The 115,985-nt window shown below is 24.7% G+C and overlaps 5 protein-coding genes across 5 annotated transcripts; 1 reads left to right on the top strand and 4 right to left on the bottom strand.

Annotated features, from left to right (window-relative positions):
- Positions 1 to 11,001: 11,001 nt before the first annotated feature.
- LOC145830031 (alcohol dehydrogenase class-3-like) lies at positions 11,002 to 17,117 on the bottom strand. Its single transcript, XM_082937927.1, has 11 exons — positions 17,100 to 17,117; positions 16,679 to 16,768; positions 16,287 to 16,440; positions 15,886 to 15,983; positions 15,494 to 15,616; positions 13,995 to 14,081; positions 13,482 to 13,611; positions 12,956 to 13,086; positions 11,786 to 11,921; positions 11,117 to 11,255; positions 11,002 to 11,042 (listed from the first exon to the last, which is right to left on the bottom strand). The coding sequence occupies exons 1-11, from the start codon at positions 17,115 to 17,117 to the stop codon at positions 11,018 to 11,020; spliced, it is 1,131 nt and encodes a 376-aa protein (XP_082794053.1). The 3' UTR covers positions 11,002 to 11,017.
- A 9,858-nt stretch (positions 17,118 to 26,975) lies between these two features.
- On the bottom strand, positions 26,976 to 49,791 carry LOC145829243 (inactive tyrosine-protein kinase 7-like). The gene is made up of 23 exons (XM_082936987.1): positions 49,700 to 49,791; positions 49,263 to 49,443; positions 48,993 to 49,126; positions 48,607 to 48,709; positions 46,876 to 47,066; positions 45,907 to 46,069; positions 43,404 to 43,549; positions 41,995 to 42,132; positions 40,794 to 40,940; positions 40,302 to 40,450; positions 39,749 to 39,881; positions 38,621 to 38,785; positions 36,097 to 36,341; positions 34,503 to 34,689; positions 33,961 to 34,087; positions 33,668 to 33,723; positions 32,291 to 32,422; positions 31,573 to 31,675; positions 30,431 to 30,578; positions 29,394 to 29,462; positions 28,441 to 28,592; positions 28,152 to 28,333; positions 26,976 to 27,785 (listed from the first exon to the last, which is right to left on the bottom strand). Exons 1-23 carry the CDS (start codon positions 49,728 to 49,730, stop codon positions 27,577 to 27,579), a joined length of 3,291 nt encoding a protein of 1,096 aa, XP_082793113.1. The 5' UTR covers positions 49,731 to 49,791; the 3' UTR covers positions 26,976 to 27,576.
- Positions 49,792 to 58,547: 8,756 nt separating this feature from the next.
- LOC145829665 (WD repeat-containing protein 75-like) lies at positions 58,548 to 74,612 on the bottom strand. The gene is made up of 16 exons (XM_082937519.1): positions 74,483 to 74,612; positions 72,367 to 72,496; positions 71,610 to 71,760; positions 68,652 to 68,853; positions 68,355 to 68,468; positions 66,756 to 66,991; positions 66,328 to 66,396; positions 64,321 to 64,521; positions 64,039 to 64,126; positions 63,814 to 63,947; positions 63,505 to 63,670; positions 61,752 to 61,936; positions 60,556 to 60,698; positions 59,366 to 59,548; positions 58,999 to 59,117; positions 58,548 to 58,766 (listed from the first exon to the last, which is right to left on the bottom strand). The coding sequence occupies exons 1-16, from the start codon at positions 74,566 to 74,568 to the stop codon at positions 58,610 to 58,612; spliced, it is 2,364 nt and encodes a 787-aa protein (XP_082793645.1). The 5' UTR covers positions 74,569 to 74,612; the 3' UTR covers positions 58,548 to 58,609.
- Positions 74,613 to 90,550: 15,938 nt separating this feature from the next.
- Positions 90,551 to 93,378, top strand: LOC145829212 (ubiquitin carboxyl-terminal hydrolase isozyme L5-like). Its single transcript, XM_082936946.1, has 3 exons — positions 90,551 to 91,162; positions 91,716 to 91,867; positions 92,567 to 93,378. The coding sequence occupies exons 1-3, from the start codon at positions 90,564 to 90,566 to the stop codon at positions 92,797 to 92,799; spliced, it is 984 nt and encodes a 327-aa protein (XP_082793072.1). The 5' UTR covers positions 90,551 to 90,563; the 3' UTR covers positions 92,800 to 93,378.
- A 4,248-nt stretch (positions 93,379 to 97,626) lies between these two features.
- LOC145829431 (serine/threonine-protein phosphatase Pgam5, mitochondrial-like) lies at positions 97,627 to 99,306 on the bottom strand. Its single transcript, XM_082937215.1, has one exon. It carries the CDS (start codon positions 99,290 to 99,292, stop codon positions 98,522 to 98,524), a length of 771 nt encoding a protein of 256 aa, XP_082793341.1. The 5' UTR covers positions 99,293 to 99,306; the 3' UTR covers positions 97,627 to 98,521.
- Positions 99,307 to 115,985: the final 16,679 nt, after the last annotated feature.

Below are 115,985 nucleotides of genomic sequence, written 5' to 3'. Positions count from 1 at the left end.
TATTGAAACTTTGTATTTCAGTTCTTAAAGGTCTTATTTTAATTTTCCATTCCTTACTTTTTGCCTTTTTTTCATCAGCAGTGACCTTTCTAATACAGCGATTTTTCATTGTATGTTAAAATGTTCATTCACTGCTTTATAATTAAAATTAAAAAAGTCAATACTTTTACTTTTCTGACAACATTGAAACTTTATATTTAAGTTCTTAAAGGTCTTATTATAATTTTAAAGCCGTATTGTTTAATGTGTTGTAAAAGCCAATGAAATTTGAACTATTTTTATTTTTTATTCACGATATGTTCAGCAAAACTAGTTTTTATAAAAAACAATAGTTTTCTTAAAATTAAAAATTTTATTGTAAAACAAATGAAAAGCAGATAAAGTATTAAAATTCAGTTTTATAGCTACTTTAGTTGTAAATATGTATTACACAAAAGTAACAAATATTAAACAAAAAATTTAAAGTTGTTCTTTTACCTTTCAACGTTTTGTTTAAGACATGTTGCTATATATATTAAAAAAAAGTTTAAAAATGTTTACTGCATAGATTTAAAAACGTTAAAAGTACGGATAAAGATTTTGGCAGTGTATTTTTATCTTTACAAAAATAAATAATTTACTATAGCTACATGTGAACCAAAAAAAGAAACAAAAAGTACTTAAATTCAATAAGCTAAATTAATTTAGATAAATTTAATTGAAACATCATGCGAGTCAAACATAAAAACATAATGTGAATATTTTATATGTTTCTTAATTTCAGGTTTTCACACATTTGGATTGAACAAATGGCAAAAATTAAGGAATGAAAAATTTAAATAAGATCTTTAAGAACTTAAATATAAAGTTTCAACGTGACAGAAAAGTATAAGTATTGATTTTTTTAATTTTAAGTATAAAGCTGTGAATAAACATTTTAACTTACAATTAAAAATCACTGTATTAAAAATGTCACTGCTCATAAAAAAACGGCCAAATAGCAAAAATTAAGTAATGGACAAATCAAATAATACTTTTAAGAACTTAAATATAAAGTTTCAATGTTGTCAGAAATATATAAGTATCAAATTTTTTTAATTTAATGTTTGAAGCTGTGTATAAACATTTTAACATACAATGAAAAATCACTCTATTAGAAATGTCACTGCTCATAAAAAAACGGCCAAATAGCAAAAATTAAGGAATGGACAATAAAAATAAGACCTATAAAGTTTACATGTTATCAGAAAAGTATAAGTATTGAATTTTTTTATTTAGAATTGAACGTTTTGTATTAGGTTTTATAGGATATCTAAATATTATAATATTGAATATCACAAAAACTTCATGCTAGTTTGTTTGACTAAATAAATAATAAATTATTATTCATTTCATGTTTGCTAAAAAACTATTATAATTGCTTAATACCTTTTTAAGATTTAATAGAATGATAGCTCAGTATTTTCTATAAAACTTTATAAAAGTGACTAGACTAAATTTTTACAAGATTTCAGTTTACTCAGCAATTTTAAGAGTAATAACCTTAGGTGAAGATGTGAAACTTAAATTGTAGTTAACACACAGCCTGATATTCACACACAAGTATATTAAACAGCTGCTACACTACAAGAAAAATATCTTCATTTAAGAACATATAAATCAAAAAATAATATTTAATTACAAGACTTAGTTCTATAAAAACATAAAAACTATTTGTACATCATAATTATAATTTTTAATAATAAACGATATTATGCTTGACTCGATTGCGTGTTCTAATGCCGATGTTAAAAGTTGTAATGGCAAAACGTTGCAAAACTAAAACAAAATAGTTGTCTTGAACTCTTGAGTCTTGACATATATTCACAAAGGGAACGGGTCAAGTATGCACGACGTCTTTTGCACAAAGGGTCAAATATGCACGAAGGGTTGTTTTTGCACAAAAGTAAAATAAAAAATAAAAAATAAATTTAATGAAACCAAAAAAAAGTTACCGACCGAGGGTAAGGGTTAGGGGTAAAAGTGATAGTGAAAATAATGATAAAAAAATAGCAAGTAAAAACTATTATAAAAGGATAAGCAAAAATAACAAATCATTTAAAAAAAAAAAAAAAAAAACAATAATCGACCGAGACCCGAGAGTAAGGGTTAGGGGTAAAATAAATAGTGAAAATAAAAATAAATAATAACTAATAAAATAAAAAGATTCCGATTGAGTGTAAGGGTTAGGGCCTTAGGGGTAACAGTGATAGTAAAAATAAAATAAAGTAAAGAACTTGTATTAACAATAAAATTAATTAATTAGTTAATTAAGATTAATAAAAAACTTAAACAAATTAAGAAAAAATTCAACCCGTGCAAAAGTGTCCCTTCGTGCATATTTGACTCTTATCCATACACAAAATATAACGATAACAAAATAATTTCATTTTCATTGCAAACAAGTACAAAAACACGTTTTAAAAGTACTCCTAATTATGACTATTTTAATGTTTTATTAGATTGACATAAAAAATATTTTTATGATTTAGCTTAAAAGAATATTTGTAACTAAGTCTGAGAGAGAGAAACATCTTTTAGTCATATAACTTTAATCATCAGGCTAAATGTAGACTGAGCGCAAGGTTTTGTTCTTTTTTTAACTCATACACCAGTACCGAAAAATAATTACAAAAAGTTATGTTTTATAAGGAAACAAAGCTACCATATGCTGATATGATTAATGACTGCAGATTACTTGATTTCCGTGCAACTCAAAAACGTTTTTCACTCGTAGCAGGAAAACTAGCACGCTCGTTTGACTACAGAGAGCTTGAATTCTGGAATTAAGGTAGTTTGATCAAAACTTGTTCTTCTTAAATAATGAGCTTGTCTTAGCCTCACAGAAAATGAAAGTTTAAACTTATGATCTGAGAACTTTCGGTGATGTACATTTCTAGTTTAAGAAGCTAACAATTTTACTAGGTAATACTAGTTTCACAAAGTTGTAAATTAAGTTAAACTGTTTAAAAAGGTGAGAATAGGTCACAAATGTACAGAGTCACCACTTTCCAAAGTTACTTTTGCACGAGCTTTGTCTTTTTTAATTAATAAACTTAAATGATTTTTATTTTCATTTTGATATTGTTTTCCAATAAAAAACAATGATTTGCTAATTCATTTTAAATTAAATTTTTCTTAATGTTTCTAAACTTTAGATTATAGTGAAAAAGTATCGCTTTGTGCATTTCTGGCATCTACCCTAAAAAGGTATATTTACCAGTGGCGTAGCGTGGTATTTTGGTCAGGGGGTGCGCAAATTTTTTCTCAAAAAATCCTCTAAATAAAAACTTTTGTAATTAGCTATAAAAAAACTTTTTATAAGTAATATAATTGAAATAAATTTATTAAGTAAAATAAGTTCGTTAACTGTTTTAAAAAATATTTATATATTACAAAATTAAACAATTAAATAAAAGTATAAATTTCATTGGAATTACTTATACTTGCAAAAATGTAAACTTACTCAATAAAAATTGTTTTTATTACTTACAGTAAACTTTATATCTTTAAAAATTAATATATTCAATAAAACGAAAGTATCTGTTTTATTTATGAAAAAAATATCAATCTCTTTAATATACAATACAACAGTGACAACAACACCTCATTGCACATAATTTTAATAAAGTTACACAGAAGTTAAAATAGACCAACTTTAAAACTGTTATTACAGTTTATTAAAACATTGTAAAATAGTTAAAAGTAAACTTTTTAAATTTAATTCATTTGATTGTATTTGTCTAAAATAAAAATCACAAACAAAGTTTATTTCTCATAGGCCGACACTCTTTTTCTTGTATGTTTACAAAAATAAAGTTCAGAAAACTAGCAGTAGTCTTAACAATGTAGCATAAAAAAATTGTAAAATTGTTTAATTTTTCTTTAAGTGTGACGTATTTTTGTAAACTTTTTTTATAAAAGTAATCTGCCATAAGGTTATACTACAGCGGTGCGCTATAATAATTGCGTGCTTTTTGAGTATAAATTCTTATGAAGTTAATGAACTTATAAAATTTTTCCTTATGGAGTTTTTAATCAACCTCGGTGCATTTGCAATTACGCACCGAATCAGTATATTGAGTAATAACATATAATTTCCTAACTTGTCACTAATTGGTATTCAAATTTAGTTTAACTTTTTGAATACTAGATAAACATAGTTGATAAAAGGCAAATTAAGCAGAAAAAATAAACTATAAAGGATAAAAATATTACATTCTTTTTTTTTTCATTTTTCTTTTTTGGGTGGCACGCAGGCGCCAGTGTCCCTCCCCACGCTACGCCCCTAATATTTATGAAAGGACTTATTAGTTTTTATGAAAAAAAATCATTTAACGTTTAGAGTTTTAAATAAACTGTTTATTTTCTTTTTAACTTTAATTATTCGCTCCACTAAATTGCAAAATTCGATTTTTAATACTTTTTTAACATTTTGTGCTTTTTCTTAACTTTAAAAAAAATTGGTTTAATTTTTTGTTTTCTTAATGTTTGCTTTTAATTTTCAACTTAAATAAAAGTTTTTCAAGCATATTTAAGTAAAAGTTTATAATACAGATAAAACTCAATATGTTTTTTATTTACTAAAATTATAAATTACAATACATATTATTGTTGCCATTAGAAGCTGTTTTATAAAAAAAACTAAGCCAGATACTGGTATAATTTTTTATAAAATCGTTAATCGTCCTGTGAACTTTTAAACACATTTATAAAGATTTTAAAACTGTTACAACCCGTATTTTATTGTTTCTTTTATTATCAGGGAAATTACATTAATTGTATTATAAAAAGAAAGTTGTTTTTAATATAGTAGTATTTGCAAAAAAATATGATTATTTAATTATTATAATATAATACTAAATTTTAAAGTTAAATTTAAATAGCATTTATGTATAAAATTTAAGTAAATAACTTTGTATAAAATAAGCTTGACAATTACTCCATGTACTTTGTTAGTCCTACTCTAAATAAACTTTAATAAAACTATAAGTAGAGTTTTGAAGGCAAATAAAACTTGTGAAGTGCAGCATAACTGTTGGACACTTATGCAAAACTTTATTTTCCCTTATGTGTCCAAATTTTGATAATTTAAAGAAATTAATGTTTTTCACTTGATATTATGTTTTTCCTTTAAAAAACAACAAATAAATATAGTAAAAATGATTCCCAAAAAAACTATTTTTCACAAACAAAATAAGTATTACTTTATAATGAGTGTGTTTCTGATTTCTTGATTGAACTGGAAATAACTTATTGGCTAAGGGAAAATGAGAGAATCAAATGAGAGAGCGCGTGATCTACAGTCCAAAGAAAATTCTAGAAAAAGAATCGAAAAACTATAAATACGCCCAATCAGAGCGTGAAGCAGGTCATTTACCTCGAAAAAAGCACGAAGCGACACTCTGCTGCTCGCAAATTTGAGCGTTAGCCGCCATCTTGGAAAATCAAGCTGATCTTTGGGAAAACCTTATCTTGGCGCTCTGAACATAAGTCGCCATCTTGGAAAAGCTATATGACATCCGAGAAAACCTTTTTATTCAACAACGTCGACGGGGCGAACAACTCGATTTGAGTTGTTAACGTGCCATACTCATAAGCCTACGCATACTGTAGCAGACAACTTCTCTGGATCAATTTGAACCCTGAATTCCACGATTGAGTCCATAGCGTTCAAGGAAACAAACTTTAACATTCATCTTATCGAGTAAGCCCACACAGACTGTGGCGTCAACCTTAGCCACACTTCTACGAACAAGTTGTTTTCATACTTTTAATTAATTCTGTCGTAATATTTATACATATTTATATTATTGTATCTACTTACTATTGTACTTGTATTGTAATATTTATATATATATTTATATCACCGTGCCTATTTAATATTGTATTTTATCGCCAGGCTCCGATTACGGAAAGGAACCGAAAGAAGACCAAGCAAACGTGCATCAAGATTCTGTACACGAGACGGACCAACGTCGAGTGCCAGAAACTGAGCGACCGGAGACCAGTGACACGTCAAGGAGGGAATCCAGAGCACGTTTCCCTTCTAATTATTAACTTTAAGTGTTTAGACTTATTGTGAGCTATCATTGCGTTTATTTGTACATGATAAAACAACATTACTTAGTTTTATTATATTTAGTTATATAAATTATATAGTTATGTCCTTAAAACCCCTAAAAAAGGCATTAGTTTTAAAAGTGCCACGCACACATTCGCGCACCGAAATGAGTTGTTCCGAGACTACTGCTAACCTGAAATCTGATGAGATTTTCGAGCCTGAGACCGAGGAAATTTCGAAGGAAATCAGTGAGGCTCCTAGTCTGGGTAACAATATAGCGTTTGTAAAAAGTTGTAAGGTAAAAAATTGCTAACAAAGGATTTTATTATTCGCTGTTTAACTTATTTTAAAACAAATACATTTTGATGAGAAAAATTCAAATATATAAATTTATGAAACATAAAAAAATATTCTTTCAAAATTGTTTAAAAATACTGTAACTCATTTTATAAGTATAACAGTATCTTATTCAACCTAATTTAGGGATGGGCAACTTGTTTAGAAATCAGACAGGATTTAACAGAAATTTTCTTTCGTTGGCCTAACTAAATAACTGGTATACGACTCGATAACCGAAAGGTTCCTTTGTACACCAAATCCTTAGACCAAACTTTTTGAGCACTTTCTTTTTCATCGTTCAATAAACAAAGTATGAATAACTAAGTCTTAGCGGGTAATAATAAAAAAGTTAAAATAACAGTAAAAAAACGTTTTTATAGTAAAACTGCAACCTAAAAAAATATTTTATAAGCAATACTTTGGTACAAACGACTAAATAAAAATCTTATCAAACAGTAGATCTTAATAAGCTAAGTTTTGTTTGATTTGCACAAGTTACTTATACAAGCTAAAAATACATCACGAGATTTTGTTTGCAGACAGTGATTGCTCATTTTTCTGGTATAGAAACTGAAACAAAATTATGCATTAAGATGAAGCATACTAAATGTATTATTATATAACTCTATTATATAACAATTTACTTTATACTTCGATTACTAAATTTTTAGAGAGCAGAAGCTAAAGTCAAAGAACAATTTTCAAGATAAAGTTTTAACAGGTCAAACAAAGAAGGTAAGTTAATGATTATATTTAAAGTTTTGTGGCTTAAAATTATGCTAGTTTACGAAAAAATAACAATGTTATAGAAAATTATAGACCATTTTCAATCTTACCTAATTTTAGGATAATTAAAAAAAAAACATTTTACCACCTTAGCTTTGTCTTAATTTTTTAAAGGAGTTCTATTTACATATGATAAGGATAAAGCTGTATGTGCAGTTTTACTAGATCTATAATAATAAATCAATTTGTTAAAAAACATTAAAGTTTAATTGTATAAAGGAAAAAATAAGTTTGTTTTAAAAATTTTATTTATCTGAAAGGAAACAGTTTGTTATTTTTTGGGATATGTTTTTACTTGTGAAAAAATTAATGTTGAAGTGCTACAAAGCTTAGTTTTTGAATCTTATACATATTAATCATCTACCGAATAGTACAATCCTATTGGCTATAAATTTTGCAGATGAAACACTAATATAAACAACTTTTAAATAAAACACATATTTAGAAGACAATATTAACCTATTGTAGTAAAAATGTTAGTATATTTCTTTAGCACTTGATTACGGAATATATGTTTTATAGTTTAATGTATTGGTTTAGCTGTTAATTTATTAAAATAAAATACTTTAAAATAGACAAAACCTTTTTTTTTCGGCAAGCACATAATCTTAAATTTTTTAAAGTATAAAACAAGTCAAAAGGCTTAAGGTTATTTTTTAGGTAAAAATTTATTGTAGTATTCAAATACTAATTATTTTTTAAACAGATAAAGTAATTAAAGGGTGTGTAGCTTGATGATCAAAAGGTATTTCTATACATAAGGTCATTTTACCAAAAATTTATAATCGTCAATTTTTTTACTGTGTTCAGTAAACTGTTAAGTAATTATTTTTACAATATTTTTTCTATGTTTAAGTGCACTTATGTAACCTTAGTACTTAAATTTTATTAAAGAAGTTATATTTTGTAATATCTGTATCAAATAATAAAACATTTATCTTGTTTATAAAGTCGATTGTCGACAGCAAGAAATTCTAAATACACATTTTATATACTTTAAATATTTGTTTGACAAAGCCTTCTGGTAAGCTAATTACTATAAAACTATTCAATTAAATTTAAATATTTTAAAAATTGATTTTTAAAATACTATGAATATACTGGTTATATGACAATTCTAATTTGGACTATTTAAATTACGACGACTCAAATTCTTAAAGTAGTGTTTAAAGGGCCACATTAAAAAAGCTACATATAATTAAAAAAAAACAGCTGTAGGTCTAACTATCATATATATAAGATTATGTTATATGAAAAAAAACTTACGAAAAGAGAATTAAAAAATTTATTATTTTTCAAGTTGTGTTCCTTTAAACTTTTATCTTAGAACTTGAATTGTGGGAGTATAATTGTCTGAATTTGAATAGTTGTGCACCCGAATATATTAAGCTCTTTCACTGTACAAATAAACCGCATAAAAAACTTATATGTTTAACAAGTCATAATGTAAATTTGACCGGTAAGTTGATCATTAACATTTATTTATTACAGAAAAAACTCGAAGATTTTTCGTTTAAAAAGCCTTATAAATATTTTTTAAACTTTTTCTTTTTACTTTTGAAAGACACTGCATGACTATATTAACAAAACTTTTGTGTTTTTCAATAATATATATTATATTATTTATTGAACGATAATCAAAAGCGCTCCAAAAGTTTGGTCTAAGGACCTGGTGTACAAAGGAACCTTTAAGTTTTCGAGTCGTACACCTTATGCTTATAAAGTTTCTTACGAGCTATTACATATAGTTTATTTTTTGTCATTTAAATCTTTAGTAATAAAACAATCCATTAAACGAAATGAAAGAAAAGAAAACTATACGAAAATTAACTGAATTTTGAGTTTAAGAATGTACTATAAATCTTGTTTAGTAACGTAGGAACTAAAAAATATATATAATTTTAAATTAACTTAAATAAGGAGACAAACAATACTAATAGCAAACGTGTGAATACTCGAATTATAGGTTACAACCTTTTTAAAGAAAGTAAAAATGTGTTACGCTGAAATATTGTTACGAAAAATTTTGTCAATATTTTGTGCTAAAAATATAGTTTTAATTTTATTTAATAATTTTACTTGAAGAGTAAAAATAATTTTATTAGATAAATAAACTATTGTATTTTTTCTAAAGATTTTAAAAGAAGTGAATTCTACAATAACTGAACGTAACTTTTATAAATTAAAATATAAAGATAAGTACTGTAAAACTTATGCTTTTAATAAAAAAAGAAAAATAAAACAATAACTATTTAAAAATATAATATTTATAACAACAAATTTCCTTCTATTTTACAAAATCCTTTTTTATATCTTGAATACTTGTCCAAGTCTAAAGTTGTAGTTTGAGAAAGCAAGCAAAATTTGCAAACAATAAAAAAAAAAATTCTTTGATATCCTCAAAAAAAGAGATTTTTTAACATAAGTTTGCTTGAAACCGTTATCTCAGCTAACTATTTAAATACTTAATTTTTTGCTGAAGTATAAACATCTATAACTATTTTTTTACATTTGCATGCTAGAAAATAAGTTTGTAAGTATTCTGAACTTAATTCAAAATAGTAATCTTAAAGAGTAATCTAAAGAATAACTAGACAGAAAATGCTACAACCTAGACTAAACCACTGCTATTGTAACCAACCAAATCAACTTTTGAACAAAAAAAAAGATAAAAAATTTGGGTATCAAATGACAAATACTATTAAATTCTTAAACAAAAGTAAATAGACGAGTAGAAATGATCACCTTTAGAAACACTATTTAAAAGATAATTTCAAAATTCATCCTTTAACTTTCCAAAATGACTTATATTTTTTAAATATAATGGTAGCTTAATCCATAACTTACTTCCTTGGTAGGATAATAGTAACCTATCATGACTACCTTAAAGTAGTTTTGACAAAACTTCAATTTTTCATATGTTTTTTAAAGAGAAAATCGCTTGAGAATAACGTCAATTTTTTAACATGAGTCGACTAGCGGGTTGAGATCTTACAATGTTCAGTTGTTACATATTCAATACCGTCATTAAGATCCCTACACCACAAAACTACACAAATTGTATTGTATACGTTTTAAAGTTTTGTAGAAAAAGTATTCTTAAACTTTTATAGTCATCGTAGAAACTAATTAAAACACAACAAGTAACTGTTTGATTTACAACGTATTAGTTTATTAAACTTTCTTAAATTAGACTACTTATAGGTTTTAGTAAAATTTAGTTAAGTAAAAATTCTATAAGTTTTGTACATATTTGACTTCTTTGTATAACTTCAGGCTAAAAATTTAATAAAAGGTATTTTTTAACACATAGTTTCAGTAAAACTTTTAGTCATTTGGTAATTTCCTAGACTTAAGTTATATATATAAATATATATATATAATGCCGTTACTCCGTTACTAGACCTGTATAACCTTTCGGTTTATCAAAAAAGTTAGTTAATGAAGTATGCTGTGTTTTAATGATATTTTTTTGCTAAAAGAACGTAAAGTTTAAATGATTTCAAATCAAATATGACAATAAGTATTTCTTTACAGGAAGTAGCACTTTTTTTGTAATTAATTATCAAAAGTTATACTTTAAGTTTAACTGTAAATCATTACTTTATTTAAGTATTATAAAAATTATCATCTGTAATTAATATAAATATTTTTGAGATTAAAGTTTATTTATATATAGGACTAAAAAACGCAAAATTAAACAAAAATTAAACTATTTTGAAGAATATAAGTATATTTTCACTCAAAGTAATATTTCTAAAAAAGCTTTGCATAGACTTTGAAACTTCATTATAGACGGTTCTTTAATTGTCACAACTTTGCCACAGACCGTAAGCTGTTCAAAAAATAGATTATTGTTTGCTATACAAGTTTACATAAGATATTACTTTTGTTTAATGAGTATTTTACCTCACACCGCTCTTCATATACTGAAAAGCAAGGTTAATATCTTCTAAGTCCATCTGATGAGTTACAAATTCGTCAACCATTAGTTTTTTGCTTAGATAGTCTTCAACTAGTTTCGGTACACTATCCACACTTTTGTATCCTAAATCATATCAATCTTGATTTCTATTTTATTTTAACAACTTAAAAATTAGTAAATAATATTAGAAAAGGGGTGTAATTATGTTTTTGTAGGTAATTTTATTGAACCTACAAATAAATCGAAGCTCAAAAGTATAGTCAAACGGCCTGGTGTATAGAAAACTCATTCGGTTATCAAGCTACACGCCATAGTTTTAAATAAGTTTAAAGTTTTTGTCAGCTTATAAGTATGAAATTTATGAAAGTTTAACTTTTGCACAAAAAATAAATAAAAAAGCTACAATAAAAAAAAATAATCAAAATTATTTCTGGAGTTTGATATGGTGATTATTGAAACTATTTTTTTGATAAAAATGTTTATTTTCAAAAGATTTATTAAAAATCAGATTTAATAAAAGATTTTTATTTTAGGTTTCCCTGAATTCAAAACAGTACTATATGTACTTACACAGGAGTTGCATGCCTACTGTGCAGTTTAGAAAGTAAAATTAAGCTTGAATTAGAAAACTTTCAACTTTGATCTAAACTAACCTCCAAAGGCAGTACCTTTCCACACTCTTCCTGTGACTAAATAAAAAGGTTTGCATGAAATTTCTTGGCCCTTTCCTGCAACTCCAATAATTATAGATTCCCCCCAGCCTTTGTGGCAACTAATAAGTGCAGATTTCTAGTGAAGAGTAAAAGAACATTTTAGCTTATAAAACAATTTAAAGGTTCTTTTAATGTTAAGTATTAAAATACTAAACCACAACGTTATACTATATATTTTTATATAGTTATAGCTACCGATTAAAAGAGTATATTTTGTTCTTTAAAAATACTCTACAATTTATTACAACGTTTTTTTTTTACTAAAGTAAAATTCACATATACATATTGCACATTAGTTCGTATGTCTAAGTGTAAAAGCATTTATAAATTTTATTTATCACTAAAAATTGTTTTTCTAAATTTTTTGTTTCTTTGCTATATTGTCAATAAAAAATACTAAAAAAGAAGAAATATCAAAAGTTGTTAAATTATGTTAAAACTTTATATGTTACTTTTTTGTCGTTTATCTGCTTTATACAATTAAGTTACGGCAAACTAGTCTTTTTTCTATAAATTGGAGAAAAAAATACTGAGTTTTTACTAACGAAATTTAAGTCGTTTATCATAAATTAGTTTTTGATTTTGACCAAGGGGCGGTAGCATTTTTATGAAGAACTTGCAAAGTTAAAGAATAAACGTTTTGCGGGCTACAGTTTTTAAATAAAACTTAATTTTGAAAAAGTGATTATATATAGGCAAATATGAAATATAATAAATATAACAAAGACAGAACAGTTTAGTCAAAACAAAAAAAAAACACTTAAAAAGTTTTCTTATAAATCGCTTAAACATGAATCTTCTCTAGTAAAATTTTAATTAAAAAAGCACGTCGCAGGCAATACTTTGTATGTCTTTTCCTACTTTATCCGCTAAAATATTTGTTTCATATGAAATTATCCACTCTATTTTGAATCAACTGAATTTTGTCTTTTATTTAATTACTTAACTTTTTTTCTTTTGTTCCTAAAACTAACGCTAAAGTTTTTTTTTTTTCAAAGTCTTAGAACATAACAATTTTTCTATAGAAGTTAAAAAACTGAATACAAAACAGTATAATTTATTATACTTGTTATGAATAAGTTTTAGTTTTATCAAGTTCAGTATTCGAACCATAGTATGAATATTTCCAATGCACTCAAACGTGTAATCACAACCACCGTCGGTAATTCTTATAATTTCATCTTCTGTCGTGCCTTCTATTTCTTTAGGATTCACAAATTCCGTAGCACCGAACTTTCGAGCTACGTAAATTTATTAGCAATTAGAACTAGTATTGAAAGTATATTAAATAACTATAATAAATGTGGTTTAATTGATTTATTTCAAAACGATGAGAGACTATGTTATATTTTTGTTGTTAGGTATTAGTATTTTTCATTAAATAAAGATTATTAACTTGTTTTAAAAAAAATGCCATGAAAACTGCTCTAAAAAACAAGAATTCAATAACTTCTAATAATTCTAGAAAAGTTTAAGGCTTTTAACAAAAATATTGTATTTTAGTTTGAAAAAGTTTGTTTCGTCGTAAAAAAAACTTAAGTTTGGTATACATTTATTTTAAAACTCACTATTTAACTTATTTAAACAAAATATTTTAGTGTTTTATCTTATAAATCTTTAAACAAAAAATACTTGCCTACGTCAAATTTATCTTTGTTAATGTCAACCCCAATGATACGAGTTGCCCCAGCCGCTTTACAACCCATGACAGCTGCCAAGCCTACAGCACCTAAACCCCATACAGCACACGTGGAACCAGGTTCAACCTGCATATTCGATTAAATAAATAAAAATATATTGCAAAAATTTTATAGTAATTGAATATAAATGATTAGAACCTAATAAAAAGCTAGTTTAGCATTCTTTTCAAATCGTGTCCTTCATATAGTAATGAAAAATCGATTTGAACTCTTAAGTAAAATTTTAACTTTATATTGAAAAACATAAGTAACTTTAGTCTGTATAGCTATATATACTGTTATGTACCTATAAACTTTTTTTTGTGTTTGTTTTTCAAAAGGATAACTTAAAAAGTTAAGTACTACAACTTACATACAATGCCAAAGTTTTACACTTAGAGAATAAAATTACTAATTACTAAAAATATTTATTTAAGCTGTTTATTATGTTTCATACAACTGATATTAACCCCAGCAGTATTCATTGCAGCTCCATACCCAGTAGGAATGCCGCATCCAAGAAGACATATCTTATCGAGATCAGCATCCTTGTTAACCTTAATAAGTGTGCATAGTAAAAAATATTGAAAACTCTCATAAGAAACACTAACAGTTCTCTATGAAAATTAAAAATGAGTTACACAGAAGCATTGCATTCAAAACTGTGTTGAAAACATAACAATCTTTGAACTACGTATAACAAAACTATAGTCAGCTCAATATATATTTTTCAATGAGTATTTTAAAAAAGATATAAGTTTTTAGTATCATTCAGTTTTTCTTTATTTTATTGAATGCAGTGCAGACCTTGAAGTTTTAGTTACTAGTTTTTCGATATATACTAGATAGTTAAGTTTAAAAAGTATACTAGTAAATTAAAAGCTCAAAATTACTTAATTAGAAAGTTATCTAATAGCTTTGTTTTTTGAAATAGTTAACATTTTTAATAGAAAAAAATTAAGAACTGCTATATAGCCAAAAACCCTGTGGTTTAAATTATATTTAAACAAAATTTTCACTAGGAAAAAAATAAATGAATTTATATTTTTTACAATAACTAAATTGAGACTATTTTAAATCAGTAGCTTTCGTCTTTTAAAACAAAAGAGTTTTATATAACCCCGATTAGCTAAAGAAAAGTCTTCTCTTATAAAGGCTGTTATGTCAGATTAATTATAGCTTAAAAGTAACGTTAAATTCATTTCGTTAGAAAAATAAGAATTACAGCTTCACTTAAGGCTTTAGAATGTTAAGAAAAAAATAGTATAAATAAAATTACTACAGAACAAAAAGTAAATTGTTTTATTCAGTAAGATTAGTTTTTTAGTATCAAATACTAAAAATTGGAACTACTTTAAATACCTGTTTTTGCATAAGTACAGAAATAAGCTTATTAGTTTTTAAAATTAAACTGTTATAAAGAAATATATATTTTGTATATTAATAATTCTAATTATTGCTACAAAACATTTCAAAGGTCTTATGTCCACAAAAGTACTGTTTTTTATTCTTTTTAAACTAAGTTTCTTCACCAATTTTTAACTTATCACTAATTATGTAAAAGTTGGATTATCTAAAGTCGTATTTTTAAACTTTTATAAATTTTCATAGTCCAAAGAAGTAAAAAACTAAAAGAAAGCAAATTTAAATTTCTCATTGAAAATATAATTTGACCTCTTCAGTTTCTTATTGTTTGAAGTAATCAAAAGAGCCGTGCGCAAAACAATCAACATGATTGCACAAAATTAAACGGTTAAGAGAGGCGTATAATAAAACAAATATGAAAAAATAGTGTAAACAGTGTAAGAAGCATTTTTAAAACAAACAAAATAAAGTTGTATAATGCCTAAGCTAAATTAAAAAATATTTATTTAAGCATCATAAATACTTACTTGCAGAACACAAAAATAAAAGATTGAAATACATGACTTAAATTTATATAGCTTAGGTTTAATAAGACAGTTATTACTTTGCATAGTGATATATCTCCGACGACGGTGTATTGGCTGAAAGTTGAACAACCCATGTAGTGAAATATTTCTTTTCCTCTGCACCGAAATCGCACACTTCCATCCGGCATGAGACCTTTACCCTAGTTTATAAATGTAATTTAATTGCTGTTTAATATGTTTACGTTTCATTTGCAATTAATTGCAAACAATGTAGACAATATTCTGAAAAGCTACATGTTTTTATTTACGTTATTCATGTCTTTTAATGTAAATTTCTTGATGTGTAACATTTTATGTAAAAATATAATAGGTAGAAACATTAAGTATACTTCACAAAAAGTTAAACTAAAACTATTTCACTAGTTTGTACATTTACTATAAAATCAAAAATAAGCAATGTTTTACTAACTTGAGTCAGCCGAACCTTTTGGCATAAATTTGTTTTTGGTGAGGCACAAAACTTGCAGCTTTTACATTGAGGAATGTATAAGGGAATCACGTGGTCCCCTGTTAGTTTACGATTAGTTAAGAATTAAAAAATTATAGATCTGTTACGTTTTTCTAGACTACTTTCAAAAATATTTTTTTTTGATTATTTCAAATTTGTTTTACAAAAAATGTATATGCATTAAAATATAAAAAACATGCTAAACAAAAAGTATCAATTGGTTTTGTTTGTAATGCATAATTAGGTTTAAAAATTATCAATAAAACATAAGCACAATACATACATTTCTAATTTAAAAGCTGTAAACTAAGTACTAATGTCTTTATCTACATCTGATTGGAACTTTACAAAATATATTTTACCAATTTCAAAGTCAGTGACATCTGGTCCGATACTTTCAACAACTCCCGCTCCTTCATGGCCGAGTATGACAGGGAAAACCCCTTCTGAGTCTTCACCAGACAAAGTATACGCGTCTGTGTGACAAATTCCAGTGGCTAAGAGTTTCACACGAACCTAACAGGAGAAAATAAAAAAATGTTTACGAGTTTTACCAATGCACTATAAGACTAAGTTTATCTAATTTTAAATTATTTCTAGCATGGAACAAAAGCGTCAAGAAAAATATTACAAAAATAAGTATTATTTTGTGTTTGTTTGTTAAACTAAATAACTTGATGTTTTATAATTATATCTTCAAATAATGTAATTGGTTTACACTAATATTATTCAATTAAATATAGTTATAAAGTACCTCGTGAGATTTCGGTGGATCGACTTCGATTTCTTCTATTGAAAGAGGCTTTTTAGGTTCCCAAGCAATAGCCGCTTTACATTTTATTACCTGATAATTTTTTTGAAATAATTGTAATTATTTTTTTTTAATTGAAAAAAGTATTGTATTTAAAACTATTTACACTCATTAGAAAAATCTTGATAGATTTTTTTTATAAATTCGTACAAAGATTAAATATAACTTTAAGTAGAATTTTATAATTTTGTTTTGACAACTATTAATAATTTTTTAGTATACTTCTTTTTTAATCTAATTTAAAATCTGTTTAATTAAACAGTTTGTTGTTTTTTTAATACTTAACTAACTTATTAAGTTCTTCGAATTTTATTCCTGAACTATAAAACAGCACTTGCTATTATAACTTTTTAAAAAATATTACCTTTCCTACCGTTGACATTTTTACAGAATTGAGAAGCTTTGATATGAATTCAAATTGTTAAAATTTACTGTTTTGTCTGTAAAAAGTATGGTTGTTAATATGAATAATAAATTATTGATAAGTAAACGAAAAAAAAGTTTTTATTTAAAATGTAAAACTTGACTTAATAACTGCACTTTTTATATAAAAATAACTAGTCTTCAACAAATACAATCGAGCTGGTTTTTTACCCGTTTATTATACAAAATAAAATATTTTAAACTTAGATTAATAAAAACACTACAAACAGTACGGTTTCAAGATTAGTTCTTGAAAAACATAGCAGATTTTGTAAAGTTAAAATAAAGCTAACGCATCTCATTTGTAAAAAAATGTAAAATCATTCGCCTTAGAAGCTGCATGTTTGCTTTATACTCTTTTATACAAACAGGGTAGCTAAAATGGATGTTTTGAAGGTTGGCACAACGACTGTTATTTGTTTTATATCTCAAAAAAGTTACAAACAGTATTAATGAATAAGCAAGTTTTTATATTAAAGTAATTATTATTTGACTTCAAAATATAAAAATATTTATTATTCCTGAAAAAAAAATTTAAACAAATGACTTAAAATTCCAGAAGCAGCGTGTTACCAGTTGCTTATGTAGTAATTTTGAATATAGTTTTCTTAATATTCGTAAATACCAAAAAAAAGTTATTTGATAAAACTATTTTAATAAAAAAACTGTAAAAACTAAAAGCACATTTTTATATTTTATTAATATAACTTCTTAACTTTAACAACATAAAAACTGATTAAATACTTTAAAAAAATTATATCTGTAAACATAAAAACTTATGTTTTTAGTAAACAAAAAAGCAACCGTTAATGGATATACTGAAAGTTTTCAAAAAAATCGAAAAACACTTTATAAAAGTTTAAGTGACTTTTTTGTAATATATATTAAATTGTTTTTACAGGCAACTAATTTCTTAGTAACAACAAATACGTTTTCAATTATTTAAATGTTAAAGAATGGTGTGCAACTCGATAACCAAAAGGTTTTTTCGTGCATTATGTCCCACAACCAATTATTTTAGCGCTTTTTTGTCGTTCAATAAATTAGTAGTTGTGTATTAAAGTTCTGAAAATACTTTAGTTCAAAAACTTGTTTTAGAAGTTTAGGTTTTGATTGTGTTGTCAAAAAATTACGCAAGTTTTAAAGTGTTTATTTGACTTAAGCCTATATGATTTTTATAAAAAGGAAATTTATTTTAGTTTTTTTGCATCACCTACTTTGATGTAAAACATATTAGTCTACTAATTTTTTATTTAAATATATAAGTTTACTGAAGACAAAAAAGACGTGCTCAAAAAATTAGCTTAAAGACCTGGTATATAAAAAGACCTTTTGTGATCCAGGGTATACACCACTTGCTCACATTAAATATGTTTAAGTTATTATACTTAAGTTTTCGTAATTTTATTGTTAAAATGACATAGTTGATAAAGTAAAAAGTCAAATCAAGTAATTTCTAATAAGAGATTGACAACTTTGAATAGAGTATTAAAACCCGCTAAGATTAGTAGTACCCTCAGTTAATGTTTTAACTACTATAGATCATATACTTTTTAAACAGAAATTCAAAAGGTTGTAAGAAACTATGCTTTAAAAAATGTTTTTCTAAACATTGGCTGTGTTTGTAACTGTTACAGTTTTGATTTTTACATTTAATTTTAATTTTAACTTCATTGGTTGGATTTAAAAACAGTAAATTTTGATAATTTTTTAGTACTAAGTTTTATTTCTAAAAAGTTTTAGACCTTTATTTAAATGTGGTTCTTGTAAAAAGCAACCTGTTTCCTAAAAATTAGTTTGAATTTGAGATTACAAGCAATTAACAGAAAATTACAAACTTTAATAGAAAATAAAATAGTTTATATAAAATAAAATGTGTTTATCATGAATTGTTTAGCTTTAATGTACTTATGAAAACTATTCATGAATAATAGTATAAAAAGTACTTTATTTAATTTTTATCAAAGTATTAAAAGAACTCGTATGTTATAACAAGTAATAAATGTATATCTATATATCTATAAGCCTTGTAGTAGAAAAATTATATTCTTTATATAAAACCGTTTATTAACAAAATTTGACCGTTTATTAACATAATATTTGTGTTCGGTTTTTGTTTAAAATTAGTCATTTAAAATCATAATATGTACAACTTTTAATTAACTTAAAACTTAAAACGTAATTAAACAAGTTATTTTTTTATGTAATTGAAAAAAAATATATTAACAAAAAAATTTGTAAATTTTATTTTAAATGTTTGTTTAAATATTTTTAATTCAGTGTCAATTACCTTCCATGCTAAGTCCTATCCGATTGGAAAAATGAACAACTCCAATCCGATCAATTTCAATCCAAATCTATTGAAGTTTAAAAAATGATGAAAAATTAATATATTTAGGTAAAATATTGCAGACCAAATGGTCAATTTAGCAACTGTGACTAAGTAATTTATAGGTAATGCTACAAGCTGAAGTCGGCTATGCGTATTGTGCATAGAAGAACAAAACATAGTAAAAAATATAAACACAGTGATGCAATATATACATATATATAAAACAAATAAAGAAAAAAACAAAAAAAAAAACTTTTCACTTCTCATTTCTTCATCTGATTCGGTTTTTTAAAGCATCGTTTTTTTTCAGTCGTTTGTGTACAGTAGACCACCATTTAGTTACTTGCAAGCATTTCCCACTTATCAGTTGCTATGTTCAAGCTTTTTAGGTCGCGCTTGAATACATCATAAAAATGTAGGTTTAAGCGACGTCGGTTGCATTTTTCAACTCGCCACACAGCAGAGACTTTGGGGTTCGCTTTTCACCCATCTTTAGAATATAACCGAGCCAGCAAAGTCTGCGCTGACTGAGGGTAAAGTACATATTGGTAAGACTTGTAAGTCTGAAAAATTATTTGTTGGTGATCTTTTGTTGCCAGACAATTCTAAGGATGCGACGAAGGCATCCTAGGTGAAAGATGTTGAATTTCTTTCCCTGCATGCTAGACAACGTCCGTATTTTATTATGACTAATACAGTTAATTATTAACACTTATGATGACACCAAAACTTTAGTTTTTCTATCCAAGATTAAATGTTTAACGATATACAATCTGAAAGTCGAAAAAAGATTTTTAAATTTTAAAAAGGTATTTTCAAACAACGTTTTAGTAAAAATAAAACTGTAAAAAGAGGGGCGCATAAAACCTATAACGTTAAATTCTAATAAATTGTTATTTTAGCATCAATTACTACATTAAATTTTGTTCTAAAGAAACGAAAAAAAAACTTAAAAAATTACACAAAATATAATTTTATTAAAAACTAAAATTTTGAAACTGAGTAAATTTTTATAAGTTTAATATTTATATAAATTAACAAGATTGATAAATAACGAAAAATTTTTGTCGAACTAAATGTTGAATGAAACTTAAATTTTATAAGTTATGTTGTAGTTTATTCTTTTAATTAATATTACTTCGTAATATTACTAGAATAAATAAACTATTTAATTATTAATTGACATTAATTCACTAACTCTATATTAAAGATTGACAATTTATTACTTTTTAGGTTTAAAATCAACGTAGTAGAAGTTAAAAGCTTTTTTTTTTGAGTCTGTCAAACTAGAGATTTTAAACTGTTTGTTCTAAGTTTAGTTACTGTCAAAGCTTTTAAGTAAGTTTTATATTTGTTTTTCATTCTTCCGTTAACTAGATTAAAAAAATAAATACAGAGGCTTAGTTATTTAATAATCTTTAAATTATTATTTTTAATAAGTTTTACTATAGCAATAATTATTTAAAATCATTTAACATTTTTATAGCGTTTTAGAACTTTTTTCTAATGTTTTAGTAGTAAATATGTCAACAATTGATTATTAAACCATGTTAGAATCACTTAAAATTAATAAACTTTGTAAAATCTATAACAAAAAAAAAGTTTAACATTAACAAAGAATTTCATTTTAATAAATGGTTGAATATTGGTACACAACTTCCTGGACAAAACATTAAACTGCATCCAAGTAAAAGTAAGAATCAAAAACCAAAAGGTTTTTTTCATACACCAGGTCCTAGGCAAGTTATTTTGAGAATTTTTTTTTGTCGTTCAAGTTTTAGAAGAAGAGACATGGTTATTTATTCTTTCCAATATGAGCCGTAACAAATGGAACTAAGAAATACACGAATTAATAAAATCTTATCACAAATATAAAAGTCACTATAACGAGTTTTGTGCCTAACATTTATAGCAATTTGACCAACTACTAATCAAATGACTACCAAGATAACAAAATATCTAAGTAGTTAAATTTAAGCGCAATGATTTTAACTATAAAAGTTATATGTTAGTTCAATAGTTGGACGTTTAATTTTTATTCAACGTAAATAGTATTAAATATGTCTAACCTAAAATTATATCAGAAAAAAAGTTGAAAAAAAAGTAATAAAACAAACGGTATTCTTAAAAGACACAAAAAGTTAATCTGAATTTAGTAAATCATTTAAAGTATAAGTATTGTGTTTTTTTTTCAATTTGTTTATTATAAAAGTCTATAAATATTTTTATTACAGAGATTATTTTTTCATAGTTGTATTGATGTTGAGAATCTCATTAAAAAAGAATGAATTTTCTAAGGACCTATTTTAAATGTAGCTAATTATTCTATAACTTTTCTATAATAAAATACATACAATAACAAACTTTATATTTGATATCTATAACTATAATGTATTATGTTATCTATTTTAAAACAAACTTTAAAAATTCAAACTTAATATTGAGCTTATTCTAACTATTTCATAAAAAATTGTTTAAAACTAACTACTTACTAAGTTTCTGAGTTAAAAATTTAATTTCAATTATTATACTACTGTTTTTTTTTTATAAATTAAACAATTTTTTTGTCTGAAATTTTGTTATCAGGATAACAATATGATAACTTATTGGGTTAGGTATCTATGTGTGATGAATTTTCTTCAAAAGTTACATTACAATCTATACACAAAATTTTATAATAATAAACAAAATATAATTAAAACAGTTGATTAGTGAACTTAAAAAATGGGTTACACTATAGTATTTTCCTACATTTACTATTAGTAAATAAGGTGTTTTAAAAATATATTAAGATGACAACTAATATCAAACCTCTGGAAAAAATTGTGAAAGTATTCATGGGAAAGATGGATAATAATACTAAAACTATTTAGAAAAGTTTAATTTTAATTTTTTTACACCAAACTCCAATATTGAAATCAACTTTACCATCTTGAAGGAAATACAAGCGCTGAAAATGGAACTCTCAACCAAAAAAAAGTTATTTGTTGAGTTACAGAAAATGCAACTTTGAGGTAGAGTAAGTAAGAATAATAGTAGCAGAAAAAAAGTTGCACAGCAAGTTAAAATCAGTAGAGAAATAAAACAGTATATTGTTAGGCAATGCTAGTATAACTGCAAAACATGATAAGAAACTGATACTGATAGTTAACCAAGTGGAGAACTTTCAAAAAAGATCAAATATTGAAGTACAGGTTATACTCCTGCATCAAAATGAGAAAGATGAAGATACTGAAAAATTGTTATGAATGTGTTAAATATAATTGTCTGAAGTGTTGAAAGAAGCCAAACAGCTTTTTGCTTCTTGAAGTTTTATGAACAAAAAAAAAAACTGTTGAAAATGGAAGAAAGGTTATAAACCAAATCTTAGTAGAATTTAAATATTATGATCAAAATCTTGCGACAAAAGAAAAAGCTAACAGAAGTAAAAAAGCTTTAATTGGTAGTGATATTGATATGATTTATATCAATGAAAATCTCACATATTTTTTTAAAGAACTTTTTATCATGCAAAATAAGTTCAAAAAGACAAATTAGTTGAAGTTTACTTCGACACGTGGTAAACACTTATATCTGAGCTAAAATGAACATAGTAAAGTCATTGCACTTCACACTACTTCTGGACCAAAAAATCTTATTGGTAAAATGGGGGGGGGGGGCATGGCTGGACCATCAAAAAAAAGGTGTTGAAAAAATAATTAGTTAAAAGTTTTATATAAAATAATTCTTCTACTTTTTTTTTCTTTTCTCTTGTTTATTAGTTGTATAAATCAAAATTATCTTTTCTTATAGAGTATTAAATATATTAACATATGATTTCTATAATTATTGTTGTAAAGAAACATTCCCATTATTGATATAAACAACACAGAACTTTTCTGATAAATTATAGTGATTCAAATAAAGATTTTTTTTTAATCAGCTAAATAATACAGTAGGTATTTTGTAAATACGTATATTATAAAGTCTCTGACATAACTGTTTTAAAACTTTTAAATAGTTATTAAATAAAATTACTGTAAAAATATGAAAACATGATAGCTAGTTTTATATTTATTATCTTTTTATAGGACTTAGTTGTAGTAAACACATTTAGTGTTTTAGTTTGCTGTTTTCTTAAATATTTTATCTTGTTGTAATTTAGTTTATAGGCATATAGTTAGAAACAATTTAAGTCAGTAAGCCTAAGTTATTGTTCTAAGAAAAAATTATTTGGCAAATAAACTACTATTAATTTATTTTATGATAAGCTTTTCTGAGTAAATTTCATAATATTGGGTTTAATTTCTTTTAACTTGTTTTTTGTTCTTTTTATTTTGTAAAATTACAAACTATTAATGCTTAAAATAATTAAGTTTGTTTGTTTTTTAAGACAAAAAATCCTGTCCTGGACTAGACGTTAAAAGGTATACGTGGTGTGCGACTCTATAACCGAAAGGTTTTTCGTGCACTAGGTCCTGGGATCAAATATTTTGAGCGTCTTTTTTGTCGTTCAGCAAACTTTAATAACATAAGCACTCTAATACATCAAAATATTTTTTTAGTTGTTGATAGTATATGAAAAACAACTAACTTTTGTTATAAATTGTATTTAGAAACAGTTAGTTTGTAAATAGTTTAAGCATACTATATAATTAGTGAAACCATGCAAGTTCAATATTACAAAAATGATCTTCATTGGTGATTTACAGAATCAGAATACACGATGTCTTTTTAAAGTTCACCATAACTATTAGTCAGATTATACAAAAATCTTAAAAATAAGCATCACTAAATAATTATATATAGAATATCTACTTTAAAAACTTAGCAAGCAGCATAAAAATTTTGTTTAACAAATGACAAAAGCGCTTAAAATAATGGCCCTAGAGCCTGGTGTACAAAAACCTTTCAGTTATCGAGTCTTACATTACTTGGATACAGTTTAATGTTTTGAGTAGAACTACGAGATAGTCTCTTCCAAGACCACAAGATAAGAACTTTTTCAAATGTATTTACATTTTTAAGCTTTGCTAAATTAAAAAAATATATATTATGCTCTTATCTAGTAGTTCAGTTCTATCAATGTAACAACTAAGCAGATAAATACCTAAACCACTTAGTTTGTTTTTAAATGTATAAGAAAAAATGCCTGTTTGAGAACACTAATTTTGTTAAAAAAAAAATTGAAAATTACATAGAATAAATAAGGTTAAAATAGACCAATATAAAAGTTAACATTATTTACTTTATAATACTTAAAAAGTTTTAATTATGCGTTTTTTTAAATAGTTTTTAAATGCGTTTATCTTATTTTTCAAGTTTATTGCTTGTTTCAAAAAAATAGATAACCTTATTTTAAACACATGTATCTTACTTTTTTTGGAAACATAAACATCGAAAGGCTCTCTTTTTTATAACAGAGTTCTTATTTTCTATGATTATTAAAAAATAATTTACCTAGTTATATTAAATTATTTTTAATTTTCCTTAAAATTTGTAAGCTGTAACTTTCAAGTTTTGTAATCTAATTTAATATAAAACATCGATAATGGAAATTCAATAGAATTACTTTATAGTATCAAACTAGAAAATTTGGGAACGGGTTAAAGTTGCACAAAGACAAAATTACACGAGATTACTAAATTGCACGAAGGAACTAAATTGCACGAGAACAAAATTACACGAGTCCACAAAATTGCACGAAGCCAAATTTGCACGAGGGCACAAAATTGCACGAAGATGATTTTGCACCAAGGGTCAATTTTGCACGAGTCACATTTTTGCACGAAAGTAAAAAAAATACAGAAAAAATAAACACTAAAAATTAAACAAAAAAAAAAAATTTAATAAAAGAAAAAAAATAAATACTGACCGCGGGTAAGGGGTAACAGTGAAAGTAAAAACAAAATTAATAAAAAAAAAAACTTACCGATCGAGGGTTAGGGGTAACAGTGAAAGAATTAAAAAAAATTGTTGAATTAATTTAGAAAAATTTAACCCGAGCAAAAGTATCTTCGTGCAATTTTGTCCCCTCGTGAAATTTTGTACGCTCGTGCAATTTAGACAGCTACCCAAAAAACTTATACAGCACCTAATAAAGAATTTAATGAGCATGTATAAATTAAGTGAAAAATATTGTAGTTATAAATTAACGAAAATATATTTCATCTTGAAGATAATTTACAAATTTCAAACACTTGAGTTTTTTTTTATCAGTTTATATAATTATTAGTAACAGTTTGTGTTTTGTTAAAAAAATAAGATTGTGCCTAAAAAACATAAAAGCATTGTTGCAAAATGCTCAGGGTATTTCAAAAAATATATAATTTCTATTATAGTTATGTATAAAACTAATTTTACTCATGTCTACATATGGTGATTTAAGCAAGAAAAGTAACGTAACCTTTAAGCTTTCTTTTTAACGAATACTCTGATGTCGTAAAAACTACGCATTAAAACTTTATTTACAAGTCAGATATAAAGTTACGGCTATTGAATTACTAGCTTAGTCTTCATGATATTTAGATTAAGATGATATATTTATAGTTATTACATATTATTTTCATTTATATTTGGCCTAACCAGTTTTTCAAAAACTTATTTTTCAATATAAGAACACATCACTAATTTAAGTTAAGTAATTTGTGTAACAACTTCGGAATAGTTGTAATCCAATTCGTAATATTAATCCAGTACATTACATCTTGTTATACTAATAACATGTAAAAAGTAGAATTTTCACTCATATATACTGTAAATGCTATTGAAATAGACAAATTTTATACAAAAATTATTAAGAAATACAATATTTACAGTACTTACTTTCTCTAAGTAAATCCACTATGTTACTAACGTATAACAAAAAAAATATATATAGTTAAATAAAAATTTTCTGCAGTTTGTTACACGAACTTAACACAACATTTTAATTCGAAGTTTTCAAAATACCCTTAAAGTTTTAAACACTTTTGAAATGACTAAGTTAAAAAAAAAACAAATGATTTTTTATTCTTTGATTTGAATAAAAAAATTGAACTTATTTTGATTTTAAAAACATTTGCTAAAATTTAAAATTCTTTTAGTATTCCAACTTTTTGTTATTAAAATTTCATAAATATTTTAGCAAATAACCTTATTAAAATTACCTTTTTTACATTGGTAAGAATAAATTTAAAGGTTTTTTTTAACAGTTTATTTAAAAAATAAATAAGCTAGGAGTTATTGAAAAGTGTTTTAAATCGGAATTTAATATCTAAAATGTAAATTACAGAAGCATAAATCTGTAAAGACTTTTACTAATAGCAAGCAGAAATTACTACTCAAATTTACTTTTTCTAAACAACTAAAGGCAAATATTATTTTAGTAATATATATGATATATGGTTTAACTAATCAAATTTAGTAAGTTAAATTAAAACGTTTTTAAACTTTATTGTACAAAAAAAAAAAAAAACGCAGTTTTTTGATAACAAACTAACAAAAATCTTTAACACAAAATGAGCACTGTTTTTTCATCACAATGAAAAGAGAAAGCGTACCAACATAATTGAAAGGAAAATATATTAGTACCGAATGTAAAACATAATTAAAAATATGAATTAAAAAAGCAAACATCGAGCAACTTCAAAGATGTCTGATGTTTTTAAAAATGGTGATAAGGCTGCAGTTTGATAAGAATTCAAAACATACACAACACATGATAAAAAACACAAAACAATATCACAAAATATGAGGTAAACAAAAAAGAATGTTAATGAACTTAACGAGCGTATCTTATAAGGCCATAAAATTGAATATTTAATAAAAATTGTACAATAAAAATCATATATAAATTTACTATTAGAGTTTTTTAAATACAGTTTCGAAAATTCTTTAGATTTATTTGAGTATTCTTTAACGTTTTAAATAACCGAAGTTAAACTTTTAAAATAACGAGTTCTTGAACTTTATAATGCGGCAAAAAGTTGTAAAACTTAAGGTAGTAAAATAATCGTTTTCGTAAAAAACAGCTGTATTTTTTTACTCGTTCAATCTAAAACTTTACCAGCCATCACATTAAACTCCCCGCACCTGCAAGTCATCTTCCAACAATTCATTGACGTCATCAATCGTCATAATCACTAGTGTTCTTCTCATCTCCATCATCATGTATTTTTTGACTTATTATCGAGTGCAGCTTCTTTTTGATGGGTTTTATGTCGGGTCGGTTGCTGGGCAATATTTGACAGCACTTGTTTATCAGCGAGTTTATTCGCCTCGATGACGTCACTGTGGACAGACGCACCGAAGTGCCGAAACTATCGTCATTCAAAGCTGTTGAGTAAATTGAGTTTTGCTACTCTTGAAATTTCACTTAATCTTTGCTATAAACAAGCATTAGAAATATCTGTTGTTTACGAAATATCTAAAAAATAACACAAGACTTGTTAAAATCACATTAAAGCTTATAAAAACTTATATTGCGTCAACCGTGGTAATTAGTATATAAAAAAATATTTTTATAGAAATATCTTCTGCAAATAATTAAAAATATCAAATTGCATTTTAAAAAACCGCAGCAGTGAACTTTGTATACAGAAAAAAAATCATATAAAATAAAACATATAATCTACTAGACTACTAAGCTTTTGTTAATAATGGGTAAACAAATCTTGGCTGCTGCATATATGATCAACTTACATCTAATTAGTTGCTCGTCTTCAACACCTTCGTAAGGAAACTTTCCCAACATGAATATTTCCCAGCAAGTCACGCCGAAGCTCCACACTTCGGACTTGAACGAATAGCTGTTGGTGTATAGCGCCTCTGGTGACAACCATCTTAAGGGAATAACCCGACCGTCAAGCTCGCGGTAATAGTCCCTGAAAATTACATCATAAAAAACCGTAACTGTTTAGCTTAAAAAGAAAATAAATCCATAAACAATCTAAAAAAAGTTGAACTTTTCAATGGTAAATAATTCACTAACTGAAGAAATCCATCTTTGCTAAGCGATAGTTTGGAAATTTTAACTTGGAGTTGCGAACTGATCACACAGTTTCTGCAAGAAATGTCTTTGTGCAGAATGTTCAAGTCCTTCAAATGCTCCATACCGCAGGCTATTTGGTGACAGAGCTCCATCTAAAAGGTTTATTATGGAGTAAATTTTTAAAAGTTTACAACTTAATTAATTAAACTACATTTAAAACTAAAAGTCTGTGGTAATTACCTAGGATGATTTCCCACCAATATCAAACTAAAAATATATTATATTCGATGTCTTTTTTAACCATAATTATAGGCAAAAAATCAATGTTTTAAGCCAAACATGTTTATTCTAAAAAGATACTTTGTTTTAAACAAGCTATGTAAATACATAGTAAGAATTAAATTTTTTTATGATAAAATTAAATATTTAATCGACTTTATTTTACAATATCTTAATCAATATAAATAATTGTACTGATATAGTCCTTATATTGTCAAATAAAAGCGATTAAATATTTATGTTTTATTAGTTTATGATAAATAAGTATAATTTTATTTATGTATTTATAAAATATTTATTTTAACCTAAAAATATGGTTAAAAAAGATATTGAATATAATATATTTTCAGTTTGATATTGGTGCGACATTATCCTAAGTATGTCTTATTCGAATCAAAGTTTTAAAACTTGATATACTAATATTAGTTATGTTTTAAATGTTAGCTAGTTACTTGTCGAAGATGATTAAGACTACTTAGACAAAAACTAAAATTTATTGAGATAAAAATAGTTAACTCTATAATTATAAAGAATATAACAATATTTTTATTTAGATACAAATAAAAAAATGTTATTCAAAACTATTACAGTTTTTTATCTTATTATAGGTCTAAAAAAAATACAAAAAATTCAAAACTAATAACCATAATAATCTCAAAAGCTACTTAACAAACCTTTTGCATTTTAGAGAACTTGCTAATTCTTCCCTCTGAACTTGCTTTCAAACATAACTTTAATATTCCCTTTATAAAGATTATTATTCAATTTTGTGCAAATATTTTATTATTAAAAAGTAGTTTTAAAAGAATCCAGCAAACAAAACTTCGGTAAATTAAGATAGCTACTTTGATAGATAAGAAATAAACTTTAAAGTATACGTACAACTGTTAAATCAATAACCGGATTTTGAAATACTACTTTTATGACAAAAAACATTTTACTTACTTTAACTCAATTGTACAACATAATAAGTTTGTTTGCTACTAAAACTTTTTTTACTTTTATGTTAAACCAAATTAAAACAAGGAAAAATTTAAGGTGATAGGTTCAATTTAAGATAAAATAGTTAACTACTATGATGTTTGATGGATATATTGCAAAAATATTGTTAAAAACGTATTTTTAAAACATCACTAAAGTCAAAAGGATTATAACAGCAAAAATTGCATTTTCTCAAAATAATAAAGGACTATTTATTTGATTCAAAAAATAAAAACAGTTTTAATAAAATGTTTATTAAAATTAAGAAAAATATTGTATAGTGTAAAATGTTTTTAGTATCAGTAAAAGTAAGTTTAAACAACATTTACCTTAAAAAAATGAGATTTATGAATTAAGAAATGGTTTACCAAAAATGGACAAGAAAGGTCAAACTATTGTACTTAAAACAGTTTGTTTATGGTGCTATTTATAACTGACAAACAAAGTTTTAGATTTATAACTTAAATTTTTAAACTTATAAACATTAAATACTTTACATCAGTTTAATCAAAAAACAGTTTAATAAAAAATTTATGTTTTAACCTATACCGTTTTTGTTAAATAAAAACTTTTATAAGACCAAAGTTTAACGAAACACTTTTAGAACTAAATCTATACTTTTGTCATGTTACATGAAAACCATATTATCAACATACTTCTACAATTATATGTTATATATTATAATATGTTCTGAACTTATACAATTACTACTTTAATCAAATTTACGTACCCAGTCTAAGTATTCAGTTACAAGAAGATTTGGCTTTTTATCATGCGAGTCCCAATCCCAACTGACAGCGAGCAACTTGACAATGTTTTCGTGTTGAGACTTGCGTAGCATTTCAATATCGTCTTCAAACTGCTGCTGAGCTTCATCACTGTTTTATTTGGTTATACTGAACACATTCTACTAGTTACATGGGTAAAATATTAAAGTACTGGCGTTAAATTAGAATTATAATGAAATAGCAAAAATAATACACAATTGCTGAAAGTTCATAATATACAACATGAATTTAGAAGGCTGAAAATAAACAGTAATAGCATTTAAATATTGTATTAACAATTGCGGTACGTCAGATGAATTTCAAAACTAAAAAAAAGTTCAATGCAAAAAAAAGAATGCATAGATATAAACAAATTTATAAGTTTATACTTGATCAACAAACAATAAAATATATAAAACATGTAATTTTTTCGAGAGTTTTTAACTTTATTGATTTTGTTAAATTAACTTTGATATATAATCTTAATTAAAAGCATTAAATGATTTTTGTTTTACAACTTATTTTTTTCTATTAAACTTCAAAAATATGTTTAAGTCTGATGTGGTTTTGTTGGAATTAGCTATACTAAGTTTGTAAAGCAAAAAAAAAAGCTTTAAATTTCAATTGTAGTCTTTTCTTTACGTTATACAGACCGCTGATTTTTCTTGAATAAATAATAAAACTTAAGTTAAGTACATCATAGTTACAGCATTGTTAATTTATTGTAAGTAAAAGTTTTTCAATCAGTTTTATTCTTTCTATAACTATATAACTTGAGGAAAATCGGTTCAAAACAATCATCTAACGTTCACAGACTTAGTGACTCTACAAAGACATTGTTTCAATAAAAATAAAAACGATTTTTTTGTCAATTGCTTCTATTGAATAGGTACTCGAAAGGCATTTCAAAATGAATAAAAAACGGATTAAATTTAAAGTTGCTTTGAAAAATCTTTGAAAGTTTGACATAAAAAATAAAATTAGAATTTTTTTAATCTAATTTACTTTAACAAAAATTATGATAAAGATATATCGCAAAACTTTACCAACTTAAAAACCACAAAATTTAAATAATTATAAAATGGTAAATAAAAAAGTTTCAAACCTATTTTCTTCCATACTTTTGACCATCACAAGAACATCATCATCCAGTTGAGGAAATAAACCTGGAGCTCTGGACAAAAACACACTTCCCATCTCACCTTTTCCTATAAATTTTTATTTTTGTTCGTTCATTTTATTTGTCAGGTACTTTTAATGTATCGTTTTTTAATAATAACAGTAAACTTAACATTAGCATGTTATAATCGTAAAACTATTTTAGAAAAATATTTTTATTTACTTAACTTTTTAGTTAGTAATTTTTATTTGGTTAATTTTAAAAATTGTTGTTACTAAGTTTGTATTTGTCTGCAATGCAAAGAAAAAAATTAACACAGAAGATTTTGAAAGCACTTGAAAAACCTAACAAAGGAAACTAAAATCCTCCAATTATTAAAAAAAAAGCTTCACATTTATCACTTGAAAAACTGTTGAAATTTGGTACAATGCTTTAAAAAGCATTTATTGTACAGTTTGAGTTTTATTTAAGAATGATTTATGCACCGTATAAAACTAACCGGCTACAAAGCATTGCTGGTATTTGTCAATTATACATCACTAAATCTAACTACGGTCTTTTTGTTAGCTTTTACCGCTCAAGAACTCGAAAATGTTATTTAATTATCTAATTCCATTATACAACGCGACAAATTCTATTTAAAACTCCAATGTTTAATAACCTTAAGCTTTGGTTAAAAAGAAAAACAACAATAAAAACCAACCAATTACAGATACAGCTTGTATATTTTCAGACGGGTAATACAATTTTTGAAGCTTTTCGTTGTTGACTCTTTTTATTTGTTTCATTTGAATATTCGTACTTTTTTGTAACAGTTTGTCACTTCTACTATCATCTGTTTCAATTTTTTTACAAGACTTAGAACTTAAATTTTTTCAACACTTTTTTTATATAACTAAGTTTTATAAAAAATGATAAGCTAAAAATTGTAATTTTTTTAAACTTTAATTTTATATGTTAAAGTCATTAAATCTGAAAAACAAAACTGTCTAAAACAAAGTCTGTAAATTACTTTTTTTTAAGAAAGTCTGTTATAACTACAATACTTTTAAATATATTTTGATATAGTTAAATAATATAGATCTTAAACTAATATTTTTAGTTATAGTAGTTGTGATTGTTAATCTTTTTTTACAAAATAAATAACCAATATAATGAAACCAAAAATGTATACTATCGATTTACCGAACTATTTTTATATGTTATTATAACGCTATTTCGTAATTTTTAACTTGTTCTTATTGTATTTATAATGATGTAAAATTTTACACAAAGAAAGTTTCTGTATGAACTAGTTCAACATAATTGTTAGTTGAAATAACAAAATTAGAAAACTTGGTTTTTAATATTTAAGAAACTATTTTTGGATCTATAAATGAAAGAAACAAAAAAACTAGAACCAATCTGAATAGAACAGCTTAAAATAGCTCGTGTATATTTTTTTCAAATGTACTAAATTCTAGCATACATTTGATCAGTAGAACTTTAACTTAAAACAATTAACAAATATAATAATGTTTAAATTTATAAATTTGTATTGTTTAGTTATTAGTCAACTTTTATTATTAATTTTTTTTATTGATGTCAGTAAAAAATAAATAGCAACATTTGTGAAATAAACTAAGTTTTTAGTAAAACACCGATGTCGCTTTTAATGCTTTTAAACTAGTACTAGCCTTATTAGAAAACAAACAAACACAAATATAAACAATATTAAAAACAAATTAAATTTATACAATGCAGTATATAAAAACAAGTTAAACATTTTATTTTTCTAATTTTGGTATATTTTTTCGTGTATCAACTTAATACAACAATTTTTTAAGCAAAGCTAATAAAAGTTAATTAAATGTAGTTTGTTTAAGGTTCGTAGTTTTAAAAAAAACTATAAAGTAAAATTTAAAACATTTGTAACTCATACAACAAAAAACACTAGCATAAACTTATTTTGTATCTTTGAGCGATTTGAAATTAAAAGACTATAATATAAAAAAAAGTATAATTAAAAACGATGTAAATCTCAATTTTTTCCTAATTTAAGTCATATAAATACAATATTTTAAATAATTTAAATTCTAACCATTGACAGATGTTATTATTGGCGCATCAGATAGTTTTTTGTTCTTTTTGTTTTTCCTAAGTTTATAAAAATTTTAAACACTTAAAACTAGCATAAACATGTAGTATTAGGTTAGCTTAAAGTAACTTTATGCATTCATCAATTAAACCTATAAATAGTTTACTTAATTCATTTTACTAATTAAAGGTAAGGAAACCAATTTTTTATGTAACATGTATTTCTTCAATAATTCAAAATCTATTAAACGAAGTATAGCATAAACATACTTCTACCCATATAATTTAAAAATAAACCTGCAATAAAGTATGACACCAATTGTAATGATAATATAAGCAACCAAGCCACTAATCACTAGTGCTATTGTCTGAATTGTGAACGTCGTGTTTTCTTCTTTTCCGTTGTCTCCATCATCTGTGATACCTTAAAAACACAGAAAGTTTATTATAACAAATGTTTAACTGAAAAAGTATTTTAAACTTTTTTTTTAAGTATTTATACAGTTTCAGTTTTACGAGATAAAGTACTTTTCTAGATAACCTTTACAAATTAAGACTACCTACAACTGTTTAAAGTATACATTAATACAATTTTTAATTATTTATCTAATAAAAAATACATCTTAATATTATACAATTTAGCAGTAGAAAAGACCAAAACTTAAAAAAGCACCATAACAGTTGGGTTTACTACTTTTAAAATAATACTTTACTGTTTTCAAAGCTTTTTATTCAAAATTTGTTGTACAACATATATGCACTTATTAATTAAAAAAAAATCTAACTTAGTAATGATGAAAACAAACGATCAACTTAATTCACCGATACATATAACTTACCTTTTATCAGCTTCAATTCTGCACTTTTATTAACTTGAAAGTCACAGATTTTGTACACGCAAGTGTAAGTTCCGTGGTCTGTACTCTGAAAGTTTCTAATATGCAGTGAATTATCATCAGACACGTGAATGCGATACTTGCTCTCGGGTGACTTCTTGTATTCGTACTGACCAAACTGCCATACCACCTGAAGAAAAAAATATAAAAAAGATGAAATTTGCCATACAAAATTTAGTTTATTTAGTGACTTGATTTTGTACTACTAGTAAACTACTTGATGAAGATACACTTCTACAACAGAAAGACAAACAAAAACTAAAAATGTTTAAAGATAATAAAAACAACTTAATAATAACTCAATTATTTTTAGTATAAATAGAATAATGTACTAGATGTTAAATTTAGTTTAATTTTTAAAATAACTTAAATTTAAAAATTTTCAATTTACTATTTGGTTATTTACAATTTGTATATATTATACTTACTTTTAAAAAATAACACTAAGAATTTAAACGGTAAATAATATATTCCATTAAATTTTATAACCATAACTAAACTATAGTACAACAAGTTTTGATTTAAACAAGCACAACTACAACATTTTTATAGTAGTACAAAACCTTATTTAAATAAAACTCTAAAAACAAAGATTTTGACAACTTTTATTAAAACTGCTTTAAAACAAAATCAACAACGAATTCGCTCAATCGTAACAAAGATGACAACTTGTTTTTTTTAAGGAGACATATAGTGTTTAATTGTTGGTAGAACAAATTATGCGTATACTTTTGTATTTGTCAACGTTAAGGTAGAATAGTTCAAACTACTGTAAAAACTTGTTTTGGTATATAAAACCCTTTTTGAATTAAACAGTTCAAACTAAACACATTAGATTTAAGTTACTTACGTAGATTTAAAACTATTTAAATTTACCGGTAGCACTTAATTATTTGCTTGGATAATACAATTGACTCAATTTAAGTCTATACAACAGTTAGAATAATTTTTTAGTAAACAACAAAATTTTCAGTAAATGTGTTGATTTCTTTTGTGTGTAATTTATCTAAAACCCATATGATATTATACAACTACCAATTGTTTATAACCTTATTTAATAAACTAAGTTAAAATAAACTATTTTGCAACCATTAAAACAATTGAAAGTATTTACACATTACATTTTTTAATTAAATTCTAAGTTATTCAAACTTGAAAATAACACAAGTTTATTTTTAACTTAATATATAAAAAAACAAACGGTTTGCCATACCGCTTAAACACATACTAACCGCAAACAAGCACACTTATTAGGTTAGATAAAAAAAACTTTATACCTTGTTTGTAGTTATGTCTGTAGTACCTAAATGTTCATATTTTTTGGGCAGTGAACTTTTTTTCAGTCTAACAAAGTACTTAAGTACAAAAAGTAACTGTTTTGTTTATGTTAATCAAAACCTAATACTTATAAAAACTATAGAAATTAAAAAACACTTGTATAATAATAAAAGTATAAAATATTTCATTTCTTATGCGTTGAATTTATTTTTTGATTTTTTTTTTTTGAAATTTAAAAGTGAATATAAACAAAGCTGACCTCTAAATCAAGGTTACTAGCGCGACACTTCAACGTGACGTTGTTGTTAAGTTTAATTTCCATGTTATTGAGATTTTCTTCAACTATGACAGGCCTTTCTACTACGGTCACCCGCACAGTTCCATCGGTGTTTGTTTTACCATCGCTGGCTATGCATTTGTACAAACCCGCGTCGCTTTGGCTGACGTTTGGGAATATCAAAGTTGAAGTGAGTCCGTTCGCTGACTTCAGAGTGGTGAAGTTGTCTGCAGAAAGTTAAACGTTTAAATTCCAGCTAGAGACTTAATTCATTAATATTTTCAGAGTGCGTTTAAATTCAAATAAGCAACAGTTAAATGTTTTTATTCAAAATATAAAACGTATATTATGACGATTTCTAAATCAAAATTGTTTTTTTCACAGAGCTCAAAAATAAATTTTTGTTAAGCTTTTAACAAAGAATTACTTTAAGAATTAAAATACCAAGAATAATTGCAAGAAAAAACTTTATGGGCAGAAAAAATTACAATAAATCGAAACTTAAGAGCATTTATGATTTAAAGAAAAAATACTTTACATAGCGAAGGTTCATGTGTGACTATAAATATTTGCTGGCATTTATGAAATAGTTTTGTTTATTCTAATGACAGCTGAAGTTTAAGTCGTAAGAATATAATATATTTGCTAATCTTATCAAGAATAGTTTTCTTATGCCTGCCATGTAATTGAACTGAAGCATGACAATGTTGTAAACTCAATTAATTAACTACTTAAAAATAAATAAATGTGCTTTAAAAGTAGAGGAAAGGAGCTTTTTAAATCTTTGTTAAAGAAACAGCGACGGTACTTATATTAATTTTTAATTAACTAAATAGTTAAATATTATGTACAAACATTAAATAATAATTAAAACTATTAAGAACAACTAAACAAACTGAAAACGCCCATCAACGTGTTTTAAAGTACACATAAGAAAAAATATAAACATAATGGCATAACATAAAATTTAATTAGAAAATATTTACTATTTTTATAGTTTTTATTAGTTAAAAGTTCTTAATCCTATTAGTTATTAAATTAAAAGCAACTGTTCCGTATTTGAAACATACTTATTAGGCTTAAAACTAGTACCTAAAATATCTACTAATTATGTTATACAAGTATAAGATAAAAACTAAAGAAAGTTTAACTTTGGATTGATGAAATGCAAGGCTGTACATTTAAAAACATTCAAAACAATACATTGTTCAATAAATAGAAAACTTAATGTATTTTGTTTCTAATAGTTTACAATGATCTATTTATGTTTAAAAATTGTCTAATAAAAAGTACCAATTTGTTATACATCAAATTTGTCATTACCTAAAAGAAGAAAAAATTATTAAAACGATTACACAGCTTTTTTCCATTACAAATAAAATAACTGCTCAATAAGCAGGGAAATATAAAACAAGCACGTATAATTGTTAGTTTTACTTCAATATTTCAATTAAGATTTTTTTTCAAGCTTTTGATTAATACGAAGTTAAACTGTTTAACTTTCCCAAGAATATCAATAAGTTGGAATGTTTTTTTTTCAATTTAAATAAATTACAGATTTTTACAAAGAAATTATAGATAAAAGTGCTTCGACATTTTTAATTGTTATACTTTTTACAGATCCATTTGAATTGAATATTTTAATTTCAAATAAATAATTAAACTTAAGTATTAATTAGTTTATAATTGATATAAGCTTTTAATTCTTAAACAAACGCTTGTAAACACCATTCACTTTAACTTCCTTTAAACTATTTACTCAAAAAAATTAGCTGATAATAATTTGATTTTCTAAAATAATATGCTATCTTTCGTTTAAATTTTCTTTCTGCTTCTATAAATTTATAAACAGTTATACAGATACATATACAAGTCTATTAAAAATTTTGAATTACAAATAAAAGAACAAATTATTTTTTATTAAAATTTTGCTGAAAATTTAGTTTATTTGAGTTTACAAAATAAGATAAAGAATTTACACAATATTAAAATTTATTCTGTATAAATTAAACTAGGATTTTTTTTTATAAATAAACTTGATTTTGTTCAGTATTAAACTGGTTTACAAGACCATGATATAAAATGAGAAATGAAAAAAATTAACAAAAAATAAAATATAGATTAAGTCATTAAAAATTAGTATTTTACCAGAGTTCAAGTGAAATTTTTATTTAAAATTATTTAATACAATTCTCTAGTCAATACACATTTATAAAATTTATTACACGATTTAAAAAACATATAGTTATACTAAATTAATTTTTGATAGTATTAAATATATACAATATTTTATTAAAAGTAAATTTAATTTACCAATAGTCACCGTCATAACAATCGTTATTATTTTGAAATAACTAACAAGCTTAAAATAACATTTCGAAAAAAAAAGTAGTTGGGTAAATAAAAATTGAATAGGCTTCACATAGTTTCTCCTAAAATAACGAAAATTGATTAACATTTTTTTTATTGCTGTGTATAATAATTTTATTATATTTAAATTTTATACCTTGTTGTAAAGTCTTTTTATTCCTATTTTTCAATCTACTCCACTTTACGTTAATCTTGTTTTTAGAAGTTCCATTTGATAAGCCACTGATTTTGCAATCAATTTTTCTTGTTTCATTTGATGCCAAGCATCGATCTTTTAAAGGAGGAAAAATCTTCAAAGACTCTGTAACAGAGTTCAACCAATTAATTTAATTCAGTTAAAATGACGTAAATATAAGCACTATTTATTTTTGAATAGTTTAAAAAGTATTATATAATTATTAAAAAGCGCTAATTATAATAAAGTGTACATACGTTTTGAAAATCTATTTATACCTTCGTAAGTAAATAACAACAGATTTTTAATTTTGAAGAAATATCTTTTTGGGTTTACTATAAAACATCAACAGTTGTTTATGAATACTTTATAGTAAATCGATATTTTCTATACACAGTTATATTAGTTTATCATTGGCATTAGTCAGATATTAAAGATTATATTTAGTCTTGGTATGTGCGTAAACGTTGGAATTTTAATTATTTACTGAAAAATATATTATGTATGTTATTAATGCAAAAAATAATGACAATGTAACGTCTATAAATTCAAAGGGTGTCTGGAAATTAGTTTAACATTCAAAAAAGTTTTGTTTTTCTTTTATCTTAAATGTTAGTAAAACAATAATTGACTGCAGTTCGATAATATAAGTAAAATTGTTTTTTATAGCTTAGATCGAAATAACAATAAAACTAGTGTTCGCGTTGTATAAAAACAAATAGATATGTAAACTTTTTCTAGAGTATTATTATAGTAGTATATTTAACTATGATAAGTTGTGCTTTAAAATTCATACCTATCTGAACTTTAGAAGTTGAAAAACACCTACATCTTGTTAACACGATACATTTAATAATGAACATTCGTGCAGCTGCATTTGTTTACAAAAAAACAACTTGGGTTTACGTTGTATTAGGAAGTGATTTCAAAACAAAACTATCTACTATACTTATTTGAATGCATTAAACAGATGTTTTTATCAAAACAATATATTTTGGTTAACTATAAACAATAATTAAATTGATATTACTCCTGCTTTATATAGCAAAATATAAAAATTCTATAATTAGCATGACTTTAACGCCAAACCTGTAACTTTAAGGTAAGCATAATTCGAAGTTACAGATTGGAAAATATCTGAGTTAGGAATCAGTTCACAATGATATCTGCCTTGATCAGAAGTATCAGCTTTGTTTATTGTAAGTTTATGTTTGTCAATTATCTGTGAATTTGTAATTTCATTATAATAAGGGATACTAGTTTTTTATAACTTTAATTCAATATTAAAAAAACTAGATAACTTAATAACATTCTTTTTTAAAACTTTAGCAAAAAAGGAAATATTTGAAAGCTACATAGCCAACATATAAATACTAAGTGTTTAAAGTTCAACAAAAGTGTTTTTAAAAGGACTATTACCTTAAAAACTGGCATCAAACTCTTATTTTGACCTTACCATACATTTATAAGCATAAAAACTAAATTATAAAAGTAATAACAACAATTGACTCAGAATTCTATAAAATTAAAAGACTTGTTCAAAAAAAAAAACTTCCACTCTTAAAAAATGTACGAGAAGTGTATTTTGAAACTTTGCAAGGTACAACTTTAAAAAACTATCATAAAATGCAAAATGACGTACAATTTTGTTTTCCTCGTCGGCAAGTATCGTTCCGTTCACCCACCACTGCACGCTGGGTTTGGGGACGCCTGCGACCACGTCACATTCGAACAACACGTCGGAATATTCGTTGACCGTTTGCGAGCGCAGCTTTCCCACCACGGGCTTCACTGCAAACACATTTCAAAACTTTACCGAGTTGTTTTAAATCTTTTCATTTTGTCTTGTAAAAAACTGAGAAGTTTGGAAAAAACATTCGATTGCGTTTCAAAATAATCGAGCTTTGATAAATTTACAATAACTGATTGAATTGAAAGTATTGTTTAGTTTTGTTTATAACTTCAACTAGGTTAGATTTTTTAAATTAAAGAACACGTTTGCATATTAAAAAAAAGTGCAATTAATTCATTTTATCATAATACTAGTCAACAACTTACACTTGTGAACAAACTAAAATGCAAAGAAACACGTCTTAAGTATCTAGGTAAAATTTTTTTTTGCATAATTTCGAACCTAATTGTTTTAATTCCAGTGTAAAGTTTGTACTTCCAGCTATGTTGCTTGCCACACATAAGTATTTACCTTCATCAGCTTCACTTGCTTTTTCAAACACAATCATACCATTCTTAGTTTGCTTTACTCTTTTGCTCTCATCATAACCTTGTTTTTTTATTTAGTAATGTAAGGGTTCTTTTCCAAACAACTAGTTGTTTTTAATTAATACAAACTTTGTTTGTATCTAATAAATGTACTTTTAAAAAATGAAATCAGTAAGCCATGTTTGTCGACAGAAGTTTTTATTTCAAACATAAATTATTGAGCATTTAAAACTAGTTTATAATCAAAATATTGAATTTTCTAAACTCAGTCTTTGTCTCCGATAATCTTTAGCTAATAGTACCCAGGAGAAGTTTTATTGTCAATTACATGTAACTAAATAACCGTTTTATTTTTGGACATATAGAATAAATAGTATATTAAAAACTTTTTTTGTACTTTGTCAGTTTTACGATAAAATAACAAACATTTATTTTCTTTAATTAAGTTGTATAAAAATTAAAGGATTAGGTAATATGTGTAAGTAATAATTTAAATGAGATATAACTCAACTTGACTAATTTATTTCAGGCTCCAAAAGTAACACCTGTGTAAACATTTAGCGACAATTTAAAAAATTATATCAGAAATGATACTTTTAGTGACTGCTACATTTTTTTAACAGAAGTACGTATTTACAAATTTAAAAATTATCTAATCAATATTTTGAAAGAAAAATCAGGACAAATAAAATTTAAAACTAATTCATTAATATTCTAAACCTTTACATACTAATAAAGAAGAAAGATTTAACATAAAAGTTTTTAAACCGTAAGGTTAAAAGTTAACAACTAAGAAAATAAATACCTTGATAATTTTGTTATCTAAGTAAGTTTGAAACTAAATATTACAATTACGTCTACAGAAAAATGATTCTTGCAATATTGTAGGTGGTCCAATTACAGCTTAAAATCGTTGGAGAACTCAAAGTTTACTTGAAGTAAGACTTAAATTTTACCAGGAAAAGAATTTTATCAAAAAACATTAAGCCGAAAATTTTAGCATATACTTACAAACTTAAAAAGTATAGATTCATGTATTTCTCAAACAATCATCGGTTAACAATAAATGAGCAGTATAATAAACTTCGCCAATTAAAACAACGTATTTAACTAACTAATTGCAACTTTATCCTTGTACCACTTAGTTGTTGGAGTGGGTTCGCCGGTAGGTGCGGAGCATTTGTGCTCGATGGAAGGTAGCTCATAGAAATATTTGATATAGTATTTGTTTTCTTTTTTATAGTCCTCTATTGCTGCGTATACGTCAACAAATAAAATATATTCGTTACAGAAATATTAACTAATACACATATGTTTATTTATTTTTTGTTTATATATAGCTTTACTTCAAATTATTGTTTTAACAATAAGATACTGATTACAAAAACTAAACCAACTAAGTTATTATAAAATAACTCTGATCAGTATATCAAGTTTACAAGAGTAAAATTTTTGTATTCGAAACACGCCCGGGGCCTTCTATGTAAGCTAAATCAATTAACTATACTTTGTTTATATAACAACAATAACAAGGTTGTTTAATTTCAAAATAAGTAAATTAAAACTAAACTACAAAAAAAAATAATATAGATTTTAATAAAAATTTTTTAACTAATAATATAATTTTTATTTAATTTAAATTTGAATTTAAATTCTAATGCGTTTTAAATATTTTATAAAACACAAATCATTCACTTGCAAAATAAATAGTTTTTTATTTATTTTAGCTTATTAAAAATACTCTTTTACAACAACCACAAATAAGGTATAACATTTTCATTGTAAGACTCACAAAATTTAATAGATACTTTAAGTACATTAAATACTAATATAAAACAGTTTAAAAAAGCCACAGACGTATAAAAATAAGTATAAATCATTTGAATTTTGGTTTTGCATAACTTTTTTTTTGCAAATAGTAATTAAATCTATTTTTGAATATATTAATTAGATAAAGCTTCTCATATAAGCATAGCTAGCTTTAACGTGCAATAATAGGCAGTTTGATTAAATTTATGTCAAGTTTTATACTTAATCAATTAAAAAACTACAAAAGTCTAAGAAAAAAAACTACAACAAATGTTTTTATTCACAACTATCAACTAAAATGTTAATTTCTATAAAAAACTTTATATAAATACTATTTAAATACTACTAATACTATACATTACATTAAATTGACTTTAAAAAACAAAAATTGACTAATAAATTTATAATTATTGTACTTCAAAGAGTTTTAAAACTTTTAACTTTTTACTGCAAATGAAAACAGAACATACATGATAATTTACTTAAATTTATTATCTTCGAGTTAATCAAAACTTAACAGTTAAAAAAGCCTAGGTTATATTATTAGATCGTCTAACTTTATCTTAAGTTTATTAACCATATCAATTTTTTGTATAACAATAGCATAATATTTTTAATATTTACTAAAACAGAAAACGAAATATTTTGAAAAAACTAAAGTAATGTTATAATTAGACTTCAATATGACAATTGAAATTAAAACTAAATTACTTACTAGCTATGTCAACATTTACTTTTCTCTCATAAAATCCGCAGCCTTTACATATATTTTTAGCATGACATCTAAAACTTTCAGATCTGCGCTGTTCGTAGCGGTATAAAGTTCCATTTGGAAATATAATTTGCCTTGGTATATCTTCTCTGTGTTTCAATTTTTTATATCAATTCTCAATATATTGCTCAAAAATGCATTATTTAGGAAATATTTTGTTTAACATATAATAATAATTATTATTATTTATATAGTAGAAATACTTTTTATATAAGTACGTAAGATATATAGACGATTGTTTTATCTAGTGAAAAAGTTAGTTCTTTATTATTCGAGAAATTAAATTCCCTACATAGTGCTATCATATTCACCAAAGAAACTGAAGTAAATAATCAAATATCCTTCTTGGATGTTTCGATCAAAAGAAAAGATAACAACTTATCACGTCGTATTCAAAAAACCTTCATTCACGGGTCAAAATCTAAATTTCCAATCTTATTGTAGCAAGAGAAGAAAAAATGTTTTAATTTTAAACCTTATTTCACAGAATTAAGATAATATTTCTTCCTAATAGTTTTGGAGATTGAGTTTAATGTTATAAAATAAATGCTAATAAAAGATGGATATCCCAATCCTTTGATTGATTGAGTTTTTAAAACTGAAATTAAATAAAACTCTATGGTCCTGAGAAATGTCCAGTTCTTTTTTTTTTTGCCTAATTCAGGTGAAAAACCGACTCAAATTAAAAGAAACATATAAAGTATATCGTGCTGCTAAACCTAGAGCTATTTTTACATCAAGTTCTGTTTTAACTTTTAAAGGTAAAGATGTGGGTTACACGTTTGGATGCTGTTGCTCAAACAGTTATATTGGTCAAACCTCTAGACAACTTGAGCCAGAATTAAAGAGCACATTCCAAAGTGTGTAAGAGTACATATTAAAAATCAGATAAAGACAATTAATGTAGAAATTCGAATGCAATGAACAGATCTTCAATATCAGAACATTTATTTTAAAATCCAATTTGTGGAAATAGCTATAATGAAACGAAATTCAAAATATTAAGAAGTTGTAACAATATTTTTGAACTGGTCAAAATTGAAGCTATATACATTCATTTAAATTAACCAAAGTTATGAAAGCAAAGTTATAAAATAATTTGATTATGCATTATCCTTTTTAAGTTAATTAGTGCTCTCATGTTATTTTTAGTTATGTTTATTTAGAAATTTAATTACTATTTTGTTTAGTTTTTTGCTCGATTAACAAAGATGTAATTATAAGGCTATATAAGTTTAAATTTTCTTTAAATTGTTACAATTGTATCATACTGATGAAAATTTGTTGAATGAGAGACCTTGTTTGTTTTGAATTAAGTACAATAGTAGACTAATTTCAAAATACTTTTTTGTTGAAAATAAAGAATTATGTGCTGTTTACTAAATTACAAAACTAAATCTCTGCTTGTTTTTTTATTTCTAGTTATTTATGTGTCTTTTAGGGTATAAAGAGTAAAATTTTTTTAAGTCTTGTTTTTTTTGATGACTAAGCTACCAGTTGCTCTCTACCATTTAAATAAATAAAGAAACTTTTGAAACATAAGCGATCAAACTTTGAGAGTTTACTAGGTGTCTTATAGAAGGCGAAATTAAAAAGACGAAAAAGACTATTTCATTAAAAAAATACCTTTTATTAAAATTTTATGAACAATCGAATTCAGACTTTCTCAGCCTAATTTTTTTTTAATTAAAAAACCCGTCTGAAAATAATATTCAAGTTTTTTATTAATATATAAATAAAATAAAAAATTTTTAAATTGCTATAAAATTTTTACTTTTCAGTAACAAAAAAGCTGTTGAGACATATGTTTTTATAATGTTGCAACGAACTCTTCCTGAAAATTTGAGGTCTCTAGCTAAATACAAGTTATATAAATATTTAATTAACTTTTAAATTTCAGAGAAAGTGGGTAATAAAAAATTTGTAGTTCATCGGCTAGTATTAGAATTTTTTTTTTATAAAATATACTATACTTCAAACGTTAAATTTAACTTTTATATTTTATCACAACTTTTATTTGATAGTCAATGTTATTTTAGTAATGTTAAGAGATGTTGGACCCACCTTGCCCTAACATTTTTTACATTATAAATTTAAATATTATTCTATAACATTTATTTCATAACAAAATGTTTCCCCCTGTAGGGCTTTTCAGTAATAACTAAATTCTTAATAAAATAGAATCTATTTTTGTGTCCAAAAAATCGAGTTAAGAACTCTAGTTGTGCTTTTAAACCAAAAGTACATAATTTCCTAAACACTATAAATTCAAAATATGAATGCTTTCGTCATAAAACAGTCAGGTTTATGTATTTCAAAATTTAAAATTAAAAGTTAAAAGCAAAAAAAAATATTCAAACATCATGCTTTGGTTTAATTTGTTGTAGTTTAAATTTCATAGTTTTTATAGGAAATCCTTAAAAAAACCTTTTAAAATATTACTAACCTAGTCTTGTTTTTTAGGAATTCTAAACTTCTTGAACTTACAATCCACTGAAACTCAACATCATAATCATCAACAGCCCATGCATAACAATGAAGCCAAATTTTTGATCTTTTTTTTACAACAAGGTCTTTAGTAATGTCATAAATATATGGTAATTTTGGATCTGTAAATACACTTTTGATTATAAAATTGTTTTTTCGTTAAGCTGCTTAAAGTACTCTTTACTATCACATAAAAAAATATTGATTTTTATTCTAGTTTTAATAAAATAAATTATGAAAACAGGGAAGTATCAATTTTGATACTTTTGTATAATGTTTCTACCTTGTACATTTAAGTTTAGATTTTTTTATTAATACCTCATTATCAAAATATTCTCGGGTACGTAGAATATGATATTGAAGAATAAGTGTTAAATTTTTGGTTTAAAAACAAAAAATAATTAAAAATTTTTCGTTTGAACAGTTCAAAAAGTATTAAAATTATTATAACCAAGTAAAAAAAACTTAAACCCATGAGTTTAGCCAATCATTAATAAAACTTATTTAGCTTGATAGTACAGTACAACATAGTATTTGATAAAATTTCAAACTAGACAGATTTACAAAAAGTCTTAAAATACTGCTGAATTAAAAACATATCTAGTTTATTTACTAATATTTGTTATAGTTTGAGAAAAATGTTATTTAAAAACTTAACTTGCCTTGATTTTTTTACTACAGAAACTGTATAAAAACTACAGAGCTTTTAAAGAAAAAACAAGCATTTACCAACTATTAAAAATACACTAACAACAATGAATTTAAATTTTGATGATATGATAATGCACCAAGCAAATATAAACCATTTTTGTTAGTCTTACTGTTTTCATTAATCTTACTCACATTTGTGCCGTCTATTTTAAAGACTTCTAAAAACTTATTAAATTAAGTAATTTATTTGCTTTATTTTAAAATTGAAATTACAAACCTCTTACATGAATCAAAAACTTATTTTTAGGTAAATTACAAGTTCCCATTTTCATGCTTCCAACACAACAACTGATAATTGAATCATTTAACTTCATTGTAACTTCACTTATGTTCATTATTTTCGAGCTTTCATCAACAACTATCTCACTACCATTTTTAAGCTGCCAACTCCACTTAATTTTATGAGGTCTAAATAAGTAGAATTACAGTAAATAGTACAGTACATATCAGATAATTTTTGATACATTATAGAGTAACCTGCCACCTTTGTACACACTTTTTAGCCGAAAAACGCTATGTTCAAAACATTTTTTTTTGCAATATTAAATACCAACCTAAAAAAAGTAATACAAAAGTAATAAATTTTAAAGAAAGTTATACTGTACCAAATTAAAGTGAGTTAAAACTAAAGGAACAAGATATTAAGTTATGAACCTACTAGTTGTATATCAAACCCAAATTTAACACAAACATACAACAGTTTTTTAATTAACAAAAATAACAAAAAGTTCAACTTAAAATTGCATTCCCTATGATGAAAAAAATAGGAATAAAAATACTTAAAAAGTCATTGAAAATTTAGATAAACGAAAAATGTATAGTGCAACTAACATTTACATACCAAATAACCGAAAGATAAATATAAATAAAAAGCGATATTTATGAAAATAAAGAACTTTGCAATTAGAAAGCTAGCCCGTGTTATTATGGTGTTTTTAAGTGACCTGAGATTGTGAAAATCATGATAAAAACATCAAAATCAAAAATACTTATAAAATTAATAAAAATTCTAAGCACTCTTTCTTTAATCCATTACTGCCAATATTAACTATGGTAACCACAGTCGACAAAGAGAAACACATCAATTTCTCTTAAAAGCATCACACCATTTTACCCTTTATTGTTGAGTTTTCTACCAAGACAACCAGTTATTTAAAACTCAAAAAAGCTAAATAAGTAAGCAGGAGTAAAGGTTTTTAACCGTAAACTAGCTCTTTAGTGGCTTTTAACATGTCTGTATTAGACTTAATGTAATTAATACAGGGTGGCCACTGGTTTTTGATAAATTTCTTCCAGGTTTTCTGAATTTCTTCAAAGTTTTTGAAAGTACACGTTTTTGAGTCTAATTTTAGATTAAAGTTAAGTTTGAGGTAAAAAACTGTGTTAAATAGTATAAAAACATTGAAAACATACTGTAAAGCTACTTTAAACGGGTTTTTTAATTTAAAAAAAATTTGATGTTGACAAAATTTTTTTATCTATATGATTTTTTTTTTGTGTCAAATCAAAACTTTACTCCTTAACATGTAAAAATTGTTTAAAATTCCAGGTTTTTTATAAAACTTCTCAATTTCCAAGTTTTTTTTTAGCCTAAACTCAGTTTAAAACTGTCAAATTTTAAGTTTTCCAGGATTCCAGATTTAGTGGCCACCCTGCTAATATAAGATCAAAATGTCTTGTGTACCTAGGTTGAACGTTACTTACTTTATATATCAAAAATAATCTTATTAGTTTTTTTATTGAAACTGTTTTGTTTTAAGCAAATAGCAGACTCTTTTGAACAGTTTAAATTTAAACAATTTAAACTTTAGTTCAAATCAGAAATCATAAATTTTATTACGAATAGTGCAAAACAATATAATTTTACTTTATCTAATTGTTTTTTTTAATTTATTTATAATTAAATACTTTTTATTATAAATTTGAAAATTAAAACAAGTATGCTAACTCAGGTTTCCCAGTAATATTGCAGAATAGTTTCAAATGAGATTTTGGATGTATTTTATATTTTGCATCTGGTAACAATACCACTATACCATTATGATCTACCCCTGGTTGAAAGATTTATTAATTTTTACATTAAAATAATTCTTTATATTAAAAAATTTTAACTTTGTTTTCATTTTAAGACAACTGTTTCAATGGACTAAATGTCAATGTTATTAAAACAAACAAAAGATAATATCAATATCAAATTCTTTTTACAATACATTTTACAACATTTTATTCTTTATAAAGTGCAAAAGTTGTATAAATTTACAAAAATTAAATGTTAGTATTTTAATTTTATAAAGAAACAAAACTTTATTTTAACTGAGCTTTTTTCTTACTAACACTTGATATTTAGTTGAGCAGGATTTGAGTTATAAGATTTCCCAGTCGTTATATTTACAGCTACACATACAAAATTACCATTATCTAACTTTAGATCCACTTCTTTAAAAACCAAATTGTTCTCTACAACTTTTCTAAAACAAAATACATTACCTAGAGTTTAATATGGATAAAATATTACTTACAATATCATAAAGTGATTTAAAAAGGTAGAAAAAATTACTACTACTTAATATAAATAACAATTAATAATAGTAAATATTAACTAACCTTCTTTCATCTGGAACTACTTTTACACCATTTAATGTCCAATGAATTTTAAAATCTTCCTCTTTATAATACTTAGTATTTATTCCACACTGAAGAGTAGCTCTTCTACTATGAATTGCATCAATATCTTTTGGTGAAGGTGAAAATATTGAAAACTTTGATATTGAGTTTGGGAGAAAAACTGAAATTTACATACATAAAAACAAATTATTTTATATAATTTTAGTTGAAAACTTGAAGTTTAATTAGAAAATAGTTTAAAGTGAGAAATTTAATTACAAATAGAGACTATTTTGGTATTGACTATCTTGGTAACAAACTTTACCCTTTCTTTGATCATTAACAATAAAACACAAGAAAGCCATTAAAATTTGCTTAAGTATACAAAAACATAAAACTTTTTTTAACTTAAAAAATTATAATTTTAAAACACTTACTTAGAAGAACAAATATAAAGTACAGTCTCATCCTATTCACAACATTTGCTGATTAATAAAATATAACTTAAACAAAACAATCAATACACTCTGAAAAAAACATTTAGATTTAAAAGCTTGAATAACATTAAATTTATTTTAAAGTAAATTTATTAAGATTACACAAAATTTAAGTAGTAATTTTGCTTTAAAAAAAAGTTTTTATTAAAAGATTGTAAGTATAGAATCCTTAATTGAAATTTTGCAGTCAGTTTCTTTTTTTTTTAATTTGTTCAAGATTGTTTTTAAACCATTGTCTAACACTTTTAAATTAATTTAGCTTGATTTGCTTTGCTGAATTTATATGTTAGTAGTTTTGTTATTTAAAAACCATTATGCAGTGAACTAATTGGAATAATAGTTACAATGGTAACTTGTGTTAACAAAATAGCCTTTCACTTTAATTAAAATGACATAAGTCTTGTAAAGTTGTTTAAAACAAAACTATAACAGTGACAATAATACATAGTAATTCATAGTTGACTGCAAATAGGATACATATATCAAATTGTATACATATATCAACATTCATTATTATTTTCACAAAGTTCAATTGTCAAACTTCACAAAGAATTTTTCTTATCATGGCTTTGCTAAGTGATATTTGACTACTGAAATATTATTTGTAAAAGTAGTTATTTTAACTGGCATTAAATAAAGCAAAGTTAAACTATATTAAAACTATTTCTGCATTAAAATATTATGTAAATGCTTAGTTGACTTACAATACAATATAGCTTTTTTTTTAATGTTTGACTAGATAACAAAAATAATTATTGAAATAAAAATTTGCAATGTTGATGGCTATATTGTTTATTGAACAACAAAAAACGTTCAAAAAGTTTAGTTCAAGGAACAGGTGCACAAAAAAACCTTTTGGTTAACCAGTCATACACCAGAACAGTTTAACGCCATGTCCAGGACTCTGAGCTATATTTTAAAAAACAGTTTTGAAATGGTTAAAAAAATGTTTAATTAAAATTAATATATTGTTTCAATAACTCTACAACAACCCCTTAGACACAAAATAATTCAGTGTATCATTTTATTAGTTGAATTATTTTTGTAATTCATATAAAATAATTTCATAACTTAAGTTAAAGATTTTGTTTCACTTATCTTTTAAGTGATAATGGTTATAGAAAAAAACTAGATGTAAATCATATTATAGTTTTCACATTGAAAAAATCTATGGTTGAAAATAATTTGTACTCTGGGTCAATATACTTAGGATTATAACACGACTAGAAAAAACCTATAAAATTTAGTTTTAATAACAAAATTTTAGTCTGTTTGTAAAATTTACTGCATGTACAAATATGCACCCTATGCAAAACATAAAATTATTTGAAGAAACTTTCACTTTAGCACCAACCAATTTCTAAAAACCACCCCAATGCAAAATGTATGGGATCTTTAAAACGCAACCTTTAAATATTTAGCTGAAATTTTTTTTACATGTGGCTAATTATCACACTAACACATTGTGAACAACTTAAAACGATTTAAAGAAAGTTTTTAAGTCATTTCTTGATTTTATGTATTTTTTATCATTTTTTGTAAGTTTTCTTGATTTTCCAGTTTATTTTCAAAAAAAAGAAATGCAACCATAAACATTTCTTTAAATCGTTTTAAATTGTTCACAATGCGTTTGTGTGATAATTGGCTAGATGTAAAAACTAATCAGCTAAAAATTGTAAGGTTGCATTTTTAAAATCCCATACATTTTGCATTGGGTGGTTTTTGGAAAATTGGTTGGTGCCAAAGTGAAAATTTCTTCAAATCACCTAAAATTTTGTACAGGTGTTTTTATGATATTTCCAAAACATAAAAATTTTCCAGGTAGAAACACAAAAGTAGCTGTCAAAATAAGCACCCTAATATACATATGGGTATATCATATATTATATAAAATAACATATAATAATAAACATATAACATATCTAATATATATATATATATTAGATAGACTTATATATATATAAGTAGTAGTATGTTTTAATATGTATACATATTGTTATTTCACTACATACAATAAATTTAATTAGTACAACATTTAAAAAACTTTGAATAACTTAATATGCTAACTAAACAAGATAGCATAACCAAAGAGTGCAAGAGTTTACTGTATATTGTATAAACAATTTAAAAAAACTTTATTAGTTCCTACATCAAACACTTTTAAGAGACTTATTTCTTATTCAAATCTGATTTTAGTCAAATATAACAGGGTTGCTACAGATCAAGCTGAAAAGAAACTTCTGACTTTTTGAGAATTTTCTAAACCAAATTATTAATTCAGAAATACATGATCAATCCCTTGAAAAATTTTAATTTATTCTAAAAACTAATTATAATGCATTGAAATTTATTTTTTTAATAGTCTTATGCCAATTCAAAACCAGCCAATTAAAGAAACTATGTTACTATTGAAGCAAAACTATTGAAGCAAAAAATTACTTAAATAAAATGCTTTCATGAATCAAAATAACTATTTTAATGCATAATAAGCCTTCTTAGGTTTAAATAACATGAGACTTCAACAATTTTTTTTTCATATAATTAATGTTTGACATTTTTGCTTTATGTATCAACTAAATAAATTGAACATCAAAAAAATAACTGCATGTGAAAAGTATTGTTTTTTACTATTAATCAAAGTGTTTTTGAAATTAAACAGATTGTTTTATTAAATTTATCTTGGGCATTTTATATATTTGTCCTGGGCAAGACGTTAAAATACCTAGTGTATGACTCAATAACCGAAAGGTTTTTTCGTGCACCAGGTCCTAGGACCAATATTTTGAGAGCACTTAGTTTTTTTTTTGTCTTAAAAACTATGTATATTTGAAAACTGTAAAATGAGAAATGTTATACTTTTATATTTACAAATTTCCCTGAACTACTACTAGACTTTTCAAATAGTTTTTAAAGTTAAACTGGCTGCACTACACACAACGCATACTTGTAATACTTTTGTTTTATTTTTAAAGAAACAATCAAAATTCTTAACTTGTACCAGAGAAGAAAGTTACAAATTTGTTGATTAACGAGTTTATTTAAAAAATTATGTTGACTCGACTAATAAGATTAATGAGATCCTCAGTTGCATTAAATGACTGAAAATCAAAATCAACATTTATAAAGACATTGAGCCTTAGCTTAAGTTTACAAATTATACTTAAGCAGTTAAAAAAAATATGATGTCTTTTAAAAATTTTTAAGGTTACTATTAATAAAATTGTTAAATAAGATGATAAAAAGTCAATGAAAAATGGTAAAAAAGGTTAAGAATACTTCATATAAAACTACTAAAATATAAATTAACAAAAACTAAAAATAAACTCGAATAAAAAATCACTGGTAGAAAGCTCAGTAAAGCTTTAGGTAAATTTATAAAAAATTGTTATTAAAACATTACCTAAATCTTTTAAAAAGGTCAAAAGATTTTTAAATAAAATGGTACCTATTTTTTTTTTACTTAATTGTGATTTTTGACACAAAGTTTTAAAAAAGTTAAATTGTTAAAAAATGATACAAAGTAAAAATTTCAAATAAAAGCTTCTGTTTACTTTAAATAAAATTGTAAACTAGAATTGTTAATAATTAATTTAAATATTTTAGTACTAGTTAAAAAAATATTCTCAAGGCTATTCAAAGATTATATAAAAATTTAACAAGTTTACTTATTTTTTCTAGCCAGAAAAGCTTAAAGTAATTAAACTAAACATATTTAACACTCAAACTAAGACATTCATGAAAGTTTTGTGTGTTATAAAACTTTAACAGACCATGGCGTAACTATAAGTTATGCTTTATGCACGTGTAAATCAACAAAACTTTTAAAAGCGGTAGGAATTATTTATAAATTGAAACATGATTATGTTTTAAAAGCAATCAGTTTTACAATCACCAATAGAAGTTGAAGTCTTTAAATTTTAACAGTAGATTGTTGATTTTTTATGAAAATATAAGTTTTAAAGTGAAGTCATTTGTAATACAGACAGCTGCAAAGTATTTTTTCTTTTATTATCTTTTTTTATTTTATTGGCGTGTGCTATCTCCCTTTTTTCTTAGGTTCATGTGTCGTAAATTTTTTTAAACCTGTTTATTTCTACAATCTGGTGTAAAACTATTAATACCGCTTTCTTATCAACTTAAATGTTTTTCGGTTTCCATATGTATTTGGATAGTTCCGTGCCGTTATCTCTGTAGATTTTTATGTCGTTATTGCGGCTGTACCACTTGGTTTTTAAGGTGCCTCCTGTACTGTTAATACAGTGTTTCACTTCTTTTTTGTTCTTATTTTAGCTATGTAGATAATATTTTTGATAAAAAAATTTAATGAGGGGACATGAGTCTTTTTATCGGCAACTACACGTTGGCTCTATAGTTTCTGTAATTCTGTCTTCTGACTTTTCGTTGTTGTTTAAAGTTTCATTGTCCCTTGTTTACTCTGTTATCAGTTTTGTGTTACGCATACAAGTATATGATAGTTTGCATTTTTTATGTTTGTTAGGATGTTTAGAGTACTGTTTTGTTACAGATTCGACCAGCAGAGTAAAAATGACCGACCCGCTTGTATTTAACAAATTAAGTAAAATACGGCCAACTAGCATGCAAATCATGTAAATTTACACTAGACCAGGGGTCAAACAACTTCGGTCCATTAAGGGTAAAACACGATGTGACCCATCTAAGGTACAACTTGCGGCCTGCGAATTGAATGTAAATATAATTAGTATAAATAAGTTATAATAAATATTAATAAAAATTTTGTCTGGATTGAGCAGTCAATATTTTGCATTAAAAAGGAAATTCTTTTTCTAGTTTCTTTATGACAAACTTGTTCGAGGCTAAGATTTTTTTAAGTTTTTTGTTACAGTGTTTCCTTACATCAATTGTTGCTAACGATTCAGTTTATTTTTCTTATTAAATTTTTATTTTAGATTTTGTAAGTTTTAGTTCTTGTTTTATTTAAAAGTTTCTTGTAGTGGTGTTTGGGCTTGTATGGTAAGACAAAATAACATCACACACTTGTAATGGTAGAATAGTTTAAAAAAAAAAAATTAAACTCAACTCAACTCAGACTTACTAATACAAATCAGTGCTGTGATATTTTTAAGCTTTAAAACAGTATTTATTTTTTAGATTCTTAAATATTTTTGAGTGATTATATTTTGTCTAATATGTGTACAGTATTTTAAAAGATTATTTGTCTTAACTAAAAAATGTTGCTCAACCTACTGTAAAGTAAAGAGCTTATTTAGATGATATAATTATAAACAGTAAGTGCTTTGTTAAAATTTGGCAAGGTCGGACTTTTTTTTACCGAAACCTGATTACAAATAGAATAGTTAATTCGCACTTTTGTAATTATGTTCAGTATTTGAGTAAAAGAAAATCTTTTAAAATAAGTAGATATTTTGTTTAGTAAATATATACACTTTAACTATGTATTTTGATTAGTTTATCTTTTCAACTATTTATATAACTTTAAAAAAGGTTAAGTTTTATATATTTACTATACTTGAAATTTTTTCTTCAAAATAGACCACATTTTTAAAACAGTATAAAAAAAACATAGTGTTAACATTCAGTTACACAACATATTCATTACGAGGTAACAAAGAAAAAATGCTGTTTAAAACTATTTATAAGCTTTAAACGGTTGTTTTTGTTTCAAATATCGAATTTGTTTTTAATTTTAAAGTTGGTATACAAACGTACAGTAGTTTTTTTTTTAATTAAACGTTATTTTCACCTTTACAACATGATGTTAAATTTACTGTAGTTAAAATTTTTTTATGCCATTTTTAACAAATACCCTCGCAATCAGTGTACTTTTAATTAAATGCTACAATTTTCTGACTCTGTCTAAGCGTTACTATATACAACTGAATAATACTTATAGTAATTCTTTTTTTTTTTGCAGGCATATTGTCAAAAAAAAAAGTAAAAAAAACTAATGTTTTACAAATTTTTTCGGAGCAAAATTATGTAATGTTCTAAAACTGTAAAAAAAAACGAAAGAAAGTAACATATTTTTATAAATATCTTTACTGTCTGCTTACTTATGTCATTGAAGTTTCAATAATTTAGACTTTGTTTTTAATATTACTGTTGTAAATTTAGTTTTAAATTCTTCATTGTTTATTTCACAATTTATTTAACTGTTATCAATTATTTGTTGTTAATCTCATTTTTTTAATAGTATTTTAGTTCAAACTAAAATAATTACTTTAACAATATTTAGCTCAAATACAGTAAAGTATATGATAAAGCTATTAGACTTCGAATATTGGGCAAAAAGTCTATAAAACATATTGTAATACTAAAAACTTCATTTTATACATGACCTAAGTGTTCTTTTAAACTATTTGTACTGACCAAATCCTTGAATAATATTTTTAGTTGTAAATTATTTGAAAAAGTAATTTTTGATTGTTTGAAACAACAGATGTCAATATTTTACCTTATTTACTTTTTGAGAATTTTTCTTGTTTAATTGAAAAGAAGAATCATTACAATTTTGACTTGAGTAAACTAGTTTATTATAAATTGCGGGTCTCAAATTGCTTAGTTTTTAATTCTAAAACGAAGAAATATAGAGATACATGTTTTAAGAATTTATATAAAAATTTTGGTTATCAGGAAATTTAATATCTTGAAAATAAAACTTTGTCGAATCAAAAAAAAAGAAGAAACTTTTCAATATTAATTAAGAATGGTGGTATCTCCTCAAAAATTGTTATCTAAAATAAAAAATGCAACTTAAGTTAGTATTTTTTTTACTAAGGAAGTCGGAATACTTTAAACTTATTGAATTTTGAAAAATATAAGTATACTTCGTTTAAAAACTGAAAGTCTAAAACTCAGCTTGTCTCACGGCATAAGAAAGTCAAGGCTTAGGCTCGTAGATTTTTGCCAATTTTTTTTATTGAATCATAAGTTTAATAACATTTTATCGGTAATTTTATGATTTGTTTGTGAAACATTAAGTTAACACGAATATTAAAGAGAAGTTAATGTTTAATAAAATTAGATATGATTTTAAAACTTTGTTTAACTTCATGTTAAGTTTAGGAAGAATTAAAAAAAAAAAGAATAAATATTTGTTTGTTTAAACTTAAAATGACAGTTTCACGTAGTTTTTTTTTGTATTTTGTTACTCTTAAATACGTATGTGCTTAAAGAGTCTAAAAACGAATAACATAGTTTTGTTCGGAACAAAAGACACATGAATATATTAATAGTGTTTCTATTAAACGTCTTTTACCATTAACAGCATCTTTAAAAATTTGTAGTCAACTCATTAAATTTAATACTTGAATTTTATGCGACGTTTCACATACTTTCAAGTTTTCATAAAATTGAGTTTTCAGAGATTTAACTCAATAACTTTATAAGTGGGAACTATAACTGTGTAGTTTTATACTTGTGCTAAATCTTGATTTCAAACCATTGGTTAAATTAGTAAATATAAACTTTAATTAACATATAATAAAAATGACTATGTATAGGCAGGCCACTGGCTTTAGGTAAATATTTTTTAGTTTTTCAAAATTTCATTTAGGCTTTTAAAAGTACACGTTTTTTGAGTCTATTTTTAGTTTAAAATTAAATTTTAGGTAAAATACTGTGTTAAATAGTACAAAAAAATTAAAAAGAAACTTTAAATTTGTTTTTAAATAAATTTATTTTTGATGTTGACTACATTTTTTTACCTATATCAGCGGTTCTTAAACTTTTTTTTACGTTTTACCTATTTTTGGAAGGTTTTTACCGAATTTACCCTCAATATGCAAAATAGTGTTTAAATTCGAGGAAAAAACTAGAATTTTTCAACTACAAGCTAATTAAACATAAAAAATTGTAAGACTTGAGTTTATATAACTTTAAAAAAATGAAGTTAAAAACTAACTTATCAATTAAAAACACAATAAATAAGATTAATTCACATAACTTGAAGTTAAGAAGGTTTACCCCTAAAACAAGGGAATTTACCCTAGGTTAAGAATCACTGATCTATCTGATAGATATTTTGTGTCAAATAAAAATTTTACTACTTAACAAGTAAAAATTGTTGAAAACTCCAGGTTTTTGCGGGATTTTACTTAAAAATTCCAGGTTTTTTTCATATTTCTCAAAATCTAATTTTTTTTTAGCTGTAATTGTCAAACTCCAGATTATTCTAGGATTCCAGGTTTAGTGGCAACCCTGTATGTACATAAAAATAATAAAATGTAAGTACTGCATGATAAATACAGAAAAAGTCTGTTCAACTGTTCTACTTTTTGACTTTGTTCAAGGGTTTACATCGTTGTATTTATGCATTACTATATTTATCTTTAAACATGAACGTTGTAAGTTTCTAATACACTTTTCTTATCCTGTATTCAGACTCTTTAGGTATATCTACAACACTTTAAGTTTGTTATAAAGTAAATTGGTAATTGAAAAGCTAAAGAATAAAATTATATTTTTATTGTTGAAATAACAATTAGAGGTCTCTACTTTTTAAATTTTTAATAAAAAAAAAAAAACTTAGTCGGTTTAAGGACTTTAATCACTTTAGGTCAAAAATATCCATTAAATCTTTTTTTTTACTTTTATAAAAGTAAACAAGTTTTAAATAAATAAGGTTTCTACTTCATAAGTATTTGTATACAAAAATGAAATTGAACAGAGTTGTTTTATGTTTTAATAAATATCACAAAAAACAAACTTTCACAAAAAATGTTTACAAACGTTATAAAAATATTCTATATGTTTTTCCTAAAACACTTATCATAAAAAGTGTTTAACAACTAATATACATGTCTAAAATTAATTCATCTAATATGTATCAAAAAAGTTAGGTTAAAATCGTTATTTGTTACTTATACTAGATGACTTAGTTTTACTAAAGGCCTTCTTGATAAATTTAAACATATTTGAATTTATATCTCGTCTTTCATCATCGTCTTTCTCATCTACCTCCATATAAACTTGGTCATCAGCGTCAAAATTCATAATTTCTTGCTCACTGTTACATAAAGCAAGTTATTAGATTGTTATAAGCAATTAATAATATCAAAAGATGTATCGAACTATGGGTTATTACAATGTAACATATTATTAAATATCTGCAAACATAAAATTTTTTGAATTTAAGTTGGAATACTTTTAATGCTTTGGTGCTACCAAAAATTAAAATATACATAATGTTATTATGACCATTTTTTTTCAATATATAATAAACAAAGTCGAATTGCAACCTTTCGTCTTTTTGAGAGCTACCGTCTAATATCAGGCTGGCGATGAACTTTTCAGTTATTTGAGTGATTGGTTGCATGTTGTGAGCACCGCCACATTGGAACAACTCATCCACTGATTCCTATCAAGTTTATTTTCATTATTTCATTCAACTTATACTGTTATTAAATCTTTCTATTATAAAATTATCAATAATACTTGTGTTTTGAAACTTTCTTATTTAATATTAAAATATTATAATTATGCTAATAAAACAGCAACAATTTATTATTTGCTACTAGCTATTTTTATAACAGCGGAAATCGTACAGTGTAAATTATCATTTTTACAATCTATAGGTATGTATGTAAAAAAGTAGTTTTTAGTTACTTTCAAAGTGCGGGATTTAGTAATTTTGGTATCACTTAAAGATTTTTGCACTGATGTGGTACTTTGGTTCGGAAATATAGGAGCTTGTAGAGTTTCATCTCCAATATGCAGGGTATCGGCTTTCATTTGTCTTTCTTTCTCCATAACCTTAGCTTCGGAAACGGTTAGTAAGTTGTATACAGCCTAAAAAAGATTATATTTTATAATTGATCAGAAATCGTTTGGTAAATACTAAAAATTTCAAGTAATGTAATGTGAATTACCAGAAGCTGGACATTTTATAAATGGTAGAAAAATAAATAGTATAGTCGTAAGTAATATTTATTTTAATATTGAAGGTATGAAAATTTTTATGTATTCTAAAAAGTATTTTATGGGCATAAGGGGGAGATAAAACACTTTTTTTATTAGCCTTATTCTTAAAATAACTAATTCAGGTTATAGTTACTTTTCACGGCTTTTTGAAACTCGAAGTAACTTTTGAGATATAAGCGATCAAAGTTGAAGAGTTCAATAGGTTCTTAATTGCTTTTTATTAATTATGAAATGAAGGAAAACTTTTAAAGAACTTTTTTAATCTCTGAGAAAAACACCCATGAAAAATTTATATTTTAATTTAAACTTTATAGTATTAGCTATGAGATAGGAGCCAATGCTAATTTTTGTAAAAAGAATATTGGTCCCGCCTACGTTCTTAAAAAAAAATTGTTAAGATTTTTTAGCGATTCACACTTTTCTTAAGTACTACTTGAGACAAATATAGAATAAAACTTCATAGTACTTCATCATATTTTAATAAGAAAATTAACAGAATAACAAAATTATAAACTAAAACAATTTATAACTTATTGATAAAAAGAAAGAAATACAACTTTAGTCATTAAAGTGCACAGCTGTAGGTAAATAACTTTTCATCAGAAATAATATAATTGTTTAATGTTTAATAAACATTTGTCTCAGTATGAAATATTTTTTCAAGCCTTTATATATATGCTATAGTAATAGATGACAGGGAAAAGTTACTTAAACACTTTTTAAATATCGAAGAATTTCAACTTTAAATAAAAGATAATAAAGAGTTTTGATTTACTAATAAACTATTAAAACATTATTATTATTAAAGTTTACTTTAGTTTTAATATAAAACGACATAAAACTAAAAACTAATAAAATTTAATAAGCAATCATACCTTTTCTTTGGACACAATATATATAGGTGAACGTTGACTTGATGAGGAAGTTCTAAAACTTGGAAAGAAAGCAGCAGTTTGAACTTCAAAATCCAACTTATGAATAAAACCTTTCCCACTGCCACAAGGACTGAATATTTTAACTAAAACATGAAACTTTTATTAAAAAAGTAAAACAACTATTGTAAATCATCACGAAAAGACTACGAAATGAAAAAAGTTCTAACAAGCTATACGAGAATTTTAATATAAGTTTTAAAAAACACGTTAGTAACAACACGATCCTTTAAATAAATAAAACAATTAAAGAGTAATGAAAATAAAGTTTTTTGCAACGTTTTATTCAAATAAAACATTTCATTGCTACAATCAATTCATAAAAAAAAGACATAACTTTTTGATAATAAAATATAAAAGATATAACAAATTGTGACGAAAATTTAATTAATTGCATATATATTTACCAAACAAAAAACTACAAAAATGTTAAACAACAAGTTATACACCTTAAGTAATACAAATCAATAAATTTTGGAAACAGTTAAGTTTTTTATTAAAAGGCTATATTACTCTAAAAATAAAAAAAAATCATCTCATTTTAATTAAAAGTAGCCTGTTTAGGGTTTAGAAGATATATGAAAGATTGCAAAATATTTAAAACATGTTTCGGTAAGTATGCAAGAGAGCATTCTGCATTACCTTAGATTTTAAACTTATTTGTTTTCATTACTAGACTGAAATAAAGCACAAAAATAATGAGAACTACTTTTTCAAGACATAGTTCTAGTTATTTGTATTAACTAAAAAAATAGCTCAAATTACTGTAAAGCAAAGAGCTTACTGAAATATAATAACAACTGTACAAAATAATTACTTTATTTACTACCCGGTTTCATTGAGAAAAAAAGTTCTGACCTTTTTAAGTATAATAAAATAGTAAATTGCATAGAATATAAGAAGAATATTGAATATATAATTAGTAAATTTTAGTTAAAAGAAAGCTTATTTACTTAATCTTAAATAGTAAACTACAAAATTTAAACATAATAAATATGTTTTAAATGTTTTTTAATTATACTAAACATCTGTTCTACTTTATAAAAGGTAAACACATATAAAATAGAAATTTTAATAAAATATCAAACTTTAAGAAATTGATACTTAATTTACAGAACTATAATTGAACATCAAAAAACCTGTGTTGTCCCTTGTCAGTAAGGCCATGCTCTGTGAATTTGGATCACTAACAAGTTGAAGTGGAGAACTGTCAAGACTTAAACACCAAGCCAACTTCCCAGATATTATCTCCCAGCTGTGCAAAAAGTTGTTGGTGCAAGTGACCAAAAATTTTGCCGCTTTCTTGCATCCAAACTTTATATGCCTGAAAATTTTTATTTTTTTCTTCAATTTATGTTTTACAAAAAAAATTAATGAAAAAAAATAAAACGATAATAAAACACAAAGTAAAGAAATCTTTAAAATTTGTTATTGATATACAGCACATATTATATAACTTTATTACAACTTTAATTATCTTGTAATATTTTAGAAAAAAAAAACGCTAAACTGCAGAGGCAACAATTATTGTTGCTTTTATGTATTTTTAGTGAAACTTAAAACTTAAAAAAAACCAAAACAGAGTTTTAAATTTATTTTATTAATAATTTCGTTTTAATTTTTACACATGTTACTGAACTTTTCTGCAAAATATTGTTTTTTTTTTTTACACTATTTAGAAGATGTATTTATTTTTGGTAAAATACCAAGCAAAACAATATAAAAATATCTAACCTCAATTTTAAGTTAATATAAGATTTAAACTAGAATCTTTTTAATTTAATAACTAAAATAATTGGGTAAGGAAACTTGTTAGGTTTTTTTCAATCAAAAGAAATTATATAAAATTGACTTAAATTTATTACTTAAAAATATTTTTAATCATGTTTTTAGAAATATTTTAAGTAATGTCAATTAAATGTATGGAAATTCGTTATTAATGATAACTAAAAAACTTAATGTAATATGTAAGATAACATTTCATTCAATCTACATAACAGCAAGTATATATTGTTTTTGATTTTATATTGTTAAGTTTAAAGTTTATCATGCAGTTACCAGGATTTAAACACAAAATTTAACAATTTTATACTGACCTATCTTGATTTAGACTAATTTAAACGTATATTCTCCCTAACTTTTGCTGTTCAGCCCCCAGTTTAGCTTTTAGCTAAATAAAACGACGTAAACTATTAGATTACAACACAGTACATCAAAGTCCTTGTCATAAGATTGTTTTTAAGCCTTGATGTGATTTAAACTAAGTATTTAAAAATTATAGCTACAATTTAATGTTACTTTTAAAATTTGTTTTTTTTTTACAAATATGAACTCACTAGATGCTTTTACTAAAACAATTTTGATGGATATTAGTGAAATATTTTGAGTACATTGCATAATAATAATACAATCATTTTCATAAACATTTTATTTGTATTATTTCCCTTACATTACAAAAACTATTGATACATAGCAATATCAAGTTTAAAAATGTTCTACTTAGCTTATGTAAAAATGTCAAGTTAAAACAAAAAATATATATAGCATTTTAAAATTTGTGAAATTTATCATTAAAAAATTGTTTGCTTCTGTTCACAGATACGTGTTTAAAAATGAATTTTTGAAATGTTTCACTTTATAGTTTACTACTATGAATAAAAATTTTTATTAGCTACGGCTAGAAAAAAAAAAACATTTAAGCACTTTCAAAAATATTTCAAACCAAAATTATTTAAAACTGCAGAATTTCCCAAAATTTCCGGTTTAGTTTTGTCTAAATTTTCAAACCCTGACAGGACACCAAGCTCAATGGTCACCCTGAGCAATTAAAAAAAAACTATTTTGTAGAGATATTATTAAAATTCTTATCTTAATTAGGACATGCAAACTAACTTAACAACACCGTTATGATTAAGTGTGGTAATATCTTCAAACGAGGCAGCGTCTTTGACAACAACATCCCTGTCAAAACCTACAGCTAATAACGAGTTATCACAAGAATAACCGCTGCACTGAACTGAATTACCACGATGCTTAAACGAGATTTCATCAATCCAACCTGTTCATAATGTTAAAATACTAAAACTACAATTGCAGTTAAAATAAATTTATATTTAAAAAATATTTATTATGGAAAAAAAAACTGTTTTTCTAATATATGTTTCCTAATGTTTTCATATGTTTCCTAATGAGAAAGCTAACCTTGCATCTCATCAAAAGTCCAAACTATAGCTGTGCCATCAACTGAAGTTGAAATGCAATCGTTGTCGTTAAAATGTAATGAAGTCACATCGGAATCTTGGTGAGGACGAGGAATTACAGTGTCCAGAGACCATCTATACAATTTTGTTTTAGATAAGTTATTTTGTTGTTTGAAAGAAAATAATTACTAGAACGTACGACACATGAGCTATAACATAAACTTACTGCTTAGCTGAGTCTTTCCATTTCCAAAATTTCAGCTTTTGATCCTGCTTCTTTTTCACATCAAACTCCACAGTAGCCATAAAAGAGTCTGTAAACAAAATTATTTTCAAATTAAATTAAACTAATTAAACAAATATCAATTTTGAAATCACTTAATTAATTTTTTGCGTATCACTTATGTTTCGGGATAACAAAAGATCAAAAGTACAGTAAATTACAGAACCGAATTGCTTAAAAAATCATAAACATTATTAAAATTTTAAAAACTATTTATACACGAACTTTCTTTGTTTTCAACAAAAGCAACATGGGTAACTTCAATTGCTGACAAGTCTTCAGGTGAGCTAACAAAGTTCTTATTCATTACGTCAAGATTCATAAGTTGTTGGTTATTTTGAGGGTCATAAAACAATAAATGACCAGGTTTTCCACAAGTAACTAAACAATTCGACTTCGGATCCAACACAGCACCACATTGGAGTTCTAAAACGCAAATTATAAGTTGAATTACTTTATTAAATTTAAAATTAAATATAGAAGAATATATGTTTTTGTGGTATTTTCACACAAATTAATTAAAACATTACTTATATGTTAAAAATTATCAAAACTAAGATAAAATTTAAATAAAATTTTAAATACATTATAATTTTCATTCATGGGTGTAAACTGCAGGTAGAATTAAATTTTTCTTAGTCATTAGGACTTTAAGGCATTTTTAAAAATCAATCAATATTGGTTCTTATGTGACAGCTAAAAGTTTATGACAAATAATACGAACACATTTCAAAATGTCAGAGTAACAATGATATTTAAGTTTATCAAATCGTCCTTTAGGTATGTCAATTATTTTTGTTATTAGAAGCAATTTTTCAGAATTAAAGTAATTTATTTTACTGAGATCAGAGTTTTCAAAAATTAGCAATAGTGCTTCTTAGTATGGATTATTACTATCAAGGGGCAATTATTAGTGAGAAATCGGAAAAATAAATCGGTCATTGTACATTAAAAGGGCGATAATTACTATACCAGAGGGCGATCATAAAAATGTTTACACGGAAATTTAAGAGACTTTTTCAAAGTTAAAGATAAAAGTCTTTGGTTCACATATCAAAAGTTAATTAGCTAAATAAGTAAGCTTTTATATATTTCTTAATATTCAAATGTGTTAAAAGTTCCTGGTATGATATTATAGGAAATTCATTTTAAAGAGAAAGTAAATTAATTACGGTATTAAAAAATCCATATATAGCAATTTAAAATACAGATTTCTTGAGAACGGACTTTTAATTGAGTATGCAAATAAAACACAAGCTAAAGAGTCCTAGTCTAAAATTTAATACACGAAGGCTATTCTAAAAATAATAAAATCACTAAAAAGATAATGGGTGGCTTTATGTTCTAGTTATCGGATAAAACTAACCAGAGAAAATCTTTTGCGGGCCGCACTTGTTAAAACAAAAAGTCCACTAAAAACAATATAAATACTCACCACAAATACTCTTAGTACTTAAGATATGAAAGATTTAACTTTTATAAATGTGATCTATATATAAAAATGTTGTACCTCATAAACTTTATTTTTTCAATGATTATTTAAATACCAATGTAGGGTCTTTTTTTTTTGGCTCATATTTGAAAGTTAATTTGTAATATTTTTAAAACAAGAAAAACTTAAAATTACTTATGAATATTTAAGTTATTTTATGACCAGTTTTATTATAACTAAAAAAATCTATTCATTTAACCTGTTATAGCGACCTTAGTCTTTATCAACCATCATCATAAAATATATACTTTTTTTTATGTTATGACTTAGTGGTAGACCTTATTAGGTAATTAAATAAAACCAATTTGAATTTTATACACATTATTTTTTGGCTCTTAAGAGTTTACTCAAGCGGGATTTGACTGTTTAGTGTTTTTCTTAGAATAAAAAACACTTTATATCCATTATTTAATAAACAACTGGTTTTAAACTACTGCTAAAAAATTTAAAATTAATTATCTACAAAATAGTACATTTTCATCTTTTAAATTTACATATTCGATAAAAACCTTTTGAGTACTTAATTGTTAAACATTTGTATATCAAATTTAGTTTACTATTTACTTAACAGTAACGATATACGATAACTATAATTTTTATGCATGCTCCACTTACAAATTAGATGAAATAATAAACAAAAGGGTAGAAGGGTAATTCGTATTATAGATATGTACAATTAAAAATATAAACTTAGACTCGCAATTTAAATCAAGTAGTTATTGTTTAAAAAATATACTTACCAGATTTCCCAGCAGTAAAGAACTCTATATGGCTAACAATATCTTTCATATTGTCAATTATTTTGATAGCTGTTTCAAAATAAAATAATTACTTAACAAATTTTAATTAAAACATTTTTATTACAATGTAATTGATATCAACAGTTTAGATATATTAAGATGTAATAACCTAAAACAAATCACTCATTTTTAGTACAAAAAAAAAAGTTTATTAACATAGTCCTGAAAACGAAAAAATACTTTGCAAAACGAACTAAAAATTTACTCGATAAAAGTTTTGTTTTAATATATGATTTTAAAAAATATTTGAAAGCAATTTTTATTGCATACATACTGTATATAAAACTTTTGAAAACTTAACATTAAAGTTTTTCAGTTGCATATTAAAGTATAGTAAAAATACTAAATGTACACCAGTATTAACTTACAATTGTCGTCGTGGACTGTGCATTTGTAACTGGGGCTCACTGCAAGATATTGAATAATTGCACCTAATCTGGGAAGAAAATCCTTTTTATCTTTTATATACTCGACAAGGACACCTTCTTTTCCAGCTGAATAATAATCTTCACTGCTTTCTGACCAGCAAACTGCATTCACTGCGCTAGAATGCCAGTGATTTTCGCTTGTTTCTAGCTGATGTCTTGGTAGGCTCAATGATAAACTGTTTTTTATTTAATCATTATTCTCAACGTAGTCATTTGTTTTAAAACGCAATATAAAACAAAAAAAATTGTTCTCTTCTTCATCTATACAAAAAATAAATTATACATTGCTGCTTCTAAGAATCTTTAAAATTATTTTCTGTAGAAAGGTCATTTTATAATATCTACTAATACATTAAAAATTAAAAAAAAAAATCAAATTTTTAAAGTCTTTTGCCCACATTTTCAAACTTTTCATTTAGAAGTTGTCAGTTTCTAATTTATTGCTAATTTAACTAGACCTGTTTTATATTAATTCTGAAGTGAGAATTATGTTTAAAATATCTTTACTTTACAACCAGCTTAAAACTATAAAAATATCTTTAATTAAAAGTATCTCTCAAACTATATGTATTTATTAATAAAAAAATTAAGATTTCTCAAAGTAGTTTTTAATACTTTAAATTAATTAAGTGTCATTAGGGTTGACACCCTTTAAGTCAAAAAAAACTGCCTTGAGTCATCCTAGTTTTTTTCAAATCCTTAAAATAAATGTTTCGCCACTGGCGCAAACTACTCAAATCTTATTTTCATTTTTTTCTTAATAATTAAAAAGAAGGTTGTATGTGTATGCTCCTGCATTAGATGTTCACTAAACTTATGAGAAATGTTGTTTTCGATGATTCAATGATAAAAGTTGATCAATTAAGATTCGAAAACATAATTTGTGGATGATTTTATGTAACCATGTTACTCTTTATATATAATAGAAATAGTTTGATTGTTTTTTTGACATATTAACTGATTGACTTTCATCTTACCACATATTGTACAAACGTGAATGCAAACAAATCATGATAATTAGTAATTTAAGGTTTAAAACAAAAACTACAATGTTATTTCTATGAATAGTAAATAATTAACCGCAAAGCTAAAAAAAAGCATTTCATAATCAATAAAAATCATGTACTTAAACAAAATTGAATACATAAAATAACAATATATTAAAACTGGATCAACTAAATCTCATTCTAGATCTAGAAAAATCTGTCCTGAGATTTTTTTAAATCTTACAACTACCAAGAGCTTTTATAAAAAGTCAAATCTGTCCTGAGTCATCCTGAGTCTAAAAAAGAAAGTCAAAATATTTTGAGTTTTCCTGAGATTTTCTAGAATTTCAAAATATCTTGAAGTACTTGAGTTCAAAATATCTAGAGTACACTGAGTGTGTGGCAATCATGTGTCATAGTTAGATGTTACAAATGCAAATTGTAACCTTATTGTTAATAATTGAAAAAATATTATTTACTTACAAAAAATATATTATAAAAAAATCATAAACTTTAAGTAATTAATTATAAGAAAGACGTAGAAGATACTAACCATTTTCTAATAACTCCGTCCGCATGACCAGTTAAGCACATATCTTCAGTAGGATGTACAGCCACACATGTTATTTTCTTTTTGTTCTGTCGACACGCTTTTGAAAGTTTGTGCCTAAATCAAAGGAACTTGTATATAATTTCCAAGCATTTTCAATATAATTTTCATGTTAAATAAGGTAATAAAAGAAGACAAGTTCATTAAATTTAAATTTTGTTGACTGAATATAAATAAAAATACAAATTGCCAATTTTATATAAACTTTATCTATAACTATTTAAATCAACAATTTCTTACTTCACAATTTGTTTTGTATCGAGGTTAAAGTATGTGAGGCTCCCATTACTTTCAACTACTACTAGCTGATTACCAGCTAGAGAAATAAGAGATTGTAAATTTTCTGATTTAGGTAATGCAATCTGAATTAAGCTTCTTTTGTAAACTTTTCGATTGTCTTCTTTCTCATCATTGATATTCATGCATCGAAGCTGTAATTTATCTATAAAAAAAAGTTACAGATACATACCAAATGATTGCAAAGTACTGAAAAGTTATTTCAAATTAAGCTAGAATATAAATATTTATCAATGCAGAACCAAGTCATAACTTACATAACTATTTTTAAACATTTAATATATGTTTTGAATTCAAACAAAAGTTTATTGTTGAACATAACAATAATAAAACACAGGTAAATATAGTAAAACGCGTTAAATGTATCCAATACTGGTTTTATATTCTAACTATAAAATATTATACAAAATTAATTAATTTATGTCATATAAGAAGTCAGCAGCCTTTTTTAAGTCCCTGACCAATTATCTTTAAAAAAATTGCTAGAGGGCTATACTTTAAAGAAAAAAGTCTTTGCGAGCCACAGTTATATAAGTTTTAAAAACTTTTGTACACTTTAATTAAAAAAAAAAAATTTTTATTAGAAATAAAAAAACTTGAGCTATGATTAATTATAAACTTTTTATATCATAATTATAACAAAAACTTTAAAGAACAAAAAGTAAAATGCAGGCCATAGTTACAAACTATACTACTTTTTAACAACTGCTGTTTAGCAAAACCAAAATTAATTTCAAAATACGGATTACAATTTATTCCAAACAAAAGAAATAAATGCTCTATAAAAAACTATAGATACAAGTCTGGTAATTTAGCTACTTATTTGCTATTTCAATAAAAAGTATACAGGGCTAATATCTGAATTAAAATAATGATGCATATTCCTTAACTTCGTTATTGAAAGTATGTAAACTGTCAAAAAGATATAGATTCGAAAAAATATATATGTAAGTATTACTCAAATAAAAAAATACTAAACATGAATAGATTTCAAAAATATATATTCAAAAGCTTTCAATTTGGCTAAAAACTATTATTTATATTAAAAGTGATCAATGAATAGGAATTTGTAGAAAATTTATATTAGAGTATGTTGTGTAACCTTTAACTAAACTGTAGTAAATTGTTCTTAAATAAAAATTTTAATGTTGAAAAACAGTTTTTAAAACAGTTTCTATTTATTAATATGTGTTTACAGTAAATATATCCAACACACTAGCATAGTTTTTGCGTTCTTATTTTAATATCTTTATATACTTATAAAAGCTTTTTATATTTTACATAAAAATTTTCATATGCATACAAAAAAAAAACGTTTTGTTTTTACAAATCAAGCTATTTTATTAACAAACAAAAAGCTTTATAAACTTTTTAAAGTAGTTTTGTTTGTAATAGATATACTAAAAATTTTTTTTTGCAAAAATTGATGGGTAAATAACTAATTACTAGATATAATAATACATCTAGATATAATAATAAACAAATAAATAAAATATTTAGTTAATAACAGGTTTGCCAAATGTTTTTGGCAAATTTTCTCCAGGTTTCCAAAGTCTCCTCCAGGTTTTTAAAAGTACACATTTTTGAGTCTATTTTTAGTTTAAAGTTAAGTTTAAGGTAAGAAGCTGTGATAAACAGTATAAAACCATTGAAAAGATACTCTAAAGCTACTATAAACGTGTTTTTTAATAAAAAAATTTTGATGATGACAAAAAAAATTCATATATATTATTATTATTATTATTATTGAAGTTTATTGTCAATCGAAGGACCTAGGCATTAAAACCTAAGCCACTTAAACTGAAAAACACTAACATAAAAGAAAAGACAAATTACAGTGTTTAAATAAACATAAACATAAAACTTAAACAAGGCACAAACTGAAAAAACTAAAACTTTCAATAGATTTTTTAAGTTAAAAAAAAATTTTACTACTTAACATGTTAAAATTATTTAAAATTCCAGGCATTTTAGTGATTTTTGTTCAAAATTCCAGGTTTTTTAAAATTTCTCAAATTCCAGATTTTTCTAGATTTCAAGGTTTTTTTAAAACCCTGTAAAAATAAATATTTTAAATTACACTTACTATAAAAGAATAACTTATTAAATTCTTTCAAGATATTTTAAAGCAGACTCAGTTTCGGTCAAAGACTTGTTCAGTGCTTAGTCAAAAAATCTAAAAAGATATATGATAGTTATGGAAAACAGTGCTAAAACAAAAAATGAATAAAAACAAATAATTTTTATTTAAAAACAAATCTTTACGTATAAAACAAAACTAATTAAATTGTTATCTTACTGTTAAATGTATCTTACAATTGTTCTATTATATACTTTTTGATTAACATTTTATTTTTGATACTGAACCCAAAAAAAAATTAAGTTGTAAGATACATTTAAAAGTAAGATAAAAATTTAATTAGTTTTGTTTTATAAGTAAAGATTTGTTTTTAAGTAAAGATTATTTATTTTTATTCATTTTTTGTTTTATCACTGTTTTCCATGACTATCATATATCTTTCTAGATTTTTAAATAAGCACTGAAGAGGTCTTTGACCAAAACTGAGTCTGCTTTAAAAAACCTTGAAAGAATTTAATAAATATACTTTCTCCTCTGGAAGTTGAGATATTTTTATTAGTTTTCGAAAAATCAAAAGATATAATAAAACAAATACTATATAAATGAAATTTATCTTAAATCATTACAGTCATTATAAGCAAAACAAAAAAAAATTAGTACAATTTATATTATTTTGAAAATTTAAAACATTATAGAGTACTACTGCAAATTGCTTTTGTAAAAATAAAACGTTATTAATTACAGGTATCATACTGTGTAGTTTAAAATATACAAGAAAAATCTTAAGATATAAAAAGCTGTTGATTTTAAGCTAAACCTACCATTTTCAAATCCTGCATATAAAAATAAATTTGAAAAATTTTCTGTTGTTAATACAAGGTGTATAGGTACATTAAGTGAGTAAGACTTCAGTAATGTTCCACTAAAAAAATCCCATCTATTAATAGTACCATCCAAAGAGCTTGTAAGAACCTAAAAAAAAAGATTCTAAACTAGGTAAATACTTTACTTAAACAGTTTAGTATGCTAATAAAAAAATATACGTTTTCAATAAACATTTTAATTTACTTTAGAAATGCTTTGTTATATTAATTCTCAGATACTTTTTTTTTTTAACTTTCAAATGCATTACCCAGGATTGAAAAATATTTTTTTTATTTTTAGGTTTTCTTAAGTTCTTCAGGTTTTTAAAAGTAAAACTTGTTTTGTTTATTTTCAGTATAAAATCAAATCTAAGGAAACAATTGTGTTATAAGTATTGTATATAAGTACTGAAAATATACTTTAATACTTTACTTTATTTTCCTAATACTTTAAAAGTGTTTTTTATTAATAAAAAACTTTAATTTATACAATAAAATTATTGCATATGATAGATTTTTTGAATTTAATCAAAATTTAACTTTCTTTGAATGTAAAAATTGTAAAATATTCAGGTTTTAATCTTATAGTTATTTAGTTCAAATTTCCAGGTTTTTCAAGCCTAAATTGTCAAATTCCAGGCTTCTCCGGGATCAAAAGATTTTTGGCAACTCTAATTATTTAATTAAATTTCAACTTTTTCTAATTAACTCATACCTGTATCTGATTTGAAGGATGTAGTGCAAGTCCTGTTATTACATCTTTGTGACCAAAAAGTTTTTGACAAATCTCTCCTGTTTCTATGGAATAAACTTCTACATGATTTCCACTTGGACAAAATAAAAACCTACAAAATATTAAAGTTAAATTTTAGATAAATTGGTGTTTTTTTATATTTAAAAAAATTTAGAAACTAAACAAATAAAAAACTTTAATGTATTAAAGAAAATATGTAGATAAAAACTAACATACAATAAAAACACTATTGTTAATAATTTTCTCTTGGAGCATATATATAATATTTTAAGCAATAACATAACCTAAACTAAAACAAGAATACTTCATCTAAATATATTGATTTTAGTTTTAAGGTTTTTCTAAAAAACAAAAAGTTGAGCCTTTTATAAGTTGTTGACCACATAGTATGGAAAAAAAATCTTATGGGGAACTTAATTGTTTAGAATAGTTGTAGTAATCTCAAAAAAAAACAATAATGCATTACCAAATTGAAATCTTTTAGACATAAAAACTATCCTGAGTGACCTTGAACTAGCCTGAGTCATCCTGAGTTTTTAAAATTGTTTAATAAAACTTTTGCAGCTTTGGAGCAAACTACTTATACCTTATAATATGACTTCTTCAAAATACTAAATGGAAAAGCTGTTATGCATCCACATTAGGGTGCATCTGTTGCCCCTCAAAAATGAAAATTTTGTACTTTTTGTGAGTGGCAAATCACATAAAATAACAACACATAAAAATAATTCCTAGCTTTTACCACCGCCACGCTATTTACTTTTTTCTGAAAACAAACCCTATGTAAATTGTATAGGACCTTAAAATTTCAACCTTTGAGTTTTTGGCTAAAAAAATTTTACATGTAGCAATCATCACAAAAACACATTCTATGCGTTTTCAGCCAATTTGAAGAAAGTTTCTGGGAAGTATTTCTTGGTTTCTTCAAAATACCTTAAAAATCACAACAAATGATAAAAAATACAGAAAATCTAAAAATATCTCAATGAAATTTTCTTCAAATGGTCTGAAAACGCGTAGAATGTGTTTTTGTGATTATTGCTACATGTAAAAAAACTTTCAGCCAAAAACTCAAAGGTTTAAATTTTAAGGTCCCATACAATTTACATAGGGGTTGTTTTCAGAAAAACGTAAATAGGTAAAAGCTAGGAAGCTTTTTTTTTGTGTTGTTTATTTATGTGATTTAGCACCTACAAAAAAATGGACCAAAATTCCAATGTCTGGAAACAGATGCACCCTAATCCACATCTATGTTTACTAAACTTGTGAGAAATAGTTTTTTCAAAGATTCAACCTTTAAAATTTAAATCAATTAAGATTTTTTTAAGTATGTGGATAGTTTAAACAAACCATTTGGTTATGCTGATATGTCTCTAAATTGTTAATATTTATTGTTTTCAGATTTCAAACAAAGAAAATTTTATATAAACTTTTCAAATAAACAAGTTCTTCAACAAAATTAATTATAAAATAACAAAATATTGAAAGTGTATCAACTAAATCTTATTTAAGATATAGAAAACAAAAACTGGCAAGATATTTTCTTAAACCTTAAAATTATCCCGAGTGTTTTGTATAAAAAAATAGCTGGAGTCAAATTGTAATTTTTATTTTAAAGACACATTTAGGAAAATTGTATTATTACTAAACTGTGTGTTACTTTTAAATTTAAATCTAAGCCAGTAAATATTTGTTTAAAAAATATAGTTGCATTTTTGTGGAGTTAATTTGGTTATTTTATTATTCTTAGTAGCTAAGTTTAAAAGTCATTTAAGCATCTAGTAATACAAACTTTAATGTAGTTAAGTTAATTTTTGCATAAAAACTGATATACTTTACTAGCAGTATGTTAACATATTTTTTAATTTCTATTTTATTCAAGTAAAATTTCCACAAAATATTTTTTATGTTAATCAAACTCGTCTAAATTAAGTAAAATACATTAAAAAAGATCATAGGTATAAAAGCTAAAATCCTTATTTGTATAGTAATCACAAGCTATTATTATTGAAAAACAATAATGACTATTGGTTATAAAGTATTAATATAGAAATAATTTTTACAAAAAATCACTAACACTTCACATCTTGAAATAACTGGTTTGGTAAACTTAAATCCTCCAGTCTTAACTGCTAGCATTTTTTCTTCATCATTTAATTCCATTACTAAATTACTAACAATATGTTTTTCAACTTAAAATATGATCTATATAAAAAACTTTATAAACAACAGAACACCTTTTAAAAATTTAATATTGAGAAAATAAAAGTTTCATAAGTTCTTTGGACAGTTCTTATGTTACTAATAGACTTTTATAATTATGTTTCAGGGTTTATATGTTTGCATAGATATTTTGTTAACCATCATTCTATATTACAAGACTTTTTATTTGGTTTTAGCAAACTATGTACAGAGATCCAACTATAATATGTTAAAAATCCATGGAAATTTCAAGAGCAGAGCAATTAAAGGTGGTGCAAAACCATTTAAACTAAATAAAATATTATTGTTGTTTGTAAAAAAGTAGACAATTTTGTTAAAAATGAAGAAAACCTATCTTTCAAATATAAAGGAAAACAAAATTACAACTAGTTAATGTTACATGCACGTCCTTGAATAACATATTCATGGCAACAAAAAACTAATTCACTTTAAAATCTACCTCATATAGTTTTTAATAATATTTTTTAAACTTTCATAGTCACATGTTTAAAAAATATGTTGGAAGCAGTTTTCAAATTTTCTAACTCCAAGAAAGTTAAAAAAAATTTTAGTATCCATAAAAACTGACCTGTAGTTAATACTTTGAGCATTCATTTAAGAGAAAATGTTTATTTTTGAAAAAAAGTTCTCCTAGAGTCTTAACTAAGATCACCTAAAATTTATTGTTAGTAATAGTTACCTAACCTTAATGAAAAAACTTCCAGCTCTAAAATCAATGAGGCGGAAAAACAAAAACTAAATAGTATCATTTGAAAACTGGGTAGTAACTAAATTTAGGTATGTAGACTTATTGCACATTGTAGCTATTTTCACAGAAACTTTTACAATACTACCAGGGCCCAATCTATATTACAATAAAAAAGAAATTGTTGTGACATGCTAATTGTTCAAATAAACTTAATTTAAACTTACTGGAAAAAAATCAATGATACATGGTTTGATTAATTTGTTGTATCCCATAATTACCAATATAAGATTCTCATATTTGAAATATATAATATATATTAGATAAGATGTACTAAAATTTTATAAAATTCAATGTTTTAAAAACTAAGCCATCGCTTGGAAAAATTGTCTACAAATAAAATATCCTAGTAAAAGGTAAATATGAACAAGTTATGATGTGAACAAAAAACCATGAAAATATTTTGAAAACTTTTATTAAATAAAAACAAGTGTGCATTTCAGAAATAAAATATAACTATTAAGTAGACTAAAAACTTTTAATCAACTATTTTACTTGGTGCTAATAAACTTGTTTACAATAACTGAAATCTAAGTTAAAATATTTAAGCATAGAGTGTACACTATATTGTTTATAAGGGTAGCTGTCAAATTTGCACGAGTGGACAAAATTGCATGAGTGCAAAAAATTGCTCTAAGATACTTTAGCATGAGAGGATAAAATTGCATGAAAATAAAATTGCACAAAGATAATTTTGCACAACGGGTCACTTTTAATATTTTATCCTAGAAACTTGAAGTTATGAGCAGTAGCTGAGTTTGCATCTTTAGTTGTTCATATGAAAAAAAGCTTCTCTAAACAGTTGAGATACTATTCTAATAAAACAAATTTACTAATTTCAACTTTTGAAAACTAATTTTGTAAAACAAAACAACATAATTTTATTTTATATTAAGGGCATAGGGGGGGGTAAACACCCTTTTTTGGTTTTTGATCTTATTTTATATAGTTTTTACTAAGCTACAAGATGCTTTTTACAGATTAAAAAAATTCAAAATAATTTTTGAGATATAGCCGGTCAAAGTCAGAGGCAACAATAGGATCCTTATGGGAGGTGCAAACTAAAATGTCAAATAACTAGAAATCACTAAAAATCTATCTCCTCCTACGTTTTTTGAGATAACTACCTCAAATTTTTAGGAAATGTTCCTTGCAGTATTTAGAAAATTCTGTCGGAACAGAATTTAAAAAAATTAAAAAATAAAAATTTTATAACAAAAAAACAAAAAAAAAACTGTTTTTTTTGTTTATTTTTTATATAAAAATTTTATTTTTTATTTTTAAAAAAATTCCTTCCGACAGAATTTTCTTAATATATCAAGGAACATTTCCTGAAAGTTTGAGGTAGTTATCTCAAAAAACGTAGGAGAAGATAGATTTTTAGTGAAATAGTCTATTTTTGCCGTTTTAGTTTGCGCCTCCCATAAGGATCCTATTGTCGGCTTCGACTTTGACCAGCTATATCTCAAAAACTATTTTGATTTTTTTAAATCTGTAAAAAGCACCTTGTAGCTTAGTAAAAACTATATAAAATAAGATCAAAAACCAAAAAAGGGTGTTTACCCCCCCCTATGCCCTTAATAGTAATGTCAATACTTTTTTTTAATTCATTTGTTTCTTTTTTTTTTTTTGACTAGAATTTTTTTTCTTCACTAAAAACTTGTGATAGTGTTCCAACTACTTTATTATTCCAGGGTTAGAAGATGAAAATCCAGGTTAGGTTTTATACTCTGAAGACCTTGACTTTTTTCATAACTTTTTTTTATAACTACTGTTGATAAGTTAAAAACTTTATTCTATTTACTAAAATTACCATTACAAATAACATATTTGCTCAACAATCTGCTGTGAACAAGACTTTTGATTAGCTTATACATTTATTATATACACAGGTTTTTAAGAGGTAGATAATCAATTTAGTAAGCTATTGTTCATATTTATCTTTTGCTTACTTTTAATATCAGTTTATTAATTGATATTATTGTAGTTTTTCATCTTAGTTTTTAAGTTTATTTTTATGAAATGAAACTTGTTTTAAATTTTTTTATGTATATTTAAGACTGTTATATATACAACATAGTACCAACATCAACAGACTGAAAACTGTTTGTCACAATATAAAAAATAAACTATGTGCAGTTGCAGTATTCTAGTAAATTAATACAATACTTATAGACTAGTGGTCTACCCAATTCAAATACTGGATCAAGTTAGATTTAGCCATAGCTTGTCAATATCTAGACCTAACCATATTTTGATTAAAAAAAACATTCAAAGCTGGTTATGCTGGATTTAATTAAAATTCAAATTATTCTATTTAAGTTAATTTTTTATTTAGCTGAGCTGGATCCAGATCTTTATTCTCAATTGAGAACTGACAGGTACCAGTTAGGTGATATTATTCAAATTGACATTTATCTAGAACAGGTTCAAGTATTTTTTTGAATCAAAACCTGGTCACAATTAGATCTGGTATCAAACCAATCTGTGGCCAACCATGTATTTTGGCTTGAAATTTTCTTGCACAAATAAAAAAAGCATGAGCTTTAAATTAAAAAAAAAATTGAAATGTGCTTTTAACTTTAGCTTAGGTACATTGTATTGCTTATTAAATTGTAATTTCATTGTAACTTGGCATTAAAAGAGTTAAAATGTATTTTTTTACATTTTTTTGATATATAACAGGGTCCACTAAGATATCATTTTAACTAGTCTAGCCTGGAAAAGACTTTTTTTGGTAAATCTTGACTGCAAACAAGAAAAGTTGCCTATAATGAAATTACAAGAAATTTTTTAAACGTTGAAAATTTTTAATGCTATTTAGTAATAAAACAAAGTTATCTATAATGAAATGTCAAACTAAGTAATAATTTTGAACAATTTTATAATAATGACATGGTTGATAAATTTTGCTCTAGTTGAAATGGCCTTAGAGATTTTTGGAACATCTAAGTTTCAAAACTAGCCATGTCAACTTTATTATCAAATCAGTATTTTTGTATATATGGGTGAACTGGCTGGTTTAACCCAACAAATTTTCAGTTTCTAATGTCAACATGTAACATGGACTCCTTTGTTAACATGTAACACTGAAAATTGAGCAAAAATCTGCTAAAATATATACAATTCTTAAAGTAGTGTAAAGTAAAAGATTTTTAAACTTTCAACTACTAACTTAATAACTTCTGAAAATAATTTAAAATAATTTTGTTCTAATGACATTGGGTCTTATTAGATAAAAGTTAAAGTATAAATATAAGTCAGTTTTTAAAGAAAAAAGTAAACTTAGTAAACTTGATTTAATACAAAGAAATAGAACTAAATTATCTTAAGAATTAAATTTATTTTTAAATGGTGGATTTAAAAAAAAAAAAATTCAAAATAAATAAAATCTTACAATTAAATGATTAAAATTTAACAACTGACCAACTATAAATATGCAACGCAATTTCCTTAAAAGAGAAGGAGAAAACAGGTTTCAGTTAAATAGTCTTTTTGTACTTTATAATGTGTACTTTCTATAAGGAACATATTAAATTAACCTGCTTTGATTACTTATGTCAAGGTTGTCACATACTTAGGATAACTCAGGCTTGTTTTAAATTTTGTAAAACTTCAGCTGACTCCAGCTTGTTTGATTTCTTATTATAATCTCAGGTTAGGTTTTATGTTTTTTTTTGTTTTTCAAGTCCTAAAGTTATTACTTTGATATTATGTATATAAACTGATTAACATTTCTTTCAGTTCTTGGCTAAAATTACTTATTTCAATATTTGGTTATCCTTAGTTTTGTGCACACTTTGATTCAGTTTACAGGAATTTTTTCACCTTAATTTTCAAAAATTTTCAAGTTTATTTTTCAAATTAAAAACATTACCAGGACTTTGCTTTGCTAAAGTACATACATTACCAAATATAAATAAGGCTGGTAACTTTGGTGTTTCTTTAGACTGTTAGTAATAGTGTCATTTTTACAATGGGTTATTTAAACTATTTTATCATATTTTAATGTCAGTAAGTAGGAATGACACTAAATCAAAACTACATTATTATAAAAACCTTACAAAACAAATTAATTGTTACAAAAGCACTCACAAATATTAGCAATACTTAGTATACACAAACAATAACACTAAAAGAAAAGAAAAAAAAAGTTTAAATGATTCATTAATGATAAGACACTATCATTCAATGGCATATATGTACTATTGTTTTAATTTTGATTAAAAAAAAAGTTATAAAAATAAATCTGAAAATTTTCTTTAAACTGAGTCAAAGTGTGCCCATATATAACTAAGGATAACCCTATATATTATAAACTAAGGCCAATTAAGACTGGCTCAAATATATAAATATACTTTTTAAACTAAAAAAAATTTGTAAAATTTTGTCAAATAAGGTATTTAGTATAACGTGGACTAAAATTAAATGCAAAACTTTGCTTAATTTTCAAATAATTATTTTTTGATAATTACAGTTTGTAATATATATACATATTCTCAAAGTTAGTGTTAACTTTAAAGCTTTTTTTTTAAGGCAGAAGGTAAATAGTTAAACCTATTTGGATTAATTTTGAACCTTTTTTTTTCCCAGTTTTGAACTTATATTCATTTTAAGTCATTTCTGGTGGGCTTGATACTCGTAATTAAAACATTAAATAACTTTTATCTTAATTGAATCTGACTGGAGTCTGGACTACTCTTAACTTAGGTATGTTATGTACAAATATTAAATTTAAAGCAGTTTATAATTAAAACATTGTTAGTTTTTCTACGACTTTTTATATTTGAATATATAATATTATTAAAAACAAAATCTGCTTCATTTATTTCGTTGCGCTCACAATCACCAAAGTCTGAAAATGGCGTATATCTAGCTGTTGAAAATGCTATTATTATTATTATTATTAAACAATCAAGCTATACCTGTAAATTTTCATCTACAATTGCGATGATTTTATGTAACTAATAAAAATTTATTTATAACAGACCTGCTTTAAAAATTGAGTTGTTATAAAGTTCAATAACAATTTAAAAACTGATGTGGCAAGAATTTTTTTTAAAAACTAAAAGTTAGCCGACCAACTAAACATTTGAAAATGTATAAAACTTGTTTACTTTTATGTTAAGACGTTACTCTAGTCTAGTTAAGCTTTTGTAAAGTAATTTAATAAAGATTGCAAGACCTTTTAAATAAAACTATTTTAACAACAAGTATGCTTCATAGCACAGTTGCTATAAAGCAGAACTTAAGTTTATAGAAACTTAATAGACATTTGTTATTTTTAACTTAAAATGTTACACTTAAATAGTTGTGTAAAGATTTTCTAATAAAAATAAAGCAACTATTCTTTCTAACTCTAATAGCAAAGTAAGCGATAAAATTTCAATTGCTCAGTGAGCTTAGAATTTAATTTTACTTAAATTTTTTTTTTTTGATCATTATAAGTTGCTAACTCATCAAAAACTTTTTAATTTTTCTTGTACTTTAACAAAAAAAATATTCTCACACTTAGCAACAATACCTCTTTTCATTACTTTAAGTTATTAAAGGAAAACTAACTTTTTTTTTAAAACAGTAATATCTGCGTTACTGCAGTTCTAAGTCACTTCTCATTGGTTAATACTTTACTTATTTTTATTAAAAATTTTAAGTAATAACTTTTTTTTGGTAGTTTTTTATATATTTGGGTAAGGTGGGTTAGGGATAAGGGTATAATTTTTCTTATTATACCTTAATTCCATTAATTTGCGTAATGTTATAAATAAAAATATTTCCAAAAGCTTACAACTACAGCCGACCCGTAATAGTACTACATTTTTCATGCACCATGTTTTGGTGAAAGATTTGAAAGTGTTTGCAAATTCTAGAGATTTAACAAGAGGTCTTTTTGTGTACCTAAATCATTGAAACAAAAAAAATTTGAGCATTTTTATTTTATTTTTTATCGTTTTCATTATGTTAACTTATAGTTTTTTTTTATCAAGAAGCTAATTTAAAAACAAATTTAGGCTAAGCTGTGAAAATGCAGCCTTTATTTAAGCTTTGAGTTTGTACTCTTAAATATTGCTTTGAAATGTTACTTTGATCTGTTACAAATGTTTGGAATGAGTTTAAGTACTCTATGAGTTATAGCTTCTAACTAAGTACCTTTAATCAAATATAAAAAATTGTTCTGTAGATAGTCTCTTCTTACAAAGTATCAAAACTGTTAGTAACCAAATTTTACGCTTATAAATTCACCTAATTTGAGTCTGAAATTATACACTCAAAAACAATTATCATATACATACTGTTTAAAAAGTAAAAACTTAACTCTGAATATTGATCTACATTCTACAAGCTTTAATTTGGCTTAAATACCATTTTTTACAAACATATTTTTTTTTTAAACTTTAAAATTTATTATATTAAATTTCTTTAATGATAACTCAAAACTTTTTTTTAATACTAAAAAATGTTCTTTTGCTTTGCTTTTCACAATAACTTCTATCAAAGTGAGGCCCCTTTTAACTAGGGACTAAATCCAGGTGTTAACATCTTGTCCAGGCTCTAATCTAAAGCTAAACCATAATTTTATAATGTTGTATAAATTAAATAAATACATCAACAAGGTATTCAGTATAATACTATAGTACCCCACCCACATGTAAATTACCAATACAATTTTATTTACTACAAGGTTATAATGATGCACTCACACTTATTTTTATGGATAGGAAATTTCGGTGATGTTTAACATTAAGATATTCGGATATACACAGAAATGTTATATAACTTTAATACATTAAGTTTTATTTTAAAATTTTATAAAACAATTATAATTTAAAACTACATACTTAACTGTGCTATTTAGCCTAGTAAAAATTGTGTTATATCACTTTACAACAATAAAAATGTAACTTTTAGCTCATTTGGAATCCTGAAACTTTACAGGATTCCTTTTCAGAGGTTTTAGAAGAAGGTCTTTTTTTATGGCTTTTTACTATGTTAAATAGCGTTAAGGGCATAGAGGGGGGGGGGGGGGGTAAACACCCTTTTTTGGTTTTTGATCTTATTTTATATAGTTTTTACTAAGCTACAAGATGCTTTTTACAGATTTAAAAAATTCAAAATATTTTCAGATATAGCTGGTCAAAGTCTGAGGCAACAATAGGATCCTTATGGGAGGCGCAAACTAAAACAGCAAATAACTAGAAATCACTAAAAATCTATCTTCTCCTACGTTTTTTGAGATAACTACCTCAAATTTTCAGGAAATGTTCCTTGCAGTATTTAGAAAATTCTGTTGGAACAGAATTTAAAAAAATGTAAAAATAAAAATTTTATAACAAAAAAACAAAAAAAAAACTGTTTTTTTTGTTTATTTTTTATATAAAATTTTTATTTTCAACTTTTTACAAAATTAATTCCGACAGAATTTTCTAAATATATCAAGGAACATTTCCTAAAAGTTTGAGGTAGTTATCTCAAAAAACGTAGGAGAAGGTAGATTTTTAGTGAAATAGTCTATTTTTGCCGTTTTAGTTTGCGCCTCCCATAAGAAACCTATTGTTGGCTCCAACTTTGACCGGCTATATCTCAAAAATTATTTTGAATTTTTTAAATCTGTAAAAAGCATCTTGTAGCTTAGTAAAAACTATATAAAATAAGATCAAAAACCAAAAAAGGGTGTTTACCTCCCCTATGCCCTTAATATTGCGGTCAAGTATGTAGTTTTAAATTATAATTGTTTTATAAAATTTTATAATAAAAGTTTGAAATAAAAAAGGCCGTTCATCTATAATCTCTGAATAAGATTCTTGTAAAGTTTCAGTATTCCAAATGAACTAGAAGTTACCTTTTTATTGTCATAAAAATATATAAAATTTCTGTGTATATCCAAATATCTTAATTTTAAATATCACCTAAACTTCCTATTGATCTTATTTTTATATTTAGTGATATTTTTAGGAATTTTATTACATACTAAATAATTATAACTATTTACAGATCAAGATGAAATTAAACCTTTAGAGCAAATATAGTAAAGACTGTAACTTCTGCTGACTTTTCAACGACGTTTGACATTTCATCTACATGCAAAACTTTATGGTGACATAAATAAAAAAATTCACTATGAAAGATTTTATTTTAACTTAAGTTACAATAAAAAAATAAATTTGTAACTTTAATATCTTATTATTTACATAAAATATACTTATCCAACACTTAAGTAAATAAGCTAAAATAAATATATTTTCTTACCGTTTTATTAATGAATAAAAAAAGCAACACTAACTAATATAATGAACATTTTTAGTTAGCATAAATTTTTTTGCTCAAAAAAAGTTAAAATAAATACATGGATTAATGCTTTTCAAAAGAAATATTTAAAAACAATAATAAAGAGTTCAAAATAAAACACACTTGTAATACAACATAACCAGGGGTAACAAAAAACAAAATCATCACATGATTTACTTACCTATAGGGTTGCCTCTTTACCTGGAATTTTAATAATTTTAACATGTTTAGTAGTATAATTTCGATTTGACTCAAAAAATCTATTAAATAAATAAAAAAAATCTTGTCACAAAAACATTTAAAAGTCAAAAACATTTTTTTATTAAAATACGTATTTAAAGTAGCTTTACAGTATATTACCAATGTTTTTATACTATTTAACACAGTTTATTACCTTATACTTAACTTTAAACTAAAAGTAGACCCAAAAATGTGTACTTTTGAAAACCTGGAAGAAATTTGAAAAAACAAGTTGCAACCCTGTACCTATGATAAGTTATTTAACATGCATTAAAAAAAATCTAATTGATAAATAAACTATAATTTTCAATGATAAACAACTGACAACTTAATTAAAAAATATTTTTTAGTTTACTAACTTCAGGGCTCCCACTTCCCTATAAATCCTTATAATTCCCTATAAATTTCTATAACTTTGCAATATTCTGAAAAATCCCTAGAAAAAATTAAAAAATATGTGAAAATCCCTATAATAACATTTTTTTGCTCGGTGATTAAAATTAGAAAGCCAAAACAGCAACACCGCCTAAAGTAAAATCAGTAATTTTTTTTTAATTCAAACCTTTGCAATCTCAGTACAAAACGATGACTTTATGGCACCACCTAGTGTATATTTTTTTAATATTTAATACAAAATATCTAAATTTGCTTATTTAACTAAAATTAGTGCTCTAAAACTCTTGAACTTTTGTAAATTTATTTTTATGACTGAGAAAATTAAAATATGTTTGTAAAATTTAAAATTCATGGTTTTTTATTTCATAATTTCCCTTTTTTTATTCTAGTGGGAACACTGTAACTTATCAAGTTGATATATAAATACAAGAAGAATACTAATAAAATTTCTGCTTAGTAACAATATACAACAAGTACAAATTTTGTGCAAGCAAAAATTTAAAGCCATAAAAAACATTTTAGTCAATTTTTTGTTTTACTAAGCATAAATATTGTGCGTGTGTTTTTTTGTACACATAATCAAAAAACTTAATCAAAGTTTTGCTGTTTTATTTAGCATATTTATTTTGTGTGTGTGTTTATTTGTAGTAACAATAGAACAAATTAATTAAAGTTTTACCAAGTATAAATACTTCATGTGTCTATTTGTAGACTTAAAATAACAACTAAATCAAAATTTAATCAAAATACAGTTTAGTTTCAAAGGAAAATAGATTATTTTCTTTGCATTTTTTGCTTTAATTTAGTTATTTCATTTTTTAATGATATTTCAGTTAATCATTAAAAGTTTTAATTTATCAAGCAGACTTTTTTTTAAAATTAATATTAAATAACTAATTATAGGTAAGTTAATCATGTGGTGGTTTTGTTTTTTGTTATCCCAGGTTATGTTGTAATACAAAATTGTTTTATTATGAATTCTTTATTATTGTTTTTAAATTACTTTATATGTATTTTTTTATTATTGTGTGTCCTATTGAAGTGGCTCAGGTTTTGGTGCCTGAGTCCAACATTGCACAATAAACAATCTAATAATAACAAATAGTTTGTAACACAACAATTCTTTTTACAATTAATATGGTAGAATTTTGAAATTTATTAATCCATGCATTTTTTTTAATACTAAATCTTTATCTTAAATTACAAAGTTCATGATATTAGTTAGTGTTGTTTTTTTTGTTCATTAATAAAACGCTTTATTAAGAAAGTTTGTTTATTTTAGATTAAGGCCATAGGGGGGGGTAGGCCATGTTTTTTACAAGTTGATCTTATTTTATAGAGTTTTTACTAAGCTTCAAGTTGCTTTTTACCGTTTTTAAAAATTCGAATTAGTTTTTGAGATATGACCGGCCAAAGTCGGGCCGCATAACAGGCTCCTTATGGGGAAGGAAAAACTAAAACGGCGAAAAAAGACTAATGCATTCAAAATCTATCTCCTCCTTCATTTTTTAAGCAATCTTCTTCAAACTTTGACAGTCTATTCTTTATACAATAACAAAAAAACGTTATTTGTGACTTTGAAAAATTTCAAGTAAAAATACCTTTTTTTTGAAAAAAAAAATTTTTTTTTGATAAAAAATCACTTTTTTTTTTAAATTTTTGTCATAAAATTTTTATTTTTGAAAATTATTAAAATTCACAAATAACGTTTTTTTCTCATAATGTAAGGAACATTTCCTGAAAATTTGAAGAAGATTGCTTGAAAAATGAAGGAGGAGATAGATTTTAAAGCCCGTTTTTAAAAACTCGAGAAAAACGGCTTTAAAGTTACCCTTTATATACCATTTATAAAGAAAACCCTTTATATAACCGGTCATAAAAAAAAAGTTACTTAATTTTTTTAAAATCTAAAAAAAGCATCTGAAAGATTATGAAATTTAGAATAATATAAGTCTATATGTTATTTTTGGTCAAAAAATGGCTTCTACCCCCCCCTATGGCCTTAATTAAGTGTTAGATAAATAAATTTTATGTAAATAATTGGATATATGTTGTTTAAGTTATCAAAGTTACAATTTTTTTTTATTGGAACTTTAGTGTAAAATAGATAAAATCTTTCATAGTGAAATTTTTTTATTCATATTACCATAAAGTTTTGCATGCAGATGAAATGTCAAATGTTGTTGAAAGGTCAGCAGAAGTTACAGTCTTTACTATATTTGCTCTAAAAAGCTTGTCTTTATCTTGATCTGTAAATAGTTATAATTATTTAGTATGTAATAAAATTCCTAAAAACACCACTAAACATAAAAATAAGTGTTAGTGCATGATTTTAAACCTTGTAGTAAATAAAATTTCATACACCTCCCTTATGCAGGTTCATATTTCTTAAAGAGAACCATATTAAAATATAACAAATAAATGTGTTATTATAAATTTCGTGCTACCTTATCAATGTACTTATTATGTTGAAACCACATTCTAAAACTATGGTTTAGACTATTATTTCACTTTTATATTGGTGCAACATCATCCTAGTTAATTACCCAAGTCTTAATTTTTTACCAGGACTAAAAATGAAAATTAATTTAGTTTCATATTAATGTAGTCTTTCAATTGATACTACCAATGTCATTTCAACTTTTATCAAAAAAATTATTTGTATTAAAAAGGTAGCCAAAAAACCTAATTCAAGAAGTTATGAAAAAAAAAACTGAAAAAATCTGTATTTTTAAACAATTTTTTATATCTTAGTTATTAAAATTTTGATTTGAAACAAAATATCTATTATATGGATAGATTTTGAATGAATTTATTTGACAAGGTCAGCTAACGCTCACCAAAACCAGGTAATAAACTGAAGCAGTGCATAACATTTGTTTTATTATATAGATAAAAAAATTGTTTCATCAAATTATTAAATAACACATCTTTAGTAGCTTTACAGTATTATTTCAATGTATTTTATACTATTTAACACAGTTTTTTACCTTAAACTAAACTTTAAACTATAAATAGACCCAAAAACGTTTAGGTATAAAAACCTGGAAGAAATTCACACTCAATAACTCAAAAACATTATATTTTTTTATATCTTAGGATGACTCAGGAGATTTTAAATTATTTTTAAACTCAAGCTAACTTTTTTATATTTTTGAATAATTTGACTTAGTTTCAACATTTTGTAATTTTATAACAATTTTTCTTATAATAATTTAATTGGTATTCATTTTTGAATTTAAAAAAAAACTTTTTTTCTGGATTAGAAAAAATCAGAATGATTCAGGACGGTTTAATGTTGCTCAAAACAGTTTTTAATCACTCAGGTCAGTTTTTTTTGACTCAAAGAGTGGCAACCCTGCAATAAGAAACTAAAAATGTTATTTCAATAAATAATGTTTACACACCACAATGTTACTTCAGTCTTTTTAGATATTAATAGGATTGCTACACTCTCATACTAATCAAGATAGTTTTGGCTAGTTTTAAATTTTCAACAAACATAAGCCAACTAAGGCTAGATTAAAATTGTTGAAAAACTTAGCCTTACTCGAGCTTGCATTAAATATTTTTAATTTTTCTCTTAAACTCAGACCAAATCAGCTAACCTACTTATTTGAACCAAGTTTTGGTTGAAAACTAAAGCAGTTTTTTTTGGAAAAGTTACTCATGTACAGCAATGAAAGTTTGTATACCTACTATTGAAGATCTGAAAATGATAATTTTTTTAATTTCAAGTGTATTAATTTTGTCATTGTAAAATGGCAACAAAATGCATTTTTTAACTTAAAAAAACCGATAAACAATTTATTGCAATATTTGAATGTTACTTTTATGAGATTGAAGCATAATTCAACTTACAATATAATTTTCAAACCAAAAATGTTTTTTCAATTAATTTTCTACTAAATGCTTTTAAATTTTTATAAATTTGTTATTGTTCTTAGTTTGTAACCAGTACAAAAGATTTCATTAGTTTAAATTAATGTTTTAAATTTTTGATAATGTAAAAGTAATATTAAGCATTTTGGCCTCATGTTCATAGGTAAAGCCTTATATTCTACATCCAAGACTTTATTATTATTTTTTAGCAACTTAAAATGGGCTACCAACATTATGAAATTAGCCATTTTGTGAAAAACATTGATCATAATTTAATGAGTTTGCACTATTTTTTTTTAATACAATCTCAAGAGAAATGTGACTTTAATTTTTTGAACTGTCATACAATATTTAATAATAAGTAAAATTTGCTGCCTTCCTATGCTTAAATATAACGAAGGTATTTTTATAGCCTTTTAGAAACAAAAAATGTAAATAATATATAAAGTATAAGCGTTTATAGTTCAAAATCTTTGGTTATTAACATTTTAAAAACATGCATGGTGATCTTGGTAAAAATTTTGTGAACAATAAATAATAAAGTTTAAATTTGTTCAACTTATTTTTTTTTTGAATGTTATATTAAGGGCATAAAGGGGTGATAAAAATGATCAAAGTTTGAAAGTTTCATAGGTTCTTTATAAAAGGTGCAAACTAACTATGTGAAAAGGATCATTTTACAAATAATTCTATCTCCAACAACATTTAAGCAATGTTCTTAAAACTTTCCTGGTTTAAGTTAGTCTTAATCAAGTTTTCAAATAAAAGTAACCCTGTTTAAAACCAAGTTTTAGACAGGGTTTCCAAACACTCGGATAACTCTTAGTATTTAAAAAAATTTAAAGTCTCACGACAACTCAGGATATTTTTTTTATAGACTTAGGCTGACTCAAAATAGTTTTTTTTTCTTATACAAAAAAGTTCAGGACAATTTTAAGATTCTATAAAATAACAGGACATATTTTTACGATATCATTAATGAAATTTAGTTGTTAGTGTTTCAATAATTTGATATTTTATAACCAATTGTGTTCAAGAATTATATTTTTATTGATTATTAAAAGTTTATTTAATTTTTATATGTTTTGAAAACATTTAAAACACTTGGTACAGTTTATGGTTACACAGGATAGTTTTTTAGACTGGAGTGGCAACCATATTTAGATCTAAAAATATATTGCTTTCAGCTAGGTTTTTTTACTAGTTCAATTTAAGCAAATATCATAGTAATTTTTGTCACTTTTATCTCAAAACCACAGTAAGAATATTTTAGTTTTAAGTGTCTCAAATCTTCCCTTGGTTGTGTGATTTTTTTGTCTTTATCGATCGTTTTAAATAAAAAAGTTTTTTTATTTAAAAAAAAAATCTACAAATTTATTAGTATTCATTATATTGCCTAAAGTACTTTCAAATTCTTCTTCAGTAGGCAATTAGAACTGATTAATTCAAAATTTTCTTGCATATAAAAGTTTAAAAAAGGATATTATTACATAACTATAAATCAAGTTTTAAGGTAAACTTTGTTTTAAAAGTCTGTCTTTTAAAAGTTTTTCAAATAGTAAATCTTATTAGTATCTCTAGTTTAAACTTGCAAAAACTAAATGAAATAAAATAAAAAAATAAAAATATATATGAAATCAAATCAAAGACAATGGACTAAATGAAATTAAATTGTTAAACTTTGATGTGTTTGATTTAATGTTTTATAATACTTTAAAATGTAAAATCAAAATAAAAATAGTAATAAAAATAGTAATCGAGCTTATTGTTGGTTGAAGTTAAAAAGTCAAAAATAAATAGAGTAAATAATCGTAATAAATAAGTCGATTAAAGTAGTAGTGCGTATAACCTTAACTTCTTAAATTATTTAGAAATGTATAATCAAAAAACTTTATAAACATTAAAACATGTTAAATAATAGTAACCTAGTCAATTATCTCTAAAGTGGTAATATAGTTTTGTTTATTATCTCAAAATAAATAATTTTTGATCAAAATTGAAAAGTTATTTTTAATCATTGACTAAAAAATATACTATGAAAAAAACAAATATTTATATGCTTTTTTTATCTATTTAAAAACTAAATAAATATATTTTTTGTGTATTGAAGTTTGTTAATAAATAAGTAATATGAATATTAAATTTCAAATAAAATGAAACAAATTACTATCATACTTTAGCAACACTTATACAAAAAATAAGAAAATTTAAAAATGAAAAACAAGGTTACTGATAAACTTAAACAAGAAAAAAGTTTTTAGTAAATTTTTTGATTGTTATGTCATATTATCAGCACAGAACTTTTACTCATGCTAGAATGACACTAAACTGTTATTTTTAAACTAAAATGAAATTTAAAAAAAATCAGGTGAAATAAGTAATAATAATGAATCCAGCTGGTGAATGGTGTCTTATAGAAAGTGATCCCGGAGTTTTTACTCATTTGATAAAAAACTTCGGAGTTCAAGGACTCCAAGTTGAAGAGATGCTAACCATTGAAAAAGAAGATCTTCAACGATTTCAAAAAGTTTATGGTTTGATATTTTTATTTAAGTGCATTGACAATAAAACACCTGAAGGAAACTTGGTAACTGATAGTAGAATGGATAGCATTTTTTTCGCAAAACAAGTAATTTCTAATGCTTGTGCAACGCAAGCAATCATCAACATGTTGTTGAATGTAAACAATGAAAATGTTAGTCTTGGTGACAATTTAACTGGTTTCAGATCATTTACCCAAAGTTTTGATCCAGAAATGAAAGGCAGTTGTCTAAGTAATTCAGATGATATTAAAAAGGTACACAATAGCTTTGCAAGACAGCAAGTTTATGAAGTTGATCAACCCAAGGTTGCAAGTGAAGACAACTATCATTTCATTGCTTATATGCCTATTGGAGATTGCTTGTATGAATTGGATGGTTTGAGAGAAGGTCCTATTGACCATGGTAAAATTGAAAACAACAAACATTGGACTGAATTAGTCAGGTTATTATTTCAATTTATTAAATACTTTAATGTTTTTTTTTTATTATGTTGTGTGTTTTGCATTTAAGAATTATGCTTTTACCAATTTATTAAAGTTTATAAGAGCAAAATAAATTATTATAAGGTTAAGAATAAAAAATTCACTATAAGTTTAATAATATGGAAGTTGGAAAGTTTTTTTGAATAAATCTAAACATTACAAGAGCTTATGCTCGAACTTTTTTTTTACACTTAGTTTTGTGTAGTAATCAACAAACTTAGTTAAATAAATACACAAAGACCAATGCTTGAAAAGCAACATTGTATAAATTCTTAAACAACTTATTGAAATACACAGTATACTATAAAATCTTTTATATATTATTATAGTTCTTTTTATAATTACTGTTTTTAGTATTATATTATGTTTTGCTCAAAGTAGTTATAAATATCTTCTTTTAGTTATAATTATTTTAATATATTATAACTATTATTTTAAAAAGATTATTTTTTTATTGTTGCTAAAAGTATTGGTAAAAACAATGATTAACACTAAAATTTATAAATAATACAGTGAAGTTATAAAAAAGCGAATTTCACATTACAAAGATACGGAAATTAACTTTAATTTGATGGCTGTTGTTGCTGACCAAAAACTCATGATCGAAAATAAAATTGATACTCTCAATAAGCAAGTTGAGCAGCTTGACCGTGAAGATGGGACAGGTATAGCTTTTACATTTTTTGTTTGTATATGTTCAGTTAATACAGCAGTTTTTTTTTACGTTCTTAACAAAAAATTAACAGTTGAGAATATAATAATAAGTTGGTTTCACTGTCGTTATATGTTAGTTAGGCTAACTTTAACTTATTACTTGTACTAACAGAGTTGCCACGCACTCCGGCTTAATTGATATTTAAGTATTAAAAAAAACTGAGGCTAGTTCAAAACATGTTAATATTATTCTTAACTTAAGCTGACAAACCATGTTTGCAGTTTTTTTTTGGCAGTACTTAGCAATTTTATTAAAAACCTCATGCTACTTTTTATGATTTGAAGCTTAGTTTTTATCCTTGATTTTTTTTTTATTAGGAAATTTTGTTATTAATATGTTTTTTTTTTCTACTATTAATTCTTGATTAACATTTAGATTGTTCAGTTTTTGGCGTTTAAGTTTATTTTATATTTCTCTCAAACACAGGCTTGTTTTTGATCAGTGAAGCTGGCTTTTTGCTTAAATAAAATACTAATAAAAAATACTAAACTAGTCTTTAGAAAGTTAAAATAAATGACTGTAAGAAAGTAAATATATACAACTATTGCATTTTATTTTCACTTTCAAATGTCTCTCAAATGGTTTACGCAAGAGTTAGTTGTAGTTATAGTTTGTACAATAAATTTTTAACCGAAAGTATAACTTTTAGACAAGCATCTTAGGATGGAAATTGTGAAATCTGAAATTGAAGCGGAAAAAATAAAGCTAAGTCAAGAATTGTGTAAGCGACAACAGTATGAGGTTGAAAACATGCGCAGAAGACACAATTATTTGCCATTTATTGTTGAAATTTTGAAAATTTTGGCTGAAAAACAGCAACTAGTTGGCTTAGTACAGGAGCAAAAAAGTAGGATGACAAGCCAGAATGACAAGACCTCATAAAGCTTCATTAATTTTTTAGTGTTTCAGAAATGTCAATTAGCTAGATTTAACATGAACTTTAGTAAAACATATATTAACATTTAGATATAGTTTAAATTATTAACAATAACCGAATTTTTTTACTTAAAATTAAGTATGTATAAGATAAATTTATGTATTGTACTAAGCTTTTAGCCTCTCAAATTGTTTGCTACATTTAAGTTTTTTATTAAGTTTAAATTGTGAATGGTATATGTTGATACACAAAATTTATTTGTTCTAAAATAATTAATTTCTTAAGTGTTTAAATTTTACGATAAAACACCCTTAAAAGTATATATAAAGGGTGCAAGAATGTTTATATATAAATTTATTTTGTTAAAAATTATCTACAATAAGTACTGATTTTTTGAAATGCTACCATGTTTTCTCTTTTCTACTTGAAAAAAATTGATACATATACTGATTATAGTTTGTATTTTTTCTTAATGTGCAAGTCTTTAATTTTTTAAAATCAAATTTATTATCTTATAGATTATTTTTATAAGTTTTTATTCGTTATAGTTTTTGATGTTATATAAACATGTTTAATAAAGCTATTTGATTTAATTTTGATTTAAATTGTTCGGATTAAGATATAATGTAGTTTTAAGACTTTCTGGAAATTTTAAAATAATTAATTCATTTATCAAACAAAGAATTAATTCGGATGTATTAGAGGTTCATACTCGTCAAGCAAAATCAGAATAACTTTTTTTTTTTTTTTTTGCAAAATGTCAGATAGTTCAAGTATTTTTTTTTAACAAGTATTTAGTCTTTGTTGGAAATATTTCCGGTATAAATGCTTAAAAATTTATGAACTTTTAAAAGAGGTTTGAGAATCTTTGTATTAAGAATAATTAATATCAATTAAATTTTATTAACTTCCTTACCAGTAATGTACTTTTTAATTGACGCGTGAAATGATTATTTGCCTTTGTTATTAATTTTGTGAATGATATAAATATTCGATGAGTATAATTATTAGTGAGAAGGGAGTATAATAAAGTGAGTTTATCAATGTTGATGTATTTCAACTTAATAAAAAAATTAAAAACAAGTGAGGTAGCACTCTAAAAATTTTAAAAAAGACTGTAGCAGTTACATAATAGTAAGTTCCAAAAACTTGAATTAATTATTATACTGTCCAGGAGCAATATCTTGTTAAATATTAGAAATTGAAAAAATCTACAAAAAGTTTCAAATGTTAGTAAGCTACGCAGTTGCAACTAATCAAATAGGTTACGTCGATTCATCATATTATAATCTAAACTTGGCGCCGACCAACTAAGAAAGGAAAGAGTCATTCTGAAATGCTTAAAATCAAGGAGTTTCAGTCTGCGTACGAATTCTGGATATAAGTAGGGTAAGTATAGCTAAACAACTTTTAAAACATTAATCAATTTATTTTTGCTGGATAAATCACTCATTAAAAAAAGGAATTATTCTAAATAATATTCTATCCTATACTAGAATATCTAATAACTATTAGTTTTATCCAAGAACTGATTAAACCAACTAGATTGTTATGAATTTTGTATTGAGATAAAGACTCGTTAATCTTAAGTCCGCGACAGTGTATCAAGTTTTGACTAGTTATTAAATTTATGGCTCAAAAAATAACTGAGAATTCAAACAGTCTTATAGCAGAAAACAAGTTTAGCAAGAAAACCAAATCAATAAGAGAACTTTGATTAATTAAGATTAAAGAATCAAATATTTTTTATTAATTTAGTTGTAAAAAAAACTATACAAAAGTCACGTCTTAAAGATTTTATAAAAACTATATTAATCTTTTATTAGAACGGTAACTTTTTTTTTTCTTTGTATATTGGTAATTAATATGAAATTTTATTGGTTTTAGTACAGGTTGATTTGTTTATACTGTTAAGTATAACTCCTTTAAAAAATAGTTCTTTAAACTCCCCACTGTGGGCCGAAATTGATTTTAACTGGAAATAGGGAGTGAATCTTCTTAAAAAACCAATATTTTATTTTCGTTACAAATGTTTGACATAAAATTTACTCTATGGTTGTATCTGTTGAACTTTCAAAAAAAAAAATTTATAGAATATTTATTTTATAGAATTTTTTTATAGAATAAAATTTAACGAACTTAAAGTAGTAGCTTTTATAAAATTATATCGCATTATGCATTTTTTAATTATAAATATATTTGTTTTGATAAGTATTCATAAGGCAAACTAAACTCATATTTTAATAATTTTAGTTTTTTAACCACTTATAAATGTTTAGTTGATACTAAATATAAAGTTCAAATTTAAAAAAAAAAATTCTATATACAAATATTGTTTAATAAAAGTTTTTTTAATTGACTCCATAGGGTGTTTAATCGGTGGCTATTTCTTTCTAGAGTGCTACTTATTATATAAATTCCGGGTAGGTGGATGATGTTATGAGATTTTTTTTTTATCTATTACTTTTTGAATTTTTAAAGTATATACATATATGTTATCCACCAACCTAGAGTTTTTTTAATTAAAAAAAATACTAGAATGTCGATAAAACTATTAGAAAAAATATCTTTTTTTTTGTTTTACTAAAAAAATAAAGTTTTTAAACTTGGTGATTTTTAATTTAGCAATTCTCCAAAGTATCCATTTTAAACTCTGAAAAAGGAATAAATTACATTGATGTTAAAGTAGTTTTTTGATGGTTTTTTGTTTAAGCGTTGATTTTATATTTTAAAAATCGCAAAGTTTCAGCTAATAAAAATTCTTTAAATCGCCTCGCGCCAAATGACATAACTTTAGTAATAAATAGATTTTTTTTTGTTTAATTTGAATCACTAAATATAAAAGAATCTTAGCTTTTAACCTACAAATTTTCAAAGAAAACTTTTTTTTTTGGTATTTCTAGTTGAAGGCTCACTGTGCTCCCAACATATGATATTTAACTTGTTAGAAAAAATATTCACTATTCAAAAACTTTTTCATTGTTTTAAACATTTTAGCAAAATTTGTATAATTAATTTAAGGATGGTATTCATTTTATACTTTGGTTTTAATTAACTAGAAAGCAATAGTATACAAAGTAATTTTTTTTTAGAAATGTGTTGATAATAAAAAGTTAACTATTATTATTATGTTATACTAACTTACGCTATTATAACTATTTTCCACATAGTTTTCGATAACTGAAAGTTTCCTTTGTACACCAGGTCCTTAGAGCAAAAATTTTGAGCGCTTTTTTTATCGTTCAATAAACAATATTGAACAAAAAAAAAATTCAAAATATATTAGTTTTACAAAAATAGTATTCTTTCTTCTACACAACTACGTAGTAATAAAATTTAGAGATGTTGTTTTATTCGCAATTTTATAATTCAATAGAAGACAAATTTCAAGTAGAAGCGTTTTTATATACGATTAAATGTATTTCTTGGTTAATTATTAATCTATAATTTGTCCTGGACAAGACATTAAATGGTACCCGTGGTGTGCGACCCGATAATCGAAAGGTTCTTTGTGTACCAAGTCCTAGGACCAAATATTATGAGCGTCATTTTTTATCGTTCAATTAAGTATATTAGTAGTTGGCACAATTATGACAGCTTTTTGTCAGGAGATAGAATAGTTTTAAAATTTCTACATGGATATGACGGGAACCGCGCATCTCCAACCCGGTCAAATCCGAGAACCGCTTACCGACCAAGGGTAACATTGATAGTAAAAATTAAACTAAAATATATTAAGAAAAATATATTAGAAAAAAGCAATAAATATAGAAAATTAAAAAAATATTGGGTGTGAATTGTGCGCGGGTGGGGAATTTTAAAGTTATTAATTATTATGTGTTCCTTAACAATAAGACACATAATATTTATAAACTTTACAAATAAAATAAGGAACAACTCTTTAATTACGTCAATGAACTTTTTGAAATGTTACACCAAACTAACAAGAAAGATGTCATCATGGGCTCCAAATCAGAAAAAAAAAACGCTCTACACTGTTGAAATAACGAAATACTTTTATTATTAGCTAAATAGAAAAATCGACGCTAGTTGATATTATTCTTTAATATAAAGACCTAAGATTTAACATGTAATTAAAAGTTTAGACCTAGCTTAATTTTAACAGTCATAATTATCAAATTCTGACCACTATCTAGCAGCTTATTAGATTCTGGTTGCAATTTGAAAATTTGATCAACTTTTAATTTTATTTTACATGAAATAATTGATTTTCTAACTTAAACAAACTATTCAAATTGATGTGTCTGTCAAAAACAAAACTTAGGTAGTTATAAATTTGCTATTTATTTTTGCAGAATTTTATCAGCTACTTACTTAGAAAAAGGTATTAAATCAAAGTTATATTTCATTGTAAAGTGTTTTTTATTCAAAATTGATTTATTATTTTTATGAACTAACTATATTTAAGTTTTAATTTTCAGTATTCAAATTATTTTTTTACCTAATGATTGTAAAGTAAACTAAGCAAACTCTAATTACGAGAAGTTTAATTAAGTATGACAACTATTTAATACTTTAAAACACTTTAGTGAAAAACATAAACAAATCATTTTAGCTTTTTTAATGTGGATTAAATGCGTAGTCTTCAGTTTCAACTCTAATCATTAAAAATATTTTCTCTAAAACGCGACTAGACATTTTTAAATTGAAAAATGATGCTAAAATTATTACTATATATATAAAGAAAAAGTATTTTAAGCTGTTTTAACTAAATGACATACACTAAAGAAAAACACAAAGCTCTTTTGATTTTTATTGTTAAAAGTTTGTTTTCCAAAACTACTATGTATTAATTATAATACACGCATATATTGATACACATGTATTTATTTTCAAAAATCTGAATGGTTTAACTGCATAAAAAAAATCAAGACCTAATAAATAGTTGTTTGGAAAATGGTAAATTTTTAAAAATATATTGAACGAATAAAAAGTGAATATCGTTTGTAAGACATACTATAAACTTGAAAGTATTACTAAAACTTTTTACGTTTGTATAGACAGAAAACCATATGTTAATGGAACGATCTAACATAACTTTAGCAATATATACATCTTGTATTTTATAGAACTAAAAGGGTTGCCAAATTTTTTTGAGAAATTTCTTCCAGGTTTTCATTAGTACACTTTTTTGAGTCTAATTTTAGTTGCTAAGTTTAAGGTTAGAAACTGTGCTAAGTAGTATAAAAACATTGAAAAGTTACTTTTAAGCTACTATAAATGTGCTTTTTATATAAAAAAATTTTGATGGTAAATTTTTTTTTAAATCTTTATTCTAGATTTTTGTGCCAAATTAAAATATTACTACATAACATAATAAAACTGTTTAATTCCAGATTTTTTTTGTAATTTTTGTTCAAAATTCCAGGTTTTATTTTTAATTTCAGTTTTTTTTGCCTAAATTGTTTTGGCAAAAATATTTATAATTTTTTTGCCAAACTCCAGGTTTTTTGGCAACCTTGAACTAATTTAAAATACCCTTTAACTATAACTTTTAATTTAATTTCATATATTTTTCTTAAGCATAAAGTTTGTTTGTAAAAACAATGTATAAAAATTTTTTGACAATTTACTTTCAATAGTTTAAACAACTGTCATGATCAAATATGTGCTTTAAAAAGACCTCTCAGCCTCAAAACGCATTGGAAGATCTCTTGCATGTTTAAAATGTTTAGTTATAATATAAAACTGAGGGTTTTAACTTAATTAACTCGTAGTGAGCATTTCAGCAGGCATGAAGCCTGCGTCTCCATATGCTGAGCAATTAACCCTACCATTTCCTCTCAATTTAATCCAAGTGACACTACAATGTCTAATGTTAAACCTTAGCCAGGCATTCAACGGAAGTTGCAGCAGCTTGCACAAGTAGTACCTTATTACATTGCCATGGCAAAAGTATATTTCAAGTGTGCTTCCATCTTCCAATGGCCTTGAAAAATATTTCTCAAAGCCTTTATCCAAGCGAGTCTGACATTCTCTTATTTCACTGTCTGAAGGCTTATAAACTGAGCTAGGTGGCTCAGGAAGAATTGGTGGCCCTTCTCTAATAAGGTCTGTGTAATCAATGTTTTCCAAAACATTTTTATCAGTAATGAACTGTCCACATGCAATATCACACGTCTCAGTTGCTCTCACCATAGTTGAAGCGACTATTTTTGTCAATGGTATATCTAAACTTTCTGTAAATTCACCAAGAAAAACTCCAAGTGCTTTAGCTTGGTTTTTTCCCAGTTCAGTCAAAACTTTTTTGTCAGGATCAGAAGTGTTAGTGACATACTGGCCATGCCTTATCAAAATGATGTGCCTGACACCCTTATTTTTGACACTTGACCTACCATCCCAATTTGTGTCCCACCTGTAGTCATACTCTTCAGCATGACAATCTGAAAACTGGAACTTATTTTGAAGTTGCCACCCTCCAAAACCAACAGCTCCGCTACCAAAAACTAAAGCTTTCAAATTGAAGAAAACTTTCATTATTATTTAGCTAGCTTACTAAATAAAATTAAAAAATTTAATAAATAATTTATTTTACACTAAAGTGTTAACATATTGTTTGTAAATTTAAAAATGAAACTTGTAGTACTACAAAGAATTAAGGTTTTGAGAATACTTAGTACAAAACAATGCATTACTTATTTATTTTAACTTTTCATTACAATGATATATTTTGAAATAAACTTGTTTAAGTATAAATTGTTTAATTCAATCTATAAGCACTAGACTACACCACACAACATTCAATCTCAGACTGCAACATGGTCTTGTATGACAATGAACATGGACTGGTGTTGATGATCGTGTGGTGCAGTTTAAATTTTGAAAATAAAAAAGACCTTAGCTTTACTGAAGTAGAAAAAGTGACTACTAGTAATTTAGTATAAAAATGTAAGTATAAATACTATTTTATAATACCTGTAATAAAAAAAAAACAGATAATACTAATCTATAATGTTTACTATATATGAAAAATAATTATAGCAATTAATAATAGCAATACATTTGTAATTATTAAGTTAACAATGAAACACATGTGAAAATTAGTTCTAAAACTTTTGAAAATATTGCCTTAAAAAATTGTAAATTAAGTTTTAACTAGGAGCACTTTTAATTTAGCTGTTTCTTAAAGTTTAATATAAGAGCTAAACAGTTATAAAAATTGTTGAATTAAATTTATACACCCTTGTAGTAGTATATATGTTTTATGATGTTCAAAGCTGTATGTATTATTAAAATGAAATAAGTAAGTTTTTAACCTTCATGTATCTCACCTTTTATTTAAAACTTACGCTTAAAGTTTAACCTTGATTAAAATTAATTAGCATTAAAAAAAAAATTAAGAATTGTAGTGCTTGTAAACACTGATAACTTTATAAAAATAGTTTCATGTCAAAAAATTTAAAATAAAAGTATCAAAATATTTACATATAAAATTATATAGTGAAATAAGTTAATAAAGTTTGTTAGTTAACTTTTGTTTTATTTTTAATAATAACCTAAACTTGTAACTCATTTAAACCTTTAGCTTACATGTTGCATAGTATGTTTTTAGATTTCTAAACATAATAGTACAAATGTTTTTTAGGCATGGAAAAAAAGTTGCAAAATAAATTCTGTGCTAAAATGTCACTCCTTGCTACAGTGACACCGTGCTAAAGTGACACTCTGTGCTAAAGTGATACTCTGTGCTAAAATAACATTTTGTGCTAAAAAGTCACTCCGTGCTAAACTAAGCTGTGCTTTTCTGACTGTTTTCTTTTAAACAGTAACAGTTTAGAACAAAATAGTATATGTATGTTTTTGAAAAAAATTGAGGAAATATTTTTTTATAATCATTCATAACTTACATTGTAAGCTGTATTAAAAACTTATTTTTTAGTTTAGTTAGAACATTTTGAAACTTATCAAACAAAAAAGTGCGACATATTTTTACTTCGTTTTGTACAATAAAAATTACAAAAAAAAATTGGATAAATCAGTTATCATGTGACATAAAAATTTAATTTTTGAAATACAGTTATAACTCTAATTGAAAAAAAGTTTATTTCAAGCACTGAATAGCTCTTTGAGCTTACCTTAGCTGAGTTAAATAAACTATTTTAAAAGTATTTAAGTTATCATGTATTAACTGAAAAAACTGTATATAGTTGAAAATATCAAAATAATACCTTCTGATGTTAGTTTTTTGTAAAAAAAATAGTACTCAAACCAGATGGACTTAACAGCAGACGACTAAAAAATAAAAACAAAATGTAGTCAAAAAACTAGCCTGAATACTACAGGGTTGCCACACACTCAGGATAACTGAGGATATATATTTTTTTTACTGAGGCTGACTCATGTAGTTTTTTTTTAAGTCAGTAGTTTTTAAGATTTTTGAAAAATCTCAAGACAGACTTTATTTGAGATCTTGAATGAGATTTTATTCATAAACTTAATTTTTATTGATTTTAAAATACTTTGAAAAGTTTTTTAGCCTTGGGGTAGTTTAAGGTCACTCAGGACAGTTTTAGTTATTCAGAATAGTTTTATGACTTAAAAAGTGGCAACCCTGAAACTAGGAAAAGTATCAAAATAAGTCTGAGTTTTGAAATAAAAATCACACAAGCCAAAGTTTTTGAAAACTTCAAACTAGCCTGAATAGTTTGTGTGGCAAACATTTAAGTGGCCAGTGGAATTCTTTTGAAAGGTCAAAACAAGATTTAGGCTACATTATTTATGCAGGTTAAATGTTTTTTAAATAAGAAAGTAAAGAACTAAGCTGCTACAGAAAGCAGTGTGTTTTACGTCAAGGTAGCATAAGTTTGCATGTTTTATTAAAAAAATTTAAACAAAAAAAAAATGTTATCACAAAACTTGGAAAAAACTATTAACCTAGCTTGGATGATTAAAAAACTAGGTTAAGAAGTTATGTTAAAACTTTTTAACATGTAGCTGACTTTTAAACATCAAAATTATTTCTGCAAAAAATAAATTGAAATCATAACTATCAAGTTCAGATTTCAAATAAAAACTATAATGTTATTTCCAAGTAACATAGAGCTAGCCACAGGGCTCTAAAAATATTTTTAAAAAGCTTTTCAAAATCAATAAAAATAAATTTCTTGAACACATTGGTTAAATATAACAAAGTATTAAAACTTGATCAACTAAATCTCATTAATTATCAAGAAAAAAAAAACTAGTTAGAAATTTACAATTTTATATAAATCTGTCTCTAGATTTTATTTTTTTAAATACAAACAAGCTGAGTCAGTAAAAGTTTAAAAAACATAAAACTAGCCTGAGTTATCCTGAGATTTTCAAAACTTTAAACTAATTTGAGTTATTATGAGTGTGTGAAAACCTTGAATAAACACAATCAAAAATCTAGCAAAAATTACTTTAATTTAAATTTAGCTATTAATCAAAAAAATTTAAAGTTTTATGGCAATTAATTGAGAAAAAACATCAGTCTCAAACTCTAACCCTTACAAAAGTTTTCTGTGGAAGAAAATATGAAGTTCAATATATAAAATTACACAAGAGTAGTTGTTAACATTTTTAAACTATATAACTGGTCTTATTCAGACAATCTTTTCTTTTTTATTTTAGTATTCATTAGTTATTTACTACCAAGTCCAAAAACCAACAATGTGCTATAAAAAATTCATAAGAGCCTGTGTTAAGATAACATTTAATGAGTTTTTTAGGAAGTTGAACAGCTGATAAAAAAGTTAATCAATACTTTGTTTACAAACATTTCACTTGAAGTATTATTAGAATTTTTTGATATAGTTTTAAATGATTTCATTCATTATATATGACATCGCGACAAAAGTCCGTTTATTAGCTAAGAATATGAGTTTAAAGCATTTTTTTGTGACTTAGAATTACTAGATGGATCGATTAAAAGTGGTTGTAAACAAAGTTTTGATTATAAAGCTTAAAATTAAAGAATAAATGTTGTACAGTAGACTACCGCTTAAGTACGCAAATTGAACCCGACCAAAAGTGCGTACTTAGTACGGGTAGTGCGTACTTAGCACGGGTAGTGCGTACTTTTTGACGACATAGTATAATATGAAATTTGGTTGTTTGTTTTCTTTCTCACAACTAGCCACATAATTATTAAGTCAAATAAACAAGTATTTTTATTTTAAATAATATTTAATACATAACTCTAATCTCTTAATTTTTTTAATAGATTTTAAAATGATTTATTTTTCTATAAAAAGTTTCTACATAATTATTAAATACATTTATTATGATTTTTTTTATTAGCTAAAAAGTGCTTGATTTTTTTTATTTGAAAGAAAAACGTTTCAGGACTGTTTTTGTAAGAAAGTTTATATCAGTAGAAACATTTTTAGTGTATTTGCACAATGATAAGATGCTCATTAATTTTTTTTAACTTTAGTTTTTTTGTTGTTGTTTCTATTTATATGTTTATTTTGACTTTATAAAATTTGTAACTAGTTTTTGTGGTTAACTAGTTTTATAATATGTCTCATTTAAATTAGCCTTTCTTTTGCAGATATTCTGAAAGTTTTTGAATAAAAGAAAATTTAGAGAAATTTAGAAAAATGGATGGAAAGCGTCAGAAAACTAATCTATGGAACAAGTCTAAGGATAAAGGTAAAGTTGCACCACCAAAACCAACATATGTCTCCCGTTATAATATGAGGGAACTTCTTAGGATTTTTAATGCTGAAATGAGAATAAATTCTCGATTTTGTCTTTCTTGATAAGTGTGCGTACTTAAGGCGAGGTGCTTACTAAAAAAAGTGCGTACTTAAGCGGTAGTCTACTGTACTAACATATAAGAGTTTAAATTTTTTTTGCGTCGGCTGCAATTTTAAGGTCGCTTCTGATTGGTTAATATTCTGCCTCATTTTATTTTAAGTTTTTAAGTAATAAAACTTTTTTTCGGTTTATTTTTTATATATTTGGGTAATGTAGGCTAGCGCTAGGGATAAGGGTGTAGTTTAAAAGTTTTGGGTAAGAAGGTCACTACGGTGGGTTAGGGATAAGGGTAAAGTAAAGATTTTTTTAATATTCTTCTGTATTATTATTGTCGTGGACAGGACGTTAAAAGGTAACCGTAGTGTGCGACTCGATAACCAAAAGGTTTTTTCGTGCACCAGGTCCTAGGACCAAATATTTTGAGCGTATTTTTTGTCGTTCATTGAACTATATATTATCAATTTAAGTCATTTTCATAATGTTCTGAATGAAAACATTAAAACCTTACAACTGCAGCCAACCCACTTATTTTAGTATTCTAGTTTATAATTACAACAATGTTTCGTTTGTTCGTAGAAACTAGTAAAACATATCCATCGAATAATTTTAATAAAATTCAGAAAGTTACTAATTTTCACCACTGAGCGGAATATCAAACTGCAAATCTTATTTAATTGTAGAAATAACCCGTTTAGCAGTTAAATTGTAATAAACGTTTTTCAAAAAAGAATCTTTAACTTAAGTTAATTCTTTTGTTAGTTTAAACTTAATAAGTTTTTTCTATAACTTTTTCTAACTGTGTTTAAAATATTATTAAGTAAATATTAACTGCACTGTTTGTTTATTTGTTAATTTTCGAAAGAATATTCAGTTACACAATATACATGACTGCGTCAGCGTTAATAAGAAATTTACTTTTTCAACTTTTTAAATTTAAAATTCCGTTAACAGGTCATGATTAATAAAATAAAAAATTTGAAACTAAAATTAGTGGTGATATTCTCTCATTACAGTAATTATTTTTTTACAGAACCCAGTTGAAGTGTGTTGATTCGTTGACACACAGAAACATATGTTGGTAGAATAGATGGAATTCTAAATTTTTATTTTTTAAATTTAAACTCTTTACATTTATATATCTATTTAAATTTTTTTTTCAAGAAATTTAGTCTATAAAAATTGAAATTTCATTAAAAAAAATGTTTAGACTTATACAATTTAATTAAAACACATTTATAAAAATTTATTCTACTTTTAGTTATTTTATAATATTGTTTTCTGATAAAAAAGATAATTTTTTATAGAGTAAGTTAGTTATGTCTGTAATATTTGTAAATAACAGATTTGAATTTTGATATACAATTTGTAAGTTCATAAAATTTAAATAAAATTTAAAGAGAACTTCAATTTTGATTCAGATGTTAGTATAGATGGAGTTATTACAATTTTTTCTTTTAAATTTTAAACTGTTTACATTTATATATCTATTTATATGAAAAAAAAATTGTTCAAGTAATTTAATCTATAAAAATTGAAATTTCACTAAAAAAAATGTTTAGACTTATACAATTAAATTAAAATATCTTTAAGTTTTATTTAAATGTTTGCCTGATGGTGCAGGGACTGTAATCATGGTTTTGAAATCTCTTGAGTTGAAAATTTCAAAAAATCAAGAATCAACTTTGTAGCCAACAGTTATACAAAAATAAAACAACTTAAATAAAAATATTAAAATATCATTAAATGATAAAAGAATAAATTGCCAGGTGGTGTTTTTGTCTAAAGATGATTTTGAAAACTCTCTGAATTGGACTTTTCAAGGTTTAAACCCAGTTGGTTGACACACTAACAAATAATACAACATATAATAATTTTTAGGTACCAATACAACATTATTTTATAACAACATAACACAAAAGCTTCACACAACATTATTATATACAATAAACTAAGTAAAATAAAACATAAGTGATTATACTATTTGACATTTTTTAAGTAAAATTGTACTTACTAGTTCAAAAGCAATACTTGATAAAAAGTTATTTACACTAAGTAACAATTTATAATGGGAACTAAGTGCATCTTAGTAAAAAGTTTCCTAGGAAAAAAAGCTACTTTAAAAGTTTACCTATTATGACGTCACAATTAAAATTTTATTTAAAATCTATTTCAGCTGGGCAAAAACGAACACTTTTTGTTACTGCAACTTTTTAATCTTTCAGTGTTGTAAATTCAACATTCTATATTCAAAGTTTATCAAATAACCAAAACAAAGTCAATAAACAACATTTTTAGTGATATTCTAATAATATTTTTTTCATTTTTCTTCTCTTCTTTTTTTCAGGGGGTTCACAGGAAACAGGAAATCAGTCAAAACACGCCCCTGCTACTTACTGCTTAATACTAACTGCAAGGATTCTTTCAATTTTATTAACATTATAGTCCTTACAACTCTAACTTACATCTTAAACAACTTAGACTACAACTTAGTTATTTTCAAATGTAACTACGTTAAAACTTTTACTAGTCAATTTACATTTTATAAAAATCTACGTTACAAGTATACTTTTGATTGTAACACCTTTAGACTAATAAAGTACTTATAAATGAAACAAATATTTATTTTTTTAAATTTAATTCTCATAAGAAATAAGAATTAAAATTGTATTTTATAGGTATAGAAATAAATCCATTTGAAAACTAAACTGAGAAAAAAAAAATATATATAAAATAAAAATTCATCAACAATTTTATAAACAAGTATAACATTTAAAATTTATTATTTTAAATGTGTATTCTAAATATAAGTTTTATTGTCAACGTTACAAAAAACCATACAAATTAGAAAGTATGAAACTTAAAACTTTACATGTCAGTAATAAAATTAAGTGACCTTCTTTTAGCTAAATGCTTAACTTGAACTAAAGACTCATAAAAGTAAAACCGTTTAGCTGTAGTCTTAAGTTTCGTAAAAAATCAAAATTTGTACTGATATTTCAGCTAAAAAGATGTATGTAAAAAAAAAAAGAATAAAAAAATTAATGCAATTAGTTGTTACTATTTAACAACAATTTATATTTTTAAAAACACGACGCTAAAAAAATTTATTATGAAAACCATAGTATGTATTTTTCAATAAATAATATTTCTTTCTTTAAGCAGCAGCATCAACCTAAGTCTAAAGCAAAAATGCAATGCTATATTGAGTATATATAATAATCATTGATCATGCAAAAAATCTCACTTACAAGAAAACATTTTAATGGAATTTATAAGGATGACACTGCCGATCTAGAAATAAGTAAAATCATTTATAAGTTCAAATACCACTGTGATAGTGTGTGTATAGGCAGAACGTCTTAGAGATTTTATATTAGAATAGACCAACATATTTCAAAAATCCCTTAGAAGATATTTGGACACGGGTTTGAAAAAACCATCTAACAGGTCATCGGCGAGTGCTGAACAATTATTAAACAATTCTGATTGTGCCAAGAATTGTAGTGATAGTCATTTTTCAATGATAAGTAAAGTACGTAATGATTATCATCTAAGTGTTTTAAAATTTTTACTTATAAAATCGTTTAGACCTAATTAATGCAAGCAACAGTACATTTATAAATCTAATATTTATAAGTTGTTATGATTGTTTTTTGTCACTTATTTTACTTTATTTGTTGTTTATTCAATTTTTATATTATTTATAAGTTTGCTTATCTTAGTTGAATTACGAATCAATTTATTACTAGTTCTGGACAAGACGTTAAAAGGTATCCGTGGTTTGCGACTCGATAACAGAAAGGTTCTTCGTGCACCAGGTCCTAGGATTAAATATTTTGAGCGCTTTTTTTGTCGCTCAATAAACTAAATATAATTCTATAGTTATAAACTATTAAAAAATCTCTAATTGTTTTGCTTAATTATGCTAAATGGTTACAATTGAATACTTTGTGATTAAACCTCTAACTGTTTATTTACTCAAAAACTAATTTTTAAATTAGTTGCTAATAAAAGTAGTAAGTGTCAGCTGAAATAAATTTTATTTGTTTGCTTTATAAATTCTTTTTTGAATTATTCATGTCTTAAATTTCTGTTTGTATATATGTAGCACAAAAAAGTTATATAATAGGTTAATTCTAACACTTATATGTAAAATTTAGTAAAAATAAGTTTTTGAGACAGTTTGTAATATATTGTTAAAATGTCTATAACCACTTCAAATACTTTATTATTGAGAGTCTACAATTTGAGACTACTATTTTCTAACGTAATCAAGTGTTGCTATTGATAAAAAAAATAATGTGACTACGTTAGACTAGGTTAATAATATTTATGATACTTTTTTCATACTTTTTAATATTACAAAAGTCTTCTATACAGAATAACTTATTTCTTATCACCTCTCTTATTATTGGAACAATTTGTTTTTATTTTCATAGAAGTTTAAATGTTTTGAAGACTTTACTTAACTATCTTTATAAAAATGTTTAATACGGCTAGAAAGTATGCAAGTTTGCTTAAAAAAGCTTTACTTTTAAAACTCTTTTAAAACTGTGAAAAAATGTTTGTAAAAAAATCAATTGTTAATTGTTTAAAGTAAACTTTAGGTTGTTAGAACTTAACGTCTACATTGCTTTAAAATATACTATAGAACAAAAGTTAGTTTTTATTACGGTAGTATTATTATATGTTTAAATTTTTAGAAAACAAATAAAGAAATTTAAATTCTCAACTACTAGAAGAGAAATAATCAATTTTAAAACTTACTTGAAATTTTTACTAAAAAACTAACGAACTAAATTTTAAATATAAGATTTAATTTATAGTGAAGTTAAAACTTTAATTAAGCTTTAAAATCAATATAACAACAAAAATAATAATAAGAAGAATACTCTAGTGTTATTTTAGTTTGTATCAGAATTCCTAAGCGTGTACATTTTCATAGTAGTGCCCAGTAAAAGTGTGATAAATATTTTAATATTCGGAAAATTACTGGTATGTCCAGTCTGGTAATCTTTTGATAATAAAGATCCTAACGAAACAAGAACATTGGAATAATCAATAAAAAAACAATTTACTTTAAAAGTTTTAAACAACTTCGTTGAACTGACAAATAAAGCAAACACTGTTAAAATTGATGTTATTATTTAACATTAAAAAAAAAGCTGCCTAATACTTTTTTAAACAGTGCTTTTTGTCCTTCTTATGAATTTTTATGTACTCTGTATAAATAACTACAATTACATTTGATTAAAAACAACTTTATAAAAAAAAATGTACTTCATAGTCACCTAATGTAAATAGTTTTTGCACAGAAGTGTTAAAACAGTATATAATAAAAAGACCAAACATTTTTGATAACTATAAAAATCTTAAATAACATATAAGAAACTAGTTTGTTTTTAATTGCTGTTTTTTCAGCTCCAAAGTTTATTATGTTTCTAAGTAATATAACCAACTAAGTCATTAAAAGACTAGTTTTTTGTTATGAAATATATCAACACAATAATCAAGTATAAACGTGAGTTATTTTCGAGGTCTACTGTGCTGAGCAATATTTGAAGTTATTTTTGAGTACTTATAATAAAGTTCAATTATTCAGATTTTACTAGTTTTAGTTAAAATTACGTACTCATGTTTTTCAAACTAAGACGCTTCTAGTTTAAATCTTACTGGAAACTTAAATGTCTTTTAAACAGCACAAACAAATCATTCAATCATATGTGTAGTAAATACCTTTACACAAATACTTTTGTTACAACAACACCATAGGTAAAAAAAAAGTAATTTTAAAAGTAGTGAAGTCTATTGTAACTTAATTTTTAACTTATCTTTTCGAAAACAACTTAAAAGAAAATTCCACAACAAATAAAAATTAACTCGATTGAACTCTTAGTAAATTTGGCTAAGTTTAATCAAACTAAATTCTTAATCTACATAAAAAAAATGTCTGATTTTACTTTTTTTTTAATTTTAGTATATAACATTTATTACATAAGATGATTTTAGAATGAGACTTGGTCTTTTAAACATTCTAGTTAATATAAAAATTAAAGTAAACAGAAAAAAAAAAAGTTACTCAAAAATTATTTAAAAACTCTGTATAGCAAGTTTTGTTTTTTTAAACATATCTGTAGTAATTATGTTGTTGAACGTACTACGTTCTTTTAAACAAAAAAGCTAGCATAGCTAGAAATAAAAAAAAAAAAGAGAGAAAGAAAACTAATGTTTAAGATGAGCAGTTAAAACAATACAAATTGTTTTTGCAGAAATTTTATATTTGTTTCGTTTAAAAAAATGTTGATCGTTCAGTAAAATTTTTTTTACAGATGAGTTTTATATAGTATTAGTTTTGTTTAATGTCATGTAAATACAAGCTTTCAACTAATTAATCTTATAGTTAAAAAAACTGCGAAAATCAAACAAAAAAAAATTCTCATTTTTATTGTTTTTTAATTTTAATTTTGTAGTGTTCATGTTATTAGCACCACAAGTGGTATTTATCAACAGCTGACAGACAACATATTAAATTGAATAAAATATTTAACAAAAAGAACTTACAAATTGTTAATGAAGCATTTTTTATACACACCTTATTTAATGAAATAAATAAATAAATACAAACTTAGTTAAAGTTTTATTTACATGGTCAAAAAGCTACACTACACACCACTTGTATATTTTTATTAGTTGTGCTAAATAAACAGATTAAAAATTAAATTATTTAAATTAAAAACAATCATAATATTTTGCTTTTTTATAACAAAAAAATGGAAACATCACAACTATGGTTAATTGACTGGCCTGGAGAAAGAATTTGTAGTCATCAAGCTACACACCATTAGCTCTGTAAACACTGATTTGAGCTATTCTATTTGTTTTATTAAAAAGAATAACTTTAAAATAAAATACCTAAAATAATGTTAATAAATATATTTAAAACCTACTACTGTCAAAATTGACCATGAAATTGATATTTTACAATGGGAACCACTTCCTTTTCTACCTTATATTTCCTCCTTATGTAACCTTGTACTTAATTTGTTCTATTATGTTTTTAGTAATATATATTGTTTATTGAAAGACAAAAAAATACACTCAAAATGTTTGGTCCTAGGGCCGCACAAAAAAACTATATATCTTTCAGTTCAAACTTGAAATTTTCCAAGGTTACTGCAGTCTTTTGATTCAATAAGTATTTCAGTCCATAGCTTAATTCCTCTATTAGTCAGGGATTACTTACCATATTAACTTTAACCAATTATTATAAAAAAAGTTTTTCCTTTAATGTCTTGTTAGAGGATTATATATTTTATGTATGTAAAATTAAACTTGAAATTAAGTATTAAAGTTTTTTTTTATATATATACTTAAAACAGGGTTTCCAAAAAACCTGGAATCCTGAAAAACCTGGAATTTAAAAATATTTTAACTTTTTAAGTAGTGAAGTTTTGATTTGAAACAAAAAATCAGTCATATAGATATTTTTCCTTGTCATCATCAACTTTTATTTTACAAAAATACATTTAAAATAGCCTTACAGTATATTTTCTATGTTATTATATCTTATAAAGCAGTTTTTTGCCTTAAAGTTAATTTTAAACTAAATATAGACCCAACAACGTGTAGTTTCAAAAACCTGAAAGAAATACAGAACACCTGGAAAAAATTTATCAAAAACATTTAGCAACCCTGATACAAATACCCATTTATGTAAAAACAAATTTACAGAACTTTTAATAAATTTTATGCTATTCACCTTTTTAATTATTTTTTATAATGAAAGCACCTAAGTGCCCATAAGTTACTTTTTTTTTTCAACACAACTTACCATATTTACATTGACTCCTGAAAATAGAATTAAAAACAAAGTATAACTATAAATAAAGTATAAATTTTTCTCTTTAACTTTTTGAAATACTAAATGTTTTGTTCAGTTACTCATTTAATTTCTACATATACTGATACATTTACACTATTAACAATTGTAACAGGGTTCGTGCGCATCAGGCTAAGTCAGGCTTAATCAGTATTTTTGAAAAAATATGAAAAACGTCAGGCTAAATCAGTTTTTTATTTAGAAATTTGAGAATCTCAGTTTTTCTCACTTCAAATGCTTGAAAATTTTGATTAAAAAAGTATTGAGAAATCTTTTTGAGATCAAATTGAAAGGTGAGTTTATTTCTAAATAAAGATTTAGTTATTAAAGACAAAATCAGTCAGTATTTATAAATATAAATGCTTAACACCTTTTGTTGAATCTCTAAAAACAATTTAAGAACCTTCATTAATTTGTTTTGACTAGATTATATACGTCATGATTATGAAAATTTGTTAAAAAAATACAGTTTAAACATTACAGTTCAGTTCAACAATTTAGCTGTTTGTTTGAATTTGTTTACATCAGCTATGTTTTTCAGAGCTTAGTTAGTTGAACTGTTTTAATTTCTAATTTAAAGGCTTTATACCAAATACCTTTTAGATTAAAACTCTTAGCAGTTTATTTGTATATTTTACTGTTTGTTTAAAGTTATTAGAAATATTCACAACACTAAAACTTAGCTTTAAGATATAAGTACTAAGTTTTGTGGGAGTACAAATTTTAGGTACAATTCATTTTTCTTTACAAGAACAAAACATTAAAGGTTTTTTTTATTTAAGTGTGAGCTTTTTAAATATGATACTACGTCAACAACCACTGTATTTATTTAGAGTTTAGGATTTATAACTATGTATAAATTTTAAGTATTAGTCAAAGTACTATAATAAACATTTTTACTTATTTTAATACTTGTGTAAGCATTTCATTTTAAATTTTAATAAAATACGACAATGCACGTCGTTTTATTCTAAATCTTCTAATTATAATGTTTTTACTTAGTGGTTAATTAAATTGAACAGTTGTGTTTAGTAATATGTATTAAATTTTTTCACTAGTAATAGATTAGAAATAACACTTATTTTAAGACTTATCACTGAATTTGTTATGTGCATAGGGGGGGGGGGGTAAACACCTTTTTTTGGTTTTTGATCTTATCTTATATAGTTTTTACTAAGCTACAAGATCAGGGTTGCCACTCGGTCAGGAAAAGTCAGGAAATCAGGAAAAGTCAGGAAAATTTTTAAAAAATGACAAAAGTCAGGAAAAGTCAGGAAAAAATGGGGGGTTTTGAAAAAAGTCAGGAAAAGTCAGGAAATTTGATAAAATTAAAAAAAAGTCAGTTTAAATTTATCAAATTCCTTGTTTTTCAAAGCCTTCAAATGGTAAAAATTAATTAAAAGTCCTTTAAAGTCAGAAAAAAATTACAAAATTTTCCTAGAAATTTACAAAAATATTTATTTTTATTTCCAATGCCTTCACCTGGTATAAATTAGTAAAATATCCTTTACAAAACTGCAAAAATTTTCTATTAACTTATTGAACAAGTACCCTACTTGAACAAGCAGATTTTGTAAGCTTTTTAGTATTGATGATCTGTAGCAAGGACATTTCCATAGTGAAACAGTGATATATACACAAAAGTTTATCAAGCATAATTTTAGAATCAAAGTGTTTTTTGTTTAAATAATTGAGTTCTTTATAACTAAGCAGTTAGTTAAGTATTTTATGTAACAAGTTAATGTGTATACTTTACCTCTTTATAATTTTTTCAAAGTTATTTAAATTTATAAATTAAGTTATAAGAGAGGTATATGCCAAGATTAGATTTACTTATTATGTGTATTTTTTGTAGAGTAACTTAAGTTTTTAAAGTAAATAAGAGTATATTTATTTGTTACAAATTTTATACTAAATGATAAGAGGAAATATTTTATACAACAGATATATAGTTTATAGCGAAAGGTGTTTACATGATTTTATCTGCCAATTAATTGCTAATAACAAATATTTTTTTCATTTAAACGGTTTATTGAGCAATGCTTTCAAAATTTAACCAATTTCCTTGTCAAAACAAAATAAATACTCACAAAAATTAATTAATCAAACAAAATACGAGTAAACTAAAGAAGCAATCAATATAAAACTAATCAGACTAATCATAAAAACTAAAATAGATAATTAGAACAAAAATGGACTATTTAAAACCGTTAAGTGTAATTCTGGATCCTTTATCAGGACCTAGTTGGTGGTTAAGTTTAGGTTTAATTTTTTTAATCATAATAGCCTTTACCCAATATTTATTTTAACAGTTTATTACAAACAAAACAATGTTTCACTCCTATACTTGCATATAGGAGATCCTCAGTTGTTGTAAATAGGTCTGAAAAAATTTTTTGAACAAAATAAATGGAAGTAAAACAAAAAATAAAAACTAATGGTTTAAAAGCAAAAAAAAATCTTAAATATACTAAACTTAAGTAAAAAAATTTTTTAGTTTATGTTACGCTTTTAAGAATTTTGTTGGTTATAAATCTCCTTAAAGACATTTAAGTCGAGAACTTTAAATTGTTTGATTTTAAACAAGTTACATTATAATAGCCTTTACTGCAAGTAAAACATTTCTATTTTTACAAAATTTAATTACCTCAAAGCAATTAAAAATATCATTATGATTCTGACAGATTCTACATTGTTCTATATGTGAAAAAACTGCACTATTTGTAGGTTTTGTATGTTCTTTAATTCTGACAAACAGTTGTCGCTCCGTTTCTCCAATATATTGTGTATCCAGGTCACCTGGACATTGAAACTTATAAACGATGCAATTTCTGTAGAGTTTGTTGATCTTTTCTTTCAATGAAAAATAGTTTCCAACTTTAGATGTTCTGAAAGCTACTTCGATATTAATTCCAATTGTTTCCAAATTTTTTGTTATATTTCTGCTCAATTTTTCTGAAACCTTTTTTATATAAGGAACTGTTAAATACCTCTTTTATCTCGTGTACATTTTAGGTTGAATTTTATTTAGAAGACCTGTTTCTAATTTGCTAACGAATCAATTGGCCAAAAGGGGGGCCAATGGCGATCCTATAGATAGTCCACCTATTTGTTTGAATACTCGATTATTAAAACAGAAGATGCTCTGTGAGCAAGTTTTCAGTATGTTCTTGAATACCTTTTTTGTTATTTTTGATTTTGTGAATACTGAAAGATTTTCTTTTGAGTATACATCGTTTGCTACCATGTTTATCGTTTCCTCTAATGGAACACATGTATATAGACTTTTTATGTCAAAGTAAAATCAACTTTTCTAAATCAGTATTTTCTAAATCAGTTTTCTAAATCAGTTTTACAAAGTGAAACTTTTTTAAATCAGTTTTACTTATATAAATTGTTCACTTAGTTTAATAAAATACTACCCAAAATATATAGTTTACTTTTTTATGTCTTTTTTTTTACAGTTACTTAAGTATATTCTTTTTTAATTGATTTTTAGTTTAAGGATTTAATATTAAATAGTTTGGGTAGTATTTTATTATACTAAGTGAACACTTATATAAGTAAAACTGATTTAGAAAAGTCAGGAAAATTTTGGTAAAAAGTCAGGAAAAGTCAGGAAATTTTTCTCAGCTTGATGAGTGGCAACCATGCAAGATGCTTTTAACAGGTTTAAATATTTGATAATAATTTTTGAGATATAGCCGGTCAAAATCGGAGCCAACAATAGGTTTCTTATGGGAGGCGCAAACTAAAACGGCAAAAATAGACTATTTCACTAAAAATCTACCTTCTCCTACGTTTTTTGAGATAACTACCTCAAGTTTTTAGGACATGTTCCTTGATATATTTTGAAAATTCTGTCGGAAGGAATTTAAAAAAAAATAAAAAATAAAAATTTTATATAACAAATAAACAAAAAAAACAGTTTTTTTTGTTATAAAATTTTAATTTTTTAATTTTTTTTAATTCTGTTCCTACAGAATTTTTTAAATATTGCAAGGAACATTTCCTGAAAATTTGAGGTAGTTATCTCGAAAAACGTAGGAGGAGATAGATTTTTAGTGATTTCTAGTTATTTGCTGTTTTAGTTTGAGCCTCCCATAAGAAACCTATTGTTGCCTCCTACTTTGACCGGCTATATCTCAAAAAATATTTAGAATTTTTTAAATCTGTAAAAAGCATCTTGTAGGTTAGTAAAAACTATATAAAATAAGATCAAAAACCAAAAAAGGGTGTTTACCCCCCCCCCCCCCCCCCCTCCCCCCCTATGCCCTTATGTTAAGGGCATAGGGAGGTAAATCACCTATTTCACAATTTAGTCTTATTTTATTGAGCTATGAGTTACTTTTTGCAGACTTTTAAAGCTCAAAATATTTTTGAGATAAAGCTGGTTGAAGTCAGAGACTACAATAGTACTAATCAAGACCCCCCAATACCTAAAATGAATTCAAAGGGGATTTTCCTTACTTTAAAAAAATGTCAGGCTAAATTGTTCTCAGTCAGGCTAAATGAATAAAATTTCGCGCACGAACCCTGAACATCTAAATTATAATAACTATTTAG

Source organism: Thalia democratica, chromosome 2, assembly GCF_965202585.1.
Source record: "Thalia democratica chromosome 2, ktThaDemo2.hap1.1, whole genome shotgun sequence".
NCBI lineage: Eukaryota > Metazoa > Chordata > Thaliacea > Salpida > Salpidae > Thalia > Thalia democratica.
The sequence above is the reverse complement of the archived record's forward strand: the minus strand, read 5'-3'. Positions and strand labels throughout refer to the sequence as shown.

What these genes read in the sequence shown, in the direction of transcription:
- LOC145829431 (XM_082937215.1), bottom strand. Translation starts at nt 99,292, where the DNA reads ATGAAAGTTTTCTTCAATTTGAAAGCTTTAGTTTTTGGTAGCGGAGCT.
- LOC145830031 (XM_082937927.1), bottom strand. An exon ending in AAAAGGTTCGGCTGACTCAA is followed by an intron (nt 15,617 to 15,885) that starts GTTAGTAAAACA and finishes TTTATAAACTAG; the next exon opens with GGTAAAGGTCTCATGCCGGA. An exon ending in CAAAGATAAATTTGACGTAG is followed by an intron (nt 13,087 to 13,481) that starts GCAAGTATTTTT and finishes AAATTTACGTAG; the next exon opens with CTCGAAAGTTCGGTGCTACG.
- LOC145829665 (XM_082937519.1), bottom strand. Translation starts at nt 74,568, where the DNA reads ATGGAATTAAATGATGAAGAAAAAATGCTAGCAGTTAAGACTGGAGGA. An exon ending in GTTATTTCAAGATGTGAAGT is followed by an intron (nt 72,497 to 74,482) that starts GTTAGTGATTTT and finishes AATATTTTGTAG; the next exon opens with GTTTTTATTTTGTCCAAGTG. An exon ending in ATATTGTGTCCAAAGAAAAG is followed by an intron (nt 59,549 to 60,555) that starts GTATGATTGCTT and finishes AATCTTTTTTAG; the next exon opens with GCTGTATACAACTTACTAAC.
- LOC145829243 (XM_082936987.1), bottom strand. Translation starts at nt 49,730, where the DNA reads ATGAGACTGTACTTTATATTTGTTCTTCTAA. An exon ending in AATATTACTGGGAAACCTGA is followed by an intron (nt 47,067 to 48,606) that starts GTTAGCATACTT and finishes CTACTTATTTAG; the next exon opens with ACCTCATAAAATTAAGTGGA. An exon ending in CCGACGAGGAAAACAAAATT is followed by an intron (nt 39,882 to 40,301) that starts GTACGTCATTTT and finishes ACAAATTCACAG; the next exon opens with ATAATTGACAAACATAAACT.
- LOC145829212 (XM_082936946.1), top strand. Translation starts at nt 90,564, where the DNA reads ATGAATCCAGCTGGTGAATGGTGTCTTATAGAAAGTGATCCCGGAGTT. An exon ending in CATTGGACTGAATTAGTCAG is followed by an intron (nt 91,163 to 91,715) that starts GTTATTATTTCA and finishes TAAATAATACAG; the next exon opens with TGAAGTTATAAAAAAGCGAA. An exon ending in TGACCGTGAAGATGGGACAG is followed by an intron (nt 91,868 to 92,566) that starts GTATAGCTTTTA and finishes TATAACTTTTAG; the next exon opens with ACAAGCATCTTAGGATGGAA.